This window comes from Cajanus cajan, chromosome 4 (assembly GCF_000230855.2).
Source record: "Cajanus cajan strain Asha chromosome 4, NIPB_CcT2T_4, whole genome shotgun sequence".
In the NCBI taxonomy this organism is placed as follows: domain Eukaryota; kingdom Viridiplantae; phylum Streptophyta; class Magnoliopsida; order Fabales; family Fabaceae; genus Cajanus; species Cajanus cajan.
In genome coordinates, this window is record NC_138520.1 from 63144400 (window position 1) to 63288578 (window position 144179).

The window sequence follows — 144179 nt, forward strand, 5'->3', positions numbered from 1 at the left end:
GTTGGAATGGGCCATTCCAACTATGATTTACAAGTGTTAACGTGAACCTCAGAACGGACCGTTCTAAATTGAAAACGGGTCGTTCTGCTCTGTTAGAACGGGTCGTTCCAGTTTAAAAATTTACGTATATTTGAAGGTTCTGGAACGGGCCGTTTCGCTTTTAGTATGGGCCGTTCAGGGTAGGTGAGCCATAATTCTTATAAATAAGGCCCCCTACCCTCTCATTCTCTCACACCTCTCATCTTCTCTTCCTCTTCTCTTCTACTCTCTCTTCTTTCCCTCTACTTCCTGCCTTAGACAAAGGGAGCCTAGAGTAGGAGGTTGTGCTTTAGTTTCAGCTCCTACTTATCCAGGTAAGGGGGGAGTGAGAAATCTCGCTTTGGGTGTGGGAATATATGTTGGGTAGTGGGATTGGCCCCCAATCCTGTGTTTGCGGTATTTTTTGTATGTTCATGTATGAGGGGTTTCTCCCAATTGTATCTGTTTTACTATCTGATTGCTCTATTGTATTCCTTGTTGAATGTAATGTGTAAGTATGTGATTAATTTTGAGAATAAATATGTTTTGATATGATTTAAAGTGCTCTGTGGAGGCTTTGTGAATATGATGAGATAATGTGAAATGTGATTGAGACATGAGATATGAAATGTGATAATGAAATATGATGAAATGTGATGACGAAATGTGATGACGAAATGTGATGATGTGAAATGACCATGGGAAATGATAATGTACTATGAGAATGCATAGAGTCTTGATTGACATGCATCATTTGCATAAGTGTTTTAAGGGTACGATATGGAATACACCGCTAGAGAAGGCCCCCTAGTGTAAAAGCTTTGGGGATCAGTCCTTGGGGATGGCTCGGTTTGGAAGTCTCAGTCTCGCCTATAGTGTGCATGAGATGTATCTTGCGCAGGCTTAACTATCCCGACGAGACTCTGGTAGTATATCCTTCTAGTGAGAGTGTGCAGAGGGTGTGACCCGGCATGTACTCCTAGACTACTCTTGTATTGCTAGCGGCAATATGCCATGTGATATGTTACTGGTGCCACATACATGATAATATGTAGTCTGTGTCCATACATGTGCATTTTTAATGTTATATGATAAATTGATGTTTTTATGTCTTGGATGAGTGAGATTTAATGTTGTTGTTAATATGCTATACCTGTCTTGTTTGTGTTTGGCTATCCGGTGTGTATTTCTACACTGTGAGCCAGAGTGAGATGTTTCTCACTCCCTTTTCTCTTGTGTTGTTTTCTCTAACTGTCATACAGGTTATTATCAGCATAAGACTGAGGATGTTGGTGATGAAGCTTAGGCTTCCACGTTGGGATTTGCTCTGATATGACATGTGACATCGGGGCATAAATAGGATTAGATTGGAATATTGTTCACTTATTAAATTATTTTTGGAAACTTTACTTTTACTTTTTTGAAATTTTTTCTGATTTTGTTAAATTATGCATGTGGTACTCTCTATCTGAACACGTTTAATATTTTAATTATAAAGTGTTATATTATTCAAATTTTATTATTATGTGTTATGATATGCGGGGTAGAGGGTGTCAAAATTAGCATGATCAACATGAGGTTCTCTCATGACCTCCTTACCACGATTGATAAAATCCTAAAGAAATAAGGAAAATTAGTTAAACAATAATAGAATTATAAGAATATAAAAGAGTAATAATAGTATTACCTTTGCCCGTGCTGAAAGCGGCATGACCAAACATTTTGGCCAAGCTAAGAATGTGCTGATTGCCTGCCCCACTAGTTGAACCTCTATATTGGGAAAAGGCACTGGAGCAGCACCATCTTGAACTTGGTCAACCACAACCCGAGTCCTGTCTAGCTGTAGAGGGATACCATGGATGATTGAGCCACCCCCAAATACTCGGCCAATAGCCACTAACCGTGGGGGATCATCCTTAACATATAACTCACACTGGTTTAGTACATCAGTGTGAGTCTGTTCCGCTGAGGGATCTAGAGCAACACAACTCCCTTTAGTTCTGACTCGAACACCTTCATGAGCAACTGCAGTCTGTTGCTAAGAATGAGCCAAAACTTCAAACTTCTATTCAAACTCTTTTCGAATGTTCTTCAATTTCTCTTCAAACTGCATCTCCATTCTCTGCATAGCCTCTTGACTGCAAAAGTCAACAGTGCTCCTCAATGATCGTGCACCAAAGAAATCTCGGTGGTTCCAAGAACCACCAACACCATGCACACAGCCTGCGTGCTCTGGCCTTCCTATGGCCGTTGTGAGGATATCATCCTGACCATAGGAAACAAATGAGCCCTGGGTAGTCTGCTCAACTAAAGCCTCCTGCAACATATTAACAATAAGTATACCCTAAACTACACTTATGAATTAAATGAGTTGAAATGAAGAGTCTTAGTTTGTATATTTTTACTTACTATTTTATCAGCAACGACCCTTGCAGTCTCGGAAGTCATTTGCCCATCTGATTTTGTTCGGACTGCTATCCACATCTCATGGCAAGGAGATGACTCCACACAGTCAGCAGACTCAACCCCTGCTGCCTCTGCCCTAGCCTTCACCATTTTTTTTTAATTCATATCCCCATCTTGACAATAGATGGGGTGCATCATTCTTGCTCTTTCATTCTTGGGCAGCTATTCTTTTGGCCTGCAATAATACAAAAAAGAAAATGAGATTAATTAAAATATACCTTAAGTATTTGTGTCAATGTAAGAGTTATCAATAACTAACCTGCCAAGAAGGGTCCAATGGAGTGGCACGAAATTACATCCACTTCTCATCAGTGATTTAGTACTTTAGATAGAGACTCTCATTTTGTCGCTCTCCAAATACATACTCCCTTGTCAAGAAAGTCTTGAAGTCTCTCTGTCGCCACCCGCCGAAACGGACCTTGGCATTCGCGACGATGGTTGGACTCTTTTTAATGTTTTGAAAGTGGTGGATTGCTAGAACGACTTATTCTCAAACTGAGACCTTGTCGAGCTAACAATTTTATTAAATGATTCACCAATCCATGTTAATCCCAAGCGGGACCCTCCATGGATTAGTGGTTTTCGTAAAAAGAAGGGTTCTTGGAGTCGCCACCAATGTTTTACTCAAAACATTGGAAAAAGGGATAAGGAAATTGATTTTCGCAAATCAACCTTGGCCATTACAACCAGAGTTGGGTAAGGGAGTCGGTTACGTGTGGGGAAGGTGTTAGCACCCCACAACGCCCCTTTCGGGTTCCCTATGACGGATTATTTATTAAATAATAGCGTAAAATTACTAAATTACCCCTATTTATTATAAGCGATTATATATTAAATATCTACATGATGACGAATTTAAATATGCAACAATCAGAAAGCGGTAAAAGAAGGGATTTTTAGAGAAGAAACCTCTTGAAGCGTGCTTTTTATATATCAATGAAGTTTAGGAGGCTTTTTGGCGCTCCCTCCCTCTACAAGCTCGCTCGCTCCTTCCTAAAAAATAATTTTTACTATGGAAATCAAAAAGATTTCCCTTCGACTAGTTCGAATTCTCAAGCTAAATGCTTAGAACTCAAGAACTTCGTCGGATCGGCTCTCGGAGAGATTCCTAGGGCAGAACACTGCTCAAAAACCCCAGAATACTCAAGGAGAGAGTCCAAGAAGTGTGAAAAAGTGTGGAATGACGTCCAAATGACGTCCTATTTATAGGGATGAGGCGCAGTACGGCCCCTGGGTTCAATACGGCCCGTATTGAGTTTTTGTACTTCAATACGGCCGTATTGAATTCAGTACGGCCGTATTGAAATCCAGAAACTTCAATACGGCCGTATTGGTTTCAGTACGGCCGTATTGTAGTACAAAATGTGCAGTAGGGCCGTACTGAACTCCAAGGAGGCCGTATTGAGCTCCAAACCTCCCACTTTCTTATTTTTGGCTACTCTAAGACCTCTAAACCTACAGATAGTCATCCTATGGTCTTCTGGGAGTCCTTCTGGCTGACTTTCCTTTGATCTTTGAGAGTCTTCGAGTCTTATTTCCGACCCGGACAATTTTAGGGGTCTACAGCTGCCCCCCCTTTACTTAGTCGGACGGCCTTTTGGTGTACCGGCTGACAAGTAAAGGAGTTGACCCAATTGTCCGGGTGATGTGCCATCCTTCTGACTTGTAGCGTCTTCCGGTGGAAAATTGTTGAGTAGCCTCTCCAGGTTGAGTATTAGTCGTCGCCTCTCCAGGCTCATGCATACCTCAGTGTTTCTGACAACCTCGGTAGCTGAGTACCGCCTCTCCAGGCCCTGCCTCTCAACATTCGGCAGTTGAGTATCGCCTCTCCAGGCCCTGCCTCTCAACATGAGTCAGTTGAGTATCGCCTCTCCAGGCCCTGCCTCTCAACATGAGGCAGTTGAGTATCGCCTCTCCAGGCCCTGCCTCTCAACATGAGGCAGTTGAGTATCGCCTCTCCAGGCCCTGCCTCTCAACATGAGGCAGTTGAGTATCGCCTCTCCAGGCCCTGCCTCTCAACATGATGCAGTTGAGTATCGCCTCTCCAGGCCCTGCCTCTCAACATGAGGCAGTTGAGTTTGCCCTCTCTAGGGTCTGCCTCTCAACATGAGGCAGTTGAGTATCGCCTCTCCAGGCCCTGCCTCTCAACATGAGGCAGTTGAGTATCGCCTCTCCAGGGTTTTGAGATAAGTTTGTCTCCACAGTCCACAATGCTGCTTCGACGGTTTGTTTTTCTGATTTTGTGCCGCTGAGGGCTGGATAACGCAGGGATCCGTCTAGGGGATGTGCAGTCATTCATAGGTTTTTGTGCCCCAACTTGCATTGCTTAGTTGGTACCCATGGGGAATTTCTGACTCCTTGGGGTGTAGACACAGATGCTCTCTCTCTGAGTTGAGCGATGCCTTATGTTTGGCTGACGTCCTTTTGACGTAAGTGGAGTATCCCGGTTGTCCTTATTCGGGTGTCTCTTTTGATTTTCTGATTTTTGTAGCCTCTGTGTAGGCTGTTATCCGCTGGGGGATTCTGTCGTTCAATTCTTGACTGGCCTCTTCTGTTAGGCAAATCATCTTGATGTTCGGTGTTTGGCTGGATGCCGAATTCCGCTTGGGGAATATTTATTGATATTTTTTATTTTTCTCCTTTTGTAGGGGTGCCTCTTGAGTAGGCGACTGGGGATTTGGGGATCTTATGTATCCCAGAGTATTATTTAGGAAGCCTCTGCAGGCTTAGCCTCACTCAGCGCTTGAGTCAGAGAGCTATCTTCCACTGAGGAAGTTTCAAGTCCTTTGACTGAATATTTTGCTTGGATGATCGCGCTTCCATTGGGGATTTTGACGATCTTGCTTTGATAGCTCTCGCTGGGGATTTGTTCCATGAGCTTAAGCTGAGGTTTCTCTGGGGAGTATTATTTCTGCGAGCCTCTCCAGGCTCAGTTATTCTGAGAGAGTATTATTTCGGCGAGCCTCTCCAGGCTCAATTATTCTAAGAGGGAGTATTGTTTCGGCAAGCCTCTCCAGGCTCAATTATTCTGAGAGAGTATTATTTCGGCGAGCCTCTCCAGGCTCAGTTATTCTGAGAGAGTATTATTTTAGCAAGCCTCTCCAGGCTCAGCTATTCTGTACAAACTGAGGAGTATTGTTTGTATCCTTGCCTTTTTTCGTTTTCGGCTTTTGTTGACTGCTGTCATACACAAGCAATTTTCTATTTTTTCTATTTTATGCAATTGCCTCGTGGTAAGGTCTTTAAATGTGCAACTAATGTGTGTGATGCACGCGATGCAAGTTTTTATTTTTGTTCTTTTATTTAGAAAAGTGAATGGCTCTCCCTATCCTCTTCTTCTTTTAGAGGGACTTCTGTTATTAACGCGAGGGAGTATTTTCGTGAGCCTTTTAATGCAGGAGATTACTGATTTTTATAGGAACCCCTCCAATTTTCTTTATTTGACCGATTATTAACAGAGTTTCGTACAATTTTTGAATCATCAATTTAAAGGCATAATCACATGGTCAAGAGAGAAAAGAAACAAATGGATATTTTATTGATATTCAAATGTTTTTTTTTTTTTTACAGAAAGATTTACAAAGGGATTTTCTGAAGAATGGCTGGCCAAGGTAGGCTATACATTTTTGGCTTAAACAATTATATCTGTAATTGTCGCTCTTCCCGTTCCCCTAATCGCTTCGGGTGAGATGCCTGAGCCAGGAGTGTAGATGCTGCAAGACGCTTGCTTCTAGAAGATAATCACTTGAACCGCCTTTCGGTTTTCGATTCAAGTGACCGTTGCTTGCTTTGCTTTTACATCTTATTCTTTTGCCCCTAACTTTTGCCTAGGACGTATCCTAGCGGGGATAATTTTGCCTTTGTTTTGCCTAGTACCCTTGTACTGGCGGGCTTTTTATTTTGCCCTAACTTTTGCCTAGGATGCCCTTTTTCGGGTTTTCATCCTAGCGGGCTTATGCAAGCAACGTCTTCAAGCATAATACTTCTTTACCACGTCGGCGTTGACTGGGTATCGAAGTTCTTCTCCATCTATGTCTGTGAGGATCAATGCTCCTCCGGAGAAGGCTCGCTTCACCACGTATGGTCCTTCGTAATTCGGGGCCCACTTTCCGATTTTATCCTTTTGGGCTGGTAGTAATTTCTTCATTACCAGCTCTCCCTCATGGTAGACTCGAGGGTGGACTTTCTTGTCAAAAGCCTTTTTGATCTTCCTTTGATAGGCTTGACATGGCATATGGCGTTCAGCCGTTTCTCTTCCATGAGGTTCAATTGGTCGTATCGACTTTGAACCCATTCTGCCTCGGAAAGTTTCGCTTCCATGATTACCCTTAGAGAAGGTATCTCAACTTCAACAGGCAAGACCGCCTCCATCCCATAAACGAGGGAGAATGGAGTAGCTCCTGTGGATGTGCGCACTGAAGTCCTGTTTCCATGGAGAACGAAGGGTAGCATCTCATGCCAGTCTTTGAATGAGACAACCATCTTTTGCACTATCTTCTTGATATTTTTATTGGCTGCCTCGACTGCCCCATTCATCTTTGGTCGATAGGGGGAAGAGTTGTGGTGTTGGATTTTGAACTCTTGGCACAGTTCTTCCACCATCTTGTTATTTAGATTGGATCCATTATCAGTGATGATTTTATCGGGAATACCGTATCTGCATATGATGTTCTTCCTGATGAAGGATGTTACCATCTTTCGGGTCACATGAGCATATGATGCCGCTTCTACCCATTTGGTGAAATAGTCAATGGCCACAAGGATGAACCTATGTCCATTGGATGGTTTTGGCTCGATAGGTCCAATAACATCCATGCCCCACATTGCGAATGGCCAAGGTGAAGCCAACACGTTGAGTGGAGTGGGTGGGACATGAATGTTATCGGCATATGCTTGACATTTATGGCATTTCCGCGCATACTGGTAACAGTCTCCTTCCATGGTCGACCAATAATATCCCGCCCTGAGGATCTTTTTAGCCATTGCAGGCCCGGGAATATGGGTGCCGAAAACCCCCTCATGTATTTCTTTAATTACGTTTTGGGCTTCGACTTGGTCTACACATCTCAACAAGACCAAGTCATGATTCTTCTTGTAGAGGGTTTCACCAATTAGTAAAAATCCCATGGCCCTTCTTCGGATATGCTTTTTGTCATTATCGCTGGCCATATCAGGATATTCCCCTTTTGATAAGTATTGTTTGATGTCGTGGAACCATGGACAATCATCAATAGCTTCATCTATCAGAAGGTAGAACGCTTGCTTATCGTGTCGCCAGATATTGATGATGGGCATTTCATGCTCTTTATCCAAGGCGAACATCGACGAGAGCGTAGCAAGGGCGTCGGCAAACTGATTTTCTTCCCTTAGAATGTATTCAAAGACGACACTTTGAAAGAGATGTGTCAAATCTTTGATATGCTCAACATATGGTATCAGTTTAGGATTTCGGACTTCCCAGTCACCTCGTAGCTGATGAATGACTAAAGCCGAATCTCCAAACACTTTGAGCTTGAGGATACCATTGTTGATAGCTGCCTGGATTCCTAACGCGCAAGCCTCGTATTCGGCCATGTTATTTGTACAGTCGAAGTTGAGTCTTGCCGTTAGGGGGATATGCTTTCCTTGTGGGGAGATTAACACTGTTCCAATCCCCTGTCCAAGCATGTTGGAGGCTCCATCAAAATACATGGTCCACGCATCATCTTTAGGCTCTTCATGTTGTAAATGCATTATATCCTCATCGGGGAAATCGTCCTGAAGGGATTGATAATCATTGGTCGGCCCGTGTGCTAGGTAATCAGCTAGGGTACTACCCTTGATGGCCTTTTGAGTGACATGTATGATGTCAAATTCTGATAATTGTACTTGCCATCGGGCGATCTTCCCAGTGATTATGGGTTTGTCGAACACGTACTTAATTGGATCCATTTTGGAAACCAACCAAGTAGTATGCCTAATCATGTACTGCCTGAGCCTTTGTGTTGCCCATGCTAATGCGCAGCACGTTTTTTCTAGCGGCGTATAGCGGGTTTCATAATCAAGAAATTTCTTGCTCAGGTAGTAGATGGCTTGTTCTTTCTTTCCTGTTTCATCTTGTTGTCCCAGCACAGCCCCCATAGACTCATCAAACACCGTCAAGTAGAGGATTAATGGTCTTCCCTCGACAGGTGGCACCAATACCGGTGGATTGGCCAAGCACTGTTTGATCTTATCAAAAGCTTGTTGACAATTTTCATCCCAAACTTCGGAATGATTCTTGCGCAACAGCTTGAATATTGGCTTGCACGTGTCAGTCAACTGTGCGATGAACCTTGCGACGTAGTTCACCCTGCCGAGGAATCCTCTAATTTCTTTCTCAGTTTTAGGAGTAGGCATTTCCATTATTGCCTTTACTTTATCGGGGTCCACCTCTATGCCTTTTTCACTGACGATGAACCCGAGAAGCTTACCCGACCGGACTCTGAAAGTACACTTAGCCGGATTTAGCTTAAGCTGATACTTGCGAAGCCGATTGAATAATTTTCTCAAATATTGAATGTGGTTCATCTCGTCTTTCGACTTTGCGATCATGTCGTCCACGTATACTTCAATTTCTTTATGGATCATGTCGTGGAATAGTGTCACCATCGCTCGTTGGTAGGTGGCGCCCGCATTTTTAAGTCCAAAAGGCATCACCCTGTAGCAGAAGGTGCCCCAGGGTGTGATGAAAGAAGTTTTCTCGCGGTCTTCCATATTCATCTTGATTTGGTTATACCCCGAGTATCCATCCATAAAGGAATAGAGTGTGTTTGTGGCTGTGTGATTCACAAGTGTATCGATGTGTGGCAAGGGAAAATCGTCCTTTGGACTGGCACGATTTAGATCCCTATAGTCAACACAAACTCTAACCTTTCCATTCTTTTTGATGACTGGCACAATGTTAGCCAGCCATTCGGGATACTGGGACACAACCAAGAATCCCGCGTCTAATTGTTTTTCCACTTCCTCCATGATCTTTAAAGACCATTCGGGCTTGATTCGTCGAAGCTTTTGCTTAACGGGTCGAAACCCTTCTTTCAATGGCAACTTGTGCTCGACGATTTTAGAGTCCAAACCGGGCATATCACGGTACGACCATGCGAATACGTCCTTGTATTCCCTTAATAATTGGATCAATTGTGCTCTTATTTCATCACTGATATGGGTCCCAATGTTGACCTCTTGCAACTCTTGACCCTGCCCCAAATTCACGGTCTCCAATTCTTCTTGATACGGTTGGAGTAGACGAGCTTCTTGATCTAGCAGTCTTCGCAGATCCGGAGAGATGGTCTCCTCATCACTGTCCAACTCAACCCATTCATCCTCGGCTTTCGGATCCCGATCAGAGCGAACAATCACAGACATAATTATTTATTGGTTCTGTTTAGGTTTAGAATTTATTAATGTTAATAAGAGAGAGAGAGAAAAGAACTAAATGAGAGAATAATGTGTGAAAAATGCCTCTTTATTGATATATGTAAAATGTACAAAAACCCTTATTTATATGAAAGGTCCTTATGATCTCGGGTACTGATCATGAGTCCCAAAAAGAAAAAGAAAATTAAGGGGGGGCCCTATCGTGGCTTGCCCTTCTCTCTACTCCTGCTTTGGCAGAGGGTTCTTGCTCACGTCGGGCCCTGTCGAATCGAAAGTGACCCACCCAGCATCAATAAGGCTTTGGACCTTGTGTTTGAGAGCTAGGCAGTTCTCTGTTGAATGCCCTGGTGCCCCCGAATGGTATAAACATTTGTCTTGTGGCTTGTACCAATCGGGGTAAGGTGGGTCGATCTTCCTTGGTGGAACATAAGCTAGAAGTTTGGCTTCTACTAGCTTCGGCAGGAGATCGCTATAAGTGGTCGGAAGTTTATCAAACTTCTTCACAGGAGTGAATTGCGATCTTCCCGACTTCGAAGTGGAAGTAGCCGAGGGTATGGTTATAGCATTGACTCCTCCCTCTTTCTTCTTCCCGAAGGCCTTCTTAGGTTCATATGATTGGGAAGGCTTAGCCAGCTTCCCACTTTTAAGTCCTTGTTCCACTCTCTCCCCAATGGTGATGATGTCCGAGAAGAGTGTCGTTGTGTTCCCTATCATTTTATCGTAATAGGGACCAGTCAACGAGTTGATGAATAAGGACACCGTCTCCTTATCCGACAGCGGGGGCTCTATCTGTGCCGCCAACTCCCTCCATCGTTGGGCGTACGCCTTGAAAGATTCATCATTTTTCTTACTCAAGGCTTGAAGATCTGACCTATCGGGTGTTAGGTCGATGTTGTATTTATAGCGCTTGAGAAAGGCGTCGGCCAACTGCCTCCATGTATGTACTAGATTTCCATCTAGCTGCATATACCAATTGAGCGCAGTATCGGCTAAGCTCTCTTGGAAGCAATGGATCAAGAGCTTTTCATTTGTGGCATATGCAGCCATTTTGCGACAGTACATGGTGAGATGACTCTTAGGGCAAGTCGATCCCACGTACTTTGGGAAATCCGGCACTTTAAATTTAGGAGGGAATTGGATGTCCCTCACTAAACACATGTCGGCGGCATCTTTAATATCGAAGTCATGCCCCTCCATAGCCCTTAGCCGATCCTCTAGGGCGTGGAATTGTTCCTTTGAAACCTCGGGCTCTTTAATCATGATCCCCGCCCCAAGGGGTACAGCTCGTGGAGGTTCTTCCTCGTGCTCCTCCTCCTCATGATGATGGGACTCATGGTCACTGTGGTGAGACCCATGTACATTATGATGACGCATGAGCTCCATCATTTGCGCCATTTGTTCTTTGAGCTGCGAGAGCTCGGCTGTAAGCTTCTTATTTTGGTCCTCCAGCGCTTCCATCTTCTTGATTTTCTGCGCGCGTGTGAGGACAGAGAGATGACCAGCCACTTTCTAAAAATGAATATTTAATCTAATTAATTTATGGAATGAATACGCTCTTGACATGAGCTTGATAACCCTCCATTTTTAAGGCGCTGCCTTTTTAAAACAGAGTGTTACTACCCTCCTTGACTTATGATCTCTCCTCAACGGAGAATCTCGATAATTATGGGTCTCTTTTACTCATGTCAAGAGGTATTGGTGAACCTAGAATGCATGGTTTATGAGGATGCATGATATCTTATTGGTAATGATGCACATGCTCCTCACTTTTATTATATTTTCACACATGGTCTTTCTTCTCATGTCATGGTATTTTCATGCATGGGGATTATTCTTTAGACCTTATCACGAGGTTTATTATTAATGCACAAACAATATCACATAAACCTATACACAAACAATTCACTCATCCACGAACAGTCACGAGCGAATCACGAGGTAGGGGTATCCTGCAGAAAAGTGCATATTCAAGGAGGTTCTAACTGTTCTCACTGGTCTGAGGCCCCCAAGGTGCCCCCATTATAGGGACCCAATTCCTCTCGTCGTAAGTCGATGGAAAGTTCCAACGCACTGTCGGACTTGAGTTCATGGTTATCACCTTGAGTGATGTTTTCCGACAACGGTCTACGGGCACCTATAGACCCATTCGACAACCGGTCGTACTAACATCCACTCCCTATGGCTTTCCACTCATGCCCCCGGGTATAGAGGGAACTGTTGTGTGCAAAGGTTCGTGTACAGTTTGTATTCCAAACAATTGCGAGAATTTAAACATACAACAGTTATTTAAAGCCAAATAGATAAAACATATTATCATACAAGCGAGGGGTAATGAAGTAATTTTAAACTATTATTTTAGAAATAATCCATCACTAAATGGGACTGACTCTCGAGGCTTCCCCAGCGGAGTCGCCATCTGTCGCCACCCGCCGAAACGGACCTTGGCATTCGCGACGATGGTTGGACTCTTTTTAATGTTTTGAAAGTGGTGGATTGCTAGAACGACTTATTCTCAAACTGAGACCTTGTCGAGCTAACAATTTTATTAAATGATTCACCAATCCATGTTAATCCCAAGCGGGACCCTCCATGGATTAGTGGTTTTCGTAAAAAGAAGGGTTCTTGGAGTCGCCACCAATGTTTTACTCAAAACATTGGAAAAAGGGATAAGGCAATTGATTTTCGCAAATCAACCTTGGCCATTACAACCAGAGTTGGGTAAGGGAGTCGGTTACGTGTGGGGAAGGTGTTAGCACCCCACAACGCCCCTTTCGGGTTCCCTATGACGGATTATTTATTAAATAATAGCGTAAAATTACTAAATTACCCCTATTTATTATAAGCGATTATATATTAAATATCTACATGATGATGAATTTAAATATGCAACAATCAGAAAGCGGTAAAAGAAGGGATTTTTAGAGAAGAAACCTCTTGAAGCGTGCTTTTCATATATCAATGAAGTTTAGGAGGCTTTTTGGCGCTCCCTCCCTCTACAAGCTCGCTCGCTCCTTCCTAAAAAATAATTTTTACTATGGAAATCAAAAAGATTTCCCTTCAACTAGTTCGAATTCTCAAGCTAAATGCTTAGAACTCAAGAACTTCGTCGGATCGGCTCTCGGAGAGATTCCTAGGGCAGAACACTGCTCAAAAACCCCAGAATACTCAAGGAGAGAGTCCAAGAAGTGTGAAAAAGTGTGGAATGACGTCCAAATGACGTCCTATTTATAGGGATGAGGCGCAGTACGGCCCCTGGGTTCAATACGGCCCGTATTGAGTTTTTGTACTTCAATACGGCCGTATTGAAATACAGAAACTTCAATACGGCCGTATTGGTTTCAGTACGGCCGTATTGTAGTACAAAATGTGCAGTACGGCCGTACTGAACTCCAAGGAGGCCGTATTGAGCTCCAAACCTCTCACTTTCTTATTTTTGGCTACTCTAAGACCTCTAAACCTACAGATAGTCATCCTATGGTCTTCTGGGAGTCCTTCTGGCTGACTTTCCTTTGATCTTTGAGAGTCTTCGAGTCTTATTTCCGACCCGGACAATTTTAGGGGTCTACACTCTCCACCTGGTGGCAATGGCAGATAACATCTTCCTCCTCATGACCTCAGTGTTGGGAATGTCAAAATTTTGCTATGAAAATAACAACAAATAATAAATAATGTATTTAAGTTATATAATATTGAAGGGATGTGAAAGTATATACCTGAATATCCTACCACATGAGGTTCTTGTCAGCCTCCTGAACGTGATCCCATGATGGAATGATAATAGAAACATGTCGTCGAGCTAGAACTCCCAAATAGCTCTTAAACTTGGCAGCATTTGGGCCTGAAGCCTTGCCAGAATGAGGATCCACCTCAATAGGTGTCCTCTCCTTGGCAATGCGTCCAGTTGTCAACCTAGACAATCGGGTGACAGATCTACCTTCCCTCCTTCCACTGCCAGACCCCGAATCCTCCATAATCCTGAAAAAATTAAACTCTCATTGTTAAAACAATGAATTAACTGAATAGACAAATAAAGTAAAAAAGATAATAACAATATAGCAACAAAACAACTAATAAAAAAATAAATAATACACAAACAGAAACCTATTAGGTTGGAATGTTTTCCCATATTCCTTCATCATGATCACTTCGAATAGCATGTATTTCGTCCATTTCATTGTCCGCAATAGGACCAAATGATCTGCTTGAGAAAGATGGTGTCTCATACATATCTAGAGACTCATCTTCATGAGTTCCATGCATGGTTCTTCCTTCGAGGACCACTGACCATTTCTCATTACATAAAAAATTTGTCTTGCTTGATATGTCATACACTCCAAGAAAATTCGCTATTATAGACAGCCAGGATCCGTGGGAAATGCCAAAATCCGTGAGTAATAGTGCATTTTCGATGGATTACCGACGGACACCAATCCGTCGGTAAATTGTTCGTCTAAAATATTTATCGACCGATTTTTATCTGTGGTTAACTTTCTGATTGATTTTCCCACGGATTTATCCGTGGGTAAATTACCCACGAATTTACCCACGGATATATCCGTGGGAAATTTGCCACGGAAAAATCCGTCAGAAATTTTCATCAAAAATTTCCATCAGAAATTATAATTTTTTTTAATTTTAATAAATTTATTAAAGTAACAACCCTCATATTTGGCATCTCAAGGGTTCTATTTCACGATATTTCACTGTTTAGCGTGTTTTATCCTTATTTGTGCAATTTCTGGGAAACTTCCCAAAAGGTCACCCATCCTTGTACTACTCCAGGTCAAGTATGCTTAATTGTGAAGTTCTGATGAGTAAACCCTAAACCCTAAACCCTAAACCCTAAACCCTAAACCCTAAACCCTAAACCCTAAACCCTAAACCCTAAACCCTAAACCCTAAACCCTAAACCCTAAACCCTTCCGAAATGTATATGTATGTTGTCAATATAACTTGTACAAATTAATTCATTTAAGTCATCCTCAAATATACAATCTCATATTTGTACTATAGTAATAATATATAATAGTTTTATATTACAAATAATAATAATTAATAATAACAATAATATATTAAATTATTATTTATTATATGTACTTACTTTCATAATTAACATCTACTTATTTCTATTTAAAATTATAATTTAAATTATTTAATTTTATAATTTATAATGATAATATAATTTATAAAATTATAAATATTTATTTATTACATACTTATAAATTAAATTTTAATATTTTAATAAATTATTAATTAGTTTAATATATTTATTTACCTTAAATCAAACATATAAAATTCAAAAAATGTATTTATCCTTGTTTTTTTTTCTTCTAATTGTCAACTATAAATAAAATACTAACTTAAAATCTTATCTAATTATATATAATATTCTCATATCAAATTTAAAACCAGATATTAGTTATACAAATATATTAAGATCATATAGTAAATTGTCAATAAGATTTTAGTTAAATAATTTAAAATAATTAATGTTTCAATTATATTGTTAATTGGCAAATAATTTATTCCAAAAATAATTAATTTTTTTAATATTAATTATTAGTAAAATTTAATAACTTTTAAATTAACAATTAATTGGATCGATGAAATTCAATACACACCATGAGTTATTGAGGGGAATAACTTTACCAAGAGTTATTTTGTAAGTTATCTTAAATCAAACATATAGTATTCAAAAAATATATTAATATCCTTGTTTTATTTTTTAATTATCAACCATTAATAAAATACTAACCTAAAATCTTATCTAATTATATCATAATTTATAATAACCTAAACATATAATTATATATAGGTAAGCCATACCTCACTCACTCTGATTTATATTTATCTTATTCATTACAATATATTTATATTTGGAAAACACACATATAATAATGAAAATATTATATAGTGCATTGTTGTGTGTATCAATGGGATCAAGATTGCTTGCATTTGAAAAATAATTGGCTTATATTTTATTTAATAATTTCATACGGATTTAAATCCGTTGAAAATTCCGTCGAAAATTTCAGAAGGATTTAAATCCGTCAGAAATTTCTGACGGATTTAAATACGTCAGAATGGAAATTTCTGACGGATCTAAATCCATGGGAAATTTTTGACGGATTTTTGTCCGTGGGAAATTATTCATCGGAAATTTAACTTTTTCTTGTAGTGATAATAAAAGGTTCATCCTTATAACCGACCTTATTCAAATCAACCAAAGTAAATCCTAAATCATCTGTCCGCACACCCGTATTGCCATCAACCCATTTACACTTGAACACAGGCACTTTAAACATAACATAATCAATTTCCCATATGTCTTGTATGACTCTAAAATAACTCATGGATGCTATAATGGGATTTTTATCTTTAGAACTAGCAAAGTGCACAACCTCAACCTGAACTGTAACCCCTTCTTTTGTACTCTACTCACTACAAAAAACTTGTTTGTTTGCGGCGTAAGTGAGAGCGACGGCGGTTTTGACCGCCGCAAACTTAAATTGCTACGGTTTGTAAACCGCCGCAATGTTGTGCGTCGCGACTAAATTTTGCGGCGGTTTTCTAAACTGTCGCAACATATTCGATAAAATTGCGGCGGTTATAAAATTGTCGCTATTTTAGAAACTGAAACTAGTTAAAAATTTGCGGCGGTTTTCAAAAATTTTGCGGCGGTTTTTAAAACTGCCGCAAATTTAAACATGCATTTTAATTAACAATTTGCAGCAGTTTGTAACCGCCGCAATTTAATTCGCGTCCAATTTATAATTAAATGTTTTTTATAATTACATTTTCAACCTGTTTGTTTAAATTCTTATCTCAAACATGTGATCAAGATAAACTAATACAAATGATTCAAATAAAAATGTCATTCATTAAATAAAGATATTAAATCCAAATTTAGTGCATAATAGATTTGTATCTTTGAAACATACAAATGGTCCTTAAGTTTAAGAAACTTAGGCACATAAAAACAACGAAAATATAAAGATGGTCCTAAAAGCTCCTAACAAACTAAATTTGAAGCAAATATCTAAATTGTCCCTCATGATGATCCTCCATTATCTTCAGGAATATGGCTAGACTGAGAAGAACGTCTCAAATCTGCTGGAGATTCCATTTCAGCTGCCTGAAATTAAAATAATAAAAAATTAGATTTGAACTTTTACTTAGACAATAAAATTTACAATTTTTTAAATACTTTATTTTATACCTGATTTCCTTTAACAATTTGCATAAGGAAAGCTAATTGTTCCTTCAAAACATCAACTTCACCAACTCGTGCCTTAAGTGCTTCAACTTCAGATCGCAATTCTGCTATCGTGGCCGCATCTGATGAAGATCCAGACCTCGTAGAGGAAGAATATGATCCAATGATTTGAGTTGGAGTAACCCCAAGTCCCATGCCTCGAACATATCCTGGATGCTCCTTTCCAAACACTTTCAAGAATGCCTCATTCTCAGAAGAAGTCTCCTGAATTTCATTATGCAATTGTTCCTACATATAATGTTGAATACATAGATAAATAGTAAAAGATTACTTATATGAGTGAAAAGCAAATGGTAATTGAAAATTACAAATAATATATTGTACTCACATATTTTTGTCTAGCATCTTCGTTCACAAATGATCCATCCACTACAAGAAAAATACAAAATAGCGACCGAAATTAGCGACCGAATTTTATCGGTCGCTATTTAGCGACCGAATTAGCGACCGATTAAAATAGCGACCGATTTAGCGACCGAAATTTATCAGTCGCTGTTTAGCGACCGATTTAGCGACTGAAATTTTTCAGTCACTGTTTTGCGACCGAATTAGCGACGGATTAGAGTGGTAGCGAGAAAATCGGTCGCTAAATCGGTCGCTGTTTACTTGTGTTTTATGAAAATATAGTTTGCGACGGAATTAGCGACCAATTTTGAAAATAATTATCAAACAATTGCGACCGAATTTAATTCGGTCGCTAATACTGAACTTTTGAATTTTTTAGCGACCGATTCAATTTCGGTAGCTAAATTTTTTTTATTAAATTTTTAACTAAAATTACAAAGCCAAGATTCGATCCCTGGTGTGGGGGTTATGAGCCAGCAGCCATACCGTTATACCAACTTGGTTTCTTAGTATTCTTGAGAAAGTAATATATATATATATATATATAATACAGAAGCTTATAATTTTTATTATCTTATAATTTAATATTGGATTTCTTTTGATTATAAAACATAGTAAATAAAATCTAAAATCTGTATCAGTTTTTTTGATAAAAATATTTAATTAATTTTAATATATAATAAATTTAATATCAAAATATTTATCTAGATTTGAGTTATAATTATTATAATCTTTCTGATTTAATATTAAATATCTTTTGATTATAAAATATAATAAATAAAATCTAAAATTTGTAGCAATATCTTTATACAAATATTTAATATCAAAATATTTATTATAATTTTAATTATGATTTTTATGATCTTTTGATTTAATACTGAATTTCTTTTGATTATAATATTTTAATGTGTTTTATTTGAAATACCAGTTAAAATATTTTATTATCTTTTTATTTTAATTTATTATAAAATAACTAGAATATTTAATTTAGTATTATTAAAAAATAACCATTATAAGATTTAATTTCATTATTTATTATAATACTTTTAGCCATTGTATTGATAAAAAAATATTTTTAATTAAAATATATTTAAAAATTTTAGTTAATTTATTATCATTCACTTACTTTAATAAAAAGTGATAAAATATAATTTATTGTCAATTAATTTAATAAAATAAAAACTTTAAAATATGTATTTAAAATCTATTACAATTTCTTAAATACAAATATTTGATTAATTTTAGTATATATTAAATTTAATATTAGAAAATTTATTATGATTTTAGTTATATGTAATTTAATATTAGATTTTTTTATTATTATAAAATATAGTAAATAAAATCTAAAATCTGTATCAGTTTCTCTGATAAAAAATATTTAATTAGGTTTAATATATAATAAATTTAATATCAAATTATTTATTATGATTTGAGATATAATTATTATAATCTTTTGAATTAATATTAGATATCTTTTGATTATAAAACATAATAAATAAAATTTAAAATCTATAGCATTTCTTTGATACAAATATTTAATATTAGAATATTTATTATAATTTTAGTTATGATTTTTATACTCTTTTGATTTAATACTGAATTTTTTTAATTATAATATTTTAATGTATTTAATATTTTTCATTTCTTTTGATTTGAATTATAATTTTTATAATCTTTTGATTTATTATGATTTAATTTTCATAATCTAACAACTTAACGTTTAAAAATAATGTTTATTTTTAAGATAAATATTATTTAATTATTTATAAACTTTATTTATTAACATAATTATTTAATTATATTAATAGGATGTAAAACTAATTAAAAATTTGATAATAAATTAATATGATTACCCTATTCGAATGAAATTTAAAATAATTCCTTTATTTTAATCTAATTCAATAATAACATGTTTGATTCAAATAAAATTTTAAAATAAATGTTTATTTATTTATTTATTTTAAATAAACTAAGCACAAATTAAAATTTAAAAAAATGCTTATAAAGAATTAATTTTTTTTACTTTTATAATTTAGTTTTGTGAAACCTTCCTCCTTCTCAGTGATACGAGTGACTCTTGCCCTAGCAGAGCCCTTCTTCTCCGTTTCTCCCTTAATTTCTTTTCTGTTCCAACGCCGGCCACTACGCTTCCTTCTCCGTTAAATCGCTCCAACACTCTCTTGCCGGCGGTGAGTTGTTAACAAAATCAAAATAGTGGTCATCTCGCTATTTGCTACACTGCTATAGCATTGTTTGGGGTATTAACTAGGATGCCTTTCTCTTTGGGTATTGCAGGTAACAAGAGCATTTGAGGGTCCAGAAATATCTGCAGAGGTAAAGCAAACCAATCTTCTTCTTTTTTATTTTTTTAAATCTTTTATTTTATTTATTTTTTATTTGTGTGTGTGTGTTGTTGTTAACATTCCTTTTGATTTGTGAATGGCTGCTGTCTTAATGAATTAACTCTAGTCATAGATATTCATCAGGAAAGTATAAGGAAAACTGAACTTTGTTGTTTGAGCATGTGTGACTGTGTGTGTGTACTGGTTATACAGTTGGAAAAAAATTCTTAAGAGGGCATTTAACGTATGATTTTCGGACATGAAAAAAAATTTCTTCACAAAACGCACCCTTTGTGTATGTATGATCACAAGTACCATAGTCCAAAATCCAGGATCCAATAGGCAAAGTTTGAGAAAAGAAGCTAAGGAATTACCATACGAATTCACTAAGTCTGAGGTAAATATATAGAATGGACGACCTTTAGTTGAAGATTCTCCTTAAATGTTGTGATTTTTTTTAGAGTATTCATCCTTTTTCCAAAATCCCACACTTGGGATCAAGAGTTGTTTGGTGTTGTGACTCGTGACGGAAAATGCAAGCACCTTGGTAGGGTAGGGGAATAAGTGGGCTCCTGGAGGATAGAGCCTGACTTGGGTTGGTTCCAATTGGGTTACAAATACAATCCTGTTGGCTGTGCAGACATCTATATATACTTTTTTAAGTTGATTAATCAATACCCTCTGTTTGTTTCATGGTGAAGTAGCATCCTGGCAATTTTCTTCTCTTCATTTTCTTGGGTATTTGTACATTTTGTCCAATTTTGAGAAGAGTAAATTGGGCTTCTGAATTTTTATTTTTGTTCACATTATGTAGTGTTATGTGTCTATGCCAAAAATGAAGTATATTTCTGTTACATATTCAAAACAGGCGAGGTTCGCTAAATTCAGGAATAAGGACAGAAAATGTTATATATTAAAGTAAACCTCTAGAGATTATGCAATGTGTATTTAATAAGGAAACATACTGTATTTAACCTCTAGAGATTAAATTTGTATTTAATCTCGTTAATCATATAATGGGATGGAAGAGAGACTTTTATATTTTGCCTAGGGTATCTTGTATTGTAGCAGGATTAAGGTTAAGTTTATGGGACCCACACCGAGAGTGAGAGATTCACTTATTTATATACTTTTTTTACAGGGGAGCATCTATGGCCTCGTTCTTATGGACTGACTAATGGTCCATGTTTGACTGATTTACACAACATTCGCCCTGCTGATGTAAATGGTAAGAAAAACAACTGCTCGACATTTTACTAGTCAAGTTTGCAATTTTAGTTCATGTTACAAGTATCTCTCAGTCAATTCATCAAGGGGGAACAAGTACTATGGTGAATGTGTTACTAGCTCAACCAAATGTTTGAGGCCAGCTAATAAAGAAGCTGCTTTGTCATTTGTTTTTGTTTTTAATTATAATTTTCAAAGCCTTATAACTGATTGGTAATCATGCTTGAAATTTGATGGATATCTCATATCTGGCTTAGTAGTTCTGTCATGTGTTAATTTATAATTTGGGTTCTCCTGCCCACTGTTTAGTTGGGAGATTTTTAATGATTTTCAAGTCAAGTGATTTCTTTGAGAGGCAAAGTATGAAGTTCTTAAAGGTTATTTGAAATTATCATGAGTTATTTTATGAATTTGAAGTTTAGGACAGGTGTAATGTAATTAGTCAAGATTGTGGTTATGACTTATGAGTATGAGTATGGTTATGTGTCCAAATTTTAGGATTTAGCCATTAAGGATTGTTGTTATAATTATGTCACCTGAGTGTCAAATTTGCTTAAATCTGGCTAAGCGCGACAGTTATATATTGTTGAAATATTGCAGTACTTCCAAAAATAATTGGACTTATTAAAATCTTATTTTGTGTTCTCATTGTTTGAAAACTCTTAACCCATCTTAAAATACAGAACTATCATTCTCTTATTCTATTATTTTATTGTTCCTGCTTGAAATTAATTTGGGGTGTTGTGCTTGGTGACTATATTATACTCTTATTCTTGATCCAATTGGCACTGCTTTCAGGTTTTAACATGTTGGGTTAAGAAACCAGAAAAACAGTTCCAAAGCCTTGATCAGAATCGAAGGCTTTGCAGTAAAAGAAACCAAGAAAATAACAGAACAAAGATTAGGGAAAAGTTCTGTAAGTTTGAATCTTTCTTAGAACTACTAAATTAATAATTAATTTTCCCAGCCAGACACTTGGATAACATATAATTTATGATTTAGTCTTTGCAGTAATCTGACAGGGAACAAGCTTTCTGGTCCAATTCCTAAGGCTCTCAAGGATAAGGCAGATAAAGCTTTGCAATTAAGGTTTGTAGAATAATATTTTATATTCTCTACTTCTGTTGAATTTTTTTGCCAAAGGACTTTTTAAATATGCTTTTAATTGCAAATCATACCTGAGGTTATGAAATTGAAATCAAAGCTATGATATAAATTACGAAGAATCCAAAAAATGAATGTTGCAATAAATCAAGCCATTAATATATGCAGCCCTCGTTTTAAAGAGTTATTTTATCCTCTGCTCAAGGGAGGATAAAATATTACATTTAATGCACAACACTTATTAAGTATTGACATTGCATGCAATCCAGCTAAGTAAATGTCTTCATTTGAACACTCTAACAAATAAAAGATAAAGAGGTTCTTTAGATACAAAATTAAAAGAGTTTTTGGATTTTTATTTTTTACCAAAAATGAAGATCCTTTTTCAATAAGAAATTTTCAAAAGTTCTTTTAAACTTTTATCTAAACATGCATAAAAATTAAAAATGTGAGTAACATTAAAAAATTAACACTATTAATAAATGTGAAGATTATGTATGAGTATGACTATTTGACATTTAACACTATTAATAAACTTTTTGGATTTAGGATATTAACAGCAATGCTATGTTCCTTAGTTTTTTCCCCCTTTGTTTCTACAAGTATGGCTGAGAAAGGAAATTGTGAAAATTGAGGAGTGCATTCTTCAGTACCACCATCCTGTTTTTTTATATATATAGGCACCCCTTAAATAATGTATTTTATTTCATAAAAGAAATCTTAGATGAATTTGAGGGTGCTTAATTTCTTGTTCCCATCTTGTTGCTTTCGTTCCTTTTTTACAAAACTTCATTTGTTGTATTACTACTTAATTACTACTTAATTGTATAGTTAGTTAAAAAACAAAGATTAAGTGTAGTAATTGAGTTTTTTTTTGTTATATTTTTTAATCAAAATAATCACTCATCGAACGAAGGTTGATATAAAACGACAACACCAATTTAAAGGTATTAAGACGAAGCTCTAATCAAAAGTAATTTCACCTAAATTTTATCGTTATTGAAATGCCTTATTAACTTTTTGGGGGCTATATTGTCGTTTTGGCTCGTACAACCGTGCTCGTGTGTATAGTTTTTTTTTTGTATATATATTAGTTTAGCCAATTTTAGTAGTCAGTGGAGATTGTATTCACTTTTCATACTTGAATTTCAAGTACATAGGGTCTAAACTCATTATTTTGACTCTATTATTAAGTTTCAACTTATGATAAGTTGTAGGTAGTTTGCATCAATGGAAATTCCCGAGAATCGAAGGTGGATGTATAATAGATTGGATGCTACTAAACGTTTGAAGGTTGAGTTTGTAAACGGAGTAGCTGAGTTCCTAGAGTTTGTTACTAGTCAGGACAAATTTCATAACCAAGGCAATGTCACGAGATGTCCTTGTGTCAAATGCAAATGTAAGACTTTCAGGACTGTGAAAGAAGTTTTGTGGCATGTTAATGACAAAGGATTCATGCCTAATTATTATTGGTGGACAAATCACGGTGAGTTGGAACCAGAAATTCCTCAAGTGGTGGTTGAAGGTTCATACTATGGGAGTGGTGAGCAAAGGGAAGAGTTGAATCCTTATGAGCAACTGGTCATGGATCATGCTGGACCTTCAATCGGCCAACGCATAGAACATGGGCTAGACTACATGGAGGAGAATCCAAATCCTGAAGCTCAAGAATTCTTTGATATGCTTGCAGCTGCACAAGCACCATTATGGGATGGATGTGAGAATCATTCAAAATTATCAGCTTCTTTGGCAGTTTTAAGCTTAAAATCTGATTATAATATGTCAGAAGGGTGTTTTAATCGAATGGTCGAACTTATGGGTCAGACGATGCCAAAAGACAATGAAATGGTCAATAATTTTTATCAAGCTAAAAAATCGGTGCGAAAATTAGGTTTGGGTTGTTTGAAAATTGATTGTTGCCCCAAAGGTTGTATGTTGTATTACAAAGAAAATTCAAATATAACAAATTGCAAGATTTGTGGGGAAGATCGATACAAGACAACCAATAAGAGGGGTGTTGAAAAGAAGATCCCTTCTAAAAAAATGTGGTACTTTCCACTCATTCCAAGACTAAAAAGATTATATTCCTCAATGGCCACTGCATCTCATATGAGATGGCATAGTGAGAATGAAAGGGACTCAACTATCATGTGTCATCCATCTGATGGAGAAGCATGGAAACATTTTGATAGGGTGCATTCGGAGTTTAGTCAAGAGCCTAGGAATGTCAGATTAGGCTTATGTGCAGATGGGTTTAATCCTTTTGGTCAATATGGAAAAACTTACTCTTGTTGGCCAGTTATCTTAACTCCATACAATCTTCCACCTGGGATGTGCATGAAGAGAGAATTTATGTTCTTGACCATATTAATTCCAGGTCCATCAAATCCAAAATACAAGATTGATGTGTACTTGCAGCCACTTATAGATGAGTTGTGCACCTTATGGAATGATGGCACACTAACTTATGATGTGTCATTGAGGCAGAATTTCATGATGAAGGCTGCTTTGATGTGGACAATTAATGACTTTCCAGCTTATGGAATGTTGTCTGGTTGGTCGACTGCTGGGAGACTTGGTTGTCCTATTTGCATGGATAAATCAAAGGCATTCTCCCTTAAGAATAGTCGCAAGGTTTCTTATTTTGATTGCCATCGTCAATTTCTTCCACATAATCATCCATATAAACTCATTTACCAAACAATTCTACTTTGGCCAAACAAGCTTTTAAGCTAGTCAAATAAGCTAAAAGCTAGCTTATCTTGCTAAACTAAACACTACATTTGATCAACTGGTGCCATTGGCCACTCTAAACCAAAGATTTTGTGAAACTATTTAGACAGTCCAATCAATTGGGATCAAGGAAAGGCATAACAAATCATTGCAGACTATTAAAAAAGACCAATTTTACTAAAGTAGGCAAAAGTGCAAAACCATTAAAAAGATCAAATTCAATATAGGAGAAACCATTAAAAACCCCCTCTGGATACATGTTCAAGAATATTCAATGGGGTACTTGCTAACACAAAACTTCAAATAAACACCAATTAAATGAAAACCCTCACTTTTAAGTGTTCATGGGCTTCTTTAACAGTTTTCCCATCACTTTTCTTTTTCCAATTGTGCCCATCTTTTCTAAAATTCCTAAGCATCTTGCGGTCAAATAGTACAATAGTACCACCTGTTTTACAAACAAAATTATAATATAACATTAGCACTGATGATTGGAATCCTGTTGGACATCATATAATTCTCAATACTGCAAACACTTTGTCAGTTAGATGCAAAAATACTACTTAAATTAAAATCCCATTTAATAGATCTGCGAAGGAAGAATGCCAGGAATCAATTATAGAGGTTTTATATTGCTTTATAGTCATAATATTCACAACATATACACTTGAAAAATGCATATATTTGCATATAAACTTTTCTTCTTTTACATATTTTAATTTTAGTTAAGACATGCTTCAACAAGAACTGAAGGATCTACATGTTTACAATATTTATAACAGTCTACAAAACATGAAATGCTCAGGAGCAAGAAAACCAAAATGTTTCATGGAAATTAAGAAATATAAGTTGAAAAAGACAAGAACAAATATGAGAAACAATCTATACGATAATGCATATCTAATTAAAAATGTAAATTTGCTGTTATTAGCTGCATATGATTACTTTCGGGCCGGCAAATGCACCGGCTTGGCATGGATCTTGAAATATTTGTGATTACAGAGTATGGCATGAATCTCATTGGGACGAAGCCATCTGCTTTTTGCTTCCTCCATAGTATTACTAACATCCAAATCTGGGCCACATATAAGAAATTACTTTAGAAAAACAAATCTACAATGGTGATTAATATGAATTGAAATTTGCCATTGACCACACAATTGGTAGCAGTGACAGTGATAATATCTGCAGTTGGAAGCAAACAGCAAAAGAAACACATAGCAAATATGTATTTTGTCAGATTCCTTTAAAGACCATTATTTGCTTTAAGGATATATATTGTGTGATTGGTTAATTCTGTAGAAAATATCATGACGTTGACTAGGATGAATTATTTGCTGAATTATTTGCTGTAAAATAACAATTATTTGCTGAATTAAAATCAAAGAATATATTGTCTTAAAATTTTTGTTGAAATAATATTTTTTATTTTTTTTAGGAGAAATATAACGAGCGTCTAATTGAAGTCAAGCAACAAGCTACACAGGATGACACAGAGGGCTCTGCTTCTACTTGTATTAGTGATAATGAAGTTTATTTGCAGGTGGTTAAAAAGAATCCGAAGGGGAACTTGTATGGGCTTGCTGGATTGACCGATGATTTCATTCGCTCAACACTTCCACAATCTTCTAGGTCACAGCCATCACCAGTCACTGCAGGGGTGATTGAAGAAATGCAAAATAGGATAACTAAATTAAATGCTGAGCTTGCTGCAAAGGAAGCAAAGGAAAAAGCATTGGAAGAGCATATACGACAGCATGATGAGCAGATGCAGTATATACTACGTCATCTCAACATTGACCCTTTAAGGCCAACCCCTCCTGCACTGAGTACTACCCCAGATGATCCTGACCATGCTGTTGATGATGCTCCTGATGACATAGCAGAAGATCCTTAATTAAGCTTCTTTATTTTACTTGTTTCAGGATATTTTATTGTATTTCACTATTACTTTGTTGAAGTTTAAACGTTTTATGTTATTATTGTGTTTTTAGCATACTATATTGACATACTTATATTTTATTTAGTTTTCACTATAATATAAATTTTCATCGATAAGATTATGTCTTTTAGTATGTTCTAGTTTATTATTATAAATTGTGTAATAAATATATTGTTAATTTCATATTCGTTAACAGTTATAAATTAATAATTAAAAAAGAATTTAAAAATACTGATATATTTTAGCGACCGAAATAGCGACTAAAATAATTCGTAGCTAATTCAAGCAGCTATTAGCGACCGAAATAGCGACTGATTCTATTTGTAGCTATATCAGTGTTTTAGCGACCGAAATAGCGATTAATTCTATCCGTAGCTACATCAGTTTTTTAGCGACCGAAATAGCGACCGATTTTATCCGTAGCTATATCAGTTTTTTAGCGACCGAAATAGTGACCGATTTTATCCTTAGCTACATCAGTTTTTAGCGACCGAAATAACGACTGATTTTATCCGTAGCTACATCAATTATTTAGCGACCGAATTAGCGACTGATTCATAAAATGTTTATATTAAATAAATACAAAAAATAGCGACGGAAATTGCTACCAAAAAATTCGGTCGCAAAATTGGTCTCCAGAAGTTAGGAGACCAAAATTTTAGCGACGGATTTGTATTGTCTAGCGACTGATTTTTCGGTCGCTAAATTGCGACGGAAAAAATTTCGGTCGCTATCTGAAATAGCGACCAGGGTTTTAGCGACGGAATTTTTCGGTCGCTATTTCGGTCGCTGAATGAAATAGCGACTGAATTTACCTAAATAGCGACCGATTTTGGTGGTAGCTAAAACTTGATTTTTTTGTAGTGATCCTTCTTTTTATGAGCAATAGGATACATATCTCCTCTACTATAACGTCGTCCATATTGCACTTCCTAACATTTTTCACCATACCAAAAATAATTATACAAACAATTTTTTTTTCAATTTTTTCAAACAAAATAGACTAAATGAACTTTACATACCAACTCATCCCTTTTTCTTGCTAATGTCTTTGATCCTAGAGTGTGTGGGATCAATAACTTTTCACGGTTTGTTGCATTTTTATCAGATATGTCCTACATTTAACAAAATTAAAAGTCAATATATGTAACCAAACTTATAACCAATAGAAGATGAAAACATATTACCATTTGTTTAGAACTCGTCCGAAATTGTACAAAAAGCCTCCAATGGTCTGGGTCAATATCTGGTGGGTGCATCTGACAGTTTTCCTCCACAGAAATCTCCCAATTATAATTTTTGTGAAACAACCTACATCGCGTGTCCCTCCATTTCTTTCCCAAGCTAGCTAAGATATATTTTTTATGCTCTTGATCATTAACATCAAATTTTGCCTTTACCACAATATAATGAAAGTTATCATTAGTACACAAATTACACAAGAAATCACATGTGTGCAGTTAATTATAATTGATACCTGTATAGTTTCTTTATAAACATTGTTTTTGTAATCTTTTGGAACCTTTTTCCAAGTCTGGTACATTATGGGGAAATTACTGAAGTTGCATACAATTTCACCCAAAAATCCTGCTAATAAACGTGCAGACTCTCCTATTGGTTGACCTTCAGAATTCCACTTGGTACACACCTTAGTGGCATCACGTGATGCAAACACATCTTGCACCCTTAAACGTGTTTGCGTAACAACACCCTCTTCATCTAACATGTAAATAAACCAAACATTAACAACCCAACAAGTTTTGCAATAAATAATAATAAGGAGATAAGAAAATTAGATTATACATACTAATAACATCAACATTCCAATAGGTAGGGGATTTTTTTCTGAGCCACAGATGAATCTTCAACCACATCAGATTCATGGTGTGTCGACCTCCTAGACCGGAGCGAATGGGTGAAGTAGCATGTATGTCATCACGAGAAGATGATTCAATATTTGGCATGGGCTCACTTTGAGGTAGTTGAACCTCTACACTTTGATGAGTGCCCATGGAATAACTATTTTCTTCATTTGGTGTGGATTGACACCTAGCCACAACATGTCTTCTTGTACGAGGCATACCTGCATAAACCATAATGTTAACTTTAATAACTAAAAGTAGAAGATAAACATATAGCTACTACAAAGTTTAAACCAAACAAAAATATCTTGTGCAAAACAAATAAAGAGGTTTCTTACTCTTGACTCTTATTAAACCATATCTTGATTATCTTCATCAAAATTTTCATTGATGGTTGAATTTTCAAGATCATCATCTGTAGTCATTCTTGCCAATTGTATATGTGTGGCATCATCAGGAAATATTTGTTCCAAGTTGTGTGATGGGTATGCCTCAATAGATCCCATAATTTCTTCATCATGTTCACCCATATCATAAAAGTCTCTAGGTTTCAAATGAACTGGTATGCTCCAACCTTGTTCCTTCTCATCCTCTACATAAAAAACCATTTGAGCTTCAGAAGCTTTAATGTATGGTTCATCATCTTCTTTTTCACCAGTATGTATTAGTCTTGCAAAGTTAATAGAGATAAAACCCAACTTATCTTCCTTCATGCCTCTTGAAGTAGTGGTGTCAGCCCATTCACATTTAAACATGGGTACTGTGAACCCATTATAGAAAATCTCAATGATATCTATCAATCTTCCATAGTATGGCACCCCTCCAAATCGCATTTGGGCATCATTATTGCTTGAGTAGCTTCTTGTTCCAAATGTGCCAAAAACTCCACTATTCTGAGTTTTTAAAAATTTGTCTCTTGTTAAGGTTCGAAATTTGTATCCATTAACATTGAATGCTGTGAACCTTTTAGCTCGATCAAAAGGACCTTGTGCAAGACTAATAAGAACATCTTTATCTGGTTCACTAAAACTGTCAAGATTATTTCCAATCTAATGGCATAATACATATTGTTAGTCAAATTCTTATTAAAAATAAACATATTGAACTTGGAATGCATAAGCACTTATGCGATTAGAAAACCAACGAACAAAATCTCTATGAACCCTCTTGTCTACCTCAGCAGCATTCCTTGCACCACCTCTTAGCTGCCTTCGTACAATATTTCTAAATTGCCTACTTAGTCTCTGCTGCTTCAGGTCTCCGCGGGTCTGAACTGGTAGTGGTACTGTAGTGAACTGAACTATTAATTTTAATAGTTTAGTTTTATAAACTATACTAAAATTAATAGTTTGGTTTAAACTATTAAAAAATAATTTAGTTTATTTTAGTTTAGTTTAGTTATTTAAAAAGTTTAGTTTTAAATAGTTTTGTGAACACCCCTACTCGTGTACAGTACAGTAACCACTTATGTAACTCTTTTATCCAATTTTATCTTATCTTATCCAAAACTCTCCCATTAATTGTCTCATCAAAATCCTATTATTTTTATTATTTTAACTCAAGTTGAGATTAATTTATGAAGACGATCACGTGACTGACCTGTCAGATATTTTCTTCATTAATCCAACACTCGCTTACCATCTACGAAGTCCCCATGTTGCACTATCAAGAAATGCAATCTTAGGCAATTGTCCATAATACATTTTCCCCATGTTCTATATATTCACATGATAGCAGAAATTAATTTCTCAACAATATGCAGCAAAGTGACATTCTGGAGGGTGTGGTTGCACGCAGAAGTTGGGGGAAAAATTATTAATATGATTGACTAAATCAATCAATCTTAAATTCTTAATCTTTGGATTGGAAATAATATCAAGGGATAAGATTCGGTGTCAATAACAATTAACAAATTCCAAACCTCAAACTATTTGAACCTTTTCCTCTCTCCATATTCTTTTTATACGAAAAAGAACATTATATCATTGAATAATTAAAGCCAAACCCCTTCACAAGATGTACTAGAGTGTAGCTAGTACAAAGTTCTGTTCCAATATCAACCCACACCAAGACCCCATATAAAACAAGGTTCTTAATAGCCTCCCACATATTTATTATATCAGCTTTTCTACGCAGTTCTGTTAGTAAGCGTATAACAACTAATTGAATGATATATTTTTTTAATTTTTTTGTCCAACTACGCAAAGATAAGTTAAAGCTATTAGTCTCATTCACCATAAACAAATTAAATCCGATCCAAACCAAAGCTTGAATCATATTAATTAATTCTCTCTTAGCCACATGTTAATAATAGCATGCAATGCAATGTTGCGTGCCATCACGTGATGGACCAAAAGTTTGTAAATTGCTATATGAACACACACAAGCTAATTTTAACTTATGAAGGAATCTGTTTCATTTTAACTTATCAAGCCTGGCAGTGTAAAATTATCACAAAATTGAGGTATAACAACTAAAACAAAATGATCCAAACCCTACACCAGATGCACATATCAAAGGAGCACAACATTTTTCAGAAATAGAAAGCATAAATTTATGTCTTTATGCAAAGCAACAGGCTATGTAACTGTAGAAACACAAGTGATAGAAATATACCAGTAGAAATAGATCCACGGGAAGGACCAACAAAACCAGAATTAGAAGAAAGCCTTGACGAGGTTCTGTCTGTACTATGTAACTGCAATTGTAGCAACAAAATTAAGTGCAAATATAAAATGATATGAGCACGAGCGATAGAATAAACATACGAAACTGAGAAATTGAAGAGTAAAAACCAGAGAGTAATCTTCAATACATATATGCAGCCTCTCCAACGGCTGAGAAAGTTGTCCAGAGGCAACCGAGTTGGTGTGGGATTTAAGAACCTGTAATCAGAGAAAGTTAGATGAAAATCAAATGAGATCAACAGGCAGAGAAACCAAATATTTAAAGTGGACAAGTTTAGCAACCAAATGATTAATTAAACCTTATAATGCCTTATCAAATTTTAAATTTATCCTGTACATGCTAGTGCTGCTATATTCTATACATTTTAAAGAAAGTTAAAAGAAAGTGGTTGAACAAAGCCTGTAAACAGTAAGTTCCATGCCCAATGTACATATAGCTCACCCACTTGTAATTCCATTTTCAAGAACACAGCGTCAAAGCCTCAATTGTCTTAACATTCCATTTGTAAAATCAAAAGACGAATCAAAACTCTGGAATATTTTTATTCAACAAACAAAATAAGTCTTATATTATTACAAGCTTTATGAAAGACTGCGCATTTTCATTAGACATGATCCCATCGTTTAATACAAAAGAAACAACGAAATAAGTGGAACTAGAGATCATTAAATAAGGATTTATTTATGGATCAAACTGTGATAGCCCCAATAGATTTGTTCTTCTGCCACCAGATCAATTTGTTTCTGGTAGTGGCCATGTCAGGCCATACACTATGAAGCACTTGTACAATTGTACTTCAAGACACTTCACCAATAAATATCTATGAAGCATCCAAGTCTTTAAAAGAGGTTATGAAACTTTGATACAACAAAATATGAAACATAAAACTATACAAAAGATAAAAATATAGAAACAGTCTTTTGAATCTTGATGAACCAAAATGGATGTTCGCACAAGTTACAATGTCAGGGTAGGCTAATGCCCAAGATCCTGTGTGAGCTGCAGATATGTAGTTCATTTCAATCAGTGGTTGATTATCATAATTTTCATAAATACGGTTGATTATCATAATTTTCATAAATACTAGCTAAATTATGTGGAAGAGGAAAAGAAAGGTATGGTTTTCAAACAAAATATTAAGCCTGTTGGGGATAAGTTTAGAAGTGTTTTGAGAATTTTCTTTACTGAAAAATACTTTTTATTTTCACTAGAGAAACTATAAAAACGCTTTTAACTTCTTTTCAGGCATGATCATAATATCATAGCAAAATAAATGTTTTAAACTTGGATATCATACAAAAGCCTAGTTCGTTAATTGGCTTTATGGTTACAATATTTAGTTTGCAGCTCCTTTACGTGAGGTTCTAACTTCAAAAGAATTTGACATTCTAATGGTACCCAGTGATCTGCAAACAATGTAGACTTCAATTTAATCATCAAAACTTGCTAGAAAAAAAAATTCTCTTGGTAAGCTCAGAGTAAGGTTCACACCAGATGAAGGCATGTTCTATGTAACCCGATATGGCAATAATCATTATATATAGTGGGATCCCAATTCTGACAAACTCAGTACACGAGGCACCAAGAAAATTACAAATTAATTAATTACTCAACCAATTACTGCTATTTACAAACAGATTGTTTAATTTCTTGAAATGGCAAACATGCTGAAAGGAAAGAGGAATTATTACATAGTCTTGGACCACTACATGTCCATTGTCCCTACTAGTCGTCATGCAGTCGACAACCTTAATTTTCAACTTAGAAGTTAATATTAATAACACTCAATTATATAACATATGAAGATTGATGAGATCATGGTGGGCTTCGACTTAAGGAAACACAATAATCAGGCAATTAAACAATTCAGCACATTCTTCAAGTTAGAATGTTTTCTAATTCAAGTTTTGCGAACTACCACACAAGCTATTTTTTAATTCCTTCAAATGACAGACATACAAAGAGGAACTGCATAGTACTCAGTCAATTTTAAAAATAATAAACCAAACATGATTGAAAACCATCAACCATAAAACATAAAACCCAATACCTAGATTCATCGGTATGTACCAGAGTTCTTTGGTTGCAACACAATCAGTTGACTATTTGTGCATCTTTGTTACCCTCTAAGATGTTGTCAATGCCAGTTCCACCTGATCTCAATAAATTAGATAGCAAGGCATTACGACCAGTCATGACCATATGTAAAAAGCTATTAACATAAAACCCAATATCTTTGTTGCTCTGTGAGCAAGTTTCTAACTCACCGGACGAGGCAGAGGAAAGCAGAGGCGTGACCGTGACCTCGTAAACCAGTGGTTGTGAGCAACGTTCAATGCAGCAGGCTAGAGGCGTCACTCTTGAGCAGCAGAGGCGTGACCGTGAGCGAGAGAGAAGAAGAAGAATGGACTGATAGAGAAGAAGAAGAATGGAGTGACAAAAACGGGGATTATGTTGTTAAGGGTTAGGTTTCTGGACGAGAGGGGAGGGAACACTTGAGTAAGCTGAAATTTTTAACCTACATGCGGCGGTTCTATATTAACCGTCGAAAAAAAATTAAAAATTGCGTCCGTTGGGTCAAACCGCCGTAATTTTAATGTGTTTTAGTCAAAATTAAAAAACCGCAGACGGTTCTTTAAAACCGCCGCAAACTTTGTGACGTAATTTCATTTTTTTGGTGTAGTGACTTTTGTCATCTTCTATCTTTGTATAGAAACAATATTTGTTAATGTCATACCCACCAAATGTAATGACATCGTTGTTAGGCCCACAAGCGAGTCTCAAAAGTATATCAGAAGCATTAACCTCACCGTAAACCTTTTTCTTAAACCAAGCTAAGAAACTCTTGTTATGTTCATTCAATACCCATTTCTCATTCATTCGAGGGTGTGCTATCTTGATTTCATCTATGTGTTCAGATATGTAAGGAATTACTTCATCAGTTTTGTTCAATATGTACAAATGTGCTTGGTCAACTTCTGTTCGACTCACAATTCTAATCTTTAAACTTCGAGTACCCTTACCAAATTGTTTTCCATCATGTCGAGTCTTGGGAATTTCTATTGGTTCTAATTTCGACATGTACCCTAAACAAAACTCAATGGCTTCTTCTGCAATGTACCTCTCCACAATAGAGGCTTCTGGGCAGTATTGATTATTGACATATCCTTTTAAGATCTTCATATATCTCTCAACAGGGTACATCCATCTAAGATAAACTGGGCCACACAATCAAATCTCCCTAACCAAATGAACTATCAAATGCACCATGATATCAAAAAATGAAGGTGGAAAATACATTTCCAATTGACACAAGATTGTGATTGCTTCATTTTCTAACTCATCTAACTATATAGGGTCAATTACTTTGTTGCAAATGGCATTGAAGAATAAATACAATCGAGTAATAGCAACTCTAACAGAAGATGGTAAAATGTTACGAATAGCCACACGCAAAAGTTGTTACATTAAGACATGACAATCGTGAGACTTTAAACCAATTATCTTCAAATCTTGCATAGACACCAAACTCTTAACATTTGAGGAGTACCCTTGTGAAACTTTCACACTACGTAAGCACTCACAAAAGCTTTTTTTTTTCTTTTTTTGATAGAGTATGACAAGTTGGAGGTAAGTAAGTGCGTCTTCCAATAGACTGAGGATGTAACTCATAACGTATACCCATGTCCACCAAATCTTGTCGTGCTTTCTCTCCATCTTTAGTCTTTCCTTTGATGTTTAGCAATGTCCCAATTACACTATCACAAACATTTTTCTCCACATGCATCATATCTATGCAGTGTCTAACATCTAGCTTGCACCAATAAGGAAGATTGAAGAATATTGATCGTTTCTTCTAGATATTTCTCTCAGTTGACTTCTTTTGTGTCTTTCCGAACACAATGTTAATGTTCTTCACCTGCTGATATACTTCTTCACCATTGCGCGATGTCGAGGCAATTTCATCCTCCTGACATCCATTGAATGCTTTCTTCAATCTACGGTATGGATGACTACGAACAAGAAACCTACGATGTCTAGTGTACACAGTCTTTTGCCCATGTTTCAATTGGGTATAACTTGTGTTTTCTTCACATATAGGACATGCATAATGACCCTTCACACTATACCCACTCAAGTTACCATATGCTGGAAAATCATTTATTGTGCAAAATAACATTGCACGCATGATAAATTTTTCTTCACGATATACATCAAAAACCTCCACTCCTGTCTCCCACAACATTTTCAAGTCATCAATCAATGGACTAAGATACACATCTATGTCATTTCCTGGTTGTCGGGGTCCTGATATCATCATAGACAACATAATATATTTTCTCTTCATGTATAGCGAAGGAGGCAAATTGTAAATGACCAACAAAACTGGCCATGAAATGTGTTTACTACTTAAGTTCCCATAAGGATTCATGCCATCTGTAGCTAGACCAATTCTCAAGTTACTTGACTCTACACCAAATTCTAGAAATGTTTCATCAATCCTCTTCCATTGTGGAGAATCAGCTGGATGTCAAAGAAAATTGTCACATTTTCTACCATTTTCATGCCATGTGAGGTTTTTTGCATCCTCTTTAATGGCAAATGATCTTTTAAACCTAGGTATTATTGGAAAATACCATAAGACCTTAGCAGGGGGACCCTCTATTTCTTCTTCACCACTACTTCCATCAGTTTTCTTTTTGAACCGCGACATTCCACATATCAGACACACTTTTAGTGTAGCAAAATCATTTGTATACAATACGTAATCATTAGGGCACACGTGTATCTTCTTATACTCCAAACCCATTGGACATAGTATCTTTTTTGCCTCATAGTTGCGATTAGGTAACGTGTTATCTTCTGGAAGCATCTCCTTGAACAACTCCAACAATTCTGTGAAACTTTTATCAGCCCAACCATTTCTTGCTTTTAAACTAAACAATCTTAAAGTTGCTGATAATCTTGTAAACATACTGCATCCTGGGTACAATGGTTGCTCAAAATCAGACTTTAAGGTATCATACACATGTGCTCTTTCAAAATTTTCTTCACCAATATCACGTATCATCTCTTCTAAGTTATCGTCCATCCCTTCAAAATTTTCAGTTGTTGACACTATTGGAATGTCTAATATTTCTCCGTGCCATGTCCATATTGTATAACTCTTCACAATACCATATATAAACAGGTGATAACGTATTTCCCCAACTTCTTGACGTATCTGATTGAAACAACGAACACATGGACAATAATATGCCCCCTTTAATGGGTTTCCCAGTTTCTCTTGCAAATTCCAAGAACTCTTCAACTCCATTTTTGTACTCTAGATTAATGCGACTTGCATTCATCCAACTTCGATTCATTATCTATATATTAACACAAATTAACTATTGACTCAGTTATTCATAATTTTTCTAACCTAAACTACAACCCTAAAAAATTGATAGTAATTTCGGATAAAATCCATAAATATTTCTATTAATACGATGGTAAACTAAATATCAATGCCTAAAAAAATCCGTCTTTAATGCATCTGGAACAACCGTACTGAAACCAAAACAGGCCGTTCTAGATCAACAATTAACAAACAAAAAAATTCAAGCAGAACGGCCCGTTCCAAATGAACATATAACAAAAAATAAACAAAAAAATTGCATAGAGAAGAAACTAACCTCAAACGTGTAATGTGCATGATCTTAGAGACTTAGAAACATGCAATGTGGAAACAAAGGAACTTAGAGACTTAGAGAATAAGAGAAGAAGTAATAGTTTTCGTAAACAATGGGACGCGCGGGAATGAGAAATGAAACGTTGGGCATTTTAGTGAGAAATTTACGTCGGACAAGCGGGGTCTGACGTAAATTAGTCTCTCTATATTTACGAAATTGCCACTGCATTTTTATAATGTCAAGTTTTCCTGTTTCTGACGTAAATTAGGTGACGTAGTAGCCCATCTTTGCACTAGTGTATAACGAACAAAATCCTTACTCCTATCTCTTTTTTGTTGGTATTGATGAAATAATAATAAACATGGATTTATGTTGTCCATTAACTATGGTGAAATCATAGAATGATAGAACTGATCACCAAATATGGCCACTCAAAAAATGATAGAAAAGTAACAGTTGGTAAGCGGTAACATAAGGAAGTATCCTATAAATTTATACACGTAGATGAAGGAGAATACGGTACATTAGAAGAGTATCAGTTTCTCTCAATTTAAGATTAACGTAGATGAATTAAGAAATGTTTGGATCGGTTAGTATTTATTTAAAGATGATATATTTTTTTTCTGTGTAAGCTCTTGACCTATTTCTTATTTTTTTATGACTAAAATATGAATTTAGTTAAAATATTATTGTTAAAGATAAGGAGAGAGAAATGGCAGGACATCCGTACGTGTAAACTTTGACTAATTTATATTTTAGTTTGAGTATTATATAGGTAGTGAGTCCAGGGTTAGTATTTGTATAAAGAAAAATTAAATAAAAGCATATCCGTAGGATGTGCTAGTGCCATGCATGCTAATTAATGATACCATGACAGCGTTACTATTATTAATCGTGTGCTGCGTCACGATTCATTATGTCGTCTTATTATGATTGAGATTTCTTTAGTCCCCACTTAAAAAGAAAAGATAACACTGATATGCATACTTTATTTTTAGAAAAGTAGACCAAAGTAAAAGCATTATTGTTATTATGAGAAGGCAATGGAAATGGAATTAATATATATATATATATATATATATATATATATATATATATATATATATATATATATATATATATATATATATATATATATATATGTAGAAGAAGAAAAGGAAGAAAGGGTGAAAGCAAAGAGCAAAAGGTGTATAATCCTTAGTGAATATGAAGGTGAAGAAGGTATGGCTAGCAGTTGAGGTGGAAGAGGGTGGTGGGTCTGAAAGATTTATGATTCTAATTTGGTATCTATATCACCTTCTCTTCAAGCACCTTCTGGATAAGGCTTACGAGGTTTATGGCTACCACACCCAGGGACCCCTTACCCTCTCTTACATCACTTTTTACTTTTTACTTTTTGTGTGCCTATGTCTCTGTATCTTTTATTGCAGAGGATTGGACTAGTCTACGTAACTATATAGGAAAAGGAAAATGCTTCATTCTCCGAAAATGAAAGTCGAAAGTTTGTCTGAATGATTAAAAAATTATTATTTTTTAATAAAATTATTATAAAATAATGATTTTATAATAAATTTATTAAAAAATAATAATATTTTAACCGTTCGGATGAATTTTCGGCATTCATTTTCGAACTCTGTAGCAAAGCTTATAGAAAATTGCTATTCTTCTAAAAATATTGACCAAAAAATTGTCCGAACAATTAAAATATTATTATTTTTTAATAAACTTATTATAAAATAATTGTTACTCAACTATATATCTATTCTCTTCTTTACTCATAACTTTTCATATATCCAACTTACATTTCTTCTTGACCAAAGACCAAGGTGTTTGTTTACGGATATCGTGTGTGTTTCTTATTTTTTTTCATCACGTATATCACTATCATTTTAAATGAGATGTATATCTATTATCTTATTTAATTCATACTTTAATGTTATCAGCTTTTCAAATGTACTTCCAAATCAATTTAATTTCAATTCTATTAGATTTTATTGAATTAGGCTTCTTTTTTTTTTTTTGCAAGCTTGTTTTTTAATTTTCAAGTACAAATTTTAAATAATGAGTTTGATTAAACTAAAGTTTAGATGATTTTTAACTCAATTATAAAATATTTTCATTTACATTCGTTTTCTAAATCATGAAGAGGAGTGTTAATTAACCACGCTTTCTTTGTTATTAAATTAAATATGTTAAAAATCACAAATTTCACAGGACATCCCGTTTAGGAATCGTCTCAGATCAGAGACAAGTTTGTGTAAATTAAATGGTGCTTCAACTTCATGAATTTTATGATCCAGAGAAGGTTAAAAATTAAAACATAACTTTTCAATAACTTCTAAATATGTTTGTTTTTTTCCATTTGCTTTTGTGTCCTAACATTCAGCTTTTCTGACCAGACAAATATTTAAATAGATAAAGATCAGAATAATGGGAAAAATTTAAGTCCCACGTTGACTAGAAATTAGACAATTGAATAGTATATAAGTGAAAAACAATCCTCATCTTACAAGCCGATTTTGTAAAGTTGAGTTAAGCTTCAATCCACTATTTTAACATGGTATCAGAGCCATTTAGATCCACTTTAAAAATGGACCACCCACCATTGATGCATGCCTTATAGGCGTGAGGGGGTGTATTGGGAAAAATTCAAGTCCCGCCAATCCTAGATCACTAAAAAGGGTCACCCACCATTTATCTACGTACCAAGCCCAATAGTACTGGACGTGAGGGGGTGTATTGGAAAAAACTCAAGTCCCACATCGACTAAAGATTAAGCAATTGAATAGTATATAAGTGGAAAACAAGTCTCACTTTACAAGCCAGTTTTGTAAGATTGAGTTAAACTTTAATCCACTATTCTAACACAAATAAAAATTATTTGTGGTTCTTTGTGTGGAGTTGTGGCTGCTGAAGCCAAGAGAGCCCAATCAGAATAAAAATTATTTCTGTTTCTTTGTGTGGATCAGAATTTTATGATGAACATGGTTGCTTTTTTATATACTAAGCTGAAGAAATTGTTGTTTGTAAATGCAATGACATTGTCTAATCTAATTTAAGCTGAAGAAATTAAACATTTTGCTAATTCTGAAATTTCTAAATTTAAATATAAATTGGTTTTACTGGTTTTCTTTTTTTTTTCAATTGGAATAATTTTTTTTTAAGAATTGTCAATTACATGATCAAAATACAAAGTTAGCAAACATGAATATACTCATACATACCCCTGACCCTGACATAAAATAATTAGTTACGTCAACAGAGACTGAACGAGTTGAAAAAAGTAAAAAACATAAATAAATTTGTAAATATCAAAAGTGAAGCGTAAAGGAGAAACACTTGAATTAAAAAATAAATAAAAAAGGAACAAAGATAATCACATTCCCGTCAATGTACCTTTCCAGTTTTTGTATCCACCACAGATGAAATTTGCAGGCGTGAGCACATTCCTATTAAGATAAAATAATTATATTCAATAGATGATTTTTAAAAAAAAAAATACTGTTAATTACCTATTCAAAAGCAAAAGTGACAGCCAAATACCAAATATAAGAATTATATATAATAATTATCGATCAATTATCCTACTTCCTCTAACTTTAACAAATTAAAATCAGTGGCTTAATATTGTGAGTTAGGTTGATAATTGCCTGGTTCCAATGGCTTTGAACATTCCTATCTAAAGCTGGAAATATGATGGGCAGGATCACTTGACGGTTATGTGCAATCAAGTTGACAATGTGGCCATTGTTCCATAAGAAAAGGGCCCTTTCAGCTACCTGCAACAATCCATGTTGAACAAAAAAAGAAAATGTTTTTTCAGCTATTAACAAACACAACCATGGAAACAAATGATTCTCAAAAGTATGGTTACAAGTGTATTAAGGTAACAAAAACAGCTTCCTTTCCACGGGTTCAAGGAATATGGAATTTGTAAAAACATAAAGAATATTTATCCTCATTCCCATAAAACTTTAAGATCCAACTGGAGTTTGCAAATGAATTCAGGATTACAAGAGTGACAAGCTGCTTTCATATCCTATCATAGACTTAATTAACACAATCTAATTAAGCATCTTGCACATATAAATCCCCCAACAAAAGATGCAATAGATATTATCTTGAACCCAAAGTAAAAGATTATCAAGCAAAGAACCATTTACTGTATGTCCCCAATTGATGTTTGTTCCATCATCAGTACAAATTCTCTTTTAAAAAATCAATACAAAATACACGACCTTATGTCTAAGAAAAAAAGTTCAAGTTCAAACTTCCAATAAGATCAGATAAGTTATCAATTTTTTTGTTGTACAATGGCAGCAATAGGATTTGACGTTTTGAACATAAGACTTGATCCAAACTATTCAAACTTCTTACCACTAAGTCGACCTTAGTAGATTTACATATGTAATTAGTTTATTATCATTATAACTCAATTTCAAGTCAGTAACTGAGCTACCATCTTACAATACATTCACAGCAGGCTACAAGACTGTTTCCCAAAAATCTTAATCCTGTGATAACCTCTGGGTAGATATCAAATACTGAAACTAAATATAGCTGCGATATAACAAGAGATGGTAATATTTAACTAAATTATCCTCTATAGTAACATTAATATTTAACTAAATGTCACTAGAATTTACACAAAAACAACACTTCACAAAGAGCTAGGCCACAAATGCCCAAAACTAACTCAAACATAAAAAAAATAAGAGAAAAGGGTTTCAATAAATCGACGTAGGAAAGTGAATAATTTTGTTATAAGTTTGATAAATAATTTATATATGTTCTACATATATATAAATAAATTTTAAATAATTACCTTTTATTTTCTCAGCCTACTCATGATTAGCATTGACCCTAATATTATTTTTCTTTCAAATTTATCGATAACAGCTTAAATAAACTTTTTCCCTTTATCACATAGATTTAATCTGATGGTTCATATATAACTGAGATGAATTTTGTAAAAGATTTCTTTTACGATTTTTCTAGACTTGTTTTTGTTTTTTTTTTCTTCTCCATTTCTGACAAAAGATACTATGGCCAATATTTTGTATCTTAATTTTTTCAAAAGAATTATTTAATTTATGATATAGAGATTTTTACATTATCAATTATATTTTTATTCCAAAAATAAAACAAACAAAACGGGGAGCGTTGAGAAAAGTAATAAAATAAATACAGAAGGCATCCATTTCAAGAAGTTAACCCTTTATAAGTAGATTTCGACTTGAGTGATTTGTTATTGCTTATTGAGAGTTGGTGTTCAGAGGGTTCTACCATGGCTGCAACATCAAATTCATCAGACAAGCAGGTGCACAAAGTATCCCTCAAAGTTATGATGGACGAAAAGAACAACAAAGTTTTGTTTGCTGAGGCAAAAAAAGATTTTGTGGATGTTCTATTGAGTTTCTTAACATTGCCTTTAGGGACTATTGCTAGACTAGTGGCTAAGGACTCCAATATAGGAGCTGTGAAAGTTGGCAGCCTGAGCACATTGTATGCAAGTGTTTCAAATCTTGAAGAAGAGTATTTATGGACACCCACGTGCAAAGAGATGCTATTACAGCCAAGGAACTCTATGGAAGATTATTGCCAGCAGCTGAAACTGAACATCGACGACACTGAGCCCACAAAGTATTTCCTTTGTGAGAATGCAAACTGTTATAGCAAGAGCAGTGGAAGCCTTCTGAGCACTTTTAAGAATCAAAGATGCAGTTGTGGAAATCTAATGAACAAAGAAATGTCCCCAGTAAAAATGACTCTTGAAAATGGGTTTGTTTATGAAACAGCTGATTTTATAATTTGTGATGATATGTCTGTGTTGCCTAATGGTCTTATAACAAGTGTGGGTCTGCTTCGGAAGCTTGGAATCAAATACATGGATGCTATTATGGAACGAACTGTAGACATCAGTAAGAGTGAGGTAAGCTTTTCAGCTGGAATGTTATTTTTGTCTTGATGATGATGAATTGTTGATATTATTATTATTATCGTCCTCGTCGTCTAAAATTAGTTTTTTTAATTTTTCATTTGTATAGGTTATTGATCTTCTTAAGTTTTCGTTGTTATCAAAGACTCCTTTGACAAGCTTTATCTTTGGGAAGAAACCAGGTGTTGTTAATTTTAACCCAATAAACCGACCCCTTCCTGAGACGGGAGAACAATCCTCCGATGACGATAAAAAGATGGTTGTGAAAGTACTGGTAAGAAAATCAGATACAAAGATTTTATTTGCTGAAGCAGATGAAGATTTTGCAGACTTACTTTTAAGTTTTCTGACTTTACCTTTGGGTGGAGTGATGCACGTGCTGGAAGGATGTTCTTGTGTGAGCAGCATAGATAAATTATACAAGAGCATTTGTGAATTGAGTCCAGACAGATATTTAAGGTCACAGGCACTCAAAGAAAAACTATCTAATCCAAAGTGTGCCCCTCTATTCAGTTTCGGTAACCAGATATTACCAATTGGCGAGTTATGCTCGCCTGTTTATTATTGCAATACTGGCTGTTCCCATTCCAATGAGTTTCGTATTGATCTAGCCACAAAACCGAGGAGTCCTATTGGTGTTAAATGTTATTATAATAGTTTTCGATTGGACATTGTTGATCCAAAGTCCTTTGTCGGTAATTCAAAAGGCAATGGAGGATTTGCCAAAGGGCCATCAATGTACATGGTGACAGATGACTTGGTTGTGACACCAATCTCATCTGTTTCTGGTGTTTCATATCTAAATAGATCAAAAGTCTCACTCTTTGACGTGGAGGAAATGGTCATTAGCATTGGTGTGAAGGAGGTAATACGGCACTGAGAACACGCTTTTTCTTTTGACGAGTCGTATATTGCATACTTTTCTTTAAGTTTTATCACATTTCATTGTTTTTTTTTTTGTTTTTTTTTTTATCATGATGCAGGCACTGACCATCCTAAAAGCTTCTTTGACCTCAACATCGGCTTTGACAAACAGTCTCAAACCATTCATTCAAAGCGTAAAGAGGGAAACTTGATCAATTACTTCCGTTTTGTTAAGTTTATAGGTCCGTCGGTGCTACAATTTAAATATTTGCATATGCCAAAGACCTAGCTTTGCTAATGTAGCTTCTCGAGATTAGTCAATGGTCACTTCCATCAGTTATTTTGTTTTGTTTGAGCTTCACGTATATTTTGGATGCTTGCTTGTGCGCCTTTGGTTTGGTTTCCTTTGTTATAATTTACCGTACGTGGTTCTCTGATTCTCTCTGGGTGGCCATGAATTGCAATTACCCCCAGTATTATTTTTGTTGCTCAAACTGATTTCAAGTGGTTATATTTTATTTGCGATACCTCTAATAACTTAAGGTTTAGACTTTTTTAAAATAATTTTTTAGTTTTAATATTTGAATTTAAACATTAAATCACAATTATGGTGTATTTGGTAAAACCAATTTATGAAAAACTATAAACTTGTAAGTTAATTAATTAACTTGAAAGTGATATTCAAGAATAACTCTTTCAGCTAACTAATAAAAACGATATAAAATGAAGAAAGAGTTTTATAATGAGAGAGACAATGATAGGGCAAACGGAATGATATTTAAATTGAAGAGGGTATAAAAGGATTTTAAGATAAGTAATGAACAATAAAAAAAGGAAAAATGAAAAAAAAGTTAATAACACTAAATAAATTTTATGTATACCAAACAAAATTATTTTTCGGTATATACTCTCTCCTTTGTGTTTTTTTTTCTTTTCATTTGTTATATAATAAATGGTATCTTAAGTTATTTTACACAAATAATATTAATAAATAAATAAAAGATGATAATGATTTTACAAAATTAATCTTATGATTAATTTTCTTTACTAAAATGATGCAATGTAATAATCACTTTTTAAAGAATATTATCAAGGTATAAATGAAAAAAAGTAATTAATATTATATTAAAAAATTAACATACACTTATTTTGGAATGTAGACAGTTCTAATTAGCATACAATAATGAGATTATTTTGCAAAACACAAACATTTGCGATAATTAGTTTTGCATATTTAAACTAAATATAGTGGAATATTTCATTGGACAAAACTTAAATACAAATCCTTGAATATAATTAGTATTGTTAACCAATCATAAATGAAATTTTACGTTGATAATATGCATTTATATTTAATGCATATATATTTCATTTATATACATGTTGCTTATATTATTGAAATAAAAATCTAATTCTAATTAAATAATAACACCAACCATGACTAAGCGCTACAAAAAATAAAATAAAATTAAAAAGTGTCTATAATTAAATATGATATATTTAGGTATAAGTTTTTTAGACATATATTCACACAAAATTTTAGTATTAATTTTGAATGAAATTCAACAAAATATAATATATGTCATTATTATATATACTCACACTTTTTAAAAAATTATGAGAATCTAATTGTTGATGAAAATATATTTTAGTGATAAATATTGTGTCTCTATAGCTTGTGTCACTATAATTTTATATATATATAATGAAGTTACCAAATTTGTTCTATTTTATTTAATTACTTTCGTTGATAACGACAACACAGCTTACTTGCTTTCTAAGGATATCTCCAACCCAAAAAAATACTCGGGAGTTTCTACTTTTTATTAAAATTTTACATTCAAAATTGAAAATAAAATTGTATGCAGGTGTATGTTAAATAGATTCATACTTACATACATTATATATCTATAGTAACACTTTTTATATGTCACTATATGTATATTTCTTACCGTGTTGTGTCTCAATTGATGTCCAACCAATAAAAAAATAACACGTTATTTAAAATATTTACTTGTATTTTTATCTCTTTTTTACATTAATTATTCTATCGTTCTTATTTCTTATATCATATTAGAGGATTTTCTTTTTGATCTATATTACCCTGATTCTTTGACTTGATTTCAGTTTGTTGTTTATCTTTTTTGATAATTTTGTCAAGAATGATTTAGGTAAATCGAATCAATTAACAAGAAAAAAATATTTTTCTTATCAATTGTACATATAAAATATATTATTTCATGCTTTTTGTCTGTCTTATGAAATTTTAGTTTGTCACTCTTTTCATTTGTGTTGCTAAGTTTTTGTTCATAAACACATATGCTATCTATCATAATTGTGGATAAGTGGTTGATATATTTGTAATTAGCTATGAAAATATAGAAAATAACTAGGACACAACATGGTTTGAATGAATAAAAAATAAGTAAGTTGAAGCTTAGAATCTCACTAGAAAAGATGTTCATGAATAGTATGTAGAAAGTGAGGACATCTATTTCGGTGAGATTCCAAGCCATAGTAATGTAATTATTTTAAATGTAATTATTAACATTTTTTTCTTATGATTTGGAGTAAAAATAAAGACAAATAAAATAACGTAAAAAGCGATAAAAATACAACTGAATATTTAAAATGATGTGTCAATTTTTTAATTGGTTGAGACACATTGATGAGACATGTGATTTGTTTCATTGCTCACCTTATTCATTTTGAAAACAAGTTCTCATGTCATAGATACTTGAATTCGTAAAAATATAGGTGTTTATCTTTCACTTTAGCATATCAGAAACATGTTTAGTTTAGCATTGGTAGCTAGCAGTAGAATTCAAATTTTGGTCAGAAGAACTTGAAGCACATGACTCTTTAATAATTCTTTAGATGCAATTTTTGACATCATTAAGTGACATGTTTATTAACTTTTTTAAATCTTTTCAAATATTCTCATTGCAGCCATGTCACAAGTAACAAACGGTGGATACAAAAAATAATTTGTTGATCATAAAGACTTATATTTGATTTTTATTATTGTTGGTGTAATTTTTTATTGATGAAATTATGACTTTAGTTTTTTTCCTATTTAGTTTTTTTTATATTTTAATTTCTTTAACTTATTAAATGATATAAATTATTCTTTATAAAGAATGGTAGTTATAAGTGTTCATAATAATGGTATTCAATTGCTACCTATGTCCATAATAGTGATGCAAATATATATTATTGGATAAATTGTTGTGTGTAGCATTAGTAGTACAAAATGATTTTTTCTAAGAGTAAAGTAGTGTATTTAGTTAAGATCAAATTTAATATTTTGAGTTCATAGTAAAATAATAAATAAGATCTTTTATATATATATATATATATATATATATATATATATATATATATATGAGTATTTTAGTATGTGAACATATATTGTATTAAAAATTAAGTTAGATACAAAATTTCATTAGAAATAATACAATTTGTTACACTATGAGTTGTAATAGTGTTATAATACTCCTAGTTGTATTATGATGTTAAGTTGAGTTGTTTGTGTTGAAGGGATTTGGGGTTTGACGATCCTTTCTGAGCTTTAAGAGTGTTGAGAAGGGGTTATTTGGACATACACCTAGTTTGACCTCGAAGGGGAGAATATATAAGGTTTTTGTTTGAATAAAGCCTCATAAACTTGTTTTCCTCGGCTTTTTAGAAAGAGGATTCTAGAGAGAAAGTCTCTAGTCCATGAACTCATTTTTTTCTCTCAGTCTTATTTTCTTCTCTTTCCTAATCCTTCCTAAGTTGTGTTGTTGTGATTCAGGTGGTGAAAACCTTGAATCAAGTCACTGATCTTGTATGGAGTTTCGTTCTCTTATTCTTTCTTCTACCATATTAACTTTGAGCCATCAAGGTAAGGGATGTTAGATTTTTGTTTTCTGTGTTGTGTGATGGATTTGTTGGATGATTTTGGTGTTGAATGTTGTTTTTTTTAATTAAAATGAATGAATTGATGAAATTGGTGGAAAGATGTGTAAGGGTTGAGGTTGAGTTGCATGGAGGGGGAGATATGATGATTTGCTTATGTGGTTGTTACATGTTGATTATTGTGCAAGATTTGAGTTATTTAAGTTGAGTAGAGACATTATCTTTTATTGCATGTATTGGATTTCTACTAGATTGCAGGATTTGGCTCAAAATCAGGTTTTGCATATGTAGAATTCTAATGTTGTGTTGGGGGCGCCTTCAAGGTGTCAAACATTGTTCTAACTTGAGGCTCTTTATCTCAATCACACTAGGCGCATGGTTGGTAGCACCAGGTGTGAGGAAAAAAACTCATCTCGAATTGGAACTACGCTGAGCATTATTGAACGACACTAGGCGTGGATGCTTTGAGAGCTTTGATTTGGTGAAATTGGGCCTAAGATTGTGTGGCGTCTTGCATGGCCAAGCTAAAGCTCTATGTTTGGATTTCACTAGGTGTCGAGGTAGTGATGTCGGGTGAGACTTAGGTTGAGACTCTCTGCCTAATATAGGACTTGTCGTGAGATCCCAAGGGCCTTTGCTTTAGCCACGTCGAGTGTGGGTTGTGTAGTGCTAGGTGTGGGTGAGGCAAAGAACTCTTTTCCTGGATGATGCTCGGTGCAAGGTGAGTAGCATCGGGCATGAGTTGTTGAAGAAAAACATGATGATTGGGTTGATGAAGTGTTGATTTCTTGCTGACTCAAGTTATTTATGATAATATGGTGAATGGGTTGTATAGATGACAAAATTATGGTGATTTTGTTGTTAGTTGTTTGTTGAGACATATATATGAGTTGTAATTAAGTTGTGTGTTGACCAAGTTATGCATTGACCGTGTAATTATGTTGAAAGTATGGTGTATTGTTGAGATGCATGTTGATAAAAAGTTGAAAATAAGTTGTGATGATTAAGGTGTGAGTTGTAAAGTTGTGTGTTGATTTTGTTTTTGTATTGAAAATATAATGAGCTGCTATATTGACCATTTGGAACTAGAGGAGATGTTTTCGAAAGTTGCATATCCCATTATATGCATATTGTGTTGTGGTGCTTTAAGAGCCCAATCTATTGAAAAATATTTCTTGGGAAGTTAACCCTTGAAGTGGATGCTGTGTTGTTCTCTAAGACTTTGTTGTTACAGTGTGTGGGTAAGGTCGAGGCACACGTGTATAATATAGGGGTCAAGTCAAGTTATATTGATTATAAGTGACTAATTGAGTAAAGAAAAAAAGTCGTGAACTTAGTTCCTAATCGAGTATCGAAGGGTTATAGAATTTAGAGGGTAATTAATGGGCTAATCCTATAGGAGGTTTGGTTAAGTTAGCTAATGTCGTGGCAGACTCGTATCCAATTGTTATATCCTGACATTAGTACTATACTTCCTTGTTTAAGTGGTGACATCCAAAGAAACTAAGTTGTTGTGTTGTGGATTTATATCCAATTTTTTGTTGATCTAGCAAACCCAAAATGATCACTCGGTATTATCAGTTTAATAGGATCAAGCCACTTAAACTACTTACCCTATGTTGTAAGAAGATTTCCTAGTTAAAATGCATGATGACACATATAGTTGTTATGTTGAGTATATGATGTGTTGAGTTGACTGTGTTGTTCATATGCTATGTTGAACAAAGGTGATTTGTGATGTTGTATTGATTTAGAGTTGTATTTTTTGTACACTATGTTGTATGTTGTGTTGTTTCCATGATGAATTAACATTGTTCTTTTTTACTCTACCTTACCTTTACGTGTTTCCATGTAGTGTGAACTACGATGATCATACGTGATATGAGAGTAGGGTAGGAATAGGGCTGGAAAGTTGTTGTGTAGGCCTCCCTGTGGCATAGGAGCTGGAGGATATTTTGTTGACTACCATGTGACAATAGATTTGTATAAACAATATAGTTGTTTGACCGATAACTTAGGATGTATAACTTACATTGTTGGATTACTGTATTTATATTGAACCTATTCATTTAGTTGATTTTTTTTGTGTACTTGTAGTATAATACATGTTATAGTATTTGTATATCTATAGTCTTAAGCTATGTTACACGGACATGGCATGAGATTGTCGTGTCCTTAGGTTTGACACTTTTTAGGAGTAGGCACATCGTGGATGTACCTTAAACACTCTAATAGATCATGTACACACAAATTGGACATGTCTCCATCAATGACACATCTCCATCATGAACACTTACAAAATTGATGTGTCTTCATCACGAACACTTACAAAATCATAAGTTATTAACCTCTTTTTGGATATTTTATATCTTTTTTCTATTTTATTTTTACTTTTTCCAATTCTTTTCATATTTTGAGGTTCCCCTCTATTTCTAACATATTTTAAAGTGTAGTAGAGTGAAATTGAAAAAAAAATGAACTTCTTCCATCTTTACTTCTTGTTTGAATAACTAAAATATACATTTAAAGTGATCTTTGAGGTTAATGTATTTAAAATTATTATTTTATATTACATTAGATAACCAACTTCAAAATTATTTCATAGATGTATGTTTTGATGGTGCTTTTTCAAAATTAGAAGGGATTAAGCTTGTGGAGACAAGAAAATATGTTGTATATCCATTGATGTATTTGTTTTTAGAGCTAGCCTTGATACTACTCGTGGCAACTACATTAGTTGAAAGAGTTTTTTCTGCTATGAATATCATCAAGAATCGGATTCGAAATTGTATGGGAGATGAATGGTTGAATGATTGTTTAGTTACTTATAAAAAGAGAGATTTTTGATAGTATTGAAAATGAGCAAATCATTCAATGTTTTCAAACTATGAAAATTCGTAGAGAACAATTATGATATGTATTTATCTTTATAAAAAAAATTTATTTTATATTTTGACAAATTTATTGGGAAGTGAAAATAAAAAAAAATATTGTTTAATCGTAATGGACTGTGTATCGTGTAGCAGTAAACGAAATTATGTAAAGACTATTTGCTAATTAATAACTAGGGCTGAGCAGAAAATTTTGGTCCGACCGAATCCGAAGAGTCCGCAGGTCAGTTTTTTAATTCGGACGGTTTTTCGCGGTTTTTTCAATTTTTCGGGTTATTAAAGTCGGTTTATAATGGGTTTTGTCGGTCGGGTTCGGATTAAAAAATTTGAACCCGTGGGTATCCATACCCGACCGACCCTTTTAAAAGGTAGCACAGTGAGAGAAAACCTAAATACCCTAAGCGCAACAGGCGAAACCCTCTCTTCATGTATACAAAGGTCCTGAAACTGCAATGGTTCCATTGTGCCTCGCCCTTCTCCACTTCCCTTGGTACCAGTTTGGCTCCGGAGGCATCTCCTTCACTTCTTGATGATCCTCCTTTGAAACCAGCTTGCTGAAGCACGTCCTCAGGCACTTCTTGATGACCCCAGGAAGCTTGTTAGCGCTGGTTTTCGCTGCCAAGTCCTCCTTCTTCACCAGCTTGAGGATCTCTAGATTGTGCTTGGCGATGGAGATTTGTGGTTGAAGTAGGTCGCGCCCTCCAACTGAAGCTTGTTACGAAAGCAAGGCTGTTTTTTTTTTTTTTTTTTTAAATCTGACTAACCCGATCCAATTAACCCGAGACCCGAAAATCTGAACCCGACGAACCCGAAATGCTGTTCACAGTCGAAAATGAGTTTTTTTTTTTTGATCGGTTTGGATTAGGTTTAATATTTTCAACCCGAATCCGTCCGAACCCGGCCCGTGCTCAGGCCTGTTAATAACTACAGCATCGTTCAGCGTAGCCAAAAGCGAATGATCACTATAAGGTCGTGTAGGAACTGGAACAAATAAATCAATCAGCAATCAACATCATCCTTTACTGGTACCACGTATACTGTGCCTTAAAGTAAGTATAGATTTTATCATAGATATTCTGCGACTACTATCGGTGGTCTGCAATGGCTGCAAATGCAACTCGATCAGACACACAAGTTCACACAATTCCGCTGAGAGTTTTGGTGGACAAGGAAACAAATAAAGTTATGTATGCTGAGGGTGGGAAGGATTTTGTGGATGTGTTATTGAGTTACTTAACATTGCCATTAGGGACTATTGTAAGACTCGTGCCTAAGGAGTCCAATTTAGAACCTGTGAAAGTTGGCGGCATATAAGCTCGTTGTATGAAAGTGTGTCACATTTGGACAAAAAGCATCTATGGACACCCACGTGCAAGGAAATGCTGTTGCAACCAAGAAAATCGATGGAGTATCTTATTGCCAAAATCTGAAACTGAACATTGACGACACTAAACCAATGAAGTACTATATTTGTGAAAATTGGGGTTGTATTAGAAAGGAAAGTGGGAGCCTTTTGAGCACTTTCAGGAACCAAAAATGCCATTGTGGAAAACAAATGAACAGAGAGATTTTGCCAGAAAAAGTGAGTTTGGAAAATAGTTTTGTGAAGGAAACTGCTTCTTTTTTAATTTGTGAATACCTTCGGGTGATTCCTAATTCTTAGAAGATTAGAGTCAAAGACATGGAGTCTATTGAGGAAAAGAATGTAGAAATCAGCGCTTAGGAGGTATTTTATTTATTTATTTTCAGTTTGTGTCTCAATGTCATCTTTCCTATTGACTAGTTCTTTTCACGCACTCATTCATTTGTTCGACTTTGTTTGTGCAGGTACTTGATTTGCTAAAGTTTTCATTGCTTTCAAAAACCCCTTTAACTGACTTAATAACCAAGAAACAATTTCTTTATTTTAACAAAAAAGATCAATCTCAGTTTGAGATTGGAGAAGTGGCTTTAAATGAGAGTAGGAAGATGGTTGTAAAAGTGTTGGTAAGAAAATCATATAGCAAGATTCTGTTTGCTGAAGCAAAGGAAGATTTTACTGACTTTCTTTTAAGTTTTCTGACCTTACCTTTGGGAGGGGTTTTGCACATTCTTAAGGGTTTCACATCTTTGAGTTGCTTAGATAAATTATATAAGAGCGTTGCAGAATTGTGTTCAGAAAGATATTTAAGGTCACAAGGGCTCAAAAAACAACTAGTGAATCCTCCGTGTACGCCACAATTCAACCTTAACGACCAGATATTACCAATTCCTTGCCTGTGTATTATTGCAATTCCTATGAAAAAGATAAGAGACAAAATCGTGCTCTTGTTACTTTCCCAAAGCCCATTCTTCAAAATGGGGAAATGAATGCGCCGTTAGATGTTGTTAATCCTAAGTCCTCTGATGGAAAATCGAGTTCTTGTGGATTTGCCAAAGGAGCAGCTATGTACATGGTGACGGATGACTTGGTTGTGACTCCAATTTCATCCATTTCTGCTGTTTCATATTTCAATAAGTCAAAAGTGGGGATTTTGGACTTGGAGCATAGGGTCATCAACATTGGTTTGAAGGAGGTTAAGTGTTTTTCGGAGACATCTTTGAATTTTAGTTATTCTACGTGTACTATTGCTTATATCATATATTATAGGATGAAAATTATTGATTCTACAATGTTGCATGATCCTCTATGTGGTCGCCAAGATGCTCATTGTAGGATTCCGCCTACAGGTCACATTAAATTGAATGGGGATGGAGTCGTGTCAAATGATGGAATTGGAGCTTGTGGAGGGGCGGTTCGTGATTCATCAGGTAGACTACTTACTACAAGAAAATGACGATTTTGCGACAGTTATATGACTTATATTGTGAGGGTTAGAATTGCTGCAAAGACATCATTGCGACAATTCACTAACTGTCACAGAAATGTCCGTCATGAGTGAATTTTGCGACGGTTACTAGAACCGTTGCACAAATTGTCGCAAAATTAGAATTGTGACCCTTACAGCACCCAACGCACTAACTGCCTCTAGATCAGTCACTAAATATTTATTTTTAATTTTATTAAATTTTATAAACATCTCAAATTTTGTTGCTATTCTTATCAATGATTCTATTTCACAATACTTTACTTTTTAGCATGTTTTGTCCTTACTTACACAGTTTCTAGGAAACTTCCCAGAAGGTCACACTACTAGAAGGATTGTATTCTAAGTAAGTTATTTTGTCATATCTACATCGATTTTAATGAACATATCTACATCGGTTACCTAAAGAATCATTAAGTTTTTAAGTATTAGGTATTTATACAGTTATCCAAACTACTATCTCCTAGTGCCGGTCAACCACAAAACTGCTACCCAAGGTGGTAACTCTAACACGAGGATCAAAACTCCCCGTCTCGCAGCGATCACCTCAACTCCAAGCTAGCCCTGACCTGCTCCCATACCAAGTATGATCATCGCAGTTCCACCACATGGAAACAGAAGGGTAAGCTAGAGTTCAAAATCAATCATACAAGTACAGAATAAAATCTATACAACACATCATCCAACTAATCATGAAGTCAAACACCACACTTCATCATATTAATAATCATGCAATAAATGCATAACAATCATCGTCACAAATGACCATACAATTCAACATAAAAATCCAACTCATTAATACAACTTAGAAGCAACTTTAATACAACAACAACAACAATAATATACAACTTAATATTTAATACGTCGTCACGCATATACAACTGGGAGATCTCCAACAACTGAAGTTGAGTAGTCTAGGTGGCATAAACCCTATTGAATCCAGCATTTGACCTATCTCAACCAGGTCAGGTATAGAACAGCTTTAGGAACTCCGAAGAGAACCAGGTATAGACAACAATAGTTGATTTCTCAGGTGTGCCACTTAGACTCAGAGGTCCAGTACTACTGTCAAGACAGAAGGGTTTGGGTATGAGCCTACCACAACCTTGGCTAACTTCGCCAATCCTCATGTGGAGTTAGCCCACCCACTGTCCTCCAAGTACCACACACCCTCCAGTACCTAGTCAAAGACTACATCCCTAACTAGATACCTTACTCAAATTGGTCATTCAACCATGACATGGATCGACTATTTCCATGTCGTCCACACAGTACTAAGGAATTCAACTTTAAAACAACTTTCAACTTTAAAATAACTTTTAACTTATCACCTTAGTACTATGTATCTCAACATCTGGCCGCTTGTAATCGGTATAGATCGGCCTAGCCCCTATATCGTGGTCGCTTTGTACACGTGTGCCTCGACCTTGCCCACACACGGGATCAACTGAGTCCTAGAGGAGAACAATACAACATCCACTCCAAGGGACAACTTCTTAAGGAGGGTTTTCCAACAAATTGGGCTCTTAGAGCACCACAACTATCTCAATCCACACAATGGGATGAGCAACTTTGAAAACATCTCCCCTAGTCTTAGTGATCAACAACTCATCATTACAACTTAATCAACTTAACAACTTAAACAAGATACAACTTTTCAACTCATCATCTAAATCAACATTCAACATGAACAACATAGTTTATCTGCAATAGACATCTTAACAACAATAGACGACTTACAACATTCAAACAACTTTATTAAACAACTATAATCATTACAATATCAACTTAATACACTTAACAACTTTATAAACAACTTCAAAAATATACATATTTAAAATTTATCTATAATGTTAACTTATATAAACAACATAGAAACAACTTAGTTTTTTCAACGTATAACATATTATCAACACACAACATATTAACAACTTAAGCCAGCAACTATTCAATCCACACCCAACAACTAAATCAATCTACACTCTAGCTTCCCTCACCTGAAGATTGGCTCAGAATAGCCAACAACTGTGACAAAATAGAATTTCCTTCCAAAGCTCAACCCGGAACTTCAATCCTTCCAAAGCAAGCTTTCTAATCTGAATTTCAAGAAATGACAGAAGGCATTAGTGGTCTAGAGGAGAAAAGGATTCATATAAAGAAATTTGGGAGAGAAAGGAGCTCACAGACCCAGAGACCTTCTCTCTAAAACTTCTCTCTAAAAACTCACGTTCTCCTGAAGGCCCCCAACCCCTATTTATAGACTTTCCGGAGTGGCCAGAACGGCCTGTACCGATACCGGAACGGCCAGTTTTGCACCCCCTCAATCATGTTCAAAATTTCCATTCGGAACGGCCCGTTCTGGGACTCATCCGGAACGGCCCGTTCTCCCTCTGGAACGGCCTGTTCTCCATCCGAAACGGCCTGTTCTCCTTCTAGAACGGTCCGTTCCAATTTGGGAATGGTCCGTTCTGGCTACTAATTTTTTTTAACTACGTTACAATACTCCCCAACAAACAGGAATTTTCGTCCCCGAAAATAGGTCTACCTGAAAAGAGGAATGGATACTGTTCCTTGAACTGACTCTCCACCTCCTAGGTAACCTCACCAGTAGCTGCATCCCAAACAATCCTCACCAAGCTGATGGATTTGCCTCGAAGCTTCTTCAACTTGTGATTAACCACAGCTACTAGTCTCTTCTCATAGGTCAAGTTTTCTCTAACTTGCACCTCATCCATCTCTACCACTTGACTCGGGTCTCTAATGTAGTTCCCCAACTGTGAAACGTGAAACACATGCTCTCCCTCTTCAAACTCTAGAGGTCTCCTCCTCCTATCGGCTAGGACTTTTGTCGACTCTGGGTAGCCCTCAACCTTTCCTGAATTTATCTCACCATCTCAGTAGTCTAAAGAACTAACTCTAGACCAACCACTACTGACTCACCTTCATGATACCAACATAATGGAGTCCTACACCTCCGCCATACAAAGCCTCAAAAGGCGTCATGCCAATACTCAAGTGATAATTGTTATTGTAGGTAAACTCTACCAATGGCGACACCTCCTCCCAACTACCCAGATGATCCAACACACAAACTCTCAAGAGATCCTCCAATGACTGAATTGTCCTCTCTGACTAACCATCTGTCTGTGGATGATAAACGGAGCTCAACCTCAACCTCGTCCCCAAAACATAATGCAAAGTCTACCAAAACCTGAAAGTAAACCTTGGATCTCTATTAGAGATAATACTAGAAGGAACTCCATGCAACCGTACTATCTCTCTGATATATAACTGTGCAAGTCTCTCCAAGGACCACCTCTTGACAGGAAGAAAGTGCGCACACTCTGTCAACCTATCAACAATCACCTAGATAGAACCACATTAGATTGTATTTTTTTAATCAGATTAATTTTTAAAATAAAACTGATTCAATTATAAATAACCTGCAAAAACTAATTCAATTATCCAATGTAAGAGAAATCAATAGAGACCAATTTGGGATCGTTATCATTATAAATGGCTCAATTACATCATTATATAATATATATAATACTAAAGAAAAAATATACTTGGAAACCAAGAGAAGCTAATCTAGTATCCATAAAGAAGAGTTTTTCTCTTACAAGGAGAATAGAAGCTCAAAAAAATTAGGTCACACTGCATTAGACACGCACTGGGCAGCCTAATACTGAAACCACATTCACTTATTTCTAAATTTTACATGTAATACTAGACCTTTCAACATGATCTATTTCTAAATTTTTCTAAAAACAAATTCCCCAATGAATCCGAATGTCTTCCAATTTGGTTTCCCCCAATGGTGTAGCATCTTCAAAAAGCTCCAACATATATACATCATATATTAGTTACATCATAAAAAGCATTAAAAGAAATTAACAATATTTTTAAGTGTACCTCACTCCAACCATTTGTTACTCCCCCTTCAATTATTTCTGACATCCAATTCATGACATAGTATCCACATTCATAATGTCCTTGTTGTTTATAACTCTAAAACAAACACCAAATAAAGTAGTATAAATAGTTTTGTTTAATTAAGGTAATAAAAGAATTTGTTAGGTACATTGACTTTAATTACGAACCACTTAGTTACCATGGGGTAAATCCATTCTAAGTTCTTTGACAGTGAGTAGATATACCACATTATACACAACCATAACACTAAAGAAAATAAAATGAACGTGAGTTACATGATTAAAATTTTATAATAAAGAGCATAAAAGTAAAAAACGTATTACAAATTAAAGTTTACCTTTTAACTAAATGTTTGACATGTATAGTGGGCTTATGATGCAAAGAACAAAACTATACAACAACATTACTCATAAGATAAAGAACCAACAACTGCCAATGATTTCTACATTAAGCCAAAATTAATTAAACAATATATATAAATTACATAAATTAAATGCAATAAGAAACATGTACTTATTGATCAATGTAAGGAGCCAAGTAAATTTACTTCTAGGAGTTCTTTATCGTATCATTTATATAATTTATAACCTTCTCTTTCTTATTCCCCAATTTTTGTATGGATTGAGCATTCTATTTCAGGCATTATACAAAGGTTTTCTCCAAAGAATAAATTTATTCCACTGGGCACTTTCCCCATATGGAAATAACTTCTTAATTCACATCTTATCAATCTCTCCATTCAGGTGCACATAGGGTGGTTATGAAAATATGATTTAAGAGTTTTTGGCAAACTGTTCAATACATACCCTACCTAAACTAGTCTTCGTTATATATTTAAGAATAAATATGTCCATGATGTTTAAGAGGAAAGAACCCATTAGACCAATTTAAAACAACATTGGACCCCACACTCCCCTAAGTATTGACGGGACATATGAAGATCATTATCCATAATGGCATAATTGAATTACAAACTTTTTTTTACTAATAAAGGGATCAAGAGATGCCCTAATTAACATAAATTTGTGGTTCATATGCATGTGAGCTATATATCAGATTACTACATCACCTCAACTCTGATTGAATCTTACCTTGTGCATATAAAATTTTACATTTCCAACATTAATGGCTATGTCAGTTGCCAACTCCGTTGCCACATACCTGACAAGAAAATGCTGATTCGTGTTAGTTTTCAATAAAAGAAAAAGAGACTGAAAAATCACAACAAAAATTTATTGAACATACCACAGAAGAAAATTGTGACATGCAATTTAAGATTCTCAAGCATGTACCACTAGTACATAAGGGTCTTTAGCGTCAGATATTTTAAGTCTTTTATGTCTGAAAAGGCCCCGACATTAATATTATGTCGCCTGTCACAGATGACATAAATTTACGTTTGAGATTTCCTCTGCCTAACGTAAAAAGGGGCTTTAAAAGGGAAAAAGACGCAAGAATTTACGTCGGACTACACCATGTCTAACGTAAATATAGGTACGCCAGTGTTAGGTCTGACGTAAATTTACGTCGACTATGGTGTAGTCCGACGTAAATTCTGGCATTTTTTTTAAATGTTTGTTGTTTTTTGATATACCCAAAACCTACATATATATATAATCCAGAATATAAAACCTAAACCAGGCAGTCCAGAATAGAAATTCAAATTATATTTCAAAATTAAATGATAAAAAGAAAATAATATATAAATCTTAAAAAGCATAAATTATGACAATGTAAATCCTATTATCCTAAAAAAAGCTATAAAACATATGTTTGTCAATGTTATCAAAGTAGAAACATAATATCTAACTAACTAAACTTAGAAATCTAACTATTATATACTTTGAAGAAAAAAAGTTGCCCATTGTTCTCTTATCTTGATGATTTCATCTTCGGGCAATGGAGATGAATCTTGAAAGTCCTGAAACATTAATTTAAGTGTCATTAGTATGCAATGTTAATTATCGTAAAGGTAAATATACTTAAATAAATTTTGATATGAGTTACCTGCTCCCAAGAATCAGTAATACCCGCAGAAACTATGGCTTTCATCCAATACATGATGTAATAGCCACATTTAAACGAGTCTTGTTGCTTATTACACTAAAATGAGAAACAAATAACTATTATTTCCAAAGTCAATAAATTTAAATATTATTGCCTATATTAATTAATTTGCTAACCTTAGGGTATATGAAGTGCAATGTCTTTGATGATCGGCTTCTTCCACTTAAAATATTAGCTCTAGACACGATTCTAATTAATTGAAATAAAAACAGATGTTAGTCAATATATATAATTACAGTTTTAAAACATAATGAAAAATTTTAGTTGCCCTTGTAATTGACATTTAATTTCGTGGCTTGGTTTTCGATGTAGTGAACAAAACCACACCACGGTGTATTCCTTAGGAGTGATTACCATTAATTGCCAATGGGACCTACATTGTATGACAAACAAATTAGTTATAAAATTACCATGATTAAAAAACCAATTAAAAAACTAACTCGTCAATGTATGGAGCCATGTATATATCTCTTCCTGAGTCACTCATCCATGTTTGCATATATTGCTGGATCTAGACCTAAGTGTTTCCTGATTTTTAGATGGATTGAGGCTCAATAAATCTATATACTTGTGCTTGTGCTTGCTCCACACTCAATTTGTCCATGTACCTAACACAAATAATTATTATAAGTTAAATGTAATTATTGTAAATTTAGACTCATAAAAGAAAATATGACTTACATGACCCACAACTGTATGATAGATATATTTAACATGGAGTTTCCCCCAACAATCTCTAATGTATCAGGCAGGGATATGTATAGTGGAACATTAGAGCTATCAACTCCAAAAACTCTAATGTCCCACTACAATTGAATTGGTTTCTTCTTTAATCGTGGTAATATGGTTAGAAGCCTAGATATGGGATCATCCTCAGCTTCTGCGATATTAGCATGATCAACATGAGGTTCTCTCATGACCTCCTTACCACGATTGATAAAATCCTAAAGAAATAATCAAAATTAGTTAAATAATAATATAATTATAAGAATATAAAAGAGTAATAATAGTATTACCTTTGTCTGTGCTGAAAGCGGCATGACCAAACATTTTGGCCAAGCTAAGAATGTGTCGGTTGCCTGCCCCACTAGTTGAACCTCTGTATTTGGAAAAGGCACCGGAGCAGCACTATCTTGAACTTGGTCAACCACAACCCGTGTCCAGTCTGTCTGTAGAGGGACACTATGGATGGTTGAGTCACCCTCAAATACTCGGCCAATAGCCACTAACCGTGGGGGGTCATCATCAACATATAACTCACACTGGCTTGGTACATCAATGTGAGTCTGTTCTGCTAAGGGATCTAGAGCAGCACAACTCCCTTTAGTGCTGACTTGAACACCATCATGAGCAACTACAGTCTGTTGCTGAGAACGAGCCAAAAGTTCAAACTTCTGTTCAAACTCTTCTCGAATGTTCTTCAATTTCTCTTCAAACTGCATCTCCATTCTTTGCATAGCCTCTTGACTACAATAGTCAACAGTGCTCCTCGATGATCGTGCACCAAAGAAATCTCGATGGCTCCAAGAGCCACCAACACCATGCACACGGCCTGCGTGCCCTGGCCTTCATATGGCCATTGTGAGGATATCATCTCGACCATGGGAAACAAATGAGCCCTGGGTGGTCTGCTCAACTAAACCCTCCTGCAACATATTAACAATAAGTATACCCTAAACTATACTTATGAATTAAATGAGTTGAAATGAAGAGTCTTAGTTTGTATATTTTTACTTACTATTTTATCAAAAATGACCTTTGCAGACTTAGAAGCCATTTACCCATCTAATTTTGTTCAGGCTGCTATCCACATCTCATGGCGGGGAGGTGACTCCACACGGTCAGCAGACTCAACCCCTGCTGCCTCTACCCTAGCCTTCATCATTTTTTTTAATTCATATCCCCCTCTTGACAATAGATGAGGTGCATCATTCTTGCTCTGTCTTTCTTAGACAACTATTTTTTTGGCCTGCAATAATACAAAAAATAAAATGAGATTAATTAAAATATACCTTAAGTATTTGTGTCAATGTAAGAGTTATCAATAACTAACCTGCCAAGAAGGGTCCAATCGAGTGGCACGAAATTGCATCCACTCTTCATCAGTGATCTGGTACTTTAGACAGGGAGTCTCATTTTGTCGCTCTCCAAATACATACTCCAGTGTCAAGAAAGTCTTGAAGTCTCTCCACCTAGTGGCAAGGGCAGATAACATCTTCCTCCTCATGACCTCAGTGTTGGGAATGTCAAAATTTTGCTATGAAAATAACAAATAATAAATAATGTATTTAAGTTATATAATATTGAAGGGATGTGAAAATATATACCTGAATATCCTGCCACATGAGGTTCTTGTCAGCCTCCTGAACGTCATCCCATGATGGAATGATAATATATAGAAACATGCCGTCAAGCTAGGACTCCCAAATAGCTCTTAAACTTGGCAGCATTTGGGCATGATGCCTTGCCAGAATAAGGATCCACCTCAACTGATGTCCTCTCCTTGGCAATGCATCCAACTGTCAACCCAGACAATCGGGTGACAGATCTACCTTCCCTCCTTCCACTGCTAGACCTCGAATCCTCCATAATCCTGAAAAAATTAAACTCTCATTATTAAAACAATGAATTAACTGAATAGACAAATAAAGTAAAAAAGATAATAACAATATAGCAATAAAACAACTAATAAAAAAACAATTAATACATAAACAGAAACCTATTAATTTGGAATGTTTTCCCATATTCCTTCATCATGATCACTTCGAATAGCATGTATTTCTTCCACTTCATTGTCCGTAATAGGACCAAATGATCTGCTTGAGAAATACGGTGTCTCATGCATATCTAGAGACTCATCTTCGTGAGTTCCATGCATGGTTCTTCCTTCGAGGACCAATGACCATTTCTCATTACATGGATCCCTGACATAAAAAATTTGTCTTGCTTGATATGCCATAATAAAATGTTCATCCTTATAATCGACCTTATTCAAATCAACCAAAGTAAATCATAAATCATCTATCCGCACACCCGTATTGCCATCAACCCATTTACACTTGAACACAGGCACTCTAAACGTAACATAATCAATTTCCCATATGTCTTGTATGACTCCGAAATAACTCATGGATGCTGTAATGAGATTTTTATCTTTAGAACTAGCAAAGTGCATAGCCTCAACCTGAATTGTAACCCCACTATTTTGTACTCTACTTTTGTCATCTTCTATCTTTGTATAGAAACAATATTTGTTAATGTCATACCCACCAAATGTAATGACATCGTTGTTAGGCCCACGATCGAGTCTCAAAAGTGTATCAGAAACATTAACCTCACCATAAACCTTTTTCTTAAACCAAGCTAAGAAACTCTTGTTATGTTCATTCAATACCCATTTCTCATTCATTCGGGGGTGTGTTATCTTGATTTGATCTATGTGTTCAGATATGTAAGAAATTACTTCATCAGTGTTGTTCAATATGTACAAATGTGCTTGGTCAACTTCTGTTCGACTTACAGTTCTAATCTTTAAACTTCGAGTACCCTTACCAAATTGTTTTCCATCATGTCGAGTCTTGGGAATTCCTATTGGTTCTGATTTCGACATGTACCCTGAACAAAACTCAATGGCTTCTTCTGCAATGTACCTCTCCACAATAGAGGCTTCTGGGCGGTATTGATTCTTGACATATCCTTTTAAGATCTTCATGTATCTCTCAACAGGGTACATCCATCTAAGATAAACCGGGCCACACAATCGAATCTCCCTAACCAAATGAACTATCAAATGCACCATGATATAAAAAAATGAAGGTGGAAAAAACATTTCCAATTGACACAAGATTGTGGTTGCTTCATTTTCTAACTCATCTAACTTTACAAGGTCAATTACTTTGTTGCAAATGGAATTGAAGATTAAACACAATCAAGTAATAGCAACTCTAACAGAAGATGGTAAAATGTTACGAATAGGCACAGGCAAAATTGTTGTATTAAGACATGACAATCGTGAGACTTTAAACCAATTAACTTCAAATCTTGCATAGACACCAGACTCTTAACATTTGAGGAGTACCCTTGTGGAACTTTCACACTATGTAAGCAGTCACAAAAGCTTTTTTTTTTCTTTTTTTTGATAGAGTATGACAAGCTAGAGGCAAGTAAGTGCATCTTCCAATAGACTGAGGATGTAACTCAGAACGTATACCCATATCCACCAAATCTTGTCGTGCTTTCACTCTATCTTTAGTCTTTCCTTTGATGTTTAGAAATGTCCCAATTACAATATCACAAACATTTTTCTCCACATGCATCACATCTATGCAGTGTCTAACATCTAGCTTGCACCAATAAGGAAGATTAAAGAATATTGATCGTTTCTTCCAGATATTTCTCTAAGTTGACTTCTTTTGCGTCTTTTCGAACACAATGTTAATGTTCTTCACCCGCTGATATACTTCTTCACCATTGCACGGTGTCGAGGCAATTTCATCCTCCTGACATCTATTGAATGCTTTCTTCAATCTACGGTATGGATGACTACGAACAAGAAACTTACGATGCCTAGTGTACGCAGTCTTTTGCCCATGTTTCAATTGGGTATAACTTGTGTTTTCTTCACATATAGGACATGCATAATTACCCTTCACACTATACCCACTCAAGTTACCATATGCTGGAAAATCATTTATTGTGCAAAATAACATTGCACGCATGGTAAATATTTCTTCACGATATGCATCAAAGACCTCCACTCCTGTCTCCCACAACATTTTAAAGTCATCAATCAATGGACTAAGATACACATCTATGTCATTTCCTGGTTGTTAGGGTCCTGATATCATCATAGACAACATAATATATTTTCTCTTCATGCATAGCCAAGGAGGTAAATTGTAAATGACCAACAAAACTGGCCATGAACTATGTTTACTACTTAAGTTCCCATAAGGATTCATGCCATCTGTAGCTAGACCAATTCTCAAGTTTCTTGACTTTGCTGGAAATGTTTCATCAATCCTCTTCTATTGCGGAGAATCAGCTGGATGTCGAAGAAAATTGTCACATTTTCTACCATTTTCATGCCATGTGAGGTTTTCTGCATCCTCTTTAATGGCAAACAATCTTTTAAACTTAGGTATTATTGGCAAATACCATAAGACCTTAGCAGTGGGACCCTGTATTTCTTCCTCACCACTACTTCCATCAGTTGTCTTTTTGAATTGTGACTATCCACATGTCGGACACACTTTCAATGTAGCAAAATCATTTGTATACAATACGCAATCATTAGCGCACACGTGTATCTTCTTATACTCCAAACCCATTGGACATAGTATCTTTCTTGCCTCATAGTTGCGATTAGGTAACATGTTATCTTCTAGAAGCATCTCCTACAACAACTCCAACAATTTTGTGAAACTTTTATCAGTCTAGTCATTTCTTGCTTTTAAACTAAACAATCTTAAAGTTGCTGATAATATTGTAAACGTACTGCATCCTGGGTACAATGGTTGCTCAAAATCAGACTTTAAGGTATCATACACATGTGCTCTTTCAAAATTTTCTTCACCAACAACACGTATCATCTCTTATAAGTTATCGTCCATCCCTTCAAAATTTTCAGTTGTTGACACTGTAGGAATGTCTAATATTTATCCGTGCCATGTCCATACTGTATAACTCTTCACAATACCATATATAAACAAGTGATCACGTATTTCCCCAACTTCTTGACGTATCTGATTCAAACAACGAAAACATGGACAATAATATGCCCCTTTGATGGTTTTCCCATTTTCTCTTGCATATTCCAAGAACTCTTTAACTCCATTTCTGTACTTTTGACTAATGCGACTTGCATTCATCCAACTTCGATTCATTATCTATATATTAATACAAATTAACTATTGACTCAGTTATTCATAATTTTTCTAACCTAAACTACAACCCTAAAAAATCGATAGTAATTTTGGATAAAATCCATAAATATTTCTACTAATACGATGGTAAATTAAAGGTGAATGCCTAAAAAAGTCCTTCTTTAATGCATTTGGAACGGCCGTACTGAAACCAGAACGGGCCGTTCCATATCAACAATTAACAAACAAAAAAATTCAAGCAGAACGACCCGTTCTAGATGAACAAATAACAATAAATAAATAAAAAAAATTGAGTAGAGAAGAAACTAACCTCAAACGTGTAATGTGCAGGCTCTTAGAGACTTAGAAACGTGCCATGCGGAAACAAAGGAACTTAGAGACTTAGAGAATAAGAGAAGAAGTAATAGTTTTCATAAACAATGGGACGCGCGTGAATGAGAAATGAAACGTTGGACATTTTAGTGGGAAATTTACGTCGGACAAGCGGGGTCCGACGTAAATTAGCCAATCTACGTCGGCTACAAGATTCCTCCGACGTAGATTGTCTAATTTACGTCGGAGCCCCCTCTGTCTGACGTAAATTAGTCTCTCTATATTTACAAAACTACCACCACATTTTTATAACGTCGGGTTTTCTTGTTTTCGATGTAAATTAGGTGACGTAGTGTACAACGGACAAAATCCTTGCTCCTATCTCTTTTTTTGTTGGTATTGATGAAATAATAATAAACATGGATTTATGTTGTCCATCAAATATGGTGAAATCATAGTATGATAGAACTGATCACCAAATATGGCCACTCAAAAAATGATAGAAAAGTGAGTAACAGTTGGCAAGCGGTAACATAAGGAAGTATCCTATAAATTTATACACGTAGATGAAGGAGAATACGGTACATTAGAAGAGTATCAATTTCTCTCAATTTAAGATTAACACAGATGAATTAAGAAATGTTTGGATCGGTTAGTATTTATTTAAAGATGATATTTTTTTTTGTGTAAGCTCTTGACCTATTTCTTATTTTCTTAGGACTAAAATATGAATTTAGTTAAAATATTATTGTTAAAGATAAGGAGAGAGAAATGGCCGGACATCCGTACGTGTAAACTTTGACTAATTTATATTTTAGTTTGAGTATTATATAGGTAGTGAGTCCAGGGTTAGTATTTGTATAAAGAAAAATTAAATAAAAGCATATCCGTAGGATGTGCTAGTGCCATGCATGCTAATTAATGATACCATGACAGCGTTACTATTATTAATCGTGTGCTGCGTCACGATTCATTATAATAATGTCTTCTTATTATGATTGAGATTTCTTTAATCCCCACTTAAAAAGAAAAAGATAACACTGATATGCATACTTTATTTTTAGAAAGTAGACCAAAGTAAAAGCATTATTGTTATTATGAGAAGGCAATGGAAATGGAATTAATAGTTGTATATATATATATATATATATATATATATATATATATATATATATATATATATATATATATATATATATATATATATATATATGTAGAAGAAGAAAAGGAATAAAGGGTGAAAGCAAAGAGCAAAAGGTGTATAATCCTTAGTGAATATGAAGGTGAAGAAGGTATGGCTAGCAGTTGAGGTGGAAGAGGGTGGTGGGTCTGAAAGATTTATGATTCTAATTTGGTATCTATATCACCTTCTCTTCAAGCACCTTCTGGATAAGGCTTACGATCGAGGTTTATGGCTACCACACCCAGGGACCCCTCACCCTCTCTTACATCACTTTTTACTTTTTACTTTTTGTGTGCCTATGTTTATGTATCTTTTATTGCATAGGATTGGACTAGTTTATGTAACCAGTGTTTTAAAAATTGAAGTCATTGAACCGGTAAGAGTACTGGGTCAATGACTCAATGGTTAGACCGGTGGGTCATTTATTAAACCGCATGACCCGGTTTCTATTAAAAAAAATTAAAAAAATATTTGTTATACATATTTCATACCTATAAATTTAAAAAAAAAATTACATCATACCTTAAAAGAAACTCTAAAAAAATTACAAACACATTTTAACATAATTTTATAATGTCATTCATGAGTTTTAAGCAAATAAAACAAGTTCTAAATATGAGTTTCAAACAAGTAAAAAACACACATATGTTTCAAGCTAACTTGTAAGTTCAAACATATAACAAATTACATAACAAAACTACAAATAACATTTAAACATAATATCAAAATATCATGCAATAACAACTAACGAAAAAATTATTGTAAATTAAATTAACCAAAATCAATATAATAATGAGCAAATCAAAGAGTAGTCAATCCTCCTCATTGCCAGTAATAGAATTTATTTAATAATAAATATCAAAGGAGCAATACACTATCTTTATTTTTTAATTAGTCAAATAATTACGTATGCCACAGACCAAAATGTGCTACTAGCTATATAACTTATCAAGTAATAAATCTATTCGAATTTTGTAATAACAATCTTCTAGATTCTCCTTTTTCAGAAATGAAAACATTTACCTTATGAACCCGGTTCATAAAAGCCTAGCTATTCTTCTAGATGCTGAGACGCGGGGACATGATATTGACGGCTGGGGACTGCTGAAAGATCAGATGCATCTCCGCCCCTACCTGCTCCGGTTCACTACAAGAAAAATCAGCATTATCTACGGAAAAAATCCGTAGATAATGATGAAAATCCGTAGATAACTGATAATTATCTACGAATTATCTACGGAAAAAAATCCGTAGATAATAAGGTCGTAGATAACATTATCTACGGAAATTTTTCCGTAGATAACGTTATCTACGGATTTTATCTACGGATACAGAATTTATCTACGGAATATATCTACGGATGCAATTATCTACGGAAATTTCCGTAGATAAGTTACCTACGGAAATTTCCGTAGGTAACTTATCTACGGAAATTTCCGTAGATAAATTACCTACGGAAATTTCCGTAAATAAGTTACCTACGGAAATTTTCGTAGGTAAGTTACCTACGGAAATTTCCGTAGGTAACTTACCTACGGAAATTTCCGTAGGTAACTGATTTCAACATTGCATGAATTATTTTGTTTACCTTTCCACACCAATCTTTATAAATAGTTTTACCTGGTCAGAAATATTAATAAAATCACTTATCAGGTTTCTTTAAATATCTTATAACCACAATATGAAATCAAACATCTTTAAAATCTAAAATACCCATAGCAATTATGCATAATTAGTTTCCATGTCATAGTGTAAAATAAGACTATTTTTGCATAAAATTATACATAATAAAAAATTTAAATAGTTGTGGATCCATAATCTAAAAAAAACATCTAACTAATAGTCATCTCCATAGTGTCCAGTAGGTGGTGGTTGTTGGTCATCATGGTTGTCATGAAATTGGTTATCCACTTGTTGTTGCAAAATATGCTGTGTATCAGAAGGTAGGAGAGGTAGAACAGCATTGAACAGTGATTGAAACTGGCGTTGCAAGCGTTCATTTTGTTCCCTAGATTGACGAGCCTCCTCCCTAGATTGACGAGCCTCCTCCCTAGACTTACGGACTTGCTCTTCCAATTGAATAATTTTGTCTGAATCTTCAGTAGCACGAGCAGAAGATATATTTGTGAAGGTATCCACCAATGTCAATGGAGAAACGACTTTTCCAACCCCATAAAGTCTGCTTTTGTCTGTAACCCCACCAGCAGCAGCAATCCAACTCTTATTGCGGAGTCTTTCTTCCTGAACTGGGTCCATAGAAGACGTTTCAGAACCTCCCGTACAAGATGCAGCCTCAGACCTAGCTTGATTAAATATAGTCTCAAATTGATCCTATTTCACAAATAAAGATGTTTAGAAGTGACATTTATGAAAGATGATTAAAATTGAAAAGAATAAAGCAATAATACGAAAAAAATAACTCACATATGTTCGCTTAGATCTTTGGTCAACAAAATCACCCGTAAGCTTCCGTACATGAGTTTGGTGGAACAACTTATCAACATGTGGAAGGCGACCCAACTCTTGTGACTATAATTGTATAAATAGTTAATCATCATATTTCTAAAATTATATTAAATAAAATATATTATTTTAATGTAATTACCATCCGCATAGCATGCTCGTGATGGGTGATGGAGCCACCTGTGTGCAGACTTCCACCTTTCTCAGATGCTCTATTTTTTTGAGCTTGGATACTCTTTGTTTTAAATTCAGGGGCCATCCACTGGGCAATCAAACTCTGCCAAACTGTATCAAACATCCAATCAGGCTTCTTGTTTATTTGACAAGCTTTCTTGAACATTTCAGAAAGCCTATGAGATGCTTTTGTGTGAAATATTTTTTTTATCTTCTCTTCATGTTCAGCTCTCCATGAAACTTTTTTCTGCATTAACAGAATAATGAAGCAATTAAATTATTCATGACTATAAACTTAGTGCATTTAACGTAATCCCTTTAGAATAGAATGATAATAAACAAATTATGTACCTTAAAACGCTGAAAGAAGATATCTTTTTGTTCTTCCATCATTGCACCCCAAGTCATCCATGGCTCAACAAATTGTTGCTTAATAGTCAATGTGATTGCCTTAGATGCTACCCTGCTTGGATAAAACCTAATTATTGAGGAAAAAAAATTAAATCAGTTCAATGCTGGGAAAGAAAAAATAGGATTTAGAAAGCAAAAATTATAAATTTTACCCATCATTACAAGGCTCAATCATTGGAAGAACAGACCCAACTGGTGGATCTTCATTGTTGAATGGTGATGTATCATTGTTGGACAGTTGCTCTTCATCTCCAGTAGGAATTTCAAAAAGTCTGGAGGGTACTGACATTGGTGATGCATTGCTACTAGGTTCACAATGTGAAGCTCTAGAAGAAGGTAACTGATTTTGTTTTTGGGAGCATGTGGGTTCAACATTTTGGGTTTGGGGTAATGGGGGTGTAGCAATTTGGGTGTTAGGAGGTATGGTTCTAGCATTTTGGGTTTGGGGAGGTGTGCTCGTAGCAACTTCTGTTTGGTGAGGCATGGGTGCATGGATTTCAGTTTGAGGAGTTATGGGCTCTAAACCTACAAGTGGCTGGGTTGTTTGTTTAGGTAGTCTAAGAACATACCTTGGTTTTTTCCCCTTTTTTCCTTTGTTGCCACCAAGTGAAGGACATTGGGGAAACTTATCAGCACCTCCTGATGCCATTATCTGCAAAAAAAATAATTTAACAAATTGTGGTCATTCAATATTTAAACATTTCACAACATAGAATTAAACATGATTATGTTACCTAATGGTTTTTAAAACATTATAATTAAATACTATGTAGCAATTAAAACAATGCAAATATCAAGTGATTACTACGAGAAACAATATATATTTGTTTTATATAAATATTAATTAAACATTGATGTTACAATTGAACATGATATTTGCCTACTCACAATTTCTATAATAGATATAATCCTAGTCAGACGAATCAGAATTCTCATTATCCATCTCCATTTCTTCATTGTCCTCTTCGGAATCATAGTCTTCAAATTCTCCTTCTTCATCATCATAATTTTGCTCCAAATCATTGTCTTCAAATTCCCCTTGTTGAATATGTTCTTCCAAATGAACAGGTTGTATCTCGGATGGTTCATCTTCTTCTTCAACAAGAATTTGTGAATCTTGGAAGCCTAAAATAGGTTCTACTTCTATGACTTCATTGACATGTGACACTTGGTCTACTTGGTACGGTACATCGTCCTCCACATGACATTCTATACGACCTCTAGGCTTTGTTTTAATTGGCACACACCAACCGCGTTTATCTATTCGTGATGTTGGATATGAGACATAATAAACTTGCCTTACATTATGAGCAATAATAAATGGATCATATGCCACATATCTTCTATCCATGCGAATATTGACAACATTATATTTGGGATCTACTCTTGTACCTCTTCGTGATGGATCATACCAGTCACAATAAAATAACATGACTTTCTTGGGAGAACTTGAACTATTGTACTCTAGTTCATATATGTGTTGGATGACCCCATAGAAGTCATCATCACCTCCTTCAGTAAGCCCTTTGACATAAACTCCACTATTTATTGTCTTTTTACCTTGACTCCATTCATGGTTATGAAATTTATAGCCATTCACATATAGAGTGTGCCATTCTTTAACCTCAATGAACGGACCAAGTGATAATTCTCTCAAGTGTTGGTTTCTGACGCTTATAGGTTCATTGTAAACCTACAATATTCAACAAAGTATTTGTTATGTTTTAAATAAGTAATGTTAAAGTAAAATAAATTTTGTGCTACGTACATGATCCTTAAACCACTTGGGGAAATCATCATGTATACGAGAAGGAGCTGTTGATTCACTTATTTGTTCTAATTGTAGGAATGAACTATCAAAAAATATGAATGAGGTGGTCAGTTCAAAAAGAAAGTTTGATTTACTATATTACAAAATCAATTGTTGGAAAATACTGACTCAAGATATGGCTTAACTTCTGTACAATTGATCAAAACATGAACATGGGCTGACTTCCATTGTTGCTGGCTTAACCAATGAGATTTTTGCTTCCCAGAATGACGAGCTGGTTGATTAAATATGGACAACGATGATGGACACCTATCACTTTCAGTTTCCAATTCATTTCTACAACTTTGCGATGACAACGTGGAGTTGTGGAAATAATGAGAACAAAAATGAGTTGTTTCGCGGTGTATGTAAGATGCACATATCGATCCTTCAACCCTCGCCTTATTTTTCACTGATCGTTTAGAATCTCCCATAAATCTATAAAATTATATGAATAGGTTAGGGTTCATAAACATTGAACAATACTAGTTATACACAATAGTATGATAATTGTAGTACCTTTCAAATGGATACATCCACCTATATTGAACTGGACCACCAAGTCGTGCTTCATATGCAAGGTGAATAGGTAGATGTTCCATTGAATCAAAGAATGCAGGGGGGAATACTCTTTCCAATTTGCAAAGAATAATTGGAATGTTTAGTTCCATCCTATCCAAATCCTCAACCTTCAATGTGGTAGAGCACAAGTCTTTGAAGAAATGACTTATTTCAGTTAGTGGATTTAAAGCATGCACTGGCAATGAACTGAATGCAATAGGAAGTAAACACTCCATGAAAACATGGCAGTCATGGCTTTTCATGCCATGCATCCTTCCCTTTTCGACATCAGCACATCTTGCCAAGTTGGATGAATAACCATCTGGAACACGGAGTTCTTTTATCCAGCGACAAAGTATCTTTGATTCCTCCATAGGTAAAGTGTAATTTGCTTTTGGCTTTAACATTTTCCCATTCAATTGCAATTTCATTTCCAAGTCAGGTCGACTACAATACAAAGCTAGGTCCATCCGTGCCTTCTCATTGTCTTTCGTTTTACCACTGACATTCATAACAGTGTTCAATATGTTATCAAAGAAATTCTTCTCAATGTGCATCACATCAAGATTGTGTCTCAAAATATTATCTTTCCAATAAGGAAGATCCCAAAATATACTTCTTTTCCTCCAATTATGTGACTCCCCGTATCCTTGTAACCTAGGCAAGCTAGGATTTTCTGTTACTAAAGGTAAATCCCTAACTCTTTGCCAAACTTGATTGGGTGTCAATGTAGGTGGTGGTGCATCAGTTTCAACCTTGCCTTTTATAAACGCTTTTCTGTTCTTCCTGAATGCATGATTGGTGGGTAAAAACCTTCGGTGTGAGTCAAACCAACAATTTTTACCGCCATTCTCTAATGTAAAGGCTTTAGAATGCTCCATGCAATGTGGACATGCCAATTTACCTTGAGTTCCCCAACCAGACAACATGCCATATGCAGGGAAGTCATTAATAGTCCACATTAATGTTGCCTTCATCATAAAATTTTGCTTCTTTGAAATGTCATAGGTTTGGACACCAATCCACAACTTTTTAAGATCGTCAATCAATGGTTCTAGATACACATCAATAGCTGCCTTTGGATTTCGTGGACCTGGTATAAGACAAGTTAAAAACATAAATGGTTTTGTCATGCACATTTCAGGTGGAAGATTGTATGGGGTTACAATTACCGGCCAACAAGAATAAGGTGGAGTTGTTGATTGAATGTATGGATTAAACCCATCTGAGCATAAACCAAGTCGTACATTGCGAGGATCGGCTGCAAAATCTGGATACACTCGATCAAAGTGCTTCCAGGCTTCACCATCTGAGGGATGACGTAAAACACCAGAGGTACTTCTATTTTGATAATGCCAACACATATGCCCAGCTGTTTGCATTGATGCAAACAGACGTTGTAACCTTGGAATTATTGGCAAATAAAACATCGTCTTCACTGGAACTAGTTTTTTTGTGCTTGATCCAGTGTTGCGATCACGATATCTTGGCATATGACAAAACTTGCACTGCAATAATGCACCATCATTTTTCCCATAATCATTGTCATAAAACAACATGCAGCCTTGTACGCAACAATCTATCCTTCTAGCACTCAGTCCCAATTTTGACACTAATCTTTTAGCGTCATAGTAATTTTTGGGCAAACATCTATTCACAGGAGTCACATCCAACAACATTTTTGTTATAAAATCGACGCATTCATCGGGAACATTCCAATTAGACTTGCATGCTAAAAGTCTTACACACATTGATAACTTAGACTCTGATGATCCCTCATACAATGGACAATTTGCCTCAGATAAAAGATTGTAAAATCTTTGTGCTTCTTCATTCGGAGGCTCTTCCACGTTATTATTTTCTAGTATGTCAAATGCCCCATGTTGCCTAAGAGCATCACACATCATATGATGCATTGAGTTAGAGGTTTCAGTTTCGGTCGCATTTATACCAATACTGGAAGCACCTATGAGATTATTGTCAACATTTTCCATCTCTTCACCATGATCAGTCCAAATGTAGTAGTTTGGCATGAACCCATACTTGAAAAGGTGAACCTTCACTGTATGAACACCATCAATCTTTGTGGACTGACATTTAGCACATGGACATCTAAGTTTCCCTTCATTAATATAGCTTTGTTGTTGACAAGCTATTCTTATAAACTCTTCAACCCCGTGTACAAAAGATTCCTTTAAACCTCTTCTCCCCATATACATTCTATCATACATCCATTGACGACTTGCTGGGATAGAATTCATGTTCTGTATATTTATAACATAAATATATTAGAATATGGAAAGACAAAGGTGTTGGAATGGAATTCATCTTCTATATATTAATAACATTTAAATATATTGTCATATGCCCTTTGCATACCAACGCTATATTCAAATCTGTTGGGGTAAACTGGTTTTTAACCAGTTTAAAGTCATTTAGAACCATGTGCCAATGCAATTGGGCAACGCTATCCTAGTGGTCCAAAAAGAGAAAAGTATTTTTGCATTGAAAAAGTTCATGGCAGACCACCAAAGAAAAGCCACAAGAAAAGGGAAGAAAAATACCTATTGATGTTGTGTATTTTACTCGTATTTTAGCACTTTAATTCACAAGAATTCATAGCATAATCATGCATATCTTTCATGTTTTTAATAAATTTTTATATCATTTTCCTATTTTATGCTTTTCTTGGTATGTGTTGTGTTTTCTCTGAGCAGGATCAAGATTTAAGAATTAAAGAGGAAATGCTGAGCTACAGGGAAAATCACGGCCGTGATTCTAAATCACGCCCGTGATTCACCAGAGAAAATCACGGCCGTGATTCCCAATCACACCCGTGAACGCCACTGACCCTTCATAGATGTGCTCCAGAGAAGATCACGGTCGTGATTCTCAGTCACGGCCGTGATTCACCAGAGAAAATCACGGCCGTGATTCCCAATCACACCCGTGAACGCCACTGACCCTTCATAGATGTGCTCCAGAGAAGATCACGGTCGTGATTCTCAGTCACGGCCGTGATTCACTTCGCGTCCCAGCTTTTTAAGTTTTATGTTTTATTTTTATCTTTGTCACACTATTCTATATTAACAGCTGAAATCACCAAAAAATAATGTTTAACACTATACTACCATGATCTAAAAGAACTTAAGATCATTTCCGGTTAGATGCCTCAATCAAATTAACAAATTGGGAATGGAAATTTTCACATACCAAAAGTTGGTATTCTGTTTGAGAAATCCTGCAACCTCCTTTTATTGCAAAGTGAGCACAACTACAATACTTTCCTTTTCTTCAGTACAGATCAAGGTACAGATATCCTAAGTCACCCTGAAATGATTTTGAGTCTCAATGTGAGAAATGATTAATAAAAAAAAAAGAAACATTATTGGTTCCAATCATCATTATCAGAATTACAGAGAAGCATTGATTGTGATTGCAGTTTTGATTCCAATCGTGAACCACCAGCTGAATCAGAGAGATCATCATTCATTGAAACTGACTAGTTTATAGTATATAATACAATTATATCGAAGGATGAAAATTTGAATTCTTTCTTCAACAAAAAAATCTGAAACGTGTCTTTTTCCTTATGTCGTTTAATATTGTTTGCCTAGATTTTAAGATTGCGTAATGGGTAGAGGACCAAAATGCCTACTATTCCTTCAATCAAACCAAATGCCTACTAAAGACAAACAAAATCCCAACAAGAAATGATAGAGGACCAAAATAGAGGAATACAGCTCAGAAACAACACATGCAACCAGAAAAACCAACACTCAGTTCAGTACAAGTCACTCAAACCATGAAACCCAGCAGAGAACACGTGAACAGGAAAACACACAATTTGGATTCTGAAAAGGACTCCAACCAAAACTACATGCCTGGGTCGGTTCAAAACTATATACGGAATAAATAATACAAAAACACAATAACAAAACGCCAACAACTTAGGTACTCACCAATTCCAGTTTCTGAATTATCAAGATTCCCCTGCTTTTGATCTAGAGACAAGGCAGATCCTACTTTTTCCTGAAACAGTTTTTAATAAGCAAACTGAAGTCAAGGCAATACAAAATTGCATCCTCTTAACATCACATCAGATACCAAACGTAGCATGATTACCTTTATAGGATTCAAAGACACTGATGCTTTAGCATTATCTGACTCACTATCTGAATCTGCATTCCACAATTGGAAGAAATTCAGAAAAGAATACTATATATCTACTGAATAATAAGAGCAACAAACCAACAACGAATGAATTATCAAGCAAATTTGTGAATACAATATTAAAGTAATTGAATCCTGCATTTACCTTTGGGTTCTTTGAAGCGATTCAAATCTTGTTTTCAGCTTCAACTATTCACGGTAGCTGCTCTGCTACAAATTAAAAATAAAAAGAATTGCAAGATGAAACAATTAATAGTAAAGAAAACTAATACATATTGTGATGTAATTATTTATAGTTTTCTATATGAACATTGAGACAGCAGAAAAATAAGAAGCTCTATAAGCTAAAACTAGTTTATGCATACATTAAAAATAAGACTTTGCAGAAGCTAATAAGAAAAACCTTCTACAAATTAGTATATGCATAAAGGAATCAAGGAACAGGAACAAGAACAACCTCTATCCGACCATTGCAGCAGCTACATGCAGAGGAGAGAGCCCGTGATGACCAGTGGTGTGTTCCAAGACAGTTAGGGGGATTAGGAACTGAAATGTAAAACATAAAATTAATTAACATCTTAGAAGGCAGAAATGGACATTGAGATGCATAAAATAAGAAAGGGGGAAGTCGTAATTTAGTGAATGGGAAATCAACAGTATTTGCTTTGTCTATTTTTTTTTTTATAATATTGACCAAAAGCGGACAAGATAGCTCGCACTGCACCATATATATTTCAATTTGAAGGAAATCAATAGGGCTTGCAGAGGGAATAGCTTCATAGATTGTAGGGTTGTCATCATCACGGGTATATTCACAATCTGTTAATCAAAAGTAATAGACCTGGGAGAATTATGTCGTCTCTGACTCTGAATGCTTTGGCGAAGCTTTGATCTTAGACTCCCAAGAAGTGCCGCCAAGATGCAGAGTGCTTCAAGAAGGTGGTGCTTTAAGGAGGTACTTCGAGGAGGTGCTTGGAGGAGGTGCTTCGAGGAGGTGGAACGAATGAGAGAGTTGGAGGAGGTGCTTCGAGGAGGTGGAACGAATGAGAGAGTTAGGGATTAGGGATTAGGTGAAACGCGGGACTTAAAATGAAACGCGGGACTTTCGTTTTCCAATTTGTATGTTTATAATGTCATTATTTTTTTTAAATAATATAAATATAAATATAAATTACTAATAGTCATATTAGTTTTTATTTGCTATAAATTTTCATTCTTTAATTTGTTTCTTAAGTTTAATTTTATAATTTTTATTTTAAAAAGTATTAATTAAGTTTTTATTTATTAAAATTTAATGAATTTGATTTATTTTAAAATTAAATTTACTCTTATTTTTTAAAAATAATTGAAGTTAAAAGGAAAAGAAATTTGATTAAATTAATATATTTTAAAAAATTAAAGACTCAATTGAGTATTTTCAAAATAAATTTAATATTTAAATAAGAAAATTAATTATTGAATCTTTTAAAAATAAGAGAACCAAATTTAACTTAAAAAATATTAAATAAATTATATAAATTGTTATATAATATAAGAAATATTTATAATTAATATAAATAGAAATATAAATTATTAATTGTTATATTAGTTTTTATTTGTTAAAAAAATTCAATCTTTAATTTGTTTCTTACGTTTAATAAAGTAAAACTGAATTCATCTTTTCTTTATGTTTTCCATTAAATATGGTACACAAAAGTTAAAGCTATTCATTATTCTAAATTATATTTTAATTAAAAATAATTTTTTAGTAAATAAAAAGTATTATAATAAATAATTAAACTAAAAAAAATAAATTTTATAATGATTATTTTTTTTAATGATGTTAAATTAAATATTTTAATTATTTTATAAAAAAAATGTTTTACCTACGGAATTTATCTACGGAATTTTTTCCGTAGATAATTTCCAGTTATCTACGGAAATTTCCGTAGATAACTTATCTACGGAAATTTCCGTAGATAACTTATCTACGGAAATTTCCGTAGATAACGTTATCTACGGAAATTTCCGTAGATAACTGGAAATTATCTACGGAAAAAGTTCCGTAGATAATATTCCGTAGAAAATTAAATATTATCTACGGAAAATATTCCGTAGATAATATTCCGTAGATAATTAAATATTATCTACGGAAAAATTTCCGTAGATAATATTCCGTAGATAATAACAATTTTTCTTGTAGTGCGAAAGATGCACATATATAAGCTAAAACTATAGCCAACAGATCTATCTTTTTTCCTAGTTGTCTGAAGAAACCAGCAACTATGCGGCAGTGCAGCTGTGCAACAATCCGATGGAGCGACGAGCGATGCGCGATGGTACAGGAGGGTTAGGTTTGTGTCTTAAAATCAAACTGGAAAAAAAAAACTTAGGGTTTCAAAGCGTAAGCATGCAACAAATGGGGGCAGAGACATTAAAAATTGAAGGTTTTATCTTTTAAATTCAAAAAACGACGCCGTTTAATTTTTTTGTTTTCCAGAAAAAGTGATGACCCAGTTTGGGTCATGAGACCCGTGAGTTCGCTGGTTCAACCGGGTTTTTAGCCGGGTCACACCGAGTCATACTGAATCAGCTGCATATCCGGTCTGATTACTGGTTCGGCTCGGTTCAACCATCGATTTTCGGTTCGACCAGTTCGACCGGCCAGTTCGAACCGAGTTTTAAAACACTGTATGTAACTATATAGGAAAAGGAAAATACTTTATTCTTCGAAAATAAAAGCCGAAATTAAAAAAATATTATTTTTTAATAAATTTATTATAAAATAATGATTTTATAATAAATTTATTAAAAAATAATAATATTTTAACCGTTCGGATGAATTTTCAGCTTTCATTTTTGAATCTGTAGCAAAGCTTATAGGAAAATGTTATATCTTTCAAAAATGTTCGCCAAAAAATTATCCGAACAATTAAAAAATTATTATTTTTTAATAAATTTATTATAAAATAATTGTTACTCAACTATATGTCTATTCTCTTCTTTTCTCATAACTTTTCATATATCCAACTTACATTTCTTCTTGACCAAAGACCAAGGTGTTTGTTTACGGATATCGTGTATGTGTTTCTTATTTTTTTTCATCACGTATATCACTATCATTTTAAATGAGATGTATATATATTATCTTATTTAATTCATACTTTAATGTTATCAGCTTTTCAAATGTACTTCCAAATCAATTTAATTTCATTCTATTAGATTTTATTGAATTAGGCTTCTTTTTTTCTGTTTTTTTGCAAGCTTGTTTTTTAATTTTCAAGTACAAATTTTAAATAATGAGTTTGATTAAACTAAAGTTTAGATGATTTTTATCTCAATTATAAAATTTTCATTTACATTCGTTTTCTAAATCATGAAGAGGAGTGTTAATTAACCACGCTTTCTTTGTTATTAACTTAAGTATGTTAAAAATCACAAATTTCAGAGGACATCCCGTTTAGGAACCGTCTCAGATCACAGACAAGTTTGTGTAAATTCATGTTCCCAAATGATGCTTCAACTTCATGAATTTTATGATCCAGAGAAGGTTAAAAATTAAAACATAACTTTTCAATAACTTCTAAATATGTTTGTTTTTTCCATTTGCTTTTGAGTCCTAACATTCAGCTTTTCTGACCTGACAAATATTTAAATAGATAAAGATCAGAATAAAAATTATTTCTGGTTCTTTGTGTGGAGCTGTGGCTGCTGAAGCCAAGAGAGCCCAATCAGAATAAATTTTTTTCAATTGGAGTTTTAAGATCGGTTATAAGGTAACCGATCTTAAAAGTGATGCGGTGGCAATTTTGTAAATAATATGAACATTTTTAAAATCGGTTAAAATTTAACCGATTTTAAAAGTACTTTTAAAATCGGTTATTATATAACCGATCTTAAAAGGTATGTCTGGCACAACTTTTAAAATCGGTTCAAATATAACCGATTTTAAAATCATATTTTTTTATTACTTTTAAGATCGGTTATATAGGAACCGATTTCGTATGTAACCTACAAAATCGGTTCTTAAATAACCGATCTTAAATATCCTTTTCTGTTTCTACAATTTCAGCCTTCACTCTCTCTGCTTCGTTCGTTTGTTCGTGCTTAGGGTTCAGGCTTTTCGTTGCCCTTTCCGAAGAAGCGCCACTCTCTTCTTCTTGAAAGCTCCTCCTCCGCCGCCGCCGCTGTGCCGCCCGACGCCCCCTCCCCGCCGTGCGAGGTCAGGAATAATTACACCGAAGAGAACGTTAACCTGATTAAGGAAATCAAATCGAAGAGCGATTACTACGCTATTCTTGGATTAGAGAAAAACTCCTCCGTCGAAGAGATTCGAAAGGCTTATAGGAAACTCTCGCTCAAGGTTCATCCCGATAAGAACAAAGCTCCTGGCTCTGAAAACGCCTTCAAGAAGGTTTCCAAGGCTTTCAAGTGCTTGAGCGACGATGGTTCTAGAAGGATCTACGACCAGACCGGCACGCTCCACGAATTCGACAACTTCGAGGTCAACTCTTTCCGGCAGCGGAGAAGAAGAGCCACAACGACGACAACGACGCGGGATTTCTTCGACGAAGAGTTCGACCCCGACGAGATTTTCTGAGCGTTCTTCGGCCACTCCGACGTGTTTGGGCGAAACCACATTTACAGAGGCCGCGGAATGGAGAACCAGCACAACCAGCGGCACGAGGTCAACGCTGGATCGGGTGGGAGGCACCACAACGTGATGCTTTTGATTCAACTTTTGCCGTTTTTGATCATTGTGTTGCTTGCGTACTTGCCGTTCTCCGAGCCAGAGTATTCCCTGCACAAGCATTATGCTTACCAGGTTCCCAAGACCACGCCGCAGCACGGGGTTCAGTTCTTTGTGAAATCGGCGGCGTTTGAGGCCAGGTACCCGCCGGGGAGCGATGCTCGGAAGGCGGTTGAGGAGAGTGTGGTGAAGGATTATAGGAACATGCTTCGGAGGTATTGCCAGGTGGAGATGCAGAGACGGAGCTGGAATAGGAACCTGCCTGCTCCTCACTGTGATAAGCTCAAGAGCTTTGCTGGGGTTAGGCATGGCAATCTAACCCGTCCCCGTGGGTACCCGCCCGAACCCGCCCCGATTTGGACGGGGAAAACCCGTGTTTATCGGGTTCGGGTTCGGGTTCGGGTTTTCCCCGATTGATAAAATCGGGGGCGGGGGCGGGGTCGGGGATGTTAATACCCACCCCGCCCCCGCCCCCATACCCGCCCCCCGCCCCCGCCCCGCTTAATAATATAATTAAAAAATTATTTTTATATATATATAAACCAAAATTAAAAATATTTATATGTAAAAATTTATATTATTTTTCTTTTCTTTTATTTTTTTAAAATTATTCATATTTATTTAAAAGAAAAATAGAAGAAAAAAAAAAGAAAAAAATAGGAGCGGGGGCGGGGACGGGGCGGGGAAACCCGAACCCCGCCGGGGGCGGGGATGGGGACCTAGATTTTACCCCCGGCGGGTATCGGGGGCGGGGGCGGGGGGCGGTTTAAATTTGCGGGGGCGGGGGCGGGGAACGTAAAACCCGCCCCCGCCCCGCCCCGTTGCCATGCCTAGCTGGGGTGGCGTGAAGGTAACTTTTTTCTCTGTCATGTTCTCTTTGTTTCTGTATGGGGTTTTTAGCATTGGTGGATTGGAATGTGTTTGCGGTTCAATTTCAGTGTCTTTTGTTGGGTCGTGATTGTTTTGAAGTTGAAAGTAGTTATAATGCCTTGTTGTTGTGTTGCTGCTTGAACGATTAATCGATCGTGTGAGGGGGGAGTTTGAGGATGAGATAAGGGGAATAGATTTGATGTTTTTGCACCATTTCTGGGGTTTGGTGAACTTTGTTTCCTATTGATGTGGCTATTTAATTGCTATCAATGTTTAAAACTCTGATTAGGTTATATGTTAGTGAAGTGTGGTCTTCAAATTTTTCTTTGAAGAGTGGAGTTCATTTGACAATCGGATATATATATATATATATACATATATATATATATGTATATATAGTTCCACTTCCACTTCTGATTCATTGGTTGCATTCCTTCCCTTCTCTGATATATCAAGCATTCTGTAATAATAAGAGGTTAATTACGATTATAGATGACGATAACCATGCTTTTTAACATAATTATTATAAAATGTATTGATCAATGACGGTATAATAGTGTATGAACTATTTTCTTATATATAAACTAATCATGAATATTTTTATTATGTATCTTTGCTTCATATACGTGTAAGTGAAAAATAGTTTTATACAATTAGTTCTGTAAAACTGAATTAAACTTATAATATTACTTTCTTAATATGGTATATCAAAACTCAGTCTATTATTTATTATTAGGTTTGTTAGATCGTAATTAGTTCATTAGTAAGATGTATAAATAGGGAATAATCTTAAAATGAATGCAGGGAAGTGTGTGATGAGTATGGGAGAGAGTTGGTGAAGTTATGTGGGAGGTTGATGAAGGTTCTGTCCATAAACCTTGGATTGGAAGAGGATTTTCTTCAAAAATCATTTGGAGGAGAAGATATTGGAGCGTGCCAGAGGGTGAATTTTTACCCTAAGTGTCCACGGCCAGAGTTGACATTGGGTTTGTCATCGCACTCAGATCCAGGTGGCATTGAATTATAGTTGAATTGTTAAATTCCCTGGTAAAGGTGTTAACAACAAAAGGTTGATTTTTTATTATAGTTTCTTATAGGGTGCAAACATTTCTTGATACATACTGCTTTGAAAGATTATGCATGCACTATGTTTTCAAATACGTCAATTTATTGCTATATGGAGTATATATTTACTTCCTGTTGTTCATAAGCATAAGGAGAGTTCAACTTGAATTCTGAAAGTTTAGACGGCAATGTGAAATTCATCATGAGCACTGTTATGTTATATTTCTACCCTTTTACTCGGTAAACATTTTGTATGCTTGAATTATATTAGCCAATAAATTAAACGTGTTATCTTTATCATTGAGTAAAGTCAAAAAAATTATTTCCATCATTTACACATTTATTTAGTTTAACATCTTTCCTCCTGGATTTCAGGTATGGAGTGTTTTGACATTTGGAAGAGATCATGGTGCAGTGCCTAGACGGATTAAAGCATATGTGTGCTACTTTGATAAATTGTTGTGATGCCGATTCGTCAAAGCAACTAAGTGGTTTACAAAATCCAGAAGTTCTTGCAAGAGAGACAGTGTGTATGTCATTATGCCCAAAAATAAATTATCTTATGTTGAGTGAGGAACTTTTCAAGGGAGCAATACATCAGTTTATTCATTGTTATTATTAGCAGTTCTAAATTAGCACCCATTATCATTATTTTCTTGCATCCAATTGTGCCCAAATCTTTCTTTTCGTCTTGTTTTTGCTTTTTGGTTGTCATAATATTTTGGAGACAAATGTGGAGAAGACTTAGTTATGTATTTGACCATTAATGGAAAATGGTGGCCATACAATACTGTGGACTAAATCACATAATATAGATAGAAATAAAATATTTTATGATAGAATTAGATTGAGATTCATAATTAACACTGACAACTTGTACGATCTGAATGGGAGATGATGCTCACTTCAATATTACGGCTTTATTTACTTTTCCAACAATGTTTTGAATCATTTTTTATGCTTCCCATTGTTTGGATTTTTATGGATGTTTTGATGCTTTTATAAACTGCTTTATAGACTGACGCTCTTGTATGCTTGCTTCCCATTGTTTGGATTTTTATGGATGTTTTGATGCTTTTATAAGATTCATATTAAATTGTTTTTTTTTTATTTCAATAGACTTTTAAGATCGGTTGTTACATAACTGATTTTAAAAGTCTTGACTTTTAAGATCGGTTATAAATCAACCGATCTTAAAAGTCTACTTTTAAAATCGGTTGATAACCGATCTTAAAAGTCTACCTTTTCAAAATCGGCTCTTTTAAGATCGGTTCCATAACCGATTTTAAAAGTCCAAAATAACCGATTTTAAAAGCCTTTTTTCCACTAGTGATATACTCATACATACCCCTGACCCTGACATAAAATAATTAGTTACGTCAACAGAGACTGAACGAGTTGAAAAAAGTAAACATAAATAAATTTGTAAATATCAAAAGTGAAGTGTAAAAGAGAAACACTTGAATTAAAAAAAAAAAAAGAACAAAGATAATCACGTTCCTGTCAATGTACCTTTCCGGTTTTTGTATCCACCATAGATGAGATTTGCAGGCGTGGGAGAGCTACAGCCCGGAGATAATCACATTCCTGATAAGATAAAATAATTATAATCAACAGATGATTTTTTTAAAAAAATACTGTTAATTACCTATTCAGAAGCAAAAGTGGCAGCCAAATACCAAATATAAGAATTACATATTATAATTATTAATCAATTATCCTACTTCCTCTAACTTTAACAAATTAAAATCAGTGGCTTAATATTATGAGTTAGGTTGATAATTGCCGGGTTCCAATGACTTTGAACATTTCTATCTAAAGCTGGAAATATGATGGGCAGATCACTTGACGGTTATGTGCAATCAAGTTGACAATGTGGTCATTGTTCCATTTCAGCTACCTGCAACAATCCATGTTGAACAAAAAAAGAAAATGTTTTTTCAGCTATTAACAAACATATCCATGGAAACAAATGATTCTCAAAAGTATGGTTACAAGTGTATTATAAGGTAATAAAAACAGCTTCCTTTCCACGGGTTCAAGGAATATGGAATTTGTAAAAATAGAAAGAATATTTATCCTTATTCCCATAAAACTTTAAGATCCAACTGGAGTTTGCAAATGAATTCAGGATTACAAGAGTGACAAGCTGCTTTCATATCCTATCATAGACTTAATTAACACAATCTAATTAAGCATCTTGCACATATAAATCTCCCAACAAAAGATGCAATAGATATTATCTTGAACCCAAAGTAAAAGATTATCAAGCAAAGAACCATTTACTGTATGTCCCCAATTGATGTTTGTTCCATCATCAGTACAAATTCTCTTTTAAACAATCAATAAAAAATACACGACCGTATGTCTAAGAAAAAGGTCCAAGTTCAAACTTCCAATAAGATCAGATAAGTTATCAATTTTTTTGGTGTACAATGGCAGCAATAGGATTTGACGTTTTGAATATAAGACTTGATCCAAACTATTCAAACTTCTTACCAGTAAGTCGACCTTAGTAGATTTATATATGTAATTAGTTTATTACCATTATAACTCAATTTCAAGTCAGTAACTGAGCTACCATCTTACAATACATTCACAGCAGGCTACAAGACTGTTTCCCAAAAATCTGAATCCTGCGATAACCTTTGGTTAGATATCAAATACTGAAACTAAATACAGCTGCGATATAACAAGAGATGGTAATATTTAACTAAATTATCCTCTATAGTACCATTAATATTTAACTAAATGTCACTATAATTTACACAAAAACAACACTTCACAAAGAGCTAGGCCACAAATGCCCAAAACTAACTCAAACATAGAAAAAGATAAGAGAAAAGGGTTTCAATAAATCGACGTAGGAAAGTGACATTAGGAGGAAAATGATGCAGAGAAAATTGGAGAAACGATAGATCGATGAAAAGCAACATAAAAAAGAAAAGGTAACGGAACAGAAAGAAAATCGTAGCGACTTACGGATTCGAAAGCGAGGAGATGGAGAAGCATGGTGTTCTCAGAATGGAATGAAAGCTTAGTCGCAATCGATTCTCTCTCTATCTATCTCTCGCAGTCACAGGTTGCAAGAACCCTTAACTCCACAACACTACAAGAAAATTCGTTATTACAGACGGCCAAAATCCGTGGGAAATGCCAAAAATCCGTGGGTAATAGTCCATTTCCGACGGATTACCGACGGACACTAATCCGTCGGTAAATTGCTCGTCTGAAATATTTACCGACAGATTTTTATCCGTGGGTAACTTTCAGACGGATTTTTCCACGGATTTATCCGTGGGTAATTACTCACGGATTTACCCACGGATATATCCGTGGGAAATTTTCCACGGATTTATCTGTGGGAAATTACCCTGAAGGAATTTTTTGTCAAAAATTATAATTTTTTTTAATTTTAATAAATTTATTAATGTAACAACCCTCATATTTGGCCTCTCAAGGGTTCTATTTCACGATATTTCATTGTTTAGCGTGTTTTATCCTTACTTGTGCAATTTCTGGGAAACTTCTCAGAAGGTCACCCATCCCAGTACTACTCTAGCTCAAGCATGTTTAACTGTGAAGTTCTCATGAGTAAGCTACCGAAATGTATATATATGTTGTCAATATAACTTGTACAAATTAATTCATTTAAGTCATCCTCAAATATACAATCTCATATTTGTACTATAATAATTTTATATTACAAATAATAATAATTAATAATAATAATAATATATTTAATTATTATTTATTTATATCTACTTACTTTTATAAGTAATATCTATTTATTTTTATTTAAAATTATAATTTAAATTATTTAATTTTATAATTTATAATGATAATATAATTTATAAAATTATAAAGATTTATTTATTACATACTTATAAATTAAATTTTAATATTTTAAATAAATTATTAATTAATTTAATATATTTATTTACCTTAAATCAAACATATAAAATTCAAAAAATGTATTTATCCTTGTTTTTTTCCTTCTAATTATCAACTATTAATAAAATATTAACTTCAAATCTTATCTAATTATATATAATATTCTCATATCAAATTTAAAACCAGATATTAGTTATACAAAAATATTAAGATCATATAGTAAATTGTCAATAAGATTCTAGTTAAATAATTTAAAATAATTAATGTTTCAATTATATTGTTAATTAAAAAATAATTTATTTCAAAAATAATTAAATTTTTATATTAATTATTAGTAAAATTTAATAACTTTTAATTTAACAATTAATTGGATCGATAAAATTCAACACACACCATGAGTTATTGAGCGGAATAACTTTACCAAGAGTTATTTTGTAAGTTATCTTAAATCAAACATATAAAATTAAAAAAATGTATTTATCCTTGTTTTATTTTTTAATTATCAACCATTAATAAAATACTAACTTAAAATCTTATCTAATAATATCATAATATTTTCATATCAAATTTAAAACCAGTTCTTACATTTTTCGACAAATATAAATTTGTCTGAAATATTTCATCAATAATATAGCTTTTCCTACAAAAAAATTTTCATCGAAAATATAAATTTTCCAACAGATTTAATTTTGTTTTATAAGAAATCATCTTCGATTAATATAACATTTTGTATATATGATTTAAGAGTAAAAGATTTTTAATTTAACAGTTGAATTTATAAAATTCACATTTAATATAAAGTTATACGTCATCTTGTAACTGATTTTGTCTAAAAAATAATAGATAATCATACCCTTAACTGATTTTTCTTTTATATATTCTAATTTTATTTGTAATAATATGATTATATATTTAAATAGTTTAATTTTAATAATTTTTTAAGTATATTTTTTGTCTTTTTCACTTAAAATATTTGAATTTCTATATTTTAATTTGAATTATTTTTTAAGTATATTTTTGTCTTAAATTTTTGAATTTCTATATTGTAATTTTAATAAATTTTTATTTCTATTATTTATTAATTCTTTTCTTTTTTAATGTTTTATAACATTATTCAAATTTTATAATTTTAATCTCTTTAATTTTATCTTACTTTTTATTTTATAAATATAATTTGGATTATTCATTTTATAATTAAATTAATTTTTTTAAAAAAAATTTATGAGTTTATATTATAAAAATGTATTGAAACCCCTCAATCTTTATGAATGAACTTGTTTTGATTTACATAATTATAATTGATTTAATATCTTTAAATATGATAATTATTTAATACAATTTTGAATTAAAAAAAACATTTCACAGAATTTCCCACGGATTTATCCGTGGGTAATTTCCCACGGACTAATCCGTGGGTAATTTCCCACGGATTTGTCCGTGGGTAATTTCCCACGGATAAATTTGTGGGAAATTACCGACGGATTAGTCCGTGGGAAATTACCCACGGATAAATCCGTGGGAAATCTGTGGGAAATTCTGTGAAAATTTTTTTTAATTCAAAATTGTATTAAATAATTATCCTATTTAAAGATATTAAATCAATTATAATTATGTAAATCAAAACAAGTTCATTCATACAAAATAAAATGTCATACATAACAAATAAAGTTTAGGAGTTCAAATTTAAAAATAACATATTGTACGATCAGTAGAATTATAACATAATGTCTAATAATCAGAATATTCATGTTGTTACTATCTAATAATCAAAGATTGAGGGATTTTAATACATTCTTAGAATGTAAACTCATAAAAATTTAAAAAAATTAATTTAATTATAAAATGAATAATCCAAATTATATTTATAAAATAAAAAGTAAGATAAAATTATAAATAAAATTATAAAATTTTAATAATGTTATAAAACATTAAAAAAGAAAAGAATTAATAAATAATAGAAATAAAAAATTATTAAAATTAAAATATAGAAATTCAAAAATTTAAGACAAAAAGACAAAAATATACTTAAAAAATAATTCAAATTAAAATATAGAAATTCAAATATTTTAAGTAAAAAGATAAAAATATACTTAAAAAATTATTAAAATTAAACTATTTAAATATATAATCATATTATTACAAATAAAATTAGAATATATAAAATAAAAATCAGTTAAGGGTATGATTATCTATTATTTTTTAGACAAAATCAGTTACAAGATGACGTATATTTCCCTTTATCTATTACTATAGATAATCAAACAACTATATATTTAACTATTTTTCTTCCATTCATTTTCTCTATCTTTATCTCTACTTTCTATATATAGATTCATTGAAGTTTTAAATACTCATATTTATACTCGTTACTTTGTATTTTACTGATTTACTTAAATATAAAATTCAAAAATTAATAAAATGTAAATTTAAGAAATTACTACAACTTAAAGAGATATTTTTAAATCAATCAGTTATTAGGAACAAAAATAATTATTTAGTGTAATTATTTTAACTTTAATGTTTTAAGTTTTAAATAAAGAAAATTTAATCTAGAAAAAATTCCATTAACCCTTACTTGAAGTTTTTCTCAATAACGTCATACGTATATCTCTTCTCAAATTTTTAAGTGAGTATTAATTTTCTTATTTATTTATTTTAGTGGCACATAAAGATAATACTATTTATATACTAATAAGAGAAAATAATTTATTAATACAAATATCATTAATTAAATGAGATTTGATCTCTTATTTCATTATTTCAACTTTTTTGAAATTTATTTTAAATATCATGCACACTGTGATTTAAAAAATATATTAAATTTAAGTAATAATTTTGAAAATGAATTGAAAAAAATCTTATTTTCAAAATTGAAGATCAATGAAAGTTTTCATGAAAATGACATGCATAGTATTGGATGTAATTTAGAAATAAATGATAGATACATATATATGATATTTGCAGAACATAATTTAACTTTTTTTTCCCTTATTAAATTAATAACGTTATTTTCAAAGAGATAGTGATTTTTAATAATTAAAGAAAAGAATTTAAATTTGGACGTCATGTGTTGGTATTTTTCAAGATAAGTAAAAAAAACACATTTATGCTAATTAGTTTATAATTTATAATAACCTAAACATATAATTATATATAGGTAATATAATATAAGTCATACCTCACACACTTTGATTTATATTTATCTTATTTATATTTTGAAAACACCTATATAATAATGAAAATATTATATAGTGCATTGTTGTGTGTATCGATGCGATTAGGATTTGTTACATTTGAAAAATAATTAGGTTAAATTTTATTTAAAAGTTTCAGACGGATTTAAATTTGTGGGAAATTCTGTTCAGAAATTTCAGACAGATTTAAATCCGTGGAAAATTCTGTTCAGAAATTTCAGAGGATTTAAATCCGTGGGAAACTCTGTTCAGAAATTTCAGACGGATTTAAATCCGTGGGAAATTCTGTTCAGAAATTTCAGACGGATTTAAATCCGTGGGAAACTCTGTTCAGAAATTTCAGACAGATTTAAATCCGTGGGAAATTCTGTTCAGAAATTTCAGATGGATTTAAATCCGTGGGAAATTCTCTCAGAAATTTCAGACGGATTTAAATCCGTGGGAAATTTTGTCAGAAATTTCAGACGGATTTAAATCCGTCAGAAATTCCATCATTTAAAAATCCGTCGGAAATTTCGTCAGAAATTTCCCACGGATCTAAATCCGTGGGAAATTTTTGACGGATTTTTGTCCGTGGGAAATTATCCGTCGAAAATTTAAGTTTTTCTTGTAGTGCAATCTCCTCACAATTTTTTTTCCTTCTTTGTTCGTCTTTTCATTTTTCTCTTTTTTTTATTCACTCACGTTTTCGCACATAGTTTACGGAATGAAGACCGCGCATAGCGCCTCTCCAAACGTCAAACTCGAATGGGAGAATGAACTAAGAAAGAAAACAAGGGCTGCTGGTGGTAGGGCTGTGGGTGGGAGATGAACTGAGAGAGAACAAAGCAGCAGGGTTCTGGGTGACAAAGTGAAGGGCGCGCATGTTGAGAGAGAACCCGCGCGAATTTGGGGTTCATATCTAATTCGGTTTTAGAGAAAAAAAAAGGGTCATAAATCACAAGGGTTATCCAATTCTACTACAATTATAATGTGAACCATCGTAAATTACATTACCTTTATTTACACAATTGTAACCGCATCTTATTCTACATTGTTTTTTAGAAAACTGACTTAGATTGAGCAACTTAGATAGATTAGTTTGTAGTAGTGTCACCCATCCCTATATTATTCCAAGTCAAACACATTTAACTGTGAAATTTTGATGAGATAAGCTATAAAAAAGCAGATACATGTTGTCAATATAAGTGGTACAAATTAATTCATTTAAGTCATTCTCAACTATATAATCTCATACTTATACTATCTTTGGATCTTTCTCATTCCGGTGTGTCTGAACCGTTATAAATATACAATAATTATATTACTAATAATAATTATATTATATTTAATTAATCTTTATTTTTATATATACTTACTTTTATAATTAATGTAACACCCGGTTTTTTTTATTGATAGCAATTTCATAATTATTGATGGCATTTTCGTAATTTTAATAAAGAAATAAGGGTATTTCTGGGTGTCGAAACGGGCCGTTCCAAATGCAGAACGGGCTGTTCCAAAAGAGGGAATATGCTTGTTTTTCAAAGACCCAGAACGGGCTTGGAACGAACCATTCTGGAAGGGAGAACGGGCCGTTCTGAAAACAGAACGGGCCATTCTGCTAGGTTTTGGAACGGGCCGTTTCGATTTTGGAACGGGCCGTTCCAGTTGAGAAATTTGCCCATGTTTGAAGGATCCGAAACGGGCCGTTCCAAAATCAGTACGAGCCGTTCCGGGTGCGCCAGTATGCCTATAAATAGAGGGGCAGGGGGTGAAAATTTTATATTGAGTGAGAAAGTGAAATTTTAGAGAGAGGAAGAGAAGAGAGAGAGAGAGAGAGAGAGAGAGAGAGAGAGAGAGAGAGGGAGAGAAAGAAAGAGAGAGGGAAAGAAAAAGAGGGAATCTAGAGGAGGAGGCTCTGCCCAAGTTTCAGCTCCTGCTTATCCAGGTAAGGGGGGAGTGAGAAACCTCGCTCGGGGGTGTGGGGATAATTTTTGGATAGTTTGTTTGTCGGATTGGCCCTCAATCCCTTGTCGTTGTTTTGTTTTATTTTCTGTTTGCTCTGCTCTGTTCCTTGTTGGAAATAATAAATGATTATGTAACCTCAATCCCTTGCCGTTGTTTTGTTTTATTTTCTGTTTGCTCTACTTTGTTCTTTGTTGGAAGTAATAAATGAATAAGGAATTAATGTTAATATTAAATAAGTTTTAATATGAATAAAGATGCTCTCTATGAATTTCTGTGCGAACCTTATGAGGAGTATTTATGACATGACCATGTGAAATATGCACAAATGACATAAAACCTAAGGATGGACTATTGAGACAAACTGCGATTATGAACTATGACAAATAAGGACATGATGTACTAAATGAAATTCTGTAACAAGTTAAATGTTGAATAATGAATATGTGACATGCATCATATGCATATATTACTCCAGGTGTGCCGCTGAGGCCGCATACCAGTGATGCTAACAAGGTGTACCTTAGGATCACCGACAGTTGACAGTTGTGATATGCTAACAAGGTGTACCTTAGGGTCACCGACAGTTGACAGTTGTAACATGCTAACAAGGTGTACCTTAGGGTCACCGACAGTTGTAACCAGGTGTACCTTAGGGTCACCAGTGATGATCTGTGAAACTTCCGTATGGCACCACATGCATGCATTTATGAGTCGAGATCATGACATCATAGCATGATAAATTAGTATATATGTGATATTGATTATTTATGTATACTATTTACATGTGACTTATATTTGTTGTATGTATGGGTGCTATCTAACCTTTATTTCTTCACCTAAAACTGAGATGTTTCTCACTCCCTTGTTGCTTTTGTGTATGTTTAATTATGATGCAGGTGATCAGCATCATGAGGATGTTATTGATGAGGCTTAAGGTTTCAGTGGGACATGCTCTGATAGGATGTGACATCGGGGCATAGTTAGCTCAGTTTAATATGTTATTGTGTTAATAACTTTAGTTTGTTTTCTTTTGTATTTTCTAGCGAAGAAATAATGTAAATAAAGTTATAATCTTTCTTTTGTAATTTTGAACATCCTTGATAAAAGACCAAAATATGCATCTTTGTCATATTATTTTTATTGTATGATTTGAAAGTTATAAAATTAATTCCTAACTAGGAGACACTGCTCTAGAATTGATCTATTTTTCCCTTATATGATTTTCTTGAATTTTGATACTATTATGATGACTTTCTATGATTTTATGAGTTACGCATGTGAATCTTCTATCTTATGATATGAGACAATTATTTTATTCATGAAACATGTTATCAAGCTATGAAAGGATTTATTTATTCCAAAGAGAAAAAAAAATTTGTTTATATTTATTGTGTGTTAATGTTGGGGTAGAGGGTGTCACAATTAACAATTTACTTATTTCTATTTAAAACTAATATTATGATACAATTTAAATTATTTATTATAAATTTAAAAGTTTATATAATAATTTATATATTTTAAAATGAGAGGTTATAATAATACTAGTGTAACTTTTAACAAGTATTACACTGCTTAATAATTTTATATTAAATGTGAATTTTGTAAATCCAACCATTGGATTGAAATTTCATATCACTTTACATGTTTATATTAAATTTTGTTAAAATTGAACAACTTGAAGGTAATCAAAGTGTTCATATTTTAGTATATTTTGAAATGAATATATATGTTACATCAATTTTGTTTTACAAGAATGAAGTATCAAATCATCTTAAATTAATATAAAATTTTGTATATATGATTTAATTAAGAATAAAAAACTTTCAATCTAACGGTTGAATTTATAAAATACACATTTAATATAAATTTATTGAGCGATGTAATACTTAGAAAAAGTTACACCGATGTTATTATAACCTTTCTCTTTTAAAATATTATTTTTATAAATGAAATTTTAACAATTTAAATAAATTATTAATTAGCTTAATTTATTTATTCATCTTAAATCTAAGATATAAAATTTAAAAAATGTATTTATTCTTGTTTTATTTTTTAATCAATTTTTTCTATATTAATTATTTGTAAAATTTAATAATTAATTTAATAATTAGATCAATAAAATTTAACTTACACCATGAGTTATTGAGCGGAGTAACTTTATTAAGAGTTACTTTGTGAGTCATTTGATTCTTCTTCTCTCTCTCTCTCTCTCTATATATATATATACATATATACATATATATATATATATATATATATATATATATATATATAATTTTGTTGATGATAATTGTGTATCTCATATTAAACAAAATATATATAAAATTGTTAATAAAATATAAGTTTATTAAGATAATATAATACTTCCAAAAGAAAAATATTACTTTTGGTCTAGTCTACTATTAAATATATTTTTAATCCTAAACTTTATCAAATTCTACCGTAATTTTTGAACAAAATAATATTTAGTTTGTTCTAAAAATAACTTTTAAATTCTAATTATATAGGGGTTATATATATATGTGTGTATAATATGCAAACCTAGAAGTAATTTTTAAGTTAATGATATCTCATATTTAATTAACTATTAAAATTAATAAATTTCATAAATTATTTATTAGTTGTTCAATATTCTCAATTTAATCCACAATTAAGATGTATTATTAATTTCACTAACACAAAAAAATGTAACATATATATATATATATATATATATATATATATATATAATTTTTAGCTTCCTAGGATTAACATAAAACTTTTTTATTCTAAAATAATTTAAAAGATAGGGAAATAAAATTAATATAGTATATTAAAGTATTTTTTCCTTTTTAACATTTCTAAATGTAATTACATGCCATTATAATTTTATTTTTCTATTTTTATTAAAAGTAAAAATATATAATTTTGGAGTGTGCATGACTTTGTGTGAATTTTTATTTTAATTTTAATTTTGTAGATTGCGATAGTTTACTACAAACTACCTCAATATAGATATATTTTGCGGCAGTTATTTGACTCCTTCGCACAAACCGTCCCAATGTTAGAAAATTTTGCAACAGTTAGGAGAAACTGTTGCAATGTTAAAAAATTTTGCAATTGTTGGGAGAAACCGTCGCAATGTTGGAATATTTTGCGACGGCTGGGAGAAATCATCGTATGAAGGGTCGCAATATCAAAACGACGACATTTTTAAGATAACCATCGTAATTTACCCGTCGCAATTCATCATTTTCCTTATAGTGACTACTCATTTTCTCTAAAAAAAAATTAGGTCGTATTTTATAATTAATCCTCATATGGCTGAACTATGGGCCATATATCAAGAGTTTCTCATCATCAAGGACTGCTATTCAAAAAGCCTTATCATTTGTGAATCAGACTCCACTAAAGCAGTTAAACTAATTGAGGAAGGGTGTGCTCGACATCATCCTTGCTTTGGTCTTATCCAACAAATCCAAGAATTATCTTTCTATTTTTCATCCTTTTTGTGTGTTCACATTCCTAAAGAAGCCAACCTTGTGGCAAGCAGATTAACTAAACATAATTTTTGGGTAGAGGAGGAGCTAAGAGTATACTGTTTCTCTCCTAGTTTCCTCCGTTCTTTGTTATCTGCAGACCTTTTTGGTGATGCTTAATTTTTACTACCTTGGACGTTTAGTCCCTTTTTTTACAATAATAATAATAATAAAAAAGAACTTGTTCATCCAATTTATTTTTGACGGATAATAACTTTTATTTTTATTTATCTGTATTTTTATTTTTTAAAAAATTATTATTTTTAAAAATAATATAAGTAACATATTTGTGTGTAAATTAAAAAGTAATGTAAGAATTTGAAAAAAATATTTAAAAAAATGTAATTGGTGAATTTCTTGTAATGAACATAAACCAACATTCATAAATAATTTGTCAAAGACTTCAAGTGAAAAAAAATCAAATTATCTAAAATAAACCAAATTATTCAACTTAAATCAAATTGACGAAAATAAAGTAAATGATCGACATAAACGAAACAGTTTAAATATATGATATTAAAGTAATTCAGTATTTAAAATTAAAGGCAGTTGCTCAAAGTACTCTAATTTTAAAAATTTTAAAAATTAAGTCAGGAGTTAAAATAATGAAAACTTATAAATTAATTAATTGAATTAAAAATATCTTATATTAAATTAAAACCAAAATCATGATGCACACACAATATCAAGTTATCAACATCTTATATTTAACATTAAATTAATTTTCACAATAATTTCAATTTGATTTCTCATTAGTGTAAAAAATAATGAATCATGAGGTCCAGCAAAAGTTCCAACCGTGAAAGCAAAGCCAGCAAAAAGTTCAATACCAAAAAAAAAAAAGATTAAATCAGCAAAACTTCGATGTTTTCTTTTTCCCATTGTTCAATTGGCTCATCGACTTATTTTTGTAACGAAGGCTTCTTGATGTAAGGGATCTTCTCCTCATCCTGGATTTTAAGGAATTGACTGAGACCATTTGTCAGAGTTGAAGAGGAAATCAAACAAGCTTTTAGAATACTGAGACCCTCCAATACCCAAAAAAATGTAGCATACCGCGTAAAAAATAAACGTTAATTTAGTAGTTTCATTATTTTTCTAAATTACTAAATAGTTTTCATAGGTAAATTTTATGCTTTACCTCCTTTTGGTCAATGTTGATAACTCTTTCCTCCAAGTCAGAAAGAGGAACACCCGACTTGGTGACAAAGAAAATGGCAGAAATGGATGAACTTGGTGAGATGACAAAATCATTTGTCACCATGTACAGTGATGACTTTTTCACGAATCCTCTTCCGCCATGCTTGCTATTTATTTCACCATTTGATGACTGTGGCTCCAAATAACTCAAAAGACAATATATCTCCTTATAAAAAGACCCAATAGATCTAGATCTATATATTCTTGAAGGGCAGTTAAAAACCTATTCTCAAATATCGTTATAATTTTTGAATAACAGCTATAAATTGATGTGCAATGACAGTCTTAACGAGCTTTTCCTTTAGATCTGGGGACCTCAAATATCTATAACAATCCAAATGAAGCACACTCTTGTATAAATTATCTATGCTTCCTAAGCAAGACTTCCCATTCAACATGTGTTCCACGCCTCCTAGTGGGAAGGTCAAAAAACTAAAAATAAAGTCCACAAAATCCTCTTTCGCTAAAGCAAACAACACTAATTTTTTGGACTTCCTTAACATTACCTTTAATTTCATAATCTGAATTCCACTTTTAGCGACGTGCTCACCAATACCAAAATCAAAATCCAATTGCGCTTTATTAATGATCTGTTTCTTAAGTAATAGCACATCCGTTAAAGGTGTGGTGGAGAATAACGAGCATTTGAGTAAATCAAGTACCTGCAAAACATACATTACACAATTATATATATAGTATTCAACAATATTTAATTATCTCACATTGGTCCCTACTATTACTATCTCTATTATTTTTCCTGATTAATATATAAATAAAAATTAAACAAAAAATTGAAGTAGAATTGTACGTACATCTTTCTGAGTGACATTCACAGTTACTAGTTTGATTGCATCTAAGTCTTCATATCCATGATTCATGAGCAGACATGAAAATTGAAAATCATCAGGTATAACTTTTAGATCATCTGTAATGATGAAAGCTGGCGTTTCTGGAACGACTCCATAGCCATCACTTTTAATTGCAAGTGAACTATGAAAATGTATCACCCGATTCATGCACTTCCCACATTTGCATTTTTTATTCTTGAATGTGCTCAACAAACCACAGCTAGGGTTACAACTACATTTCAAGTTTTCACATATGAAGTACTGTGTTTTTTCTGTGCCATCGATGTTGAGCTTAATATTGTGGCAATAGCTTTCCATGGAGTTCCTTGGTTGAAGCAGCATTTCCTTGCACGTGTCAGTCCAAAAATATTAGTTTAACATGTACCTGTCTGAAGGGCACACTAGTAATCTTCTCGTATTTTGTGGGCCGAACGAGAGTTCCGATCGAATATTCCGGTGAGGGGGGAGGTACCTACAAAAGGCACTTCGACGCTCAAGTCAGGACAAAGCACAAGTATCGATAGTAATTAATAAACAGTGACGTTACCTCGTGACATGAGCTATTTATACTGACATTTATGGGCCCGGATTCCCATGGGCCCTGCAACAGGATTACCGGATTAGGTAATACGCCTCTAATCGACTTATTGGTATGATTAACTCTTAATCCCTAATTAGGGGGAGTCCTTAACTCTTCATTAGTGGAGATCTGGATCTATGGATCATGTGGTGGCTAATCGGCCACCTGGTTCGGCCACTCGGGTGCCGATTGGGTGTCGGCTATCAGGTGGCCGAGTGACAGAGCCAGGTGGCCGAATAACCCTACTAGTACACTTGCCCCCTAGCCTTGTGAAAGGGAGACCTTTTGCAAGGGTATAGATGTGAGGTTAAGTGATGGGGCAATCGAAAGGTTGGGATGATCTCTAGCGTTGGATCTTGAAGATTAGGCAGTTATACTTTTTCGAATTTTTGAAATTTTCCCGCCTTGTTTCTTTGCTATATATAGCGATGAGTGGTGGGGCCTTTTACACATATCGCTCTCAGCCGAATCGTGTTGCCCGAGCAAGTTTGAAGATTGAACTGCGTGCCGAGTGACCATTGTGAATTCGCAGTCTTGGTAAGTTTGCTTCTATGTCTACTTCATCTGAAAGCTCTTCGGCTAGTGAGGTTCGATCATCATCATCCGAGGGGTCATCATCCAGTGATTCGGGGCATTCGCCGAATGAAGATGGACGATCTACTGAGATTATGAGCGCATCCGAAGGGGCCTCGACCAGTGGAAGCGAGGGGGAGCCGATTAGGACTAGGCGTGTCTCAAATCGACAAAAATATGGGCCTTCCGAAGTGCCGGAGTATGAATTGGGTGAATGGAGAGGTGACTTCATATTACTCGCGTTACCGAGACACCACAATGATTACCAACTTATTGGATTACACGAAATGTTTACATTTTGACGCGAAAGAGGAACCATACCCGATCAGGGTTCGAGCGTGCCGAAACAATGCGTTCCCCGATCCTGACACGGTCTGCTTAGACAAGCAGGCCGAGAGGATGGCGTCTTTCTATATATATGACTGCCTTTTGAGAGATTTGAAAGTGACGCTGCCCTTTGATGAGTTTACAATGGGAGTTCTTCGAGTTTTGAATGTGGCGCCGACCTAGCTTCATCCGAATAGCTGGGCCCAGCTTCAAGGGTTCAAACATCTATGCCGATGTGTAAATATTAGGCCTTCTCCCTTGCTTTTTCTTTACTTTTATTCGTGTCGGCCGTCTGACTTGGCGAAGTGGGTATCTCTTAACCGAGTGGGGACTCGACAACTTTTGGATAGCTTTACGTCATCCTATAAGAACTTCAAGGCTGGGTTCTTTCGAGTGACCATCCGGCCGAATGGACGTCGTTTCTTCTTTGGTGTGGACGACAGGAGTTTGTTTTCGTTGTACTGGACACGTGCCCCTCGGCCATATGATGAAGTGCCGGACGAGCTTCTCACAGCCGAAGAGCGACAAAACGTCCAATTTTTGCTTCAACTTCCTCGGTGCTTGCCGACGAGGTCGCTAATTAACTTGGTCGAGTCATCCCGATGGGATTATGATTTGATAGGTGAGTGACTTTCTAGTTTCAGCCTTAAGCTAAATTCATATTGATGTTCACTTGGTTATTCGTGCAGGAATCATGGTGAAGAGTGGTGCAAACGAGTTCAACATTCGTGACCTCCTTGCCAGTCGGGTGCAACAAGTGAAAGCTTCCGGAGTTATGGGTAGTTCATCAGTTGCTCCATCGCCTCGGCCAGAACAAGACAATCGGGCTCCTCCTTCGCCGACCCGCAAGCACAAAAAAGGGAAGAAAGGGAAGGAAGTGGCCGAAGAGAGGCATAAGAGAAAAGCTGCCGAGGAGAGGCCTGAGAAAACCAAAAGGTCGAAAAAAACTGTGTCTTCACCAGGCGGAACGGTAATTTGCGTCCCCCCGGGGTTGATGTCTAGGGATTTTTGGGGTGAAGGTGTGTCTGCCGATTCACTCGTTCGGCCAGAGGGCTTCTCGGAGCAGGGCCAGGAGTTACTGAGTCAGATGGACGCCACGTCCAAGTGGAAATATTATTGCGAATTGCAGTCTCGGTCTCTCGCATTGGTGAACCAACTTGCCATGGGGCCGATAGGTGAATTGGTGCAGATGAGGCAGAGGTTGGAAGAGGCCGACAGAGCGGTGGCCGAGGCCCGTGCTACGACCCAAGGGGCCCTAGCTACGAACCGCCAACTTGCCGCTGAGCTAGACGTTCATAGGCGTAATAATGAAACTCTTCGGCTGGACCTTCAAAAGGCGGAGAACGAGGGGAAGCGTCTAGCCGAAGAGGCACAGGCCGAGCTGGAGAGGGTTAAGGAGTCGGTGAAGGCACATAGCCAAGGACTTTTACCAAGGGTCTTTCATGTCGTTTGCCGAAATGCTTGCGGGAGCTATGCCTGATAGTGATGAACCGGATGATACTCCTGAGGGGGAAGAGGCTCAAGGTGCTTCGGATGACGAAGCCGAGGATGATCAAGAAGGGCCGACCCACGAGCAAGAGGACGAGCCCGAAACTTAGGAGGATGCCCCCACTCACCCTGATGAGTGACTGCCTTTTTGTACTTCTTAGAATATGGATAGTGTAGGGTTTAATAGGCTGATAGAGCCTTTTTTGTATCTTTTGCTTCAAGTAATGAAAGGTGACTTTTTACTTGCATTTCGTAACCATCTGGCGTATTGTTGAATTGTTGAATCCGGAGTTCACGTAGAACCGTAAGTTAAATACCGCCGTCTTAATGAGAACCAATCTAAAGTTGGTCTTTTCCTAAAACCGAACAAGGCCCTTTGAAACGAGTTAAACAAGTTAAATTGTCTTTTTTTTTTTTTGAAAAACTGGGAGAGTTCCCTCGGATTTGATTGAACTGAACCGAGTGGAGTCATTCAGACTTGATTGCTTTTGGACAACAACCGAATGGGTCCTTCGGGATCAATACCTTTTTGAGTCAAGGCCGAACGGAGTCACACAGAATTGTTGCCTGAGTCATAACCGAATGGATTAACCGAATGGGTCCTTAGGGATCTAAACCTTTTTGAGTCAAGGTCGAACGGAGTCACACGGAATTGTTGCCTGAGTCATAACCGAATGAATTGATTCGGAGTTGATGTCTTTGAGTCATGCGGAATTGAAACCTTGAGTCATGATCGAAGCACTTCATTCGGACTTGATTGCTTTTGGACAAAAACCGAATGGAGTCATTCGGAGTTGATGCTTTTTAGGTCAAAACCGAATGGAGTCATTCGGAATTGATGCTTTTCAGGTCAAAACCGAATGGGTCCTTCGGGATCGATGCTTTTTAGGTCAAAACCGAACGACTTCATTCGGAATTGATGCTTTTTAGGTCAAAACCGAATGGAGTCATTCGGAATTGATGCTTTTCAGGTCAAAACCGAAATGGTCCTTCGGGACCGATGCTTTTTAGGTCAAAACCGAACGACTTCATTCGGAATTGATGCTTTTTAGGTCAAAACCGAATGAAGTCATTCGGAATTGATGCTTTTTAGATCAAAACCGAATGAAGTCATTCGGAATTGGAGCCTTTTGAGTCAAAACCGAATGAAGTCATTCGGAGTTGATGCCTTTTGAGTTAAAACCGAATGGAGTCATTCGGAATTGATTATGAGAAGGTACATCCTTGACCGAGTTGGTTACTCGGGAGGGAAACCTTGGTGAGATTAGAAGGTACATCCTTGGCCGAGTTGGTTACTCGGGAGGGAAACCTTGAGTGTTGATTTGAAGGTACATCCTTGGCCGAGTTGGTTACTCGGGAGGGAAACCTTGAGTGTTGATTTGAAGGTACATCCTTGGCCGAGTTGGTTACTCGAGAGGGAAACCTTGGTGAGATTTGAAGGTACATCCTTGGCCGAGTTGGTTACTCGGGAGGGAAACCTTGGTTGGGATTTGAAGGTACATCCTTGGCCGAGTTGCTTACTCGGGAGGGAAACCTTGAGTAAGATTTGAAGGTACATCCTTGGCCGAGTTGGTTACTCGAGAGGGAAACCTTTTTCGAGTACACCTTTAAGTAACGAATGATAAGACTGAGCTGGAACTTTCATTTCATTGATATGTGCCTCGTTAAAAACCTTGTCGGCCAAAACCTCTTTTCACTTTTTTCTAAGAGGAGAAAAGACCGATCAAGGAAAAGAGTGCACTCTGTATGTATACATGGATCACTATCTTTACACAAAAAATTGCTAACTAAAATAAGCCTTCAAGTGAGTTGAGTTCCACGTTCTTGGGATGATCTTTCCCGAAAGCTCCTCAAGCTTGTAGGCACCATTATCTAGAGAGTGACGGATTCTGAATGGGCCGTCCCAGTTAGCTGCCAATTTTCCTTCCCGGGGGTTGCGCCTTGCCGATCCTTGTACACGCCATACTAGGTCACCCTCCTTGAAACATCGCTTTGAAAGGGTGGAGTTGAAGCGTCGGGTCATTCTTTGCTTGCATGCTTCCGCCATTATACGCGCCTTGTCTCGGATCTCGTCTATGACATCAACTTCAACCCGAAGAGATGCGTCGTTGCCTGCTTCGTCAAAATGTAAACGGCGGAAGGAAGGTTCACCTACTTCCACCGGAATCATGGCCTCAGTACCGTATGTCAATCGGAACGGTGTTTCCTTTGTTGTGGATTGAGGTGTACATCTATAAGCCCACAAAACTTCTACCAGTTCTTCGGCCCAGGCGCCCTTAGAATCTCCCAAGCGCTTTTTCAACTCTGTTAAGATGACTTTATTCGCCGCCTCGGCTTGTCTGTTCGATTGAGGATGTTCAACCGATGTGAATCGGTGTCGTATGCCTAAGTCTTGGATGAACTTGTTCAACTTTTGATCTGTGAATTGGAGACCATTGTCGGTTACAATGGCATATGGTATACCGAAGCGCGTGACAATGTTCTTCCACAAAAACTTCTGCACCATACCAGCTGTGATCGTTGCTAACGGCTCGGCCTCAATCCACTTTGTGAAGTAATCAATTGCGACCAACAAAAATTTGCATTGGCCTTTGGCAAGGGGGAACGGACCGAGGATGTCCATCCCCCACAGTGCAAAGGGCCAAGGAGAGTTAATGTTGTGTAACTCTTCAGCCGAGGCGTGAATAATATTCCCATGGCGTTGGCATTGCATGCATCGCTTCACAAATTCGACACAATCAGTTCTAAGAGTTGGCGAGTAGTATCTAGCTCTTAACACTTTGGCTGCTAGAGTTCTTCCACCCGAGTGAGACCCACAAATCCCTTCATGGATCTCTCTCAGCACGTAATTTGCTTGTGTTGAATCAATGCACTTCAACAATGGGGTGGAGAAGCCTCTTCGGTACAATTCACCGTTTATTACTGAGTATCGGGCTGCCTGTGCGCGGAGCTTTTTGGCGGCAGAAGGTTCGGTTGGTTGTTTTCCCGACTCGATGTAATTCATTATGTCGGCGATCCAGGTCTGTTGAGGTTCATCGACCGTTAAACACTCATTCGGTTTCACACTAGGAGTTGCGAGGTCGAGATGAAGAGTAGTTCGAAGCTGCCCGGGTTTTCGGCCACTGCTAGCCAGCCGAGCCAGTTGATCGGCGCGTTCATTACGTTCCCTTGGGGTATGCTTAACCTGGACCTCGTCAAAGGTGTTATGTGCATTCTGAAACAAGTGGTAATATTTCAACAAGTTGGGGTCTTTCACCTGAAAGTGATCATTAACCTGTTCCGAGACGATTTTTGAATCTGTCCAACACACTATTCGCCGAGCACCAACTTCTTGGGCGAGCCTTAACCCTGCCAATAATGCCTCGTATTCGGCCTGATTATTGGAGGTCTTGAATGCAAATCGTAGGGACTGTTCGAGTATCAATCCGGATGGTCCTTCAAGGATTATTCCTGCTCCAGAACCTTGGTTATTTGAAGACCCATCTACATGCATTGTCCACAGGTCACTTACAAAATGGCCTTTCGGCTGCAACTCGTTCATAAAATCAGCCAAGCATTGGGATTTAATAGGGCCTCGTGCTTCAAAGGTGATGTCAAACTCCGAGAGCTCAATTGACCAAGCCATCATTCGGCCGGCCAACTCGGGCTTGCGCAATACCTTGGCAATCGGGCAGTCAGTCCGAACCACCACATGATGACTCTGAAAATATTGGCGAAGGCGTCGAGCCGCGTGCACCAACCCCAACGCCACCTTCTCCAAAAGCTGGTATCTTGTTTCGGCTTCTTGTAGCGACCGGCTGATAAAATACACAGGTCGTTGCTCGGCGCGTTCCTGCACTATAACGGCACTTATAGCTTCATTTGATACACATAAATACACCACCATAGCTGCCTGTGGATCGGGTTTAGAGAGAACGGGAGGGGAGCCGAGACGTTGTTTCAACTCCTTGAAGGCCTCTTCACAATCAACGTTCCAGTCAAACTTCTTGACCTTCTTTAACAAACCGATAATAGGTTTTGCAATCTCTGCGAGACATGGTAAAAATCTTGAAAGAGATGTGAGCCGTCCGGCCAATTTCTGAACCTCCTTGAGGTTTTGGGGACTTCTCATATCGATGATTGCCTGACACTTGTCGAGGTTGGCTTCAATGCCCCTCGCCGTAAGCATGAAACCAAGAAACTTTCCACCAGATACGCCGAACACGCATTTTTCTGGATTGAGCCGCATGCCAAATTTGCGGAGTTGCTGGAATACCTCGGTGAGGTCATCGATGTGTCGGGCGATGCCTTCGGACTTGACAACCATATCGTCGACATATACCTCCATATTCCTGCCGAGCTGGTGTCGGAAAATCTTATTCATCAACCTCTGATAAGTTGCTCCTGCGTTCTCTCAAAACCGTAGAGAACTTCCCCTCTAGGTTTTCACCAAAGTTTCTTCAAACTTTGCCATGGTTTCTCAAGCTTCCTATGCAAGCTAAGGAACACCGAATCACTTCAAGGCTTCTTCTCCATTGAAGAACACTTCAAGGAGCTTCAAAGAACCATTGGAGTCTTAACCTCAAGATTATTCACGGTCCTAAGCATGGAGCAAGTGAAGGAAACATCAATCTCCTCACCTAGTTCCATCATTTTTGGTATCTAGAGCCTAGTGCTCTTGAGGTTTTTGTTTCTAACCTTTTGTTCTTGAATCCGTGTTGTATCTTCCTCCTTTTACATGTCTCTTTGTGTTGCTGCATGGATCTAGTTTTAATAAATATGTTGATGGATCCTTATGTCACATATGAAGTAATTGATTCATAGTTTTGCTTGTTCCTTATTCTTGAATCAATTTGTGGTGCGCCTAGGTTCCTATACTTGTGCTTTTAATTTTGCTTGAGTCTCTTCATTCTATAACATGTGTACGTGATTGGACAACATTCATATTGCTTAGATTTTGCTTTTGAATCAATTGTTTTGTCTTAGAAAGTCATGTGTAGTCCTTTATATGTTGAAACTTCCTAGAATAGCTTGTTTGACCTAATTTTTGTTTTGTGTTCTTGAGTCCGAAATTTTTGTGTATTTTCTTATTAAATCTGAACCTTCCTATATGTGCTTTTGATTTACATGTTTGAATTCCTAATTTGCTATTAGTTCTAGCAAATTTCCTAGAGTTAGGTTTCCTTTATGTCATATTAAAAGTTTTGTCAAGAAAAGTTCATAAACACTCTCCTATTAGGTTCCTTTGTGATTTGTTGTGTGGCTGAACCTTATTGAAATTTTTTGAGCTATAAAACAGAGGCAAAACAGAGGTGTATGTGTCCTAATTGCATGAGAAAAACAAAGAAAAATAGTGCTTAAAATTTTTACCTAAAATTCCTACAAAATAGTGAAGCACAAGTGAAAACATGCTTGTTGACATCTCTTGTTTTGTGTAAAATTTTTACTGCAGTTTTTCTATATTAAATCCGAGACATATAAGTGTGTAAAAGGCATTGAAACTCCTGAACATTAAAAGAAAAAGAAGTGAAAAATATTTTGCTAAAAAGAAAAGAAAGAAAAAGCCAAAGAAAAAGCCAAAAAGGAGTGAAAATTTGTGATGTATAGCTCTCGGTCTTGGTATTGTTTTTGCATGTAAATCTTTGTGTCCAGCCACATTATTGAGTCTTATTTTGTTTTCTAATCTTAGCTTTTGATTTGGTAATCCATTCTAGTGCCATTCATAGGTTATTCTTTTGTGTGCTAGCTTTCTAAACTTGCCTTAATTTTTGCTTGTCAATTTTGTGGAACTCTTTCTAGTCTTGTCTCATTTCTCTTCTACCAATTGGTGTAGCTTTCCTAAATTGTTCTTTTTCAGTTTTTAGCACTAATATTCAGTCTTGAAGGTGTTTGAGTGCTTCTTAAAAGGTGTAGGAGGCCAAGGCAAAGGACATCCACTTGAAGGCTTTGGTGGTTGCTTAGGGAGTTTGTTCTCCCTTGGTGGCTAGGCTCTTGGAAACACCTAGAAGTGACTAACATCAAGGTTGCTTCTAAGAGGAGTGAAACACCTTGTGAGGCTGCAGTTGGTGGCTGAATTGGAGCAAGAAGGAGTGAAGCTAATTGTGAAAATTTTTTGTGAAAATTTAGAACCAAATTTAGTGACGGAAATTTTGGTTACTAAAACTAGTTTTTCCTTACAAAATCCGTCTCTAAATTTGTTCTAAATTAGTGGCTAATTTGTTTTCCTTGAAATTAAGTGCAGCCACTAATTTCATTTGAGAGTAAATTTACATTTCATTTGGAGTGTGAATTTACATTTCATTTAAAACAAATTTGAATTTCATTTGATTTGTAATTTTTGCTTACTAAATTTTTGTACAAGGCCTTTATTAAGGAGTGTCTTGGAGTGCCTTTGGTGTATCTCCATCTCTCCTTAAGAACTTTTATAGCTAATCACGTGTAGTACTTGTGAGAGTGGTCCTTGAAGGTCTTTGGTGCCTTTCAAGCTCTCACTTAGGTTTAATTGCTTTCAACGTCTAGTTTATGTTTTCTTGTCTTTAAGTTTTCAAGCAATTTATGTTTTAAGCAATTTATTTTTTCAGTCATTTAAGTTTTCAAGCAATTTAAGTTTTCTTGCTCTTTATGTTTTCAAGCATCTTATAAATTGTACACATAGGCACTTGCTTGTTATTTTTCTTTAAGAAAAGTTCTTTGTTAAAATTGTTTTGTGCAAGACAAAAGTACAAGGGGGTTTAGAGATTTTTACTTGAAGAGACTTGGTTATTAAGTGGCTCTTTAGTAGCTCACCTCCCTCCAAAGTTCAATTTGTACTCTTAGACCTCCAAGTGCCAAGTCTAAGAACTTCAAAAAAATATTATTTTCATAAAAACTATTTTTGTTTGGAAAAATCTCTTGAGTTAAAATGTCTCAAAATTCCTCCAATAGTGAAAGTGATGGCTCTCCAAAAAGTCTTTCATACATCACTAAAGAGCTTAAATCACTTAAACTATGGAAAAAGCAAGAGTCCACTCAAAGAGAGAAGGAAAGAATTGAAAGAGAAGGACATCTTGCTTATCTTGAGGAAGAACTGAGAATTTTAAAGCAAGAGGAAGAAAAATTGAAAGACGATATGAAGAAACATAGGAAAAAGAGTAGGAGCTCACATTCCCAATACACATCTCCTAATGAAAGCCTTAATGTAGGTAACCATTATCAACCTCCCCCAAAAAGAACTATTAAACCTAGGGAATCCAAGGTGGATCTCCCTCAATTTTTTGGGAAGGATGATGTGGAGGCCTACCTTGATTGGGAGATGAAGGTAGAACAACTCTTTGCTTGCCATAGGGTAAGTGAAGAAAGAAAAGTCCCTCTTGCAATCCTTAGCTTTCAAGGGCATGCAATGTATTGGTGGACCTCTTTGGAAAGAGAAAGACGTCTCCACAATGATCCTCCTATCCAATATTGGAATGATCTTAGGAGTGCATTGAGGAGGAGACACATTCCCTCTTACTATGGTAGGGAGCTTATGAATAAGCTCCAAAGGCTCCAACAAAAGGATATGTTTGTAGAACAGTACAGGCAAAAAATGGAGCTTTACATGATGAGGGCTTGTATTAGAGAAGAGGAAGCCACCACAGTAGCCAGATTCATGAGTGGTCTTAACTTAGAGATTAGAGACCAAGTGGAGCTACTACCCTACAGGGACCTAAATGACTTGGTCCAACTTTGTGTAAGGGTAGAACAACAAATGTTGAGAAAATCTTCTAAGAGAGAAAGCTCCCACTCTAGATCTCTTAAGAAAGACTACTTAGAGGAGGAAAAACATTTTGAAAAGAAAATTTCAGAACCCTCCAAAGAATTGGCTAAGAAGAAGGAGAAAAACAAAGATAAGGATAAAGATCTCATCACTCCACACACTAGCACAAGGTCTAGTGATATTAAATGTTTCAAGTGTCTAGGGAGAGGCCACATTGCTTCTCAATGCCCTACAAAGAAAGTCATGATCTTAAGGGGGCATGACACTTATAGTAGTCAAGAAGAGACTACCACCTCCTCTTCTAGTGAGAGTGAGGTTGAAACAAAGCTTCAAAAATCCAAAGTGGAGCCAATTTATCCTTATGAAGGAGAGCTCCTAATGCTTAGGAGAATCCTTCATAATCAACCTAGTGGTACCCTATCACAACGAGAGAACATCTTTCATACAAGATGTAATGTTTTAAACAATGCTTGTTCTCTCATTGTTGATAGTGGTTCATGGTGCAACTGTTGTAGCACTAGGTTGGTTAAAAAGTTGAGTCTAATTACTATGCCACATCCTCAACCTTATCATTTGCAATGGCTTAATAAGGATGGTGACATAGTAGTTGACCAACAAGTGAAGGTCAAGTTTTCCATTGGGAAGTATGAGGACCAAGCTTTATGTGATATAGTACCAATGGAAGCTTGTCATATTTTGTTAGGAAGACCATGACAATTTGAAAATAAAACTGTACATGATGGTCTTACTAATGAAATTACCTTCACTCACAAGGAAAAGAAATTTGTACTTTATCCTCTCTCACCTCAACAAGTGGCTGAGGATCAAGCACAAATGAAAAACAAAAGAAAAAGAGAAAAGGTAGGGAAGAGTAAAGAGGAAGAAATATCCTCTAAGGGAATTATATCTAAAGAGAATTGCTTTATCACTAAAGAACCTATGAAAACTATTCTCTTTATTCATAAAGACCTTAACTCTTACCCTCACGCTGCCACTAGTCTTGAAGAAGAGATTCACAAATCCATTATTTTTAAAGAAAAAGAATCTCAACTTCAAGATTTTGTGAAGGAGAAGTGGACTTCATTTAGTTCTACCTCTCATGCTACTTCCTTGGTGGTGCCCAAGGTAGATAGCCTTCCTTTGTGTAGGACTTGTCCTACCTTAGTTGTGTCAATAATGCACCCAATTTATGGAATATATTATCTGTTGGATATAACATATGAACCTTCAAGGTTCCTTATGACAAATTCTTTTCATAACTATCCAACAAATAATATAATCCAAAATTTTTTAGGAAATTTCTTAGTAGTTTTTTCATTATTTTCTAGGAAATGCCTAGGTTACCACATAGGGTACTTTAGGCAAAATATTTTAGTTTTTAGGGTTAAGTCTTTAGTGTGCTATAGTTTTAGTTTCAGCACATTTTTAGGATTTAGAAATATACCTAGTCTATGTTTAGGAGAGGATCCTATTCATTATATTAGTAGGTCTAGTATCATAGATTTCTTTAGGTTCTATGAAAGGATTCCTACTAGGATATACCTTTCACATTTATATGTTGAGAATATCACCTCTAATGAATTTTATTATATATTTGTAGGTGTGGCCAATAATCATGAAGACCCTCGAGATTTGAGGTCAAATCCTCTTCAAGAGGGAGGGGATGATAGACTATGGCCAAGGCCAAGGAATCCAAGAGGTGATATCTTAAAAGAACCAAGAGGAATGGGATGATTTTAAAGACCTTTTCATTTGTTTGTACATATAGTAGTCTCTTGTATAGGTTATTTTTGCCTTTGTATTTGTGAGGCACTTTTCTTGCTTTTTCTAGTGTTTGTATATTGATTTTAAGGTAGGTTACTTGGAGAGTTTAACTCCATTTAACCTCCCTAGTTGATACTTTCATTTTGTATTTTTTCAGTAGGGAAAAGGGGGTGACGTTTAGCAAAGCTAGGGAGTGTGCTTAGAAATTGGGCCTGAGTTGGGCCTAGGCAAAATTTTGCATATTGGACTCATTTTGCTCCTAATTTTTTATAGATTTGAATTAGCTAGGCCTCATCATCATATGATGAACCTAGCTAACCCAAATCAAAGATTTTCAAATTAATTCATGGAGCATTTTGAGAACAAGGCCGCCTAGCCCACATGTGTTCCTTTGGCCGGATTTCTAAAGCCCCTCCTCTTGGTTTTTGAAGCTTGCCTTGCAAGCTACTAAACCAAGAGAGTTTAAGCCAACCTTACCATGGTTCTTAAGTGAACCAAGGTCAAGGTTAGCTTCTCCTAGAAGCCACCTAAACCGTAGGAGTTAAAGCTGACTCTACCATGGTTCCTAATGAACCATGGTTAAGGATAGCTTCTCCTACAAGCTATCTTTCCCTATATATTTCTAAATACCTCATTTGTAATCAATTTTGACATTAATGAGAATTGAACTTCAGAATTCTCTCTCAAGAGTCCTCTCAAAATCGTAGAGAACTTCCCCTCTAGGTTTTCACCAAAGTTTCTTCAAACTTTGCCATGGTTTCTCAAGCTTCCTATGCAAGCTAAGGAACACCGAATCACTTCAAGGCTTCTTCTCCATTGAAGAACACTTCAAGGAGCTTCAAAGAACCATTGGAGTCTTAACCTCAAGATCATTCACGGTCCTAAGCATGGAGCAAGTGAAGGAAACATCAATCTCCTCACCTAGTTCCATCACTGAACCTCCTTGAGGTTTTGGGGACTTCTCATATCGATGATTGCCTGACACTTGTCGGGGTTGGCTTCAATGCCCCTCGCCGTAAGCATGAAACCAAGAAACTTTCCACCAGATACGCCGAACACGCATTTTTCTGGATTGAGCCGCATGCCAAATTTGCGGAGTTGCTGGAATACCTCGGTGAGGTCATCGATGTGTCGGGCGATGCCTTCGGACTTGACAACCATATCGTCGACATATACCTCCATATTCCTGCCGAGCTGGTGTCGGAAAATCTTATTCATCAACCTCTGATAAGTTGCTCCTGCGTTCTTTAAACCAAAGGGCATCACACGATAACAATAATTAGTCGTGTCAGTGATGAAAGCCGTCTTTTCTTCATCATGAGGATGCATTCGGATTTGATTATATCCCGAATAAGCATCCAGGAAGGAGAGGATCTTATGACCCGATGCACCGTCAACCAACCGATCAATATTTGGGAGTGGGTAAGCATCTTTCGGGCATGCCTTGTTGAGATTAGTGTAGTCAGTGCACATTCTCCATTTGCCGTTTGGTTTTTTAACCATGACTACATTTGCCAACCACGTAGTGTATTGAACTTCCCGGATGAATCTAGCCTTAAGTAACTTTGCCACTTCGGCTTCCACTGCTAATTTTTGATCGGTTCCCATTTTTCTTTTACGCTGAGCAATCGGTCGTGCTTCAGCACATATTGACAATTTATGACACATAACACTCGGGTCTATACCAGGCATGTCGGATGGAGTCCACGCAAAAAGGTCCTTGTTCCGACTGATCACAAGGCCTAAGACTGAACAGTCTTCCTTGGACATATCTGCGCCGATGTATGTAACTTGTGTGGGAAGTGCACCGAGCTGTAAGTGGACTTTCTTGTCAAACGGTTCGACACGTTCTTCATTGTTCATTCTTGGATCAAGATCCCAACGACCAACGCGTCAGATGCCGAAGGAGCTATAGCATGAACCCGTTTGGATTTTTGTCGCTGTTCTTCGACGGGAGATACGCGCAGACTTGCGAAGTAGCATTCCCGAGCAGCTTTCTGATCGGCGTGGATTGTAAGGATCTTCCCTTTGTCGGATGGGAACTTCATTGCTAAGTGCGGTGTCGAGACAATTTCCCCCAGCATGTTCAATGATGGCCGACCGAGAAGGATATTATAAGACGTGTTGGCATGCACCATAATGTATTTCACCTGAATTACTCTACTTTCTTGTTCGTCAAAACAAAAACGAGTGAATAACTTAATATATCCCTTGGTGCTTACCCGTTCTCCTGAGAATCCAACCAAGGGGTCATCGTAAGGGATTAACTCCGTCTCGGAAATACCTAACTGTTTGAAGATATTCCAGTATAAAATATCCGCCGAGCTGCCCTGGTCAACCAATGTTTTCTTGACTATGCAATTGTGAATTTCTACGCTGATCACCATTGGATCGTCCTGCACGGTGTCAATGCCTTGAAAGTCAGCATCAATGAAGATTATGGTTGGTAATCTTCGGGAGGGCTGCCTATCAACGACGTGAACCGAGCGAATAGCACGCAAATGTCTCTTTTGAGCTGAGGAAGTTGAACCTCCTCCGGCGAATCCTCCTGCGATTGTATTAATAACCCTCCTATGCGCAGCCGGTGGGTCGTCCTTCCTATCACGAGACCTGCTTCGGTCACGCCGAGTCCTCTCAGAATTATCATGTCTATGCCGATCCTGGTGGCGAGGTTGATATGTTGAGCGAGGCCAAGATGATCCTAACCGATCGACGAAGTTATAAAGCTGTCCCTGCTTGATCAAATCTTCAATTTTATCCCTAAGGGCAGCACACTCTTCAGTAGAATGTCCACGGTTGCGGTGATACCTGCAAGTTTTGCTGGTATCGGCACGTGGTGGGGTAGAAGCTCGCTTCGGAATTGCTAGCACTTCGGCCGCAAGGGCTTGCTCTAGCACCGCTGCCCTGCTGGCATTCAGGGGGGTGTAGTGAGAGTATTTTGGCCCACAAGTGGGTCGGTCTCGCAGTGTTATTTCTTTGGCTTTCCCTCTGAATGGTTGTTCCGCTGGCTTTTCGGCCTTGCTCACTGATTCGGCACAGGCTTGATTGCGGTATTCGGCTAACTCTTTCATTTGCATATACTTGTCGGCTCTCCTTCGTAAGTCGTTCATGTCCGAAGGAGGTTTTTTGCAAATGCTATTGACAATGGCCCCGGCTTCAATGTCGTTGTGAGGTGATGGAGTGCTACGGCCAGATTGAGGTCTCGGATTTCCAGTGCAACTTTGTTAAACCGATCCATGAAGGCCCGAAGAGACTCCTTCTTGTCTTGCCGAAGGCTTACCAATGATAGTGAGGTCAAGCTGTGGGGACGGCTCGTTGCGAACTGGATGGTGAACTGTGATGACAAAGTGTTGAATGAGTCGATTGAGTTAAGAGGTAGCCGAGTGAACCAACTCAACGCCCTGCCTTTGAGAGATGTCGGAAAAATCCGACACAAGGCCGCATCATCCGTGGTGCTCAAGGTTACCTGCGTGAGAAAAACATCAAGATGTTCGTCAGGATCCGAAGTACCATCATATTTATCAATCGGCAGTGATTTCCAGTTATCCATTAAAGGCAACTGCATGATAGAGGGTGTAAAAGGATGCCGGTGTGATCCCACTGTTGCTACATCGGTGGGATGTCCAACTGTAGGCAGGGCCGATTGAAATTTTTGTGGTGCCGCAGCCGAGGCATGAATAGCCGAGGTATGGATATCATGGGATTGGTAAGATCCGTGTGTTTGAGTGTTAGTAGGCTGGGTAGGTTTCCATGAGGAGTCTTGACTCTTTAACGCCTCATTTTCGGCTCTCAAAGCCGAAAGTTCTTTTGCATCCTTCTCCCGCTGCTATTTCATTGCAGCCATCTCCTGCTTGAGCAAGCGCACGGTCTCGGTGAGATCAGTTTCGTCCTCAACTTGAACGTGCTCTTCCTCGGTTTGGTGATTTTCCGTGTTCATTCTCCTTGTCTTCGTCATAGCCTTGTTAAGTCTTCAAGTCTTTCTCGGTTCGGCCCCACGGTGGGCGCCAAAATGTACCTGTCTGAAGGGCACACTATTAATCTTCTCGTATTTTGTGGGCCGAACGAGAGTTCTGATCGAATATTCCGGTGAGGGGGGAGGTACCTGCAAAAGGCACTCCGACGCTCAAGTCAGGACAAAGCACAAGTATCGATAGTAATTAATGAACAGTGACGTTACCTCGTGACATGAGCTATTTATACTGACATTTATGGGCCCGGATTCCCATGGGCCCTGCAACAGGATTACCGGATTAGGTAATACGCCTCTAATCGGCTTATTGGTATGATTAACTCTTAATCCCTAATTAGGGGGAGTCCTTAACTCTTCATTAGTGGAGATCTGGATCTATGGATCATGTGGTGGCTAATCGGCCACCTGGTTCGGCCACTCGGGTGCCGATTGGGTGTCGGCTATCAGGTGGCCGAGTGACAGAGCCAGGTGGCCGAATAACCCTGCTAGTACAGTTTAACTTAACCTATCTACGAAAAAGAGAAAAGAATACTAGGAGACTTAAAGCGTCTGGAACCTAGAATTATTACAAATCTAAAAATATTAGTTTAACTTGAAGATATATGGTTAAAAACCTCTTTTGGTCCCTTATAATATTTAATTGTTTCAATTTAGTCCCACTTGATTTTTTTGTTTCAATTTAGTCCTCAATAATTAAAATCATTCCAATTTGAGACTTCTGTCCAAATGATTTAAACGGGGTTAACTCCTGCTGATGTGGATGTCAGGTGGATCCTACGTAGATGCATAGGTGGATGTCAAATGGCATGAATACACCTGGAACCAGAAAGGCCCATTCTGAAACCAGAACGACCCGTTCTACATGAACATGTTATGTGTTAATTTTGAAACTAGAACCGGCCGTTCTAAATTTAATTTTAACACAATAGATGAGTGAAGTAGAACAGGTCGTTTTGCTCTTAGAACGGGCCGTTCTGAATTCAGAACGGCCCGTTCTAGAACGCCATGCTTTTTATTGTATTTTTCTTTATTATATCTATATTAATAAATATATAATAAATAAAAAAATACAATAAATTAATATTTATTTATGAATAAAACTAAAAAAAATCAAATAAGATAAGACCTTCCAAAATTCTTCTTTGATTTGAACTTATCTAGTTCAAAATCTTGACTAAAATGCCGCAATGTAATTCAAAAATTAAAAATAAAAATTTATAATATATCATAAATTCAAAGACAGAAACATGATTCAGAAAGTGAAAATAAAAATTCAAAACATAAAATATACTAAAAAAGTTCAAAGAAATTATTGAGAAAGGAAATTATCTGGGTAACGATGAAGGAAAATCCTAAACCACAAAAATTCAAGTTGTACCTCCTCAAGAACTGGTTGTTATTGTTGGGGTACATCGTCAATAACTTCAAGGAGAAATACTGTTTCGTTTCATCCTTGACTGTATAGTGTCAATTTGGTAGTAAGTGATTCACTCCAGTTTGACTAACAATGAAATACAACTTGTTACCATTGTCCTTAGTAATACACTGCATCGTCCTTAATGATATATTGTATAGCCCAAATGTTTAGCAATTGAAATTATTAATCTTCATTAACAATATTACCAAATCTAATGTTTGAAATGCTTTGTGAACGGCCTGTTCTAGTTACACTGTTGGTGTGTTAATTTTGTATCTAGAATGACCCGTTATAGGTACAAAATTTACACACCAATAGTGTAACCAGAACGGGCCGTTCTGGTTTCAGAACGGGTCGTTCTGGTTCCAGGTGTATTCAAGTATTTTGGGATCTACCTACGTGACATTCACCTGGCATCCACATGGCCACCAATTAACTCCGTTTAAATCATTTGGGGACTAAATTGAAACTAAAAATTCAAGTAGGACTAAATTGAAACAATTAAATATTATAAGAGACGAAAAGAGATTTTTAACCATATATCTTCAAGTTAAACTAATATTTTTAGATTTGTAATAATTCTAGGTTCCAGACGTTTTAAGTCTCCTAGTATTCTTTTCTCATTTTCGTAGATAGGTTAAGTTGTTCATATTATTCCTTTAAATGTATTAATTAATATATGGTAAATGCTAATTAATGTCCTTCTTAGTTAAGGAATATTAAAATTAATAAAAAAATATTAAGTAATGTCCTTAATCAACAGGAACTCAATTCATAGTCACTGTTTAGACCAAATGAACAATTGAAATACAATCATATATATGAAATTCATTCTTTAAAAGTTAAATTAATTTATAAATTTTTATAGTTTTTAAAAATGCTAATTAATTCTTTATTATTAAAAATATATTAAAAACATCTTTATAGTTTAAAATTCTTATACTAAAAGAAATATTATATATAGTAAAAAAATTACTATAAATATAATATATTAAATATAAATCTATTTAACATATAACTATATACAATTCTAATATTAATTTTAATTGAGATTTAATAACATATTTTATATATCATTATATTTTATACTAACATTATTTTTTATAACATACTAATATATATTTTATCTATAATATAGTTAAAAATAATTTTTCATGATAAATATTGCATTATTATAAGATCTGTATCATCACATAATAATTTTTTTTTCGTAATAATTACAATTAATTATTTCACTTCCTAGCATCGTTATAGTTTCATTAATTCATTAAAGAATATTGTGTCATGAAAATTATCTTTTAATGGTACTCATTTAGTCATTTTATTTTCATTTGTTTTAAATGTCTCTAATTAAAATCCTAATTTTAATATGCTAAAACTTAATGATTTTTTTTAATAAAATAAACATTTTTTTTACCCTTGTAATATGTTTTTTTAAACCATTTTTTTATTTTAAAAACGTACCTCTATGCTTTTTTTAAGAATTAATTCCTATTTTCTTTTAAATAATTATTTTTTAAAAATGTTTAAAAATACTTCTTTTTTAGTATAAACAAACGGATCTATATCTTAGTATAAACTCATTGATATTATTTCAATTTACATCTAATAAAAAGCTAAGAAAAAAAAATGAAAGACGAACTTTTTATCAGCATAATTTAAATTTAATATTTCAGTTTAAGCAATCCACAAAAGATATATCTATTTTATACAAAAACTATAATTTATATTTCAGTAAAGCTTATGTATTGCAAAGGACTAGTGCAAATTATGTTAGTAATCAAAATGATTATATATTGAGAAAAAAAATTCCGTGTGGTCCCTATTTTCTTTAATAATAAAAATGATATCCAGAGAAAAAAAAATAGTGAATGGTTAATTGAAGAGTTTGGATGATTTGTAGATTGAAATTTACAGATAAAAATAAAACTAAAGAAGGACAAAAATACAGTGATTTTATAGGAAAAAATGTGTACATCAAATTAAAACATATCTATTTCCTTTATAAGTTACAAATAGAAATATAAAATAACACAAAGGACATTTCAAAACATGCATAATTGAAGATAATAATTGTCTGCATAACATTATGAAGGCCTCAAATTCTGAAACATAACATAAAACATTCAGATGCTCACAACTCTAATACTACTTAAAGGTCGTAAAAGAACCAAACCCCGTTAATTATTTGAACTCAAACGGAGTCCAATCTCAAAAGATACAAATGCATCAACAGCAGCATACTCCACCTGTTCAGCAGTGAGCCACAAATTATCCCACCTACTCCTAGTAATCTTCTTGGGCTTGTCAACCTCCAGGCCCAAGACGCGGAGGCCCAATGTCTTAAGCCCAGCGCCCTTCAACACAGGCTCAGCAAACTTCTCCACAGCGAGGGATCGAAGCTCAAGGAAGTTGGCCACTTGGAGAGAACAATCTTCTAGAAGCTTCTGCACGTCGCCTTCGATCCCTACTCCAACGAACGTGTTGTTGGAGTTACCGAGGAACGAGACAAGGGAATGTGGAATGAACGGCGCGTGGAGGATTTGGAACACGAGGCAGCGACGCCCCACGCAGAGTTGGAGGGTGGCAACAGGGTTGTTCATGTCGCGCCTGTTGTTGGGCCGCCACTCGATGTCAAGGCCCACCAGGAGGTTCTTGCGGCGGCGGTGGCGGCGGAGGATGTCGGAGAGCCAGCTGTCAACAGCGGAGGGGCTTGAGGTAAGGAGGGTGAGGATGGTGTCAGAGTGGAAGGTCACGTTGTGGAGGGTTTGGTCCGACGTGGGGATCGGGTGCATGGGGTTGCGGTTGTGACTTCGCGAGTTCATTGGATTGTTTTTGTTTTACTCAGTTATGTTAAGATGATGTGAAGTTGGTAAAGACTAAAGAGTGTATGTATTTAAAGAAGAGAGAGTGTGGGACTTTTGGTTTTGCCATTCTAATGAAGTGAAGAAGCATGATGAAGAATGGAGACAAACTTACTTCAGTTATGAAAGAACAGCTGTGAATGGCGATTATCACAAAAGATAAAATAAAAACAAAAGAAAAAAAAAAAAGGCCTCGATTCATATCTGTTATTTTCTTTTTTATTAAGGAAATTATAATGGCCTATCCAAATTCAAATAAAAATATTATCTAAATACTATTTCAACCTTATTATTAAACCCCTATAATAGTTAGAGGACAAATGTCATTTTTGAACAGTTTAATTATTAATTTTTTTTTTATTTTTTTGATTTTATTTTAAATGAAATAAGATAAGAGACCGTAATGACAAAAAAATTGATGTTATTAAAAAATTATTTTTATTAATAACATAAATACTAAAAATTTAAAAGTAATAGTCATTGTCTTTTTATGTTTATTCTTTTATATATATATATATATATATATATAATATAAAAGTATCTTTCTCCATATGTTAGTAATTATTGTGCATGAACTTACACGCACTAATATAAGTAAAGTTTAAATACGTTTTAATTTTTATATAATAAGTACATTTTTATTTTTATTTTTAAAATATATTTCTTTATTTTTATCTTTTCAAAATATAAAATTATTTTTTTAGTTTTCTAATGATAATTTTAAGACATTGGAGATGTCATGCAAATAAAAGTGATTTTGAAGATAAATATTTGTGTTGAAGGGTTACGGAGGAAATTTACGGTAAGTTAAAGATGTTGAGCGAAACTTTCGAAATTCATAGCTTTTGATAAAGTAGAAGTAAAATAAAGTTTATAAAAAAAGGTGAAAAATGGAAATTATTCCATAGTACATGTCACTAAGTTAAAGATGTTGAGCGAAACTTTTGAAATTCATGGCTTTTGATAAAGTAGAAGTAAAATAAAGTAAGTTTATAAAAAGAGGTGAAAAATGGAAATCATTCCATAGTACATGTCACCGGGTATAAATATATCGAGCTCATAATTTATACCCATTATGCAAAAAGGATATCCTTTTAATAACTATTTTATTTTTGTATTTTTTTAATTATATTTTTTTGTTTCTTATTTATTTATTTCACATTTTTTATTTTACATACATCATAAATGTTTTTAAAAGTAATAATTATTTTTTATTCTTTTTAATGCAGGCACAGGCACAGAATGCCTTTTTAAATCAACCATGGATAAACACTAATAATCAATTCTTAATGTAGTATAGTGCAGTTGGTATATGTTCAACACAATATCAGGCTAGAAACTTTGCAAGACTTCTGAAACTATAAGAATCCTTATATTTATTGTATCAGGAAGGTAAATTTTGGAGGTGGTTATAAATCATCTGCTTTCGTACATTAACTGCTTACAATTTTAAAATGCATTAGTATTTCTAATAAGTATGTACATGTCTCGTGCGTTATTGATGTGTTTTCTTTGCACTTGTTTTTGCAATTTATAAAATTAATGATTTATAGAGTTTTGGTTAAATATTGGTAATTGAGAGCAATTAGTTGTTTAGCGAAGGCAAAAAAATATGATATATTTGAATTCGTTTTATATCAAGTAATATCCTTCAATTAGCTGTATAGCAATGCCCAAATATATGAAACCCAAGTTGGGTGTTTCTTCAAAGTTTCTCTCAAAACAAGTAACATATTCCAAAATCCAAAATCAATATACATGCAGTACGCTTGTTCATAAACATTAGTTATGTATTTTGTTATTTGCAGCATTTTCATGGTTTCACAACTCGTTGATAGGATGGTACAGGGCCTCAGCATATTGAAAGCTTCCTTGACCCCTATTTGTGTGTGTGTGTTTTTTTTTTTTTTTTTTTTTTTTTTATAATTTAATTTAATTTTATTATTTATTTATTTATTTTTATTAGATTATACGACAGTAGCAGTTCAAACTTCAAACTTTGTGAATAACCCTCCAACACATATTTGTGTTTTGCTTAATCATGTTTTCTGGCATGTCGCTTTTTATTTCAAACTAAATGCTTTTCTTGTCTATGACAATTAATAAAGACGATATTCGAGTCTATATTTTTCTAAGCCCTTATATATCTTTTAATCAATTTTTAATTATATCACTGTTATAAAGAAGTTAATAGCACGTTGATGAGGATTTTAGATTACTCTACTTGACAAGTGAACCAAGTTTCATTGTAGATATATATACAGTATGATCCTCAGAGATTTAAGAGTTTAGTAATTCTTACTCTAATGATTTATATAGAAACATTGATATGATTGCAAGTAAGTTAATATGATGTAAAATAGAACGATAATATAAAATTTGTAAGAACAATTATGAGAAGCAAGGATTGGACTCAAGACACTACAAAAAAAATTTGGATTTAGCGACCACCAAAATCGGTCGCTAAATTACTAAAATCGGTCGCTATTTGCCTTAGCGACTGAATTAGCGACCGAATTTAAGTAGTCGCAAAAATCCAAGTCGCAAAGCTATATAGCGAGCAAAAAAATCGACCGACAATTTTGGTTTAGCGACCGAAAATTTTGGTAGCTGTTTAGTTACCAAAAATTTTGGTCGCAAAATGGTTGCAATGATTTTGGTCGCTAATGTGTATGGGGACAAAATTAGTGACCGAATAAATCGGTTGCTAAAAATCTATTTTTTAAATTATTAAATTTTATAGACGTTGCAAATTCGGTCGCTACGAAATACTGGCCTCTCAAGGATATTCTATTTCACAATACTTCACTTTTCAGCATGTTTTTTCCTTAATTACATAATTTTTGGGAAACTTCCCAGAAGGTCACCCATCCCTATATTACTCCAAGTCAAGCACGCTTAACTGTGGAGTTCTTATGAGATAAGTTACAAAAAGGCATATGCATATTGTCAGTATAGATAGTTCAAATTAATTCATTTAAGTCATCCTCAAATATACAATCTCATATTTATACTATCTTTGAATTCCTCTCATTTCGGTGTATTTAATAATTATATTACTAATAATAATTATTATATTATATTTAATTAATCTTTATTTATATATACTTACTTTTATAATTAACAATCTACTTATTTCTATTTAAAATTAATATTATGATACAATTTAAATTATATATTATAAATTTAAAATTTTAAATAATAATTTTTATATTTTAAAATGAGAAATAACTTTTACAGTATTACTTGTTCAATAACTTTATATTAAATGTGAATTTTGTAAATCCAACCGTTAAATTGAAAGTTCATATCACTTTATATTTTTATATCAAGTTTTGTTAAAATTAAACAACAACTTGAAGGTAATCAAGGTGTTCATATTTTAATATATTTTGAAATGTATATGTTACATCAATTTTATTTTACAAGAATGAAGTATCAAATCATCTTGAATTCATATAAAATTTTGTATATATAATCTAAGAGTAAAAAACTTTCAATTAACGGTTGAATTTATAAAATTCACATTTAATATAAAGTTATTGAGCGGTGTAATACTTTGTAAAAGTTACACCTATGTTATTATAACACTTCTCTTTTAAAATATTATTTTTATAAATTAAATTTTAACATTTTAAATAAATTATTAATTAACTTAATATATTTATTCATCTTAAATCTAAGATATAAAATTCAAAAAATATATTTATCCTTGTTTTATTTTTTAATTATCAACCATTAATAAAATACTAATTTAAAATCTTATCAATTTATATCATAATATTTTCATATCAAGTTTAAAACCAGATATTAGTTATAAAATATGTTACTTTGTGTTGGAATTTTATTTCAACATGAAACTTTAAAATAAATGTGCGAATAAAAAAAACTCCGTTAAAACAGTCACGTATTCTATTTGATAGAGAAAAAAGCAAGGAAACGCATTGTGATGTATTAAAAAATGATCAAAAAGAACTAGCGGGTGGTTTGCCCAATTAGTTAAGGGGGAAGACTTAAGATTTTCTCCACGTAAGTATGTGTGTGGATTCAAGCTCTATTGTCAGTAATTTTAGCCTTTTTAAACAAAGCAGGTGTAATTGTAATAAAAAGGATGTGTATATATTATAAGTTAAATACTATGAACATCTATGAGTAAATTCAAATCAAAGGATAATAATTTTTTTAAATTACTACAAATATTTCATTTTATAATTGTTTCACAAATTCTTACTAATTTTTGTATAAGTCAATTGCTTTTAAACAATGAAACTAGCACGATTATATCAATTGAATTGAATGATTAAGCCTAACTTTTAAAATAACAATTGAAATAAAATAAGATTCATGAAAATAATTTCAAAATATATTAGGTAAATAATTTTTATATATAATAAAATTAAAGACAAGGATTAAAATAATCAATGGAGTTAATGTAATATTCATTTATAAATATTTAAATAAATTATAAGTAGCAAGGTATTATTTAATTGATGTTTAAAATAAAATATTTTATAATATCTAAATGAATTGATTTTTAAGATAAACTATTATATACATATTTAATAAATATAATTTTAAAATATATATGTATAATTAGATATATTTTAAATAAATATTTTATATTAAAAATTAATTTAACAATAAACAAAATAAAAATATTTTAAAATATTGTTGTTGTTGAATCAGTTTCCCATGATGGGATCAAATTCATATATAATAATAAAATCATGTTTCCTCAAAGAAGCGATATCTACCCAAAGTAGTACGAGCATAATCGAAGATAGATGGTATAATGTATTTTAAGTAATTGATCTCATGTGTTATTGGTGTATATATTTATATGTATAATTTATTTTATAATTTTTATTTATTAAACTAATGGAACATTAATTATATTTTATCAACTTTAGATTTGTTTGATAAATTTTTATTAATCCTTATATAAGTCAATCATTTTTAATTTAATGGAACTAACGTGTTTATATCAATTGAACTAGATGTTTAAGTCAATTTTAAAAATATTAATAAAAATAAAATAAGATTTATGAAAAGAAGTATAAAAGCACAATAAATTATGTATTTTCATATTATCTAATAATGTAATAAAATATTAAGCATGGTAAAAGAGAAATAAATTTCTCAAGAGAAAAATAAATAAATTTTCTAGATAAATTATTATTTAAATTAGTCTATTTTTTAAAAAATATTCAATTAAAAAGATTATTATTTAATTTTAATTTATAGCATTATGTTTCTCATTTTTTAATACATCATAATATATTAATTATCTATTTTAAATTATATAATTTGTATTATTTAAAAAAATAAATTAATTTTATTGGGAGGGTATTCATTTTTATTTCTTATTATTAATATTTTTATCATTATAAAAATAATATTATATATTTTTATATTTGCTTTCATTTAAAAAAAATATTTCTAAATTTTTTAAAAAATTTATATTTAGCGACCGATTTTAATTTGGTCGCTAAAATTATTATAAATAATAATATTTTTTATTTTTTAGTGACCGATTTTAATTTGGTCGCTAAAATTATTATAAATAATAACACTTTTATTTTTTTAGCGACCGATTTTAATTTGGTCGCTAAAATTATTATAAATAATAATTTTATTTTTTATTTTTTTAGCGACCGATGTTAATTTGGTCGCTAAAATTATTATAAATAATAATATTTTATTTTTTTTAGCAACCGATTTTAATTTGTTCGCTAAAATTATTATAAATAATAATATATTTTTTTTTATTTTTTTAGCGACCGATTTTAATTTGGTTGCTAAAATTATTATAAATAATAATATTTTTATATTTTTAGCGACCGATTTTCATTTGGTCGCTATAATTATTATAAATAATAATATTTTTTTATGTTTTTAGCGACCGATTTTAATTTGGTTGCTAAAATTATTATAAATAATAATATTTTTATTATTTTATGGACCGATTTAGCGACTGATTATTTGCCACCAAAAGTTCGATCGCTAAATTGGTCGCTAAATAAAATTTGTAACCAAATCAGATTTGATCGCTAATTATGTCGCTATTAGCGACGGATAAATATCGGTCGCTAATTTTGGTGGCTAAATTGAATTTTTTTTGTAGTGAGAGCACTTGTTACTTCTTAAAATAAATATGATTTCAATTTCATAACTTTCACGTTCATTTAGTAATTCAACAAGATCCCTCATAGTTGAATCCTAAAGTGCTTAATCTAAAACATGATTCCTCTATATTTTGAGATTAACACTTTGTATTAAGAATAATGACTTGAACAAGATATCTAGACAAATCAAGTATATCCCTGTAACAAAAGATGTTTAGGCACCATATTCAGTTAAGGTTTTCAAAAACGTTTTCCAACCGGATTAAAAAACCAAAAATCATACAACGGGTGATTAAACCGATATAAGCGTTAAGAGAAGAATCAAGCACAAGTAATGAGAATGAAATGCATATATATTCAAGAATAAGAGTTAGTATTGTGGCGTAATTAGTAGACTGGAACGGCCAGTTCCCAAACTGGAACGGGCTGTTCCAAACTACTAAATGGGCCTATAAATCTTAGTTGAGAATGAGGCGTTCCCAAACTAGAACGGGTCATTCTGGATTGAGAACGAACTGTTCTAGATGAATCCCAGAACGGGCCGTTCTGGTTTCAGAATAAGTTGTTCTGCATGTAATTTTTGCACATGACTAACGAGTACAGAACGGGCCTTTTCGGATTTGAAACGGGTCATTTTGGCCACTCCTGAACTTCTATAAATAGGCTACGTGAAATTGAGGAGAAAGAGAGGTTTTTACAGAGAAGTTTTAGAGAGAAGGACTCTAGGTCTGCGAGCTTCTTTCTCTCCCAAATTTCTCTGTATGATTCTTCTTCTCCTCTAGATCACTAATGCCTTCTGTCTTTTCTTGAATTTTAGACTAGAAAGCTTGTTTTAAAAGGATTTAAGTTCAAGAGTCAAGCTTTGGAAGATATTTCTTTTTATTTTTGTTCTTCTTCTTCTTCTTCTTCTTCTAAGATTCTTGGCTTTTTAGAGCCAATCTTCAGGTGAGGGAAGCTAGAATGTAGGTTGTTTAATTTCAGGGGAGTTTAGGAACTCCATCGATGTATGAATTTTGAGAAGTGGTTGAATTAAAGAAATTCCTCATTTTTGGGGTTTTTGGGAAAAATGGGGTTTTGATGATTTTGATGTGTTGATTCGGTGCTTGTTGAATCTGAGCTCATTTTTGAGTTGTATGAAGCTTATATGTTGCGTAATTGATGAAATTAAGTTGTTTACAAGTTGTTAAAGTTATTAAAGTCGTATAATTGTATAGTTGAATAGAAAGTTGTCAAGTTGGTATGTGATGTTTATTGTTGAAAGTTGCCTATTGTTGTAAGATAACTATTGTTGTATTGTTGTAAGATGCCTATTGTTGTATTGTTGTAAAGTTGCATATTGATGTAAGATGCCTATTGTTGCATTATTGTAAAGTTGCCTATTACTGTATTATTATAAAGCTGCTTACTGTTATAAAGTTAAAAAGTTGGGGACATATGGTCAAGATATATGTCCTATGTTAACATACATAGTACTAAGGTGATAAGTTGAAAGTTATTTTAAAGTTGAATCCCTTAATACTGTGTGGACGATGTGGAAGTAGTCGATCCATGTCATGGTTGAATGACCAAATTGAGTAAGGTATCTAGTTAGAGATGTAGTCTTTGACTAGGTACTGGAGGGTGCGTGGTACTTGGAGGACAGTGGGTGAGCTAACTCCATATGTGGATTGGTGATGTTAGCCAATGTAACACCCTGAATTTTCTACTAATACAATGTTGATTATTATTTATTTTCATATATTTATTTTAGTTAATTAAAAAGAGTTTTTATAAAATAGTGTAAAGGTTTTTAATAATTTAAATTAATTATGAAAGTTTTTATAAAATTCTATCTTTTACGCTGGAACGGGCTGTTCCAAAAATGGAAGGAGCCGTTCCAAACAAAGAAAATATATTATTTTTGAAGCAGCAAAACAGGCCATTTCAAAAGTGGAACGGGCCGTTCCAAAGTAGAAAAGAGACCAATTTTGATTTCTCTAGAATGGCCCGTTCCCAAAGGGAAACAAGCCGTTCTGGAATTCTAAAAATGCCTAAAAAGTTTAGTTAGAAATGGGGCATTCCAACGAAGGTCAATGTGTATAAAAATGAACCCCAGAATGGGCCGTTTTGATTTTAGAATGGGCCGTTCTGATTTTTGAAAAAGGGCCATTCTGATTTTTGAACAGGCCATTCCAGTTGAAAAATTTGCGTATATTTGAAAGGTCCAGAACGACTGTTCCAATTTCGGTACGGGCCGTTCCGGTAGGTAGACCAGAATTCCTATAAATAGAGCCCCTCACCTTTCCCAAAATCACACATCTCATCTTCTCATCCTCTCCTCTTCTGCTATCTTTTTTCTTTTCCCTATACTTCCTACTTTAGACAGGGAGAGTTTAGAGGAGGAGGTTCTGCAGGTTCTGCTCTATTTCAGCTCCTGCTTATCCAGGTAACAAGGGAGTGGGAAACCTCGCTCGGGGGTGTGGGAATAATTTTTAGATAGTATGATTGTCGGATCTTCTCCCAATCCCTTGCCTGATGCTTGTTTCTTTGAATCTGCAAAGTATTAATGTGTTTTGTTTTATATTTTGTTTGCTCTACTTTATTCCTTGTTGGAATTAATACATGAACGTGTAACTGATGTTAAAATACCTTATGAGGATTAATTATGTGAACTATGCATAAATGACATGATTGAGACAAGTTATGATTATGAGACTATGGAAAGTGATGATATGATGTACTACATGAAATTCTATAATAAGTCAAATATTGAGTCAATGTAATAATGAATGTATGACATGCATCATATGCATATATGACTCCAGGTGTGCCACTTATGCCGCATACCAGTGATGCTTACAAGGTGTACCTTAAGGTCACCCACGACGTAACATGCTAACAAGGTGTACCTTAGGGTCACCCATGACGTAACATGCTAATAAGGTGTACCTTCGGGCCACCAGTGATGTAACCAGGTGTACCTTAGGGTCACCAGTGATGTAACCAAGTGTACCTTAGGATCACCAGTGATGAAATATGAAATTTCCGTATGGCGCCACATGCATGCATTTATGAGTCGAGTCCATGGCATCATTGCATGATATATGAGTGTATGTGTGGTATTGATTATTGTTAAGCCTCAATTATACTCTTTTTTTGTAGGAGATTTATTAAATAATTCCACTCATCCTTTGCACCATTGCAAGACAATTGTTCTCTTTTTGATCCATTTTGTATGTGCAGGTATTCAGATAGAGAATTGAGGATAAAAGACCTATAGGACTGGAAAATCAAGGAATTAAGGAGCAGAGAAGAGTTCTGCACCGGGCACGAGACTACCCGCATTGGGCGGGATCAAAACAGAGTTCAACACCTCTACAAGTTATGCCTGCACCGGGCACGAGACTACCCGCGCCGGGCGTGATCGAGACAGAGAGCACCTTAAACTCTTTGGATGGTATTGCGCCGGGCGCAAAAGGAATTGAACCGGGCGTGTTCAGAGGTAGAGAGTGACTAAGCTATCAGGAAGGCCCTGCACCGGGCGCAAAGACTTATGCGTCGGGCGCGGTAACCCTAATCTGACTCCCCAAGCTCGTATTTAAGGAAAATTTCGAGGATTTTTCCCTCATTCACGCTGGGGCGCCTCCAGGAGCTGCGGAAGGGATTCCCAGGGCTTGGGATCGTTCGTGTGTGGATCTTTCCTTCGGTTCTTCATTTCCTCTTCCATCTCTATTTTTGGTTTTCCCCTCATTATTTTGAGCGATTCTATCCATTGTTTTGGGGTTAGATGTAACCAACAAACTCTATTGTAATCCTTTTGTTTTCAATGATATATATATATATATATGTGTGTGTTGTTTCATTCATTGTTGTGTATGTTTCTATGCTTAATGCTTGCGTTAGATTGATCACCCTTTGCATGATTTAAGGTTCCATTGAGTATTGGGAAATACCATTGAAATTAGTTCTGAAACATATGCCTATTGGGGATTGTATCTAGGAATGGAACTTGACCCATTAGTAGTCTTAAACCCTAATCTGTAATGCGGGTGTAGGTATTGGGTACTCAAGGGATTGATATTCAATATCCGCACCTAGGCTCTTTCTCTAAGGGATTAGGTTTGAGTAAATTTATGGTTGACTAAGCAATAGATGTAACAAGAGATTAAGGATTCATTAGTGTGATGTTCGGTGAAATCTAACCCCCACAACCTCACGATTCCATAATACCATTTCTTGCCTTTTCCATTCTCAATCAATTATTTTTATAGTTTAAACAATTCCAGTAGTTATGGTCTTCAATTTACATTTACATGATAAAATACAAAATTGGAATTATTCTTTAGTCACGAGTAGTCAATAAATACTTATTTAGCCTACTAATCCCTGTGGAGACGATAATTTTACTACTTGAACGGCCGGTATACTTGCCGTGTTTGAGTCCGTTAATAGAACAAAACATGATTTAAAGTGATAACAAAAGTGGTTTCAATGGGAATTCTCAACAATTATGTATGTGTATTATTTACATGTAACTTATATTTATTGTGTGTGTGTGCTATTTAACCTTTATTTCTACATCTGAAACTGAGTGAGATGTTTCTCACTCTCTTGTTGATTTTGTACGTGTTTAAATTATGTTGCAGGCGATCATCATCATGAGAATGTTGGTGATGAGGTTTAAGGCTTCAGTTGGGCGTGCTCTGATAGGATGTGACATCCGGCACAGCTAGGCTTAGTTTGGGATATTATTATTTTAAAAGAATTATTTTTCTTTTCTTTTATAATTTTGAACGTTCTTGATAAAAGACCTAAATGTTCATCTTTGTCATATTATTTTTTTTTATTACATGATTTGGAAAATTATAAATTAATTTATAAATAGGAGGCATTGCTACCTTTACTAGAATTAATCTATAATCTTTGTTTTATTATGATTTCTTGAGTTTTGATACTTATATTTGTGAGTTACGAATGTGCATCTTCTACCTTATAATACTTGAGATAATTATTTTATATCAAACTATGAAATATTTTATTCACTAAATTTTTTTTTTATACTTATTATGTATTTATGTTGGGATAAAGGGTGTCACATTTAGTGGTATCAGAGCTGGTCGATCTAATCGACCGTGAGTTATGAGTTTACTATGCTTATTTGGTAGATGAATGATGGACTGAATTGATTGTGGAACTTGTTGGTATGCTAAGTGTGATGATTGATTATGTTTATTGGTTATATTATTTCCTTAGATTATGGCTAGTAGAAATGATCGTGCGATTGCTGATGCTCTTCAAGCATTAGCACAAGCTATGAATAACAACAATAGGGTTGGAGTCGCTCTTAACTGGTTGGAATGATTTCAACGAAACCACCCACCTACCTTTAAAGGGGGATACGACCCAGATGTCGCTATGAATTGGCTAATGGAGATCGAGAAGATCTTCAATGTCATGGATTGTCCCCTTACTCAGAAGGTGAAGTTGGCCACCTTCATGTTGACTGTTGATGCTCACTTTTGGTGGGAAGGAGCACTTTGGAGGATTCTTGATGGGGCGTGCACTTGAATTAGGACAACTTCAAGAAGGTCTTTCTTGAGAAGTATTTCCCAGATGATGTAAGGAGTAGAAAAGAAATGGAATTCCTTGAACTAAAACAAGGGAACGACACAGTAGAAGTATATGCTGCCAAATTTGATGCTTTGGTTCGTTATTGTATACACTACCATGGTGAGAGTGGTGAAAGGGCTAAATGCATAAAATTTGTAAATTGTCTGCTTCCTGAAGTGAAAACTGCAATTAACTATCAAGAGATATATCACTTTCCCACTCTGGTCAACAAGTGCAGCATTTATGATCGCGACAATCGTGCACGTGCTACTTTCTATAAAGGAGTTGGAGGTCCTATCCGTGCTGTGAATTCTAGTACTTTGGGTAAGAGTAAGCCTTACTCCGCTCCTACTAGATTTCAAGGGAGTATAGCTGTTGCTAATAAAAGTAAGTCATTTATTAAAGGATCCAATGTGAATGCTACTGGAATTGTTGGAGGGTCTACGTCCATTTCTTCAGGAAGATGCAGAAAGTGTGGACGTATAATTGGTCATAATCAGTCTGAGTGTCAAGACAAGGAGATTACCTGCTTCAACTGCAATGGTAAAGGTCACATCAGTACCCAATATCTTGAACCACCAAGAACACGTGTCATTGGATCGGGGCTGCAAGTTGAACGTCCAAAGACTGTAGGGAGAATATTTTGCTCTTAGTGGTGTTGAAGGTGCTCGGTCGAAAAATTTGATACAAGGTACTTGTTTCATAGCTGAGACTCCTTTTATTGTACTATTTGATTCTGGTGCAACTCATTCCTTTAATTGCATCTCTTGTGTCCAAAAATTAAATTTTCCTGTGTCTTTGTTAGATTTTAATTTAGTTGTTGAAACCCCTACAAATGGTCCTGTGACTACATCCCTAGTGTGTTTGAAATGTCCTTTGACAGTTTCTGATAAACAGTTTCTAGTTGACTTAATTTGTTTGTCTCTTAGTCAATTAGATGTAATTCTTGGTATGGATTGATTATCTTCTCACCATGTCCTTTTAAACTGCTTCAATAAATCTATTTCCTTTGGTGAATGTAAGAGTATAAAATTTCTTATTGCTGCCGACATCAAAACTTGTTTAAAGAAAAATGAAAGAGTGTACATGGTCCTAGCTTCCTTAACACTTGAGACTGATAGTAAGCTAGATGAGATTCCCTTAGTGAGAGAATTCCCATAAGTATTTCCTAAGGATGTGTCTAGTTTACCACCTGAGAGAGATTGAGTTTAGTATAGACCTAGTGCCAGGTACCTCGCCCATATCTATAACACCCTATAGGATGTCTCCTAAAGAGCTAGTTGAGCTTAAGAAACAAATAAAAGGATTGCAAGAGAAACAATTCATTAGGCCTAGTGCCTTGCCTTGTGGAGCGCCTATTTTATTGGTTAAGAAGAAAGATGGGAGCATGAGGTTGTGCGTAGACTATAGGCAATTGAATAAAGTGACCATTAAGAATAAGTATCCCTTGCCTAGGATAGATGACCTAATAGATCAACTAGTTGGAGCTTGTGTGTTCAGTAAGATAGATTTAAGGTCAGGATACCATCAGATTAGAGTGAGAGCTGAGGATGTTCCTAAGACTGCCTTTGGAACCCGCTATGGGCACTATGAGTATTTAGTTATGCTTTTTGGTGTGACTAATGCACATGGTGTTTTTATGGACTACATGAATAGGACCTTTCACCCTTACTTGGATAAATTTATAGTGGTCTTCATAGATGATATCCTAGTGTATTCCAAGACTAGGGAGGAGAATGTTGAGCGCCTTAGGATAGTTCTTCAAACTCTAAAGGAGAAGCAATTGTATGCTAAGTTGTCAAAATGTGAATTTTGGTTGGATAGTGTGAACTTTCTAGGACATGTGATACCCAAGGGTGGGATAGCGGTAGATCCTACTAAGGTAGAAGCTGTGTTAGAGTGAAGTTCACCTAAATCAGTATTTGAGATTAGGAGTTTCTTAAGACTAGCCGGTTATTATAGAAGGTTCATAGAGAATTTCTCTAGGCTAGGTCTTCCTTTGACTAAGCTAACAAAGAAGGATCAACCTTTTGTGTGAGATTCTAGGTGTGAGGTAAGCTTTCAAGAACTTAAGAGGAGATTAACTAGTGCTCCTGTGTTAGCATTAATTACCTGACCCTAGTAAGATTTTTGAGGTATTTTGTGATGCTTCTAAATTAGGTTTAGGAGGAGTACTTATGCATGAGGGTAAGGTAGTAGCCTATGCTTCTAGACAACTTAAAATCCATGAGCAAAACTATCTTACCCATGACCTTGAGTTAGCTGCAATAGTATTTGTACTTAAGTTGTGGTGACATTACTTGTTTGGGTCTAGATTTGAGGTGTTTAGTGATCATAAAAGCCTTAAGTATTTGTTTGACCAAAAAGAATTGAATATGAGGCAGAGGAGATGGTTAGAATTTCTTAAGGATTATGATTTTCAATTGAACTATCACCCCGACAAAGCTAATGTTGTAGTTGACGCTTTGAGTATAAAATCTTTAAGAGTGTCTTCTTTGATGATTAGGGAATTGCATATGATTGAAGAGTTTAGGGATATGAGTTTAGAGTGCGAATTGACCTCTAAGAGTATCAAGTTGGGAGCTTTGAGAGTGACTAATAACATGATAGATGAGATTAGAAAAGGTCAGAAGATAGATCCTTTCTTATTGAGTCAAGTAGAGAAGATGAATCAAGGTGTGGAGAGTGAATTTAGATTTGGAGTGGATGGAGTCTTGAGATTTAAGGATAGTTTATGCATTCCTAGTATGCTAGAGCTTAAGAGAGCAATCCTAGAAGAAGGTCATAAGAGTAGCCTTAGTATCCATCCAGGAGCCACTAAGATGTACCAAGACCTTAAAAAGATATTTTGGTGGCCTAAGATAAAGAGGGAAGTGGAGGAATTTGTGTATGTCTGCCTAGTATGTCAGAAAGCTAAGGTAGAACACCGAAAACCTTCAGGTCTGATGCAACCTTTAGATGTGCCTGTGTGGAAATGGGATAACATCTCTATGGATTTTGTAGTTGGGTTACCTAAGACTGTGAAAAACTTGGATGCTATATGGGTCATTGTGGATAGATTGACTAAGTATGCCCATTTTATTCCCATTAATATTAGATACCCTTTGAAAAGGTTAACCAAGTTGTACATTAGTGAGATCGTGAGGTTGGATGGAGTTCCTACTAGTATAATATCTGATAGAGATCCTAGGTTTACCTCTAGATTTTGGGAGAGTTTGCATAAGGCTTTAGGCACTAAGCTTAGATTGAGTTCAACCTACCATCCCCAAACAGATGGCCAAACTGAGAGAACTGTACAATCTTTGGAAGACTTGTTGAGGGCTTGCATCTTAGAACATGGGGGTAGTTGGGATAGTTTCCTACCTTTGATAGAGTTTACCTACAATAATAGCTACCATTCCAGTATTGGGATGACACCCTATGAGGCTTTGTATGGTAGGAGATGTAGAACACCTTTGTGTTGGGCAGAACCTAGAGAGAATGCCATGTTAAGACCTGAGATAGTTCAATAAACTACTGAACAGGTTAATATGATCCAAGAGAGGATGAGAGCAGGCCAGAGTAGGCAGAAGAGTTATAATGACAAGAAGAGAAAAGAACTTGAGTTTAAAGAAGGTGATCATGTATTCCTTAAAGTTACTCCTTGGACAGGAATAGGCAGAGCACTGAAATCCCGTAAGCTTACTCCACGTTTCATCGGCCCTTACCAAGTTCTTAAAAGAATCGTTGGAGTAGCCTATCAAATTGCCTTACCTCCATCTCTTTCAAATCTTCATAGTGTCTTTCATGTTTTCCAACTCAGAAAATATGTTCATGACCCTTCCCATATCATTAAGCCTGACAACAATCAGTTGAAGAATAATCTCACCTATGAAACGGTTCCTTTAAGAATTTATGATACGAGGGTGAAACAACTGAGAGGAAAGAAAATCCCTTTGGTTAAGGTCGTTCTGGGAGGAAATTTTGAAGAAAGTGCTACATGGGAATTAGAAAGCAAGATGTGAGAAGCTTATCCATTTCTATTTTCAGGTAAATTTCGAGGACGAAATTTCTAAAAGAAAGGGAGAATTGTAACACCCTGAATTTTCTACTGATACAATGTTGATTATTATTTATTTTCATATATTTATTTTAGTTAATTAAAAGGAGTTTTTATAAAATAGTGTAAAGGTTTTTAATAATTTAAATTAATTATGAAAATTTTTATAAAATTCTATCTTTTACGCCGGAACGGGCTGTTCCAAAAATTGAACGGGTCATTCCAAACAAAGAAAATATACTATTTTTGAAGCAGCAGAACGGGCCATTTCAAAAGTGGAACGGGCCGTTCCAAAGTAGAAAAGATACCAATTTTGATTTCTTCAGAACGAGACGTTCCCAAAGGGAAACGACCCGTTTCGGAATTCTAAAAATGCCTAAAGAGTTTAGTTAGAAATGGGGCATTCCAATAAAGGTCAATGTGTGTAAAAATGAACCCCAGAACGAGCCTTTCTGATATTAGAACGGGCCATTCTGATTTTTGAAAATGGGCCGTTCTGATTTTGGAACGGGTCGTTCTAGTTGAAAAATTTGCGTATATTTGAAAAGTTTAGAATGGCCGTTCCAATTTTGATACGGGCCATTCTGGTAAGTAGACTAGAATTCCTATAAATAGAGCCCCTGACATCTCCCAAAATCACACATCTCATCTTCTCATCCTCTCCTCTTTTGCTCTCTCTTTTCTTTTCCCTCTACTTCCTACTTTAGACAGAGGGAGTCTAGAGGAGAAGGTTTTGTAGGTTATGCTCTAGTTCAGCTCCTACTTATCTAGGTAAGGGGGAGTGGGAAACCTCGCTCGGGGCTGTGGAAATAATTGTTAGATAGTATGATTGTCGCATTGGCTCCTAATCCCTTGCCTGATGCTTGTTTCTTTGAATGTGCAAAGTATTAATGTGTTTTGTTTTATGTTCTGTTTGCTCTACTTTATTCCTTGTTGGAACTAATACATGAACGTGTAATTGATGTTAAAATACCTTATGAGGATTAATTATGTGAACTATGCATAAATGACATGATTGAGACAAGTTGTGATTATGAGACTATGGAAACTGATGATATGATGTACTACATGAAATTCTATAATAAGTCAAATATTGAGTCAATGTAATAATGAATGTATGACATGCATCATATGCATATATGACTCCAGGTGTGCCGCTAGTGATGCTAACAAGATGTACCTTAGGGTCACCCACGACGTAACATGCTAACAAGGTGTACCTTAGGATCACCCACGACGTAACATGCTAACAAGGTGTACCTTAGGGTCACCAGTGATGTAACCAGGTGTACTTATGGTCACCAGCGATGTAACCAGGTGTACCTTAGGGCCACCAGTGATGAAATGTGAAAATTCCGTATGGCGCCACATGCATGCATTTATGAGTCGAGACCATGACATCATTGCATGATATATGAGTGTATATGTGATATTGATTATGTATGTGTATTATTTACATGTAACTTATATTTATTGTGTGTGTGTGTGCTATTTAACCTTTATTTCTACATCTGAAACTGAGTGAGATGTTTCTCACTTCCTTGTTGCTTTTGTACATGTTTAAATTATGTTGCAGGCGATCATCATCATGAGAATGTTGGTGATGAGGTTTAAGGCTTTAGTTGGGCGTGCTCTGATAGGATGTGACATCGGGCATATCTAGGCTTAGTTTGGGATATTATTGTTTTGAAAGCCTTATTTATTTTTATTTTTTTTGTAATTTTGAACGTTCTTGATAAAAGACCAAAATGTGCATCTTTGTCATATTATTTTTTTATTACTTGATTTGGAAAATTATAAATTAATTTATAAATAGGAGGCACTGCTACCTTTACTAGAATTAATCTATAATCTTTGTTTTATTATGATTTCTTGAGTTTTGATACTTACATTTGTGAGTTACTAATATGCATCTTTTACCTTATGATACTTGAGATAATTATTTTATATCAAACTATGAAAGGTTTTATTTACTCAAAAAAAAATTTGTTTATACTTATTGTGTATTTATGTTGGGGTAGAAGGTGTCATGGTTGAATGATGTGTGGATGATGTGGAAGTAGTCGATCCATGTCATGGTTCAATAACCAAATTGAGTAAGGTATCTAGTTAAAGATGTAGTCTTTGACTAGGTACTGGAGGGTGCGTGGTACTTGGAGGATAGTGGGTGGGCTAACTCCATATGTGGATTGGTGATGCTAGCCAAAGCCGTGGTAGGCTCATACCCAAACCCTTCTGTCATGACAGTAGTACTGAACCTCCGAGTCTAAGTGGCACACCTGAGCAATCGTCTATTGTTATCTATACCTTGTTCTCTTCGAAATTCCTAACGATGTCCTATACCTGACTTGGTTAAGATAGGTCAAACATTGGATTCGGTAGGGTTTATGCCACCTAGACTGCTCAACCTCAGTTGTGGGAGATCTCCTAATTGTATATGCGTGACGACGCATTAAATTTTAAGTTGTATATTGTTGTTGTTGTTGTTGTATTAAATTTGCTTATAAGTTGTATGAATGAGTTGAGTTTTTATGTTGAACTGTGCAGTTGTGTTGTGATGATGATTGGATGAATGAGTAGTATAGTATTTCCCTATACTTGTATGGTTGTTTATTGAACTCTAGCTTACCCTTCTATTTCTATGTGGATGGACTGCCATGATCATACTATGTATGGGAGCAGATTAGGGCTAGGTTGGACCTGTTGGCTGGGTCTGCTGCTATAACTAGAATTTTTGATTCCTAGTGTCAGAGTTACCACCTTGGATAACAGTTGTTGTGCTTGATCGACACTAGGAGATATTAGTTTTGGATAACTGTATAAATACCTTATATTTAAAAACTTATTTGTTCTTATATCTATTTCCATGTTTTTGTATTTATGAGTTATCTAATTTTATTATTTATCTTAATTCACTATTAATTAGTGGGATTTCACTGAGTGTAGGGACCACAGCGAGTCGTTACAAGTATAGTTACATCTCGACCAATCCTTAAAGGTTTTAGCCACTCATGGCCATTACAAGACCAAGGGAATGGTAGAAGAAATTACAAAGAAAAAGATGAAGAAACGAGGTTGATCTTCGTTCCCAAAGGATCGAGCTCCCAAATATTTGTTCTCTCTTTGTTCTTCCCACTTTGTATGCTCCAAGCTCTCTTTTTCTATTTTCTCCATGTTCCCCTTTTCTTTCTCTCCCTTATTTCCTTTTATACTGCCCTCAAAATAGGGGAGAAAACATTAATTTAATCCCACCGCTACAACTGTGAAACCATAGCCATGGTTGTGGAGAATTCTGCATGTTGAAGTAAGCCCCACCGCTGTAGCTGTGGATCCACAACCATGGTTGTGGAGACTCCTTAATAATTAAGTAACTCCCAATGCTGTAGCTATGAAACCACAACCTTGGCTATGAGTTTCTGTAACTTTTCTTGATCTCCAATGCTTCACTGCTCTAGCTGTGAACCTACAGCTATGACTGTAACTCTCTGGAGTCCTATTTTGCATTGCAGGTTTCCACAGCCATGGCTGCAGAACCATAGCCATGACTGCAAGTTTTTGACTTCCTGATTGTTCCCTAGATTCTCACAACTATGGCTCCAGAACCACAGCTATGGCTATATAGAATTCTGTCTTCCTTAATTTTTCTACAACAAAAAGAGAAATCACTGTTAATTTTCTACTACTCTTCTATCTTTTAATATAAACTTGACATTTCCTAGTTAGGGGAAAATTATCATAAACATATTTACAATTTATCCAGAAAAAGTGCCAAATATAAAAATTAAAAAAATCTATCTTAAATTATAGAAAGAAAAGAAAGTGAAAATATAAAAACTAAAAAGATATTCTAACCTTAAACATATATCGCTAAAATCTAAAATGTAATTATATCTCATAAATTAGTCTTGATCCGAGCTTCTTTTCATCAGAATTATATTGATTGTGCCACAATTACATTGACATTTGTTTTAGTCTAAAATAACACCTCTTTTCTTTTTTTTAATTTATTTGATATGGTCTATTAGTCTTCTAATTTTTTTATAATATATTAAAGTTTTTATATATGTTTTACTTATTTTTAGATAAGCTAGTAGGATAATAGGTGTGGAAGAAAATATGCACAAAGTTTTGATGATGCCAAAGCATTAAAGAAAATAAAGGTCAAGTTAAAGCAAGCTGATCAAGAAGCAAGATCTCAAGTAATAACTAGATAAGTCTTGACTGCTTAGCTTAGTATGTAAAATGAACTTTTAGAATTTTGCAAATTTCACTTGGCCATTAAAATAAGGATTTCAAGAAAACCTAAACTTAATCTTTTTTAATATAAGAATAAGTTGTTTAAAAGGAAAGCAAAAAGAGTATTCAAAAGATTAAACAAATATATTTTTAACTCGAAAATAAAAGCTTTCTATATCTTAAGTTTTCATAAGCCAAATCAGGTGATATGTGTCTGGTAATCGATTACCACTTAATGAAATCGATTACCAGAGAAAGAAAACTTCTTTGTGCAAGGTTCAAATGTTAAAATGCTCTTTAGTAATCGATTACCAGTCATTGTAATCGATTACCAGTCATTGTAATCGATTACCAGAAGATAAAATTTCAAAATTTGAATTTAAATGATACAATGATTCAAACATTTTGAACTTTAACCATTGTAATCGATTACCAAGTCTTGTAATCGATTACCAGAACCTATTTTCTGAAAAATTATAGAAAGTTACAACTCTTCATGAAAAGACATAATCTAAGAAATAATTGTCTATAAATACCTATAATTTTTTAGAGAAAAAGGACGAACTCTATTGTGTAAATCATTTACAAAAACTACTTGGCCAAAGTCATTTGCAAAATCTCTAAAGAGTTCATAAAGATCATGAAAGTGTAATATCTACTCTTCAAATAGAGTCATTATGTAAAACTCAATTGATCATTGGATCTGTAAAGGAGATTTTTCTCCTTGTTGGTTTTTGAATCTCAACACAAGGAATGGGAGTTTCGAGATGTTGGAGGATTCAAGTCTTGTAAGGTTTACAAGAGTAGTGGAAATCTCAAGTGGGAGACTTGAGGACTGGATGTAGGCAGGATTGGCCGAACCAGTATAAAATCAAGTTTGCAATTCTCTTTTCCCTACACTTTTAAATTCTTGTTATTAATTGTAATTGTGTAGTTTGCATCATCATTCATTCTTTACATATAAATTTATCTAAGGAATTAAATTTGATAAAAAAAGTAATTGGAAAAGTTTTTATAAGAGGAAATTTAGAAAACTTAATTCACCATCCCCTCTTAAGTTAATTGAGGCTAAGTGACTAACAAGTGATATAAAAATCAGGTTTCTTGTATAAGGCTTAAAAGCTTCAAGAATTGAAATGGCCTCAACAAATTTTTTATTTTACGAAGGAAACTCCATTAATAGACCTCCAATATTCAATGGTGAATGGTATCATTATTGGAAATCTAGGATGCAAATTTTTATAGAAGCCATAGATTTAAACATATGAGATTCTGTTGAAAATGGTCCTTTCATTCCCACTATTGTAGTAGGTCATAAAATAAAAGATTTACCCAAAGATCAATGGAATGATGATGATAGAAGAAAAGTTTAATACAATTTGAAAGCCAAAAATATAATTACTTCTGCATTAGGAATAGATGAATACTTCAGAATTTCAAATTGTAAAAATGCAAAAGAAATGTGGGACACATTAAAAATAACACATGAAGGAACAAATGATGTTAAAAGATCTAGGAGAAATAATCTCATCCATGAATATGAATTATTTAGAATGAATCAAAATGAAAGTATTCAAGACATGCAAAAGATATTTACACATATAATCAATCATCTAGCATCCCTAGGAAAAGTGTTTCCTAATGAAGATCTTATTAACAAAGTTTTAAGATGTTTGAGTAGGGAATGGTAACCAAAAGTGACTGCAATTGCTAAAGCAAAAGATTTAACAACCATGTCTCTTGCATCTATATTTGGAAAACTTCAAGAGCATGAAATGAAATTGATGAGACTAAGTCAAAATGAAAATAGTGACAAAAAGAATAAAAGTATAGCACTTAAAGCATCTTTATCCTTTCATGAAGAAAATGAAAAAGATGACAACATTGAGGAAGATAATGATGATGATGAAGATTTCAATCTCTTTGTAAAAAGATTCCATAAATTCCTAAGGAATAGAGGAAATAGAAGAAAATTCAATTTCAACATAAAGAAGAAAGGAGAAGAATCTTCTTCAACCCCAAGATGCTATAAATGCAATCAACCGGGATATTTGAGATTAGAATGTCCGATCCTTAAAAGAAAAATGGAAAAATCCAACAAGAAAAGCTTCAAAGAAATGAAAGGCAAGAAAGCTTATATCACTTGGAAAGAAAATGACATGTATTCTACAAGTGACTCTAAAAATGAAGTTGTAAATTTGGGACTCATGGCCAAGGATTACGAAACCGAAGAAGAGGTAACATCTTCTAATAATGATATCTCAATCTCATTTGATTAACTTCAAGATGCATTCAATGATTTACATAAAGAATCATTTAAACTTGCAAAATTATTATCATCATATAAGAAAACAATTTCAAACTTAGAAAATGAGATTTTGAAATTAAATAATGAATTAGATAATCTTAAAACTGAAATTAAGATAATTAATTCTAAAAATGAAAATCTAGAGATTAAAAATAAGTTAGATACTGATAAAACAAATCATCCATGTTCAACTTGCAATAAATTTAAAGAAGAAATTAGTAATATAAGAAACACTCCTGCAAATTTTACTGGTGGAAGAAATAACTTAGACATAATATTAGGAAAACAAAGATGTGTACTCGATAAGGCAGGATTAAGATATAATCCTCAAAGATTACAAAAGAAATACAAAAATTTCTTTATACTCTCACAAGTTACTAGTTTTCCATTAACAACATGTTTTTATTGTGGTAAGAAAGGTCATAATTCATCAACATGCTATATTAGAAAGAATTTTAGCAATCTCAAGAATATAGTTTGGATTCCTAAAGGTTCTTCTGTTAATACTAACAATAAGGACCCAAAGAAAACTTGGGTACCAAAATCAATCCATTCTTTGTCTTGAAGGATTCCAAAGACCAAACTTGGTACATTGAGTGAATGTTTCAAGCACATGATAGGAGATACTTTAAAATTCATTGACATTACTCCTAAGAAAAGTGGACATGTAACCTATAGAGACAACAACAAAGAAAAATACTTGACATTGAAAAATAGGTACAAATTTCTCAACCTCCATAGAAAATGTCTTATGAATGGTCTTAAACATAGTTTATCAAGTGTGAGTCAATTATGTGATAAAGGCTTCTCTATATCTTTTGATTCACAAAAATGTCTTGATGAACATAAAAATGATGAACATGTTAAAATAATAGGATTTAGAGTAAACAATGTATACAAGATAAATAAATTAATCTCAAAAGATTTAGAAATAGGATTACCAAAAATTAAAATTGAGAAAAATAAACTTAGTGATGAATGACAATAGAGGAATCAATTCATGTTATATTTGATGAAACTAACCTTGTTTGTCCAAGAAAAGATACTATTGATGATATTGTAGAAAGCTTTGAAGACACTCATATGCATGAGAAAACTCAAAAGGACAAAGACGATGAAGGAATGGAGGATTCTATAATTCAAGAGAATCAAACAATCATGATTCCTCAAAGAGAGTTGAGAATCTCAAGAAATCATCCTCTTGAAAATATCATTGGAGACATATCAAAAGATGTAACTACTAGATGCTCTTTCAAAGAAGCATGCAATAATTTGGCTTTTGTTTCTAAAATAGAATTTAAAAATCATTGATGAAGCCTTAAATGATGAACATTGAATTCTATGCAAGAAGAGTTAAATCAATTTGAGAGAAATCAAGTCTGGAAACTAGTCCCTAGACAATATAATCATCCAATTATTGGAACCAAATGGGTATTTAGAAATAAATTAAATGAACATGGTATAATTATAAGAAACAAAGCTAGACTAGTTGCTAAAGGATATAATTAAGAAGAAGGCATAGATTATGAAGAAACCTATGCACTTGTAGCAAGACTAGAAACCATTAAAATGTTAATAGCCTATGCATCTATAATGAATTACAAACTATATTAAATGGATGTCAAAAGTGCATTTCTAAATGATTTTATTCAAGAAGAAGTATATGTTGAACATCCTTCTAGATTTGAAAACTCATAATTTTCAAACCATGTCTTTAAGTTGAAAAAGGTTGTATATGGATTAAAACAAGCTCCTAGGGCATGGTATGAAAGACTAAGTAAATTTCTTTTGGAAAAAGAATTTACAAGAAAAAAGGTTGATACAAAATTAATTTATCAAAAGAAAAATGAATGATATTCTTATAGTGCAAATTTATGTTGATGATTTATTTTTGGAGCTACTAAAGATCACTTGTGCAAAGAGTTTTCAAATGATATACAAAGTGAATTTGAAATATCCATGATGGGCGAGTTAATTTTTTCTTTGGACTACAAATAAGGCAAACCAAAATTGAATTTTTTTTTAAATCAAAGCAAAAATAGTATGAAATTACACAAAAGGTTTGGAATGGAAAATTTTTTGCTTGCTCTTTACCTTTGGATTATTTTGTTATTATATTCTTTTTGATGTTGCCAAAGGAGGGGGAGAAAAGATAAGGATCACAAAAGAAAAAAGACCACATTTATCTTAATCCTCTACTTGGCTTTTTGATGTTGCCAAAGAGGGAGAGATAAGACCGCAAAGGAAAAGAAAATGTTTATTTTTTTTCTAACATTACTTTTGGCTAAGTTTGACTAAAATATTTTGACAAAAATATTCTTGATGCCCAACTTGACACTTATGTTTTAAAATATAAACATTTATCTCTACAATTAATGCTTTACTAAGGGGAAGTTTAAGGGGGAGTGATCGAAATATATTATTTTCTTTTCTTTTCCTTTATAGTGAATTGTCTTCATCAAAAAGGGGGAGAATGTGGAAGAAAATATGCACAAAGTTTTGATGATACCAAAGCATTAAAGAAAATAAAAGTCAAGTTAAAGCAATCTGATCAAGAAGCAAGATCTCAAGTAATAACTAGATAAGTCTTGACTACTTAGCTTAGTATGTAAAATAAACTTTTAGAATTTGCAATCACTTGGCCATTAAAATAAGGATTTCAAGAAAACCTAAACTTAATCTTTTTGAATATAAGAATAAGTTGTTTGAAAAGAAAGCAAAAAGAGTATTCAAAAGATTAAACAAATATATTTTTAACTAGAAAATAAAAGCATTTTATATCTTAAGTTTTCATAAGCCAAATCAAGTGATATGTGTCTGGTAATCGATTACCACTTGATGTAATCGATTACCAAAGAAAGAAAACTTCTTTGTGCAAGGTTCAAATGTTAAAATGCTCTCTGGTAATCGATTACCAGTCATTGTAATCGATTACCAGAAGATAAAATTTCAAAATTTGAATTTAAACGATACAACGTTTCAAACATTTTGAACTTTAACCATTGTAATCAATTACCAAGTCTTGTAATCGATTACCAGAGCCTATTTTCTAAAAAATTATAGAAAGTTACAAGTCTTCATGAAAAGACATAATCTAAGAAATAATTATCTATAAATACCTATAATTTTTCAGAGAAAATGGACGAACTCTATTGTGAAAATCATTTACAAAAACTACTTGGCCAAAGTCATTTGCAAAATCTCTAAAGAGTTCATCAAGATCATGAAAGTGTAATATCTACTCTTCAAAAAGAGTCATTCTGTAAAACTCAATTGATCATTGGATTTGTAAAGGAGAAAGGGTTTTTCTCCTTGTTGGTTTTTGAATCTCAACACAAGGAAAGGGAGTTCTGAGGTGTTGGAGGATTCAAGTCTTGTAAGGTTTACAAGAGTAGTGGAAATCTCAAGTGGGAGACTTGATGACTGGATG

At 34.4% G+C, this 144179-nt stretch overlaps 11 protein-coding genes, 4 long non-coding RNA genes and 1 pseudogene across 17 annotated transcripts; 6 read left to right on the plus strand and 10 right to left on the minus strand.

Moving 5' to 3' along the window:
- Positions 1-16742: 16742 nt before the first annotated feature.
- On the minus strand, positions 16743-17596 carry LOC145957093 (uncharacterized). Its single transcript, XR_014433516.1, has 3 exons — positions 17487-17596; positions 17102-17386; positions 16743-17017 (listed from the first exon to the last, which is right to left on the minus strand). It is a non-coding gene; the product is annotated as an uncharacterized LOC145957093 (long non-coding RNA).
- Positions 17597-18351: 755 nt separating this feature from the next.
- LOC145956904 (uncharacterized) lies at positions 18352-22940 on the plus strand. Of its 2 annotated transcripts, none has more exons than XR_014433285.1 (5): positions 18352-19692; positions 19799-19837; positions 20987-21073; positions 21871-21988; positions 22084-22940. It is a non-coding gene; the product is annotated as an uncharacterized LOC145956904 (long non-coding RNA). The 2 variants fall into 2 exon arrangements; XR_014433284.1 differs by having other exon boundaries at positions 18353-19692; positions 22075-22940.
- Positions 22941-23242: 302 nt separating this feature from the next.
- On the plus strand, positions 23243-24912 carry LOC145957442 (uncharacterized). The gene has a single exon (XM_083073699.1). The coding sequence runs from the start codon at positions 23407-23409 to the stop codon at positions 24910-24912; it is 1506 nt and encodes a 501-aa protein (XP_082929825.1). The 5' UTR covers positions 23243-23406.
- A 311-nt stretch (positions 24913-25223) lies between these two features.
- LOC114915277 (uncharacterized) lies at positions 25224-43480 on the minus strand. The gene is made up of 11 exons (XM_083072772.1): positions 43368-43480; positions 40724-40852; positions 40470-40522; positions 31529-31598; positions 31330-31411; positions 28659-28934; positions 28329-28570; positions 28039-28245; positions 27874-27966; positions 25855-25984; positions 25224-25357 (listed from the first exon to the last, which is right to left on the minus strand). Exons 6-11 carry the CDS (start codon positions 28930-28932, stop codon positions 25224-25226), a joined length of 1080 nt encoding a protein of 359 aa, XP_082928898.1. The 5' UTR covers positions 28933-28934; positions 31330-31411; positions 31529-31598; positions 40470-40522; positions 40724-40852; positions 43368-43480.
- On the plus strand, positions 42286-44223 carry LOC109793269 (uncharacterized). Its single transcript, XM_020352729.3, has 3 exons — positions 42286-43005; positions 43121-43876; positions 43995-44223. The coding sequence occupies exons 1-3, from the start codon at positions 42361-42363 to the stop codon at positions 44085-44087; spliced, it is 1494 nt and encodes a 497-aa protein (XP_020208318.2). The 5' UTR covers positions 42286-42360; the 3' UTR covers positions 44088-44223.
- Positions 44224-52347: 8124 nt separating this feature from the next.
- Positions 52348-53482, plus strand: LOC145957443 (uncharacterized). The gene is made up of 3 exons (XM_083073700.1): positions 52348-52371; positions 52494-52764; positions 52953-53482. The coding sequence occupies exons 1-3, from the start codon at positions 52348-52350 to the stop codon at positions 53480-53482; spliced, it is 825 nt and encodes a 274-aa protein (XP_082929826.1).
- Positions 53483-55506: 2024 nt separating this feature from the next.
- LOC114915510 (uncharacterized) lies at positions 55507-57661 on the minus strand. Its single transcript, XR_003803560.2, has 3 exons — positions 57627-57661; positions 57428-57523; positions 55507-57351 (listed from the first exon to the last, which is right to left on the minus strand). It is a non-coding gene; the product is annotated as an uncharacterized LOC114915510 (long non-coding RNA).
- An 860-nt stretch (positions 57662-58521) lies between these two features.
- On the minus strand, positions 58522-60963 carry LOC145957444 (uncharacterized). Its single transcript, XM_083073701.1, has 2 exons — positions 60532-60963; positions 58522-60459 (listed from the first exon to the last, which is right to left on the minus strand). The coding sequence occupies exons 1-2, from the start codon at positions 60961-60963 to the stop codon at positions 60322-60324; spliced, it is 570 nt and encodes a 189-aa protein (XP_082929827.1). The 3' UTR covers positions 58522-60321.
- Positions 60964-68420: 7457 nt separating this feature from the next.
- LOC145956905 (uncharacterized) lies at positions 68421-72730 on the minus strand. Its single transcript, XM_083072773.1, has 2 exons — positions 69320-72730; positions 68421-69226 (listed from the first exon to the last, which is right to left on the minus strand). Exon 2 carries the CDS (start codon positions 69149-69151, stop codon positions 68732-68734), a length of 420 nt encoding a protein of 139 aa, XP_082928899.1. The 5' UTR covers positions 69152-69226; positions 69320-72730; the 3' UTR covers positions 68421-68731.
- LOC109793787 (uncharacterized) lies at positions 70854-74575 on the minus strand. Its single transcript, XM_083073702.1, has 4 exons — positions 72273-74575; positions 71883-72191; positions 71712-71796; positions 70854-71636 (listed from the first exon to the last, which is right to left on the minus strand). Exons 1-4 carry the CDS (start codon positions 74573-74575, stop codon positions 70854-70856), a joined length of 3480 nt encoding a protein of 1159 aa, XP_082929828.1.
- Positions 74576-78608: 4033 nt separating this feature from the next.
- On the minus strand, positions 78609-88137 carry LOC145957094 (uncharacterized). Of its 2 annotated transcripts, none has more exons than XR_014433518.1 (3): positions 86134-88137; positions 84664-85787; positions 78609-78840 (listed from the first exon to the last, which is right to left on the minus strand). It is a non-coding gene; the product is annotated as an uncharacterized LOC145957094 (long non-coding RNA). The 2 variants fall into 2 exon arrangements; XR_014433517.1 differs by having other exon boundaries at positions 84664-85051; positions 86134-88133.
- Positions 80549-81787, plus strand: LOC109787717 (chaperone protein dnaJ 49 pseudogene; annotated as a pseudogene).
- Positions 88138-96824: 8687 nt separating the features above from the next.
- LOC145957445 (uncharacterized) lies at positions 96825-98097 on the minus strand. The gene is made up of 3 exons (XM_083073703.1): positions 97720-98097; positions 97414-97569; positions 96825-97130 (listed from the first exon to the last, which is right to left on the minus strand). Exons 1-3 carry the CDS (start codon positions 98095-98097, stop codon positions 96825-96827), a joined length of 840 nt encoding a protein of 279 aa, XP_082929829.1.
- A 13963-nt stretch (positions 98098-112060) lies between these two features.
- LOC109787716 (uncharacterized) lies at positions 112061-113311 on the minus strand. The gene has a single exon (XM_020346268.1). It carries the CDS (start codon positions 113309-113311, stop codon positions 112061-112063), a length of 1251 nt encoding a protein of 416 aa, XP_020201857.1.
- Positions 113312-117559: 4248 nt separating this feature from the next.
- Positions 117560-118568, minus strand: LOC109787720 (3'-5' exonuclease). Its single transcript, XM_020346271.3, has one exon. The coding sequence runs from the start codon at positions 118411-118413 to the stop codon at positions 117769-117771; it is 645 nt and encodes a 214-aa protein (XP_020201860.1). The 5' UTR covers positions 118414-118568; the 3' UTR covers positions 117560-117768.
- An 11403-nt stretch (positions 118569-129971) lies between these two features.
- LOC145957446 (uncharacterized) lies at positions 129972-130819 on the plus strand. Its single transcript, XM_083073704.1, has 3 exons — positions 129972-130034; positions 130130-130261; positions 130400-130819. The coding sequence occupies exons 1-3, from the start codon at positions 129972-129974 to the stop codon at positions 130817-130819; spliced, it is 615 nt and encodes a 204-aa protein (XP_082929830.1).
- The last annotated feature ends 13360 nt before the right edge of the window (positions 130820-144179 follow it).

What these genes read in the sequence shown, in the direction of transcription:
- LOC145957442 (XM_083073699.1), top strand. Translation starts at nt 23,407, where the DNA reads ATGGAAATTCCCGAGAATCGAAGGTGGATGTATAATAGATTGGATGCT.
- LOC114915277 (XM_083072772.1), bottom strand. Translation starts at nt 28,932, where the DNA reads ATGCCTCGTACAAGAAGACATGTTGTGGCTAGGTGTCAATCCACACCA. An exon ending in TTTATAAAGAAACTATACAG is followed by an intron (nt 28,246 to 28,328) that starts GTATCAATTATA and finishes ATTGTGGTAAAG; the next exon opens with GCAAAATTTGATGTTAATGA. An exon ending in GTGCATTTGCCGGCCCGAAA is followed by an intron (nt 25,358 to 25,854) that starts GTAATCATATGC and finishes TTTGTAAAACAG; the next exon opens with GTGGTACTATTGTACTATTT.
- LOC109793269 (XM_020352729.3), top strand. Translation starts at nt 42,361, where the DNA reads ATGGCTGCAACATCAAATTCATCAGACAAGCAGGTGCACAAAGTATCC. An exon ending in TAGACATCAGTAAGAGTGAG is followed by an intron (nt 43,006 to 43,120) that starts GTAAGCTTTTCA and finishes TCATTTGTATAG; the next exon opens with GTTATTGATCTTCTTAAGTT. An exon ending in TTAGCATTGGTGTGAAGGAG is followed by an intron (nt 43,877 to 43,994) that starts GTAATACGGCAC and finishes ATCATGATGCAG; the next exon opens with GCACTGACCATCCTAAAAGC.
- LOC145957443 (XM_083073700.1), top strand. Translation starts at nt 52,348, where the DNA reads ATGGAGTCTATTGAGGAAAAGAAT. An exon ending in AGTCTATTGAGGAAAAGAAT is followed by an intron (nt 52,372 to 52,493) that starts GTAGAAATCAGC and finishes TTGTTTGTGCAG; the next exon opens with GTACTTGATTTGCTAAAGTT. An exon ending in GGTTTTGCACATTCTTAAGG is followed by an intron (nt 52,765 to 52,952) that starts GTTTCACATCTT and finishes CCTATGAAAAAG; the next exon opens with ATAAGAGACAAAATCGTGCT.
- LOC145957444 (XM_083073701.1), bottom strand. Translation starts at nt 60,963, where the DNA reads ATGGAGATGCAGTTTGAAGAGAAATTGAAGAACATTCGAGAAGAGTTT. An exon ending in CGCTTTCAGCACAGACAAAG is followed by an intron (nt 60,460 to 60,531) that starts GTAATACTATTA and finishes TTATTTCTTTAG; the next exon opens with GATTTTATCAATCGTGGTAA.
- LOC145956905 (XM_083072773.1), bottom strand. Translation starts at nt 69,151, where the DNA reads ATGGACCCAGTTCAGGAAGAAAGACTCCGCAATAAGAGTTGGATTGCT.
- LOC109793787 (XM_083073702.1), bottom strand. Translation starts at nt 74,575, where the DNA reads ATGAATTCTATCCCAGCAAGTCGTCAATGGATGTATGATAGAATGTAT. An exon ending in TGGATGTATCCATTTGAAAG is followed by an intron (nt 72,192 to 72,272) that starts GTACTACAATTA and finishes ATAATTTTATAG; the next exon opens with ATTTATGGGAGATTCTAAAC. An exon ending in CCAAGTGGTTTAAGGATCAT is followed by an intron (nt 71,637 to 71,711) that starts GTACGTAGCACA and finishes TGAATATTGTAG; the next exon opens with GTTTACAATGAACCTATAAG.
- LOC145957445 (XM_083073703.1), bottom strand. Translation starts at nt 98,097, where the DNA reads ATGCTGCTTCAACCAAGGAACTCCATGGAAAGCTATTGCCACAATATT. An exon ending in TGAATGTCACTCAGAAAGAT is followed by an intron (nt 97,570 to 97,719) that starts GTACGTACAATT and finishes TATGTTTTGCAG; the next exon opens with GTACTTGATTTACTCAAATG. An exon ending in TTCAGATTATGAAATTAAAG is followed by an intron (nt 97,131 to 97,413) that starts GTAATGTTAAGG and finishes ATTTGAGAATAG; the next exon opens with GTTTTTAACTGCCCTTCAAG.
- LOC109787716 (XM_020346268.1), bottom strand. Translation starts at nt 113,311, where the DNA reads ATGAACGACTTACGAAGGAGAGCCGACAAGTATATGCAAATGAAAGAG.
- LOC109787720 (XM_020346271.3), bottom strand. Translation starts at nt 118,413, where the DNA reads ATGAACTCGCGAAGTCACAACCGCAACCCCATGCACCCGATCCCCACG.
- LOC145957446 (XM_083073704.1), top strand. Translation starts at nt 129,972, where the DNA reads ATGAATTGGCTAATGGAGATCGAGAAGATCTTCAATGTCATGGATTGT. An exon ending in ATTGTCCCCTTACTCAGAAG is followed by an intron (nt 130,035 to 130,129) that starts GTGAAGTTGGCC and finishes CACTTGAATTAG; the next exon opens with GACAACTTCAAGAAGGTCTT. An exon ending in CTGCCAAATTTGATGCTTTG is followed by an intron (nt 130,262 to 130,399) that starts GTTCGTTATTGT and finishes CTGGTCAACAAG; the next exon opens with TGCAGCATTTATGATCGCGA.